Below are 106,649 nucleotides of genomic sequence, written 5' to 3'. Positions count from 1 at the left end.
ATGTGTGTGTTTTTTTAATCTTTCAGTCTAATATATCACATTTGTTAACAATTAATTAAAATGTAATATAAATAAAGTTGGAAATAATATTATTATTTTAAAAAATTATCTTTAATATAAAAATTTACTAAATCAAATTATTTTATTATCTTAATGTTATTTATTAGTTTTTATATGAAAAATGTGTGTAATTAGTGCTTATAATGAATTTTTATACAGACTATTAAATAATTAGTTTTAAATTATTATTTTATTTTGTAGTATAATTTATTTTAATGGTAATCTCATTTATTATATGAGTAAATAAAATAAATTTAATTTAAAAAATTTAATTTACATAATAAAAGAACTTTTGAATTATATTTGTTAAATTGATATAAAAACGTTTTTTATCTTTTTTAATATCAATTAAAATTTGATGTATTTCATTTAATCAACAAAATCAGAATCTATTGAATTTTTTAAATCTTATTGAAAAGTTATTTTTTGAAAATCAAAACAACGATTATAATAATAATATACATAACATTAGCATTATATATATAATATATACTATCCGTATATGTGTTATAGTGTTTAATGGCACGAATAGGAGTCTAATTTAACAGAGAGTTGCCAACACTCGCCACCGATGTGTTACCATATTTGGCATCACATCCCACCTGTGCTCACCAACACAGAGATCAACGATCAATGTATGGAGTATTATATTATACTGTATATAACGTTTATGGACTAATGCTATGGGCTATGCATTTAAGATCAAGTTATATATCAATGCTATTAACAGAAAAAATCGATATATTATTTCATTTGTTATATAAAGATGAGTTAAATCATAATCAAATAAATTAAATGTATTATTTTTAACAAAATATTAAGATTAAATACATAAATAATTGTTTATTAACTGCTCATTAATTGTATTATCTTTATTTGAAACAAATATGATGTATTGGTTATATAATAAAAACAAATTTTTAAATCATGTGTGAGATCTTTATAAAAATATTACTATTTAAATAACTCTCAAATGTTGTTGTTATTACTATTATTTTAACATTTTTTTTGCTGAAAAATTTCAAAAATCATTATACAGTATACGTTAATCAAAAAGTAGTTACATTTTAAAAACTTAATTTTGTTTATAAATTATACATTTATTTTGCGGTAAAGTTTTTTTGAAACAAATATGTCAAAAATTTTCGTTAAATACTCCAGAGTTTTAAAATAGTTAACAAAAAAATTATATAAAAATTAGTCGATTGAATGCAAATGAATGCGAATTTTTTGGTTATTTATTGAAATAACAAAAATCTGTGTATAATATGTTTTTACTGGTGATAATAACCAGAGATATCCCAACCATTTATTGAAATTTAAGACATAATTTGTGTCCAGATGTTCACCACTTTTAGTCAAAAATGTGTTTCAGATCCGAAAAAAATATTTTGCACACCATATGAACCATATGACTGTATTGGTGTGAAAATTGATGTGAAATATAATTTTTTGCCACTTTTCTCATCTGTATAAACCATGAAATTATGATATTTTTATAGTATTTATTATGCATTTTAATACAGTATTTTCTTATTAATACTATAAATTTCATATTGTATAGTATAATGCGGTACATTTTTTTCTGGATAAATTATTAAATTTAATATATAAGAAATTTGAACTAAACAAATATTTTTTTTTAATAAAATTTATTTCTTAAAATAACTTAAAAATTTGGCACAATTAAAAAATGCTTAAAAACTATTTTCGTGTTTTGCATAATTATTTTTTACAACTAAACATGTGTTTTTAATTTTATATTAATATCAATTAAAGTACTTTTTAATGTAAAACATGTATTACACTCACACACAAACAATAAAAGAAATAATATTAAGCTTATCATGAGTGGTGTATAATATTCATAAAACATTTTATTTTTTATTATTATAATATAGATATACTGTATAATTGTATAGAATATTCTGTGTTGTATTAAATGTATGGGTCCTGTATGTGGTCGTGAAAATTATATGCATTTACTAAAAGTTATGTCAAAAAGCGATTTCTTTTGTTATAATAGCCTAAAGCTATATATAGAGATTGAGAACCTGTAGATTTTGAGCGCACCTGTTATTATATAACTTTATGGCATTCATTCATTCATTTATATCATATGTATCTGAAAGTCACTTTAATTATTGATATACTCAGCGCCAATGCCAGAGAGTGAGTCCCCTCATTGAAAACACAACACAGTCTATAATATGAGTACTGCATTAATAGGTTTTTTCATACAATCATAATAACACACAACACTAACCATATGGTCGAGATTTACCAGTTAAGTCACTATTGAATATAGTTTTTTTTAAATCATATGAATATTTTATAATTATTTATTATACTGTATAGAGTGCCAGTCAATAGCTTTAACTAAGCTAAATATAAATCTATATATACAGTATAACCTACATTTGTTTTTTTCTCTCAATTTTGTAAATAATTTCTACTTTTGTCATATAATTATAGTCTTAGTAGTGTAACGTAATAACAAAGAAATAATTGATTTTTAATATTATTTATGTTTATGAGAGCATTCAAACATAAATTTATTTATTTTTTGCATTCAATTCTTTCGCTAAAACTTTTATATAACGAAAGAAAAATTGAGATTTAAATTATGGCATAACTAATGGATTTTAAATAAAATAACTCAAAAACAATAGGAGTGTTAAAGTGTATATTGATTGTCATGAATGGGATTGCACTGCACTCACAATCCTAACGTCCAGTCCTTTAAAAATATTGAGTCAGGACTCATGCAAATCGTGAAAACTAATTCATTGCTTAATAATAAATGTTCAAAATATGGTTTGAAATATAATTAAACAAATTATGAACTCAAATACTGAATTAACAACACATACATGTATTAATATTTTCATTATTATTTTATTATTTTTCGAAAAATACATATAACTTATGCCGAGGGTTTGGTAGGTTAGGTCTAAGTCAATATATACAGTAAGTATACAGTATATTACAGTATATACTTAAGTCAAAATAATTAAAAAATTTGTGTGTATCTAGTATCTATGTATGTGTATGTGTATGTGTATGTGTATGTGTATGTGTATGTGTATGTGTATGTGTATGTGTATGTGTATGTGTATGTGTATGTGTATGTGTATGTGTATGTGTATGTGTATGTGTATGTGTATGTGTATGTGTATGTGTATGTGTATGTGTATGTGTATGTGTATGTGTATGTGTATGTGTATGTGTATGTGTATGTGTATGTGTATGTGTATGTGTATGTGTATGTGTATGTGTATGTGTATGTGTATGTGTATGTGTATGTGTATGTGTATGTGTATGTGTATGTGTATGTGTATGTGTATGTGTATGTGTATGTGTATGTGTATGTGTATGTGTATGTGTATGTGTATGTGTATGTGTATGTGTATGTGTATGTGTATGTGTATGTGTATGTGTATGTGTATGTGTATGTGTATGTGTATGTGTATGTGTATGTGTATGTGTATGTGTATGTGTATGTGTATGTGTATGTGTATGTGTATGTGTATGTGTATGTGTATGTGTATGTGTATGTGTATGTGTATGTGTATGTGTATGTGTATGTGTATGTGTATGTGTATGTGTATGTGTATGTGTATGTGTATGTGTACCAAACATCCAATTTATAAGTTAAACTCTCTTAAACTCACAGTTTTGTGATGATATAACACCCGATCATAATATGTGAAACACCTGCTTCTGACTCAAACAATAATGCAATGTATATTACGATACATAATATACTGGATATACTGTAATAACTTATCGCAGTCTACATTATAACTTATATAAATATATACAAACAATTTAATGGTTTTGTATTTATAATAATAAGTTTAGTCATATTTTAAGCATCTATTAATGGTTATACAGTGTGTGTCATAATTTCTTATCTCAAATGTCTTTTTGGCGGAGAAAATATTTCCCACGGAATTGAGCTAATAATCGATGATTACATACGGTTTTATTCAGTATATTCACATATTATTTGATATGTGTATAAATTACTAACTAAACAATAATATCTACCATTTATGCAAATATGGGTACAAAAATTATATTATACGTAAATATTGTTATATACTGTAAATTATAATACATGTGTTTCTCTTTCACACACAAACCCATATTGTAACTAACAGTACAGTCAGTCAGTGGTTATAATAATATACGAGACAAACAACTGAGCAAAATTGGGCGGCCAGTCATCGATGTCTTGGTCTGCCCTCAATGTACTCTAACCGTTGTCTGCATTTTTATGCAAATCACAGTTTAAATTACTTAAACGCATGTATATTAACTTATTATTTAATAAAAAAAAAATAATCATTTTCAAAAGTCACTTTAAGGGCAAATATAATCAGTCCATATTTGGTACCAATTATTGTTAGTCCAACAAACATAAAGATTATTATCATTAAGTAAAAAAAGTCAAATGAACGTATAAATAGACAAATAACTTGCAGTTATTAATGCTTATATTTTTTACAACATTATAAATGTTATAATTATAGTAGAGTAAGTCAAATGTCCAGATTTGTGGATAAACACGAAATTAAGTCATTTTTACAAAATTCATATCAATGGTTATCTGAAAAAAATGATATATAAATTGCATTCTTACGTATTTTTTAAAATAAATTTCTATTTAAAAAGACATTAATAATTAAATAATAAACAAATAGTTATAATTATCGTTTAATACAGTAAATCCTATTGTTATCCTACTGTACAATCCATGACTTTTTTAAAAATAATTTACTGTATTTAAAGCTTCTATTATTATGTTGTTTGTAATGTTATAATAAGTTTCTATAAATTGTCTGATTATTTGATTATCTAATTATCATGAAATCTATTGATCACTATGATTATGCAAATAAAATAATCTTCAATTATACAGTATTATCAAAACATCATAACATATGGTGTAATTTTTATTAAAATATTTGATTTAAATTTATATCGAAGTCAATTAATTTTGCATATCAATTATATAATAAAATTAATATTTAGTTCAAATATTTTTTGACAGAAAAATTGCCAAAATCATCAACTTTTTTAAGTAATGTAAATAATGAGCAACAAATTTTGTGAGAAAATATGTTAAAACAAATATAAAAAAGTGAATTACATAGAAATTGGGAGGGAATACATAAAAATGATTATTTAAGTGAGTGTGTGATGAGAGAAAGAGAGAGAGAGAGAGAGAGAGAGAGAGAGAGAGAGAGAGAGAGAGAGAGAGAGAGAGATAACAATCAATAATTAGCATGTTTTGTGTTTGGGTTGAGATCTCTCTCCTCTCATATATTTATCAGAAATACTTGTAATGAAAAAATAGAAAAACAAATTTTGAAAAAATTATTATTAGTGATTGAACGCCTATTTGAAGGAATATATTGTATGAAAAACAAAATAAAAAATTGAATCTAAGTTTTTAAAGACGTTTATCTAAAAACGTTTATTTAAGGGAGTGGTTGGTGTATTCATATTATTACTGATCAATGAACTTGGGTTCTGTTTGTTTGTTATGTATAAATATGGTGTGTAGCACCTACAGGTCTTGTCCAAAATGTTTGTTTTTATCGATAAGATATGTGCCATCACTTAAATGATGGTCCGCTACCGTCTCTCATCTTTGACGATGATGTGGGAGGAGGGCAGCCATCCATCCATCTAAAGGTGACTTTGGAAATTGCATTCAACAATTGTTGGGCACATTATCAGTGACCCCAATGATAGGGATTGCAAATAAAATATTAAATAACAAACAGTTTGTTACATATTTCTCTGTGTTATGCTTTGGCAGCAAATACTTTGTCAAACATATCGGAACCAAAACTATCTCTTTTTTCGTTTATTTTTTTAGAGTCTATGCTATGAATATATGATTTAAATAGCAAAACATGTAATAAAATATGTTTTTCGTTCAATCATTTGTTTGACGCTTCGATAGGTCTCTCTCGGGGAGTGTCTCTGTTTTAACAGATTTTTATAAGTTTTCACAATTTTGGTGATCGGCAGGAATCCCATACATATTACTAACACATACACAGCATATTAGAGCACCAATACTTTATTGACGCTTTAATTGCTTACAGACAGTGTCAGTCAATTTGAGAGTTATATACATATTTTTTACAGTTACACACATATGATGAGCTTTTTAAATTTAAATGGTTTGCATTGGTCTCTCATTTATTTATATTGAGAGGCACTGGGAGTTGTGAACAGATTGCCGATTCATATGTTAAGACTCAATGAATAACATATTGAGAACATTGGGAGTTATCACACGCTCACACACTTATATATAATAGTATATACAGACAGACACACCAAACATATCGACACCAGATTGAAAACAGTATTGAAAACAGTATTGAATGGCAAAACATGTTGTCTATGTATGTGCTGTAGTCCAACACTTCTCTAAATATCATCTAAATATTTGACATATGTGTGTATGACTGGGGTATTGCCAGATAACCTTTTTTTTTAAAAAAAAGTTAAGTTATTTAACTGTCACTTCGTGTGATATCTATTATTTCAGGTACAATATATTATAATATATGAATCTGCTTATATAATCTGGACTCAATTTTAAACATTTTTTTAGTAATAGTTTTATTATTAATAATCTTAATTAAAATATAATTAATTATTGATTATAGTAATATAGTAATTAACACTTCGGAAGTTTGTTTAATTGAATTTTTATAACTCAAAATTATTAGAAACCCCTCAATAACTATTTGAAACCAAAATAAGTGGTAAATTAGCCCAAAGACAAGTTTGTTGCCAAACACCAGATATATTGTATTTTGTCTCCAATGTAAAGCAACTTATCGTTAAACATGATTACTACAGGCTATGGACTAACCGTTTTTTGTATACAATTAGTGTATAGTTTGTCATTGTAGTAGTACTAGTAGTATACATTACGGGAAAGTCATATGGTGTTTATAGAAGTGATGGCCATATAATATGTACACCATTTGACTATTGACTGCTTCGCAAAATGCAGAGGAAATTCATTTAAACGGTTTATATAACAGAGATTTTTGCTTCAAATTACCACTAAAACGGGTATTCATTGAGAGGTGAAACAGTGATATCAATAACTAAAGGCTTTCATTTGGCGACCAAATGGTAATATTGAACAGTGCTTTGATTGTGGGAATGACTTATTGTAAGTTACCATCTATTGAGACCAGTTTTTCATTGAATTGAAATCAAATCTTGAAAATCTGTTATATTCACTGACTTATTATTATCACTACACAACTACTATTATATTATATTTTAAAATTTTTCAATCAATTGCAAACCACTTATTGTGTTGGAGTGTTATGGTATAGTCTGGTAGCCTATGGCAGTAGTGTCGGCCACTTAGTTAACTTTGCCTCAATTGGCACTGACTTTTCACAAACATTTGTCTATTATTTCTGCCATCAATTGAGGCATAAGTTATATTCATTGATTGAGAGAAAGGGCATAACAGGAAGGCATACCAATGCTAGTGATGGGCACTGATATGCATTGCAAATATATTGACTATACGTCAGTTAGTTTTTAGTGCCCATCGGTTGTCACTCTAATGGTTTTCAATGAGAACTAATAAGAGTTGTTGACAACGATAGCCAATAGTTTCTAGACTTTCTCTATGAATATCTTAGAGCACTGTTAGCTCTTTTATCAATAAGCGGGAGACTGTTAGGCCACTCATTTGCATTTCATATGTTACTCACAAATAACTACTAAACAGGTGTTGGTCTCTCAATACTACCTTTTCTCACACCAACTCTTATAGCAATCTTTTGTGTTTTCTGGTTAAGTCTTGACCGTCACTACAATACTACTACTACTACTACTACTACTACCTACTATGAGTAGACCCCTAATGGTAACTTAACTACCAATGCAATTGCACTGCTGGCAGTCCTCACAGTCGGACAGTTGGTCAGACAATTGTAGAAATGAAATGCTCAGCAGTGGAGAGCCTTTTTGAGTCAATCTTTTGTGGGCCAATACTTGTGTCCAATACCTGCTTTCGGTCACATTCTTTCACTGGACAATTGCCCCCACTTTTAAGCTCTACATTCATTCTCCTAACAGCGCAGGTATGCATTGCACAGTTGAAGCAGAAGGTAGTGGAGGTAATGGTTACTAATATAAAATGATAGTCTTGCATATGATTGTATGGACCCTTATAAATGTATGGCCACAACAATAGTCCCTTACAACTACCCAATGGATTCCGGGTTCACCGGTTTTCTGGCATTTGTTGATAACAGTGCTCAATATGTTTGAATTGATTTGGGATACTATTTTGTGAGGGATATTGCTGTTGATGGCATAGACTGCCCCCGATATATGTATACAGTGTTTAGGGAAAAGCATTTTGCAAACGACAACTCCACACAAACTCAACACATGTATTGTTCACTCATACCTATGAAAACTTTTCTTAAACACAGTTTTACTCTATTATTTAGTGAAGCATTTGTTGGATAAATATGTTTACCTTATATATAGGTATAGCCAATACTTTAATACCATTTGATTCAATTGGATTTATTTTTACTGTTTTTTATATATACATCTTTCAGCCTAATAAAGTGCAAAATAGTAGACATAAACAGTATAGAGATTAGAGTCATACTAAATATACTTACATTTTGCATGAAAATAGTGTTTTCATGTAATCAATGAATAGATTTGAATGAAAAATGTTTATACAATTACTAACGCCAATGCATTTAAGCGTTAATATCGCTTATGAAACGGAAAATAGGAGATAGACTTCAATTGTTTGACTCGGATTGAGTGTCATATGTCGGGCACAGGTATATACAATATTAGCAACTCATAAGCATACAAATTAATGACAACTAATATGTCAATAAAAGACAATATGACTCACAATTGTTATGCAATTTTATGTTTTGCTAAAATCTTTTCGCTGAACTGAGCTTTGGTTGAAATAATGAACTGAAAATGCTTTGCAATTAGAATTTATTTTATGAGACATACATACCGTATGACTACCTTTTTTTCTAACGTTCCGTTCACTATGAATATCACTTTATCATCATCTTTGAGATCACAAATACAATGAATATGTTTGTAAAGCCTATGGAAGCTATGGACCACATTTCCTTAGCATACGGTCTATAAGTAAGCTGTCGTCCAATACTTAACAGTCAAATGTATACACATATTATACAATAGACGACAGATAAATATTACCGATGAGTGAACGCATATTTAACAAATGCTAGCATTTATTTACTTTATTTTTTTATTGATATTGGCCTTCAGTTATAAACATACTTATGTTTATAATTGCCAATTTTGCTGTAACCACATTAATCTTAAATAATTTGCACAAAAAAATCATATGGTGCCTAATTATCATTTATATCTAAAAAAGAGTTCATTAATAATTTTAAGTATCTATTTAAATACTGTGTAAGTTAAATTCATTTATAAATAATTTTTAACTAAATTTAAATGAAACTATTAAAATATTGTTTGTTTGATACATAAAATACTATATAAACTGTTGTATTTATTTTCTGTAATTTATACATTATATCTACTGTACTGTAATATATTTATGCTATTAAAACCAAATAAGTGTAACTAATCACATATTTGTACATGAATTGGAAGAATATAATATTATATAAAAATTGAACTGGCTTATATTTAACAGTGCACTAGTCTACCTGTGTAACAAGCAATTGATTTTTTGTTAATTATATATTATTAATACGATAAATACAACTTATCTAAACAAGTGTCAAATACTCAATGAATTGTTCAAAAAAGCGTACAAACTGTTAATTATATCATTTGTAATGTAATAACCCTATTGACAATTGTCTTACGAGTCAATTGGTGTGTATCAGGTACTCCGGATCACACATCATAGAACAGGTATCTTCCATCTGCTGCCTACCGATGCTCTCGAGAGCATAGAGTATATCAATATTATTTAAACAGTTTTTTTTAGTGTCTGTCGTCAGATTGTGAACTAATAGTAGAGTATATGCTTTTAAACACAAGCATATCGTAAACAGTGATTGATTTGGTGTTTCTCTCTTTCAATATTAATATACTTTAGATTGTTATTTAAATTATGTGATGCATTGGTAAGAACTGTAATTTTTCAAAAGTAATTTACTGTAATTTTTAATATTTAATGCTTCAAATAATTGAATATAATTACAAGTCAATTAAATTACACAAAAGAAATACTGTACGTAACTCTAATAATATATTATACAATATCTATAAGTTATGTCATAATCTATTATAACACGTGTTTTACGCATATCTATAGGAATCACATACGAATAATGCATAACAATTTGATAAATTTATTTCAAATGATTTTTAGGTAATTGGGAAATGAATTGATATGGAGTGCCAACACAACAGGTGATAAACAGGACAGTCAGCAAATGGAGTGTATGTGCGAAAAGAGAGAGACGTACATACAATGGCAACAATGGTGAGCCAAATCACGCTCATCGGCCCAGAACTTGCATCCCTTCCCTTTGATGGCAACAATGTTTGCATGACGTGAGCTATTTATGCAATTCTGTGACCAACTGCGCTAATACATGACGGCATTTGGTGTGCAATACATTCGTGATACCGGTGCTCAACAACAGCACTTACACATGACTATGCTTTTCGTTAGCCATACATTTAAAACATCATTTAAATAACACTTAAATTGTAATATTGGATCTCAAAAGTTATTAATTTTGTTGCAAACCATAGTCTCAATATATACATATAATATACATACATACATACATATATATATAGTATATGTTATATAATATAAGTTAATACAGTATAATATTATGATAAAATCGTGTATCCCTTTTGCACCACATTATTCAGTAGCTCAGCTCGTATTAGTTATATCCTAATTCTGGCGAATATTTTACAGCAAAAATTTTACTAAAATCGTTGTTATAAATAATATTTAAACTGTTTTTATATGTAACAGAATATATATTTTTTAAATATACCTTAAATGCAAAACCCGTAATTTTTATTCAATTTTTATCTTTTATTAATATATAATATTAAGAAAAATTATATTTCACTTTAAAAAAAATAATTTGTATTTTTTTAGTAATAAATTTATTTATAAATTCATGAAATTCACAGCTGAGAGATAACTTAATATCAAGTCATGATATCCATGTTGAGTGTATTTCTTTTAGAAAAAACACATGTATAGTATGTATCACTTGATTTGAAAATACTGTATATATTTAAACACATTGTATACTTAGAAAAAAGTGTGAGAAAATTATTTTAAACAATTTTTTACTCTCTCAGTCTCTCTCAGTCTCTCTCGGAATCAATTAATTTATTTTGCAAACAAAATGCTTCACCTGTTGGTCGAGACTATGAATTGTGTGTTCACTGCAAGTGAGGCAAAAAATATCAATTATTTAACAATACCTTTAAAAATAAATATAATTTTCAAACTATATTATGTTTACAATTCATATATTTGTATTCAATTATATACATACAATATATATTTCATATATAAATTATAGATTTTAGATTTAAAAACATTTTCAATACAAAAAAATATATATGCACATTTAAACAAGCATTTATTTAGTATTTAAAAACATTTAATAAACATAAATAATAAGTAATATAATATCATAAATTACATATGTATCATGTATATGACCACAACATTATACCACATTAATATATTATTAATTATTGTATTTTATTCGCTGTATATATATTTATACTTTATTAGTATAAATCTTATCTAATTATTTTACTTTATATTTTAGCGCACCTGTAGCCTCTATGTTAAAATCTAAATACCACAATTATTTATAAAACACTTGATGTAAACTTCTACAAACATAGTCTTTATTTTGAATAATATTAAAAATAGAGATTTAATGATAATAATAATCATAACTAATGTCATGCATTTTGTAGCTTATTTTGCATAATGTATTTGGTATGTTATTTTCGTATGGCATTAATAATAATATTATAAGACATATATTTTGTTTGAAATGATATATTTGTGATTATAAAGTTTGTGAGCCGACTCTCCAATAATAATGATTTGTTTGTCTCAATCAAATTGCTGTCAAAGATATTTCTATATTTCGGATACCTGTATATTAGATAATATTTGTATTTTTCTTAATAATAATCTCTGTAATGTCAAACATGCTTCTATTAAATTAATTTTTTTTAAATTTATATCAAAATAATATATTACTTGTATATAAGTTAAGTTTTTCATAATACCTATAATAATCATTCATTTATATTTAGCAGCTGTTCCTCTTAAATAAGATAACTAATGAAATTTTTGTTGTATTAATTTTTTATCAATTTCTCCTATATTTTATCAATTTGTATGATATATATTTTTTATTGTATTTAATCAAAAAATCATAAATAATTTTTTAAAACTAAAGCAATAATTAATATAAAAAATTTGTTTGTATCAATATTTTAATATAAAAATAAACATTAAGTAATATATATAAAAACTATAATTTATAATCCAAAAAATACAAACACATTTTATTTTTGAAAATATTTAAAATTGAGTGGTAATTAAGTTTAAGCAAATTTTCACATATAGTAAATCCTTTTAGTCAGCAAATAAACAAACTTAAAAGCAAACATTAAGTGTATGTAAGTGAGTGAGTGAGTGTGTGTGTGTGTGTGTGTGAGAGAGAGAGAGAGAGAGAGAGAGAGAGAGAGAGAGAGAGAGAGAGAGTTGATTAAAGAAGAAAGAAAGTTATTATCACATAATAAAGATTACGTGAAAAATCGCGAAACAATTTTCAGTGCAATTAACATAAAATGAATATTCAATGAATGTTAATGGATATTATTAAGTTGTTGGTTGACTACCAAAATGCATATATTTGGTTAAACAATAATAAAATTTGATAAAAATTTCGGCAAATATTTTTATTTTTTGATAAAAGCTTTTTTGAAGACATTGCTTGAAGGCACCGCTATATCATAATTTTAGACACAAAGATAGACATTGGGACACAGTTTATACATTATACAGTAATTCATACATTAAGTAGTGTTTAGTGGTGAACAAGATTTTGTACTTAAAATTTTAAAAACACTATTTTTATGGTCCAAACTATGACTTTCAACACAATTAAGGGATGAGCTCTCAAATTAGATTTATTTACAATTTTCCAATACTGATAACTCATACCTGTGCTATTGAATGATCTAAAAGATCAATATATTTTTTCGTTAAGTGCTTTTTTTATAAAAAAAAACTTTAATTTTCTTGACTTTTGAATTAACACACAAATATAATACATGATTCATGAGCTCAAATCAATGGCCAGTTTATAGCGGGGACAGTCGGATATAGGAGTGCACACATACATACACACACCACCGGTCCATTATTATACACTTCAGAGCGATAATGTGTCTCATTTATAAAGTTAATGATAATGGTATTATATTTCTATAGGTGCTTACTAAAGGTGGCAATGATTTTCAATGCACATTAATAGCAAATAATTGGATGGAAATTAATTTTATTGCCTATAATTTTTCCAGCTTTGGTCAAAAATATATTCATCACCGACTAAACATTGAAGCAAACAAACACATAAATCTAACGGCAATAATCATAATCATATGATTATATATGAAATAAGCGATTAAATGACCAGAAAATGTATATTTTTATTGTGTGCACAGGTGTGTGTGTGTTGTGAATACAGGGTGTCAATGGAAATATGCACCGGTATCAATATAATTTGGTGATAATTTAACGACTATTATTAAATCAAAGACTAATCACTGCTGATTATTGGCTATTAAATTAGTAAATTATTTTTTATTTATTACTTGGGTTTAAAATCTAAGTCACTATTTAATACAGTCTCTCTCTCTCTCTCTCTCTCTCTCTCTCTCTCTTTCTGATTCAATTACATTAATCAATATTAATATCTTAAAAATGGCAAATCACAATATTTTTTTAAATTTTCAAATATTTAAGTATGTGTTTTGAAAAACATGTATTTAATTATCATAATAATACGGGTAAATAAATTTAAAAATCTTTTAGCTATAAGACTGTCAATCATTCAATATATTGATGATTGTTATATAAATGTAATTTAAAATTATGTATAGCCATATAAAAAATTGGTAATTTTTATGTTCAAATTATACCAATGATTGTAAATTACATGACATATCAAAAGCCCTATCAAACACTAAATACTATTATTGATAAACTGGCAAAAAAAACATTGCAAATCAAATCAATTGCTATTTTCAACGCCAACACAAATCTGTATCTTATCATATATGCCACACAATAAATAAGGTTTTTAATACAAAACTTATATTAGATAACTTATTTTGGTCAATATATAGCAATTGAACTCTATTATGGTAATACATACATAAATATGGATGAGCTTTAACATACATGAACTTATAATATATTGTGTTTTTATTATTATTATTTATATCTATGATATTATTATATATTAGTTAAATAAGTCTTTATTCTATTATACTGAACGTAATCATTATTTTTCTAAATATTCAAATTGTATTGCAAATGAATTTCATTAAATGACAATTTAGATATAATATAATTTACTAAATGCTATAAACCTATTACCATAAAATAGAGAGCAAAGCAAATACATAATTAATGGGATATGAATTTTTGTTTTTATTAAAAGTATAGCTAAACATTAAATCCAAATCACGATTAAATCATTTAAATATTTTTACAAATCATTTAATTCTATAGACATATATTTATATAAATATATGTTTATATATAAAATGATATATTTGCTGGATTTTTTGTTTATTAGGAATTTGAACCATTAAATAAATAAATAAACAATATATTTTATTACTTTATAAAGATTTATTATTATTTTCCTTATCATTTTAATATTTAATATCATATTATAATACTGTAATAATAAAATATGTACAATAATTGTCTTAAATATATACAACTTAAAATTTAAATTAATAATAAAGTTAATATTATACATATCTCCCATATTTGTTATATAATAATTATAAATATTCATTGATTTTTTTATAAATATAATGTCAATTTATAATTTTAGACAAATATAAAAATCTACAAAAATATTAATTAAACTCTCAAAAACTTGTAAGCATTAGTCAATTATTACAATAAATGAATTTACATATTGAGAAACATATGTCGATGTTTGGACAGTGTTTGTGGTGAAGATCCCTGTGCTTGAAGTTTGTGAATAACAGCCAACTCTAATTGTGAGATTAAGTTGACGGCCTCATTGATAATCGTTAGTTTGGATACATTGCGGTGTGCAATGGTTGGCACACAATCCCGAAGTCGACGGTATTCCCGATAGAGTATCATTCGCTTTCGGTTACGGCGCTCACAGTCTATCAATATATTGCTTATCCGTCGGCTTTTAGCGCACCGACACCTCAAAGCTTCAATGGAGGGCGATGTGGGTCTGTGGCCAGTAGTGGTTGTTGTTGTTGTTGTTGATGATGACTGCAGTTGACTCAACACTTTCTTGTGGCCGCCAAACGGCTTTTGATTTGATTTATGTGTCATTTTATTTGTGATAATCAAAGTCCAGTAAATTATTATAATTTAATGATATCCGCGATCAGAAACAACCAAAAATAATAATATTTTGTCACAAAAATATTAAAAGTATATAATTTGCACTAAAAATATGTCTGTCTTATCTGACTGACTGTCTTAAAATGAGCGAAGACTATAAAAACTAAGAGGAACTCTAGATATACAACAAAACACAACAACTTGTTTTTGCACTCAAAAGTTAAGGCACAGTCAGCTCAGTTGGCTGTTCTCGGTGTGAATGCCTGTAAACCAGTGAACTTTCCAACAATTTATATACACCGGAGTAGTAGTTGTCGAACCAGAATATACTCTACACTGAAGTCAAGCTTTTTTAATCATAGGGCGGGGATGGATAGGGCTCACCAATAGAGTTACACTAACTTTACATATGCGAAGCTGAATCTGTATCTAAACAGCCCGTTCCTCATGAGTGCTTTCCTACCTCTCTCTCCCTCTGTTACAAACATATTGACTGAATAGTCCCAGTGCTGGGATATTTTCTGGGCCCTACTATTACGGGCACATAATTTAAATACTTTAAGAGATTAGTGTTAAAGGTTTGCGTTATTTTTATTATACTCTCAAATGTATTCACAAATCAATCAATACCTGGACTCTACTTTTCACTCTTTCTATTCAATACATTCAGTACTATATTTGGGTCCAATTGATGTCAGACAACCTAAAAATATTTTTATGACATCAATAGTCCACTAAATGAACACAAATATCAATTTTACAACTAATTTATAACTATTTTAACATTACATACCATAAGTTTAACATATAATAAAAACATTTTAATTAAATCAATCATTTAATGATATGAACTACTGTTCAAAAGTTTTTAACTTAAAATAAGTGGCGATTAAAGCAAATGTAATATAATATTAATAATAGACAAGTATTTCACACATTTGTGTCAACAGATGGCAAACGGTATCACTATTTGTGTTGTATTTTGAAAGCATTGCCGTTACCGACACACGTGTGGCCATTGTTTGCGGTCAATCAATGGGTAAATTCAGTGCCGATAAGCGTGATATCTATTATCGATTGGCCAAAGAAGAGGGTTATCGGGCCAGAAGTGCTTACAAATTGATCCAAATTAATGAAAAATTTGATATCTTTGATGACGTCCATCGTTGTGTGGACTTGTGTGCGGCACCGGGCAGTTGGTCACAGGTTTTACACCGATATCTACATAAAAATGATGACACGAGTGATGGCCAATCATCGGATGCCAAGATCATAGCAGTCGACTTGCAAGCAATGGCACCAATTACTGGTGTTATTCAACTTCAGGGAGATATCACCCGATTATCGACAGCACAGCAAATCATTGATTACTTTGACGGTTCCAATGCCGACCTCGTGGTCTGTGATGGAGCACCCGATGTCACTGGACTTCACGACATCGATACTTATATTCAATCGGAGCTGTTGTTGGCAGCGCTCAACATAACGACTCATATATTGAAAATCGGCGGTACTTTTGTGGCCAAAATATTTCGTGGCAAAGATGTGTCACTACTATGGAATCAATTGAAGATATTCTTTAAAGAAGTTATTATCACAAAACCAAAGAGTAGTCGCAACTCGAGTATTGAGGCGTTTGCTGTTTGCAAACATTATTGTCCTCCCGATGGCTACAAACCAGTTCTGTTCAATGTATTGATTGACCAAAAATGTGACCAATATTTTAAAGAACTTGAAAGCGGTTCCAATAATCGACACATAATTCCATTCATCGCTTGCGGCGATTTGTCGGCCTTTGATTCGGACCGTTCATATCCATTGATTTTGACCGATAATCCAAATACAAGTGTCGGTGACGATGATAATCAACAACAATCAGTTGCTAACACATCGTATTCATACAGAAATCCTACGCAATCACCAATAGATCCGCCCTATAAAGTGGCACAAAGTCTTAAAAAGTCATCAGCACTGGAAAAACCAACCATTGATCACAAAAATTGAATGATTTTTAAAGTTATTTAAATAAAATAAAATTATATTTTAATAATTATATAATTTTGTTGTTTTTGTTTTATATGATTTTAATTAGATTCTCAGGTATTTTAACAAATAATCTATTAATTACTGTTAGTCTAATCATAAAAAATCTAAACAATACTTTCAAATAACTAAATCATAAAATAGTTGTCGTATCGCATAGTACTACCCAAACACCTAACACACTGTTAAATAATATAACAAAACTCAGTCTGAAATGTTTTACATAACATTTAGTTATTATGTAAAAGATATATGTTTTATTAATGCATCTATTATTGTATTATATTTGGTGGGCCCCTCCTGGATGTACTGCAATTCCAGGCCAACCCATAGCAAAGCAGGAGCACAGCCCCTTGACTTCGCTGTCCCGCAAAAATTAGTTTAATATCTTGACCCCCAATGGGAGTCGTATCAGATATTAAGCTGATAAGAACAGATACTACACTTTGATCTTAGCCAAAAGGCCGAGAAGCGATAACATACCACTCCTTAACACTACTGTCCCCACATTTTTCAATATATATATCATTACAACCCATATTATAATCAAATTAATTATTAATTTATAAATACTAATTGTTTTTTCCAATCAATATATGTAATCAATAGAAACCAATATTTAAGTTAATATTTTGTATACAAATCTAAAATAATTTATAAATATATTGTTTTTATTTAGTAATTTAGTGGTCAGTAATCATATAATATATTATAAGACTGTTTGCTATTATAATAGTTTGCAAACTGACTGTTAGTATGGATTAGATTGAGACCAGAGATGTCACTACAAGAGTGTAGTTAAGTGTTTGACTACTGTTTGAATGATTTGGTGGCAAATAATATATCAATCAATGAGTCAATCAATGTTTGCGATCAACAACTCATTGATGTCATTGAAAACGTGTCACACATTGTCTTAATTAAAACACGTATCACACGTGCAAAACAAGATATTACAGACCATTTGATGCGATAGTCAATGACGTGAAGAGCAATGGATCAAAACAAGAGCTTCATATTCGGTAAAAACTACGACTCAGACTACTTGTCCGGCAGACGACTGAACCGCAATCGCACCGACACATTGCCCGCAACTGTTGGCCACAAAAAGATTTTCGCTAAGAAACACAACCCGTACGACAAACGCAAAACTGCCAGACATTCTGCCGAAGCTTACGATACACTGGCCATGACTTCCAAATATTTACCGAAGACCAGTAAGCGTAGACTTATTTTGAAACCTGTAAAACACGAAAAAACACTTCTTGAAGATCAATATCAACAAAATAATGGTATATTTCTCAACGGAAAAGCATCTAAAGTTGTGGACAGGAATCAGATTCTATTGAATAGACAACAGTTTAAGGCAAGAATTCAAGAAGACTTGAGTTGGATTCTTAACAAACAAAGAAAAATGAGTTCAAAGACATTGTCGAGACCTTTAGCGGCGCCGCAAAAGTTGATTTCCAAAGTGAGTCGTCGGACAGTTTTCAACGAAAAGGCCACTCAAATGACTAATTCTCCGATTAGTTCATCAATTTATTTGAGTGATGACTACAATGACACCAATATTAATGAATGTCAATATTTTAATGGAGAGAATCCCGAAGATAGACGACGATTGAGTCAAACAAAAGTGCATTTAAATAATGCAAACAAAGAGTTTATAAGAGTTACCGGTAAAACAAATTATATGAATAATACCATTACGTCCACCAAAGTTATAGATGGACTGAAAAATAGCGATACAAAAGCTAATTTGATGAAAAAGACGACAACCAATGTTGTAATGCCAACCGTGCCATCGATTCTGACAATTGTCAATAATTTGATGAATTCATATGAAGAAGAAAAAAAGACTTTAGAAAAAAGAGATTCACATTTTGCAGAAAATTTTATTAATAAAATTTCTGATTTTTTTAATGGCATTTGTATCGCAAATAAGCAATCAATTGAAGATAATTTTGTTTACATTCAAAATCAAAGTTTAGTCGGAAGCCAACTATCGGTTATGTTATCGACGTCAATGTCTGAGAGGTCAACAAAATCCGTTGTTAATACAAAGGATGTTATTGATAATAGACGTGATATTTTGACCGATACCTCATTGGTTCCGTACACCGGTAGGTCACTGGACGCCAACCGTTCCTTTGATTTGATGAATTTGGAGCCAAAAGTGGGAAATATGTTCTCAAATATGTTGCTTAATATAAGTGAAGGTAAGTCTTAAAAATTATTAAATTACTAGAATTATGCAAATTATTAATTTTATTTTATTTTTACAGCATTTCAAACATTATCATCAAAATATAAGGATAAATCATTTGATAAATAAATCGTGTATTAAATAAGATTTATAATTAAATTATATAATAATTGTTTTGCTATTTAAATATATATATATTAGTTAGTATTTTTAAGTATTAAAGTTTGTTTTGATTTATCTATTTTTATAACAAATATTTATCACGAATTAAAAGATTATCATTTATAATATAATGATTCAATTACCGGTATATTTTAAATTTATTACACAATAATATTTAAATTATCACTACAATTACTACTATATTACCACTCATTGATTATGTTTAACTTATTTAATTAAAAATTTACATATAGTAGTACTAAATTAGTACCTGTAAGTAAAATATAGTTTGAAATTAATTTATTAGAGTAAATAAGTAATTAATTTATACTCATTATCAACAATACTCTATAACAAATTGATTTTACAAACATTTTAAAAACGCTTAACAAAATATCATTTAACCGACAAATGAATTATTAATAGTCTTCAAGATATAAATATGCAAAAGGCATCTGAAGGCAAACAATTAGAGGCCATGCCTTGTCTGCAAAGCGATACCATTTCAGTCAGAAATAAATCAATTTTAGATGAATCTGCTGTCGAGAATACGGGCAATGAATTGGTGTCAATCGGTTGTATGCCTCAAATGATTAATGGGATTTGCTTTCAAAATGATGACTTAATAGACAATCACTTGTTTTCAAAGAGTTATGGCCATACACTCAGATGCCGAGCTGCAGATGACATTATCACTGATCAAGAAGTGCAAAGTTTGAGTAAATTAGGTCTAACTGTGATTCAGATGTTATTAAAAGAAGGAAATTTTGCCAAAATATATCAAGCGATTCACGAGTCCGGCACTGATATTATCATCAAAAGAAGTCTTATTGATGGACAAAGTTTTGCCGAATTAGAGTCATTGAAATTGTTTGGCAATCAGATCACACACAAGAATATCGTCAGATTTTTTGGTTATCATCACTTTGGACATCATATTTATATGTTTATTGAATACGCAAATTATGGTGATTTGGCTGAATATTTGTGGCGTTGGTGTGATAGCAAAGATCTCAATGAAACAACAATTTATGAAATATTTAGTCAGATATGTAGTGGCGTTGAGTACATGCATCTCAACGGTTACGCTCATCGGGACCTCAAATTGCAAAACGTGTTGGTGTTTGACATTAAAAATGAAGATTCTTTAGTATATAAGTTATGTGATTTTGGATCATCTCGTCGTACTCTTCTGCAAACTGATGGCTCTATCAAACTGTCCACTACTATCGTTGGCTCATTAAGAACAATGGCTCCAGAAGTAGCTATTTGTGAATACAATCCAATAGTGGCCGACATATATTCATTGGGTGTCATTCTGTACCAATTGACACATTCGGGTTACTATCCGTTTGATTTGAGTCCAAGTGTTTGTTCAATCAAACAAAAGATTAAAATAATAACTCAAATGAAAATGTCATTCAATAGTCTGATTATTAAGAGCTCGGTTTCAAAACATTTAAATGATATGTTGGTCCGATTACTTGATCCAATATCCAGCACTCGAATCACTTTAAAGCAAGTGATGTCTCATCCGTGGTTTCTATCTAAACATTAGTTCAATTTAGTTCAAGTATAGTCAAATGCTATTAAAATTGGTTCAATAAAATTTTGTTTTATTTATAAAAATATGAATACAGTATATCTATCATAAATTATCAATAGTTAAAATCAGTTGAAATTATGTTAAGAAAACACAATACACTGTATTAAATATAAGATAATTATGTAATAAAAGATCAATTTGTTGAATGAACTGTTGGCAAACACTGCAACCAAATTGTTTTAATCAAAATACGAGCTCTAGTGTTGGCCAATAGTTGACAACCACATCCGTCGATAAGCTGACCATCCGGTGCCAAATGAGACGGTTTATTATTATTAGCGTATTTGTATCGACATGTTTGGTAAGTTTTGTTGAAAATGAGGAATGGGTTGATATACATTGAAAAGGCAACTGTTGCCAGTGCTGACAGTTTTGTCAATAGTATAGTCCGATCGCCGACATCTCTCAAGTCTTTCATCAGATTTCTTTTACTTTCTTTCATTTTGAATCGCTTTTGGATGACAGACAAAAACAATCGATTATTCAAATTAGTGGCCAATAATGCCGATAGTTTTGACCACATTTTCACTCAAATATCTATTTTATATGATATTGAAACCAGTTTTATGGCCAAAAACTTATGATAGCAGTCAATGGAATGACTTATTATAAGTTAAAATAATTAAAAATAATTAATTTTTGAAGAGTCGCGCGATATTTGCTTAATATTAATAGAAATGTGAACGAGAATTGAATTTAATATTTTAGTAATATTTTATTTTCAATTATTTAAATTTTAATTCATTTTTTATAATGATTTAGTTTGTAATCGTTTGCAATTATTTTAGTTTTTTTGCTTTAGTTTTGTTTGAGTGTTTCTTTTATAAATATATATAATACATATATTCTTGTATATTGACATCGATTATGAACAGTGACAACAAATTGCATCCAACTTTGGATAATGAAATTAAAGTGAATCTTCCGATGGAAAGACAGGTTTGGATTCACGATGTGATGAACTGTAAGGACGGCATACAAAACAACATCCATGTGATCAGTCATAACGAAGACATAGTTATCGAGAGTAGAGTTGATAACAAAGGAAACAACGAATTGAAAGTCTTTAGGAATAATCAACTCATCAAACATGTTGTCAATGGTATCGATAAACTCGAGACTAATTCACAAGAAAAGAGTCAACAAAACATACAAATCGATAGTACAGGAGCTCAGAGTAAACATCACAAACAGACTAAATAATTGTCAATTATTTTTATTTAATCATTCATTTATTTTATTATTAATTATCATTTAAATTATTGAAATATTTGTTGTATAATTTTATATAAAATATTTATGTATTTTTTAAATATATTTTTATTAAATTTTCTAAAATTTTTATTTAATGAATATTTTAATATAAATAAACTATCATTTACTACATACACATAATAAATATACACTTAATTGTGACTTTCTTTTATGATAATTAAATAATTATTATAAATTATAAATGTGTTTTGTTAAATACTGTATATTCAATGGCATTAAAATAATTATTAAGTCTAAAATACATTACAAGACAAATATTATAGGTTTTATATTATGATAAAGATAAATTTTAATTAATGGTTTATAATAAATTGATTAATATGATATAAATTACTAAATGATTAAAATTTTGTTAATCCTCTGTATTGGGATGTATGGCTCGACACAAACAAATTGATACAATAATACCAATCAACTAAAAATATGTTTATAATTTTGAATTAATATATAAAAACTTGCAATATTTGATAAATTAATAAAAGATTTAAAAAAGTTTTTAACAAAAATACTTACGACAACACCTGATAGTCCACAACCCATTACCACAAAAACCATTGATTCGGCTCTAATAAAGCGCTCGAGTTTATGAAGGCATCCCTAAAATTGATTTGAAAATAAAATGTATTTCAAAACAAAATTAATGAAAACTCACGTTTTGATGTCTGAAAATACGGTTCTCCACCTGATCTGATGATTGACAATACGCTTCATTGACTGGTCGGGGATTGTTGTGTGCCTGCGGTTCCAACTTGTTTTGCAACAGACAACAGGTTCGGCTGACATTTGAATTCATACCATTCATACGTGTCGTCTTCCATACGGATCGGTCATAATCTTTGGGACCATCAATACCACAGCATTCAAACTATAGTTAATAAGACGGGGTATTTGCGATACATTGAATGCGATTAACACTGTCATTGTCTTGGATTACCTTAGTTTGTGCCAAATCTATAGCCGCTGTAAATGACGAATGAAGTCCATAATCTGTCTGTAATTTATTAGTCAACTCTAGCTTTAGTTCGGCCACAACTTTCTCCTGAAATATTATAGCCAACACTCCGACTGTTAGTTCCATTGCAAAGATTACCATAAGAAATAGCGAATACTTATAATAGAAATAATAATTATGACATAATTAGTCTCATTATGTTGTTTCAAATTGATTACAATGATTAGTATCCAACGGTTCTCTTTAACGGCACCACAACAACCACAGAAGCCGATTAGTGCGATACCGGAGCCGATCACTATGAAAGCCCAGGCGAGCATCTGAAGCAATGCATAGTTATACTTCTCGACGACAAACAACTTGAATAGACTGGACCTCTCGTCTTCCACTAAGAAGAATATTCCCAAAGCAAACAACACAACTCCCGATGCCTGAGATGAAGAGACACAGGTTTGGTCGTCAATAAATATTTTTGTTTTATTATTGAAAACAACTATCGCTAGAAATTATTACCCAAAACACTGAATTGAAGATAATTAGCAATAATTTAGCACATTTTGCTCCACAACTTAATGCCATTTTTTTCTCAATTTTCATCCAAATTTTATCTTAAAAATTTTCCTAACATAAGTTTCATTGATTTACCGGTAATATATTATTTAATATTAAACACAGAATTTAATTTTATAAATATAAACTTTAAATAACATTTTAAAGAAAATACACATACATTTACTTTCTATTTTAAAATTATTAGATGTAATTTTAGAAATATATTTTTTATTTAATATTATTTAATTTATTATTATTCAGTTGCAGTGAAATTCATTCAACTTATCGGTGTTTTGCACATTCAATGTCCACATAAATTGATTACAACAATGCGTTCATTAGACCAATATATCCGCCAATTGTGGGTCTAATCATTGACTAAATTATATATATATATACTGTATATACCTGTAAATAGCACTGTATAATCAAGTGATGGGATGTGCATTACATGCTATACACCGATTCACTGTTTTGAATAACATTATATCACCAAAAACTATAATTTTATTTAAAAAAATATCACTTTTGTTAATTAAAATTTTTTATTTATTATATACCTTTATTACATAGTAATAGTAAATAGGATGAAATGATAATTATATATATAAATTTAACTGTTGCTTTGAAAATTATATGTAAAAGACTGTATTTTTAATATAAAACAAACAGTTTTTCCAAATGAAACTCTTGTTTTTTAAGTATTGACTTAAATATGAATTTAGTCTATAGTTTAAATGTGTTAAAACGCAAACACAGTAAACAATAATTCAAATGAGATATGAATTATTAATTTTTAGTTATAAACAATGTTTGATATAATAAATGATTTACAAGACATTACTAATAATAAACACATATATGACATAATAATCAATATTTGTCGCTAAATTGTTGGACATTTAATAATAAAAATTGTCTTAAATAGTTTTAAATATATTTATATAATATATATTTATATTTAGTGTATATTATATATACTGTAATATCATATATGATTTTGTGGCAGATTCTGGCAGTGAAAGATCAAAGATTGATGAAAACATCTGCCAACAAATTTTATATGTACTGTACATCCAATATATAAGCTATAATATATGCAAAGTTTATTTCACTCCTAAATGGATAACTGATCCCTAAATATTGTCACATCCGATAAGTGACTTCATTTACATTCAGCTGTCTTTGGTGTCACCACACCCTTCAATTTAGGAGACGACTTATTAGGTGACGACTTATTAGGTGACGACTTATTAGATGACGGCTTATCACGTTTTGACGTCAACTTTAACTTTTTGGGCGTAAATTCGGTGATAATGACTGTCACGTTATTGACTGTCACTTCCTTCACGTGTGCATTATTGCGGTCAACGTTCTTAAGCTTCGCTTTCGGACCTACCGTTCGCGGCTTTTTAGGCTTCGATGTCGAAGACGATGTGTTGGCTGAAGATGGAGTGTTGTTGTTGTTCTTTGTTGATGAAGTACTAGTTTTTGATGATAAGAATGGGCCCAACTTTGATGCTAAAGTTGGTGTCGAGTTTGAAGTACTATTTTTTGATGATGAAGAAGAAGACGAAGTCGAGTTAGTGGTCAATGACTTACTATGATTTGTAGTCACTTTATTGTTCACATTTTGATTGTTGTGTTCAACACTATTAACACTACTATTACTATTACTACCGACAGCATTGAGGCCATTGTCGGTGGCGATACTGTTCGTACTATTGTTGAGACCACTAGAAGAGGGACTGTTTAGAGAACTATTGGTCTCATCTTTACTTTTTTTGTCAATTGGTTTATCAATTGGTTTATCAGTTTGTTTGTCAATTTGTTTGTCTTTATTTTTAATGGCTTTAATAGCCTGTTGTTTGATCTGTTCCTGTTGTCTGGCAACCTGTTGGGCCACCACTTCGGGATTAATTCGCGGCTTTCGGGTTGACGTGCCTTTACGGACATCACACATGAGGCACTTGAAGGCCTCGTAACTGTTGCGGTACGTGCAAACACTGCAGTCCCACGTGTTGACCGAGTCGTCAATCGATGAGCTGCTCGATGCTGACGACGACGGCTTTGAGCTGAAACTGTTAGTCGGAGTGGCAGACAATCGCTTGAATCGCGACGAAGATCCCGACGAATTCAAATCTTTGTCCATTTTGGTCGTTCACACGTTTGCCGACCGCAAGTGGACGCACCCTTTGATTGACACTCACTGACACACACACTAACACATACAACACAACCAATAGTCCACTCAATGACCAGTTTAGTCACCAACACATCGGGTGTCGGGTCGGCAACACTGGTCAGTAAACCGTAAGCAACCAATCAATGACCTCAAAGGCATTGTTTGCACCATTGCTTTGACACTAATTCACTGTTTCATACATTATATCATTGAATACAACAAAAGTCAACACAAGAGGGAACCACTCGTCAAGACATTGATCGCAATCAAGACTTGTCTTCAAAAACAATTCAATTAATTTAAAGCTATTAATGAAATCACTTATCAATTGATTTAATTGATTCAATACTTTTAAATCATTTATTAAATCATTAAATCTTTAAATAATGTATTTAATGACAAAATGTTATCAAATCTATTGATTCATTGAATATTCAAATTTCAAGACATTGTTTGCGTAGTCATAGAAACGCTTATGTTTTGTGGTATAGAATGGCGTTATATAAATGAGAGGGAAAATAGTTATTAAAATTAATTTATATTTTAATAATTTAAATAATATTATCATTTGATTGTTAAATAAATATTTGGATAAATTTAATATATATTTATATACATTATATATATATATAATGATTATATATGAATATCAATGTAATTGTATTATAGAATACTTTTTAAATAAACTATAGTTACTATAGAATTAAAAAATCAATTCATATATATTGTTACAGTATATGTATGTGTGTGTGAGTCACCCATTAATTGGTATATACTGTATGTGTTAGTGCGTACCTGTAATTGGGTTTAATTGTAAAACTATGATAATATTAGTGTTAATATTAATACATTAGAACTGTTACGACATTAATGAACATTTACTATACGTTTCGTCACAATATGGATGTCATTACTGTATATAATAAATGTATTGTAATATTAATATTAATATAAATTATTTACACAAACAGTCAGTAAATGTATTGAACTGTCAATGAATTGCAAACATTTGATAACTTTATTCAATGGTTTTAATCAGTAATGTATTGAATACTGCAATGAAGTATAGGTTAGTGTTGTTTGACGGCAAACGGTAATCGCCGAGACATTAGTGACACCCACGAGATGTGCCGTTTGGCCGACTATTTTGTTGTCGTCGGCTTTGGCGACCACACCAAAAGTCCAACAAATGGCAAATTATTACAACGGTTCCCACAAAAGGATTGGGATGACTGTCCGTTTATCGACTCCATCGAAATGGTCAGTAATGGTTACCACTGATAGTGATACACTGTCTGACCAAACATTCATATATTATAATTATAACCAATTTGTCACTTAATTGAATTGTTTTTGTCGATTAGTTTTGTCAACCATTGCGATGGCGACTGACATCACAACCACAACAGCCGTCGTTCTTCATGTTTGTCTTGACGGACATCGACGCCAATCGTCACTACTGTGCGTGTCTTTCGTTTAATGAGACGGTTTCAATACAGCCGACCAAACACGACGACGAAGACATCGACGACGAATCCATAACATCGATGGACAGTTCGGCCAATGCTTTATGCAATGGTTCACAACATCATTCAGTTATGTTTGCCACCAAATGTCTTGTTTTAGTTTCGCGATTTAATTATCGAGATATTCTTAAGGTATGCATAAAATAACTTTATTTTTATTTTTTAATAATCCATATTATATTTTTGCAGAACTGTTTGACCACAATATACACTGCTTTTATTGAGAATATGGACATATCGTTGGAAGTGGTTGTGGCCAACATTCTTGCCTGTGTTGATATCCCACCACAAGGTTTGCACTAATTATATAATTAATGAAAAACTGTTGACATTGAAAGTAAAAAATCCCGTTTTTCTCTTGACCTCAATTCTCAAGGCGGACCTCAGATACGATTCTCAATCGGCGCTAATGACCGCCAGTGCCTACAGCCGCCACAGACCTCAACCATTCCGGTAACGCACACAACTGTCCACAACTTGTTTGAACAATTAGGAATTCATTCGGTGGTTAATTTGGTTTGCGCGGCAATGACTGAACATAAAATACTGTTTCATTCCCGCTCTTATACCCGTTTGACAGACGCGTGTCACGCGCTAACATCACTCATGTATCCATTTGTCTACAATCATGTCTACATTCCTATACTACCGCATCCTTTACTCGAAGTCTTATCGACGCCGACCCCATTCCTTATGGGCATTCATTCATCACTCAAAAATGAAGTTACAGATCTTGTAATAAATTTTATTTTTTAATTATTAAATCAATTGTAAAACTTATATTTTATGTCTTGTATTTTTGTCAATAGTTGGATGTAATTGTAGTTGATTTAGATGGCGGTTCAATAACGATACCCGATTGCCTAAGAGTGCCTCATTTTGATGAACCACTACATTCTCAATTGATAACTCATTTATGTCAAGTAATCCGTCCGCAACTCATTCAAGCTGACGATGCTTTTCCTTCTAGTCATGTCAAGCCATCGTTGCCTCAATTTTTAGTATGTTTTACTAAGAGATATACATATATTATTTATGACATCTTTTAGCATACAGTAAATGTTTTAATGTATATCTTTATAGGACAAAGAAATCAGAGCCATATTTGTCCGGACATTTGCTCAAATTCTTCAGGGCTATCGTTCGTGTTTAACCATTATTCGCATACATCCTAAACCTGTCATCACTTTTCATAAAGTATTTGATAATAAAAAATTATTATTTAATTTTTCTATAATTGACTATTTATTGAATTACTAATTTAATTGTTTATTTTAGGCATCATTTCTAGGCCAAAGAAATTTAGTAGACAATGAATTTGTAGTCAGACTCTTGGACTGTATGTTTTTCGTTACGTTTGTACAGGAAAGAGGTCTACCATACAGACAATGTGATCTCTTTGATGAAGTAATGATTTTTAATAAAATTATTTACTATTATCTAATTTTATATATTATTTAATTTACAGTTATATTCATCGCTACAGAACATGTTTAAGGATGAGATGAGAAATTCAGAAATAGTTGTTCAGCATATTAGAGAATTAGCGCAACAGATCTATATTAATGAGAATCCGACTCCTCCTCAGCCAAACAACACTAAAATTCCGTTACCAACGGATGGTGCCTTCACTCGGACTCATTTACCAACGTTTCCGATATTAAATATCGATAAAATTCAGGAAATTATAGACAACGAAAAAATTAAAAAAGAGATGACAATAGTTAGACGTCAAAGCATTAAAAATTTGAATAATGTGAGAATAGTGCCAATGGGAACACCCATATCATCGGTTAATGATATATTTGGTGCCAATCATATCATAACTAATTCTGCCCGAAGACTCGAAGTTATGCGTAATTGTATTAATTGTATTTTTGAAAATAAAATAAGTGATGCAAAGAAGACATTTCCCGCTGTTTTGCGGGCATTAAAGACCAAAAACGCTCGTTTGGCTCTTTGTCAGGAACTGTCACTTCATAAGGCCGGAAATAAAGCTGTGTTAGAGCACCAACAGTTTGATCTAATTGTGCGACTAATGAATTGTGTTCTTCAGGATGACTCGCATTTAGATGTGAACGGAGTTGCGGCCAATATGTTGCCATTGGCTATAGCTTTCTGTCGCCGATTGTGTACTAATGTCATTCAGTTTGCGTGCACTTGTATTCAAGATCACGCCGTTTGGAGTAATCCTCAATTCTGGGAACAGACATTCTATTTGGACGTCGAAATTGCGATCAAAAATTTATATAAAGAATCTTCTCATCAAAAATTATCACCAGAAAACTCTTTTGATAGTTCATCATCTTTTGACTCAAAAAGGGATAAGAGTTCTTCACTTTACGAGTTGTCAGCTCTTGAGATAGCAGCCGAACAGATGAGATTAGCGCCACAAATGAGTCCGCAACAAATCGATAATCTGATCCAAAATGAAAGCTCCACAATCTTCGCACAGGCCATACATTATGCAAATATAATGGTATCAATGAGAGTACCGCTGGAGGCCGGAGCTCATAATAAGGCCTTTAAATATAATGACAACGATACCAATTCAGTATCCAACTTAACAAACAATGTATTTGAAGGAAGTGCTTCTAATGGTTCTAATAATAATGACAACGAATCCGGCTTTGAGGAAGACAATAGAGAAAATGTTAACCAATCGGAAATTGGTTCATCTGTTCTCAAATTTGTTACACGTTTTGTTGATAAAGTGTGTACTGAAAGTGGTGTTAGTGAAGAATATATTAAACAATTACATGAAATGATTCCCGGAGTTGTGACAATGCAAATGGAAACACTTGAAAGCGTATGGCGTGAGAGCAAACGTTTGCCACCAATTACTAAACCAAAGATAACTACACCTAACTTATTGTTCGGTGAAGAGTTGACTCTTCCTGGTCTCAGGTCTTATCTAATACACGACGGTCGAGATGAGGGTCAGTGCGGAGTTCCATTCGGTACACAATTGATTCCGACAGAAGGCGCCATATTTTTGACAAATTATCGAATTATATTCAAAGGCCGACCGTGTGATCCATTTGCCTCCGAGTCGGTAATTGTTCGCAGTTTACCCATCGCTACACTAACAAAGGAAAAGAGAATTAATGTGCAATCAATTGCATCTATAGATCAGTTCTTACAAGAAGGCTTACAGTTGCGGTCAAATACTTTTCAATTGATTCGAGTGGCCTTTGATGAAGAGGTCTCATCCGATGAGATCGAAAACTTCAGAAAATGCATTAATAGAGAGCGCACTCCGCCAACAATTTTTCATTTGTTTACATTTACCTCTCAGTTGGGTAAGGCTCAGACCAAACTACTTCATCTTCAGAAGCATAACAAGAAAAACTCAACCATAAAAGGTATTGCAAAGAAAACGCTTTTAAGAACAGCACAAAAAGCGGGTTTTAAGACAAAGAATGACCGCAAAAATAAATATATAACTGATTCGTCCGGTTATTTCCCGGGAATCGCCAAAACAATGTCTCCGACGAGGAAAATGTCTGTCGACATGGCTGATGACAAGTCAGTGGATAGTGAATCCATAGCTAGCATTAACACAACAAACACTATATCTCCTTCATCGACACATATGATGTTGAATCATATGAACACCAATAATGACGCGAACAAAACAATGGAACAGTTACAAGAAATGTCTTATGTTAAAGACTATCAACGTTTATCATTGGGATCTTTAACAGCATATCATAGTTCTGGTCCGTCCAGTACTAAGCTTTCGCGTTCAAACACTGTTGTCGAAAGTTTCCGTATCTCTACTGTAAATATCAATTATTCGGTCACAAAGAGCTATCCGGGACTATTGGTTGTGCCGTACACTACCAGTGATGAAGCCATAAGACGTTTGAGTCGTTTTTATAGACATTATCGCTTTCCCGTGATTACATGGAAACACCCGCGAACTAGAGGACTGTTATTACGTGGAAGTTGTTTTCATGGAAAAGGTGTGATTGGATTGCTTAAGAGTCAGACGACCACTGGTGCCGCACATTCAATGTCATCGGAAACGTCTACTAATATTGAAAACGAGAAATTTATATCAAATATTGTTAGATTGACGCCATCTTATTTCTTAAGACATACAAACAAAATTTTCGATAACGGATCTAATCTTAGTGTTAACTTAATGCGTGATGTATCTGCCACACCAGAGACTGTACGAAAATCTATTAGTGGCACTTCAGCTGCATTTCATCGGGCAATGAATACATTAAGAAACTCTGGAGGAAAGTCGGCCATCGGTTCACAAATGGGAAAACAATTGCAAAAGTGGTCGAACACAAGTATTAAAGACAAAAATCGGATGAGTAGTGGATCAGATTTGCAAGTGTCTGCTCCATTGGATTCACAGACAAACCTAAATCGTGCCGTTCTTTATATTTTTGGAGAGAAGAATCAAATAAATAAAATCAAAACCGAATCCTTCAATAACTGTGATTTTATTCCCGTCGATATTCACGAAGTGAGAGCCGTTAAGAATTCATTTAAGAAGTTAATGCGCGCCTGTCTTCCATCGACATCACCGACCAATAATGCCGATCCCGAACAATCATTTTATCGTCAATTTGAGAACTCTGAGTGGTTATCACAGTTGCGAACAATTATGCAAATTAGTGGCGCTATTGTTGATCTGATCGACATTCAGGGTTCATCAGTAATGGTCTGTCTTGAGGATGGTTGGGATTTTGTGCCACAAATTGTTTCCATCGCTCAGTTATGCCTCGATCCATATTACCGTACATTTGATGGATTTCGTACACTAATTGAAAAAGAATGGCTGGCATTTGGCCATCGATTTAGCCATCGATCAAATCATACGGCGGCTACACTGTCATCAGGATTTGCGCCGATATTTCTACAATTTCTTGATATTGTTCACCAAATTCACGATCAGTTTCCGATCTCATTTGAATTTAATCAACATTATCTCAAATTTCTGGCCTATCATTACGTGTCGTGTCGTTTTCGGACATTTCTATTGGATTGTGAAAGTGAGAGAACAGATGTCGGTTGGATTAGTGAAGATGTGAAGTTCAATCAACACACAAAACATGACGAGTCATCTGATGAAGAAGATGACAGTCAACTGCGAACCGGTACTAATAAATCTAACAGTTCTAATAGCAATCAAAACTTCAATTACATCGGGACTTCATTTTGGGAATATTCTTCTAAAATATGGTCAAAATCTCCGCTATTCTTCAACTTTTATTACGTGCCAATCATAAGTCAAGAGGGTATGAGTAGTGACGCCGCTGTCATTAGACCATTATTTAACACGTCTTCACTAAAAATATGGGACTATTATCTAAACGAAGAGTTGGCTCATGGACCAAGTTATGACATTGAGTTAGTTGGAATGGAACATCACCGACAGGAAGTACTTGAAGCCACCACCAGTGAGTCAGATAAGAGTCAACGTAAGATCATAACTGCTTGTTATGATTCTATCATTCATTCGGAGCCAAACTGTTTCCAGAATTTGTTGCATATTATCAAAGGTCTCGAAGAGGAACTCAATTATATGCAACAGAAGTGGTTCACCGTTTGGGACAAAATTGAGATTCCGTTGATTAGTGATATTCATGAATCGATAAGTAGTCGTTCACTTCAATACAGTACTCATAAGCGGTCGACAATTGATCTTTTAATTAGAGGAAAGATGTGTGCAAACAGTGATAACTCTAATCAGTTGTATCTGAATCGCACACATAAGCTTCAAAAATATAACTACACGACACTCACCCAATGCGATCACTGCCGACATGTGCTTTGGGGTATTGTCAATACAGGACTCAAGTGTATAGAATGTGGCTTTAATTGTCACGAAAAATGTGCCGAATTTGTCACCAAAAATTGTCAGCCAAAGAGAAAACTATCGGCACAGCCCGACTCGGGCTCGGGATCGATAGTCACACAAAGAAATGGATTAGTTCGCGAACCTGTACTTAATGAGGCCATTGATGAGCACAAACATGACACAAATATCGATAATGGCGGAACTCTTACCCATTCAAACACTTTCTTTAATAACTTCATGACTGTCGTACCTGAGAACAGAACGTTTGAGGGATATCTTAACAAAAAGGGAGCTCTTCTTAAAGGTTGGAAAGAAAGATGGTTTGTATTGGATTCCACACAACATCAGGTATGAGTCATATAAATAGGAATATAATTTTTATAATTATCTTTCTATTATCTATATATTAAAAGCTCCGGTATTATGACTCTCGCGAGGATCCGCACTGTAAGGGTTTCATCGATTTGGCTGAAGTGCAGGCAGTCATACAAACGACACCGAATTCCCCAGTCTTTGACGTGAGATATCAACATTTGTTTCGTTGATTTATTGTCTGTTTATTTGCTGATAATTCACAATATCTTTCAGTTGTGTCACTCTTTTTTGTTGAACCCATAAATTAAACCTTAATTTTATTGTCTTATATTTTATCGATATCTAAGTCTTTTATTCTCTTAAATGTCTCATTTATTTATTGTTTGGTTTTTATCATTATAGCTAAAATTAAGTCGTCGGACCTATAATTTTATGGCACCGAGTATTCAAATAGCACTGGAATGGATTGAAAAATTACAGGCATGTCTTCAATAATGGTAGTCCAGTCGATCGACAATCAAATAATTTACACTATAATTGCAATCGCTTTAATGTTTTTGTTGTTGAAATTGGTTTTCATTGCAATCAATAGCAATATTTCAGTTATTAAATAATCAATAAATCAAACAATTAATTGATATATAAATGCAAAGTAAAAAATGAAAGTAATTGTCATTTTTGCAATTATTTTTTTAAAAATCAGTGATTCATACGGTGCGACATTTTTTATAGATCTTGAATTATATTAATTATTTTAAGTGTATTTGTTATTTAATTGATGTTTTAGTTCTTATATCTGTATTATCGTAATAATATTATTTTTAATGTATGTTTATGTTAATTTGAATTAAAATGCTATATATATATATATTATGTAAGAAATGTTTTTTATAATTTGAATTATGAAATAATTTTTATGTTAAATTATCGTTTGTATGCAAAAACAAATTTATGTGTATTAAGTATAACTAATACGTAAATGTATCATTTGTTAAAAAATTTTATGATATATATAAATATGTTTTTATGTTAATGTTTTTAGTTGTATTATTGAATTATTGCTTTTTTATACGATGATTATTATTAATTTTTAATGTGAAAATAAATAAATTAAAACAAATAAAATAATAAAACTGTAAATGATAGTTTTTTGTGTTTTTACCTATAACAACATACAGTGATATTAGTTATGATAATAGTGTGGTATGTTGTGGTACAGACACCATCTATGCTATCAATTATTAGATCACTAATATCGTTCATCTCATACGCTACTAATTTATCATTTGGTAATTGATTATTTCATTACTTATTTTTTGGAGTATATATTATATGCGTTTTTATACATTTTCTAAATACCGAAATATCTATAATACTGTATATGTAATGATAAAAGCTATCTAACGCTATAAACTACTGTATTAATACATATACTGTATACTACAGTATACAGTGTATAGTGAAGTATGCATACATACCATGGTAATGAATTTTGTAGGACTTAATTGTTTTTTTTTGTTGCTCTAAACATGCGGGGAATGGCCTTAACCTGTGGGTAAACACATAATACATATTTACACTGATAGTTGAGTCCGATAAATGTTAGGCAATGATAGCATGAATAGCCATCAAGAAAGAGATCGAAGTGAATGATAACAGTTTCCATATATTAAAGTAAGTGAATGGGCCGGCAGTCTCCGGGATCTCCCTTTTCTTGTTAAAACTTATTGAAGCACACAATAAGTTTGTTATTGTATGCATCCCTTCCTTCTATACCAATAATATACAGTACTGTATACTATACAGTGTATGACAATAACAGTGCTCTTTATTTTTATCTCTTGAACTCCCAGTGTGTTTGAGTCAAAGCATACAATCCTTGACAAGGCTTTCCTTTGGTTTCTCATTTGACGGAACAGTATATCTGTGTCTTTCAACTCAACTGAACTCACAGTATGACTATACTGAACACTACTTCGGGATAATTAGTTATTATTGGCATTAAGTGTCCGAAACATATACACAAATCATGTGTAGGTTTCAGCCAAAGCATACAAATATAAATTCTTCCCAAAGCTTTCTGAATCGATAAATCAAAATTTTATAAATATTTTTATATAATTTAACAGTTATTAAAAATTGTTTTGAATTGATAGTCAAAAATTAATTTCTGATTGTTTAAAATAACATATTTAAAAAAACTGTCTATTAGTTATAGTCTGAAATATACTTTGTATACACACATAGAAAGTCTATGATATTATACTAAACTAAATCTTAAATGATTTGTTGCCCACAGGCATGTCTACTACCAAACAACTACACTAATACCAGTGCTATAAGTTATATATATATAATATAGTCTATAATACAACTTAACAATAACTAACTTATAATAAGAATAATAATAATACCTTTTGCTTAAAACACTTTCAAGTCGTGGAAGTGCTTCTTCTGTTTCTCCTCTCTGTTGATGATTGACTGTTCACTTACTTAAAACTATTGGCCACACAATAGACATACACTTTCACTCATATGTCTATAATATCTTTTACTCAATTTTTTCTCTTCTCATAAATGGCTTCCGTCTCCACTTAAACAGTGAATCACTAGTTTTTAAAATTAATGGATCACTTCTTTACTCTTAACAATAACAAAATAAATTGAAAACTAAAGTGAAATCAAATAATATACGAAAACTATTGATGACTGTGTTTTGCTTCCAAAACCCAATAATAGTTGCCTTTTATTTTGTGATATAAACGGCAACAACTCATAAATACAATCCAATTCCTCATTAAAAGTGTCGTAAAAATTATTTTCAATTTTACTGTAATATAAGACAATATTCATAGACTATTAAAATTGGTTTTATATGAGTAGTAGAATAGAGACATTTTTTTAATAGATTATGGATTTTACATTACTTTTACAAATGAGACCGAAAATTGATTGAATAACTTTTGTGAGAAAAATACAATTTTATAAATAAATTTTCTAAATATTAAACACAAAATTCTGGTACATTTGCTTTCGGGAATTATACAGAAGCTATATATCTATAATATTGATATTTATAACTATATATCAATATTATAACTATATATATAATTTTTATATATAGATATATATTATATACAATATATTGTGTGCATAAAATAATGAAAGATATATTTCTCGTCAAAAACAGGCGACCAAAGAAAAAAAGAAATATATGAGAAAAACGATAACGACTTCAAAGACAATCACTTTTAAAGCTTTTCATATAATGAAGACATAAAATATTGAAAATCATTTCTATATATAATTCTTATATGTCTTCAAAATGTTTTGGCAAAACCAGAGAGAATTGCTTTGAAAAATATATTCTTCTTTTTTATTCTTCATATTGTATTCAATATTATTGTCTATCTTTTCAGTCATTCTTTTGCTAACATTTTATGTATCATTTGAACTCAATTTATATGACTTTTTCTGCATATTATAACTCATATGTGATGTCATTTATCGGACATTTGGGTCTCAAAAAAGGATAGCATTGTTTGATATAACACACAATACAATACACACATACAAAAACATTTAATGATTAATGTTTTTAACAACAAGATTGTAATCAACTATAAATGTCGGAGTATTTTATGATAAATGCTTTTCTTTGCTTATAATAAATGCACTAATTTTGCTTAACTTTCATTTGTTGTCTAATCCTATGCTAAAACCTTTTTATTATTTTTTATTTAATTATTATTTAGCTATTAATACTAAATATATGGTAGAAAACATTTAACCACAAAAATTGGAGAAATTGGAAATAGTCTTCAAAATAAACAATTTTTATGAAAACATAGAAATTACTGACTTTTGTAATATACAAACAACTGTTTCTACAATTTTATTGCATAAATGAAGTTTAAGAGACATGTGTTTAAAGTAAAAACATGTAGTTTGTAGTAATAAAACAACAATTTATATGTTATACTGTTTACACAGTGCTTGAGGCAATTGAAGATATTACGTTTTTTTGTTAAAATTAAAAAATATATTTAATAATATTGTTTAAGTTAGTTATTAATAATTTTTATATAACTTTATCATAGTACAGTAAATTATTAGTAATATGCATAACTTTTTTAATCTTTATGAGTTTAATACAGTAAATGCAAAATATTATTATTGATAGCTTAGGGAATAATAAACAGTAAGAAAGTTTCCGAAAATTTTATACTAAATTGAAATTTTTGTTGTTTGAATAAATAGTAAATTAGAAATTTCTGATCCCATATACGGTATATCTAATTATTAAATTCTGATATAATATTATTAATTATTTTTTGGTTTAAAAAATAATCTCAAATTCCTGTGCCTCCAGATATGTCTGCATCGCATAAATTTTATTTAAAAAAATCAAATAAAAACTTATTTATTATAATATAATGTCTTATTTCTGTTTGGTTTTTATATATAATAATAATAATAATAAAACATTTTAAAAGAGGCCATAAATTTATTTATCAAGTTTAAGTTATATATCATTTTATTGTTAACTGCTTTAAATGAATTCAATTAAATGCTTTAAGTGTTGGACTTTTTTTTAAAAAAAAAGATTAAAAATAATGAATTATTAAAATTACCAAAAAATATCAAATAATATATATATATATATAAAATCGATTTTTACTATTATTTAGATCTTTTCATCTCTATTGTATATCACAAGGAAAATGTTTATGCGATATATCATCAAAAATATTCGTATGACATCAAAAACATCCAAAAAGAGAGAAAGAAAGTGAGAAAGAAAGAGAGAGAGAGAGAGAGAGAGAGAGAGATCCAGGAGCTATACTGTATATTTGGTCGCAATATGAGCTAAAGTCTATCTTTTGCTTTACTTTTTCTTTATTATATTATATAAAATTTTAAACACAAAAATATCTTTGAATGCTATATATTCATAAAAATAAGAAAGTCTTCATTTATTATATTATATTTATATTTTCTTTATATTTTCAATAGCTATTCACTTAAGTCATTGACGTTATATAACAAAGTTTATTATATTTAAAGCCAAGAGTTCATATATTATTTAACATATTTTTGCTATTTTTATTTTGTTTCAGATATATATTATTGTATATTTACTGTATATTGTGTGTGTGTGTGTATGTGTGTGTGTATGTGTGTGTGTGATTATTTTTTAGTAAATAACTTATTAATCAATAAATAGATTCTTTTTAACAGATAATTTTTTATTGAATTTTGTATAATATTTACAAAGTTTTCAAATAAAAATAAAACAAATGTAAATAATAATTCAGCAAATTATTTATAAATAAATAAAAATTTGTCTTTAATATTAAATACAAAACCTTAAATCGCAAATACATCAAGTTTTTTGTGAGTTATATTTATTTTAATAATTAAATATTTTATAGTTGAATAAAGTATATGAAAATGGTTTGGAAAGAGTTTTGCACAGATAAGGCATTACCACAAAAATGTAAGAATTTCTTAACAAATAATTATGTTTTAAAATGTATTGTAAAGAAATACATTGTGAGAGACAAGAGTCTAAAGAATCTAATGTTTCGACGCCTGGAGTGAGTCCGGCGCCTAAACTGTCAGCTTATGTATTAAAAACAACAAATATTATTAGTACCCGTTTGTGCACAACCTAACTAACTAACAACAACAACAAAAACATGATATAATGCTTAAACCAATCTATTTATTGGCCATTCAATTATAAAAAGGTTTGAGTGATGCTTACATTACATACATAGGCAAACACATACTGTGATGAAGTGCACTGTCATTGATATATGCAGTGCAATAGGAAAGTGGTGTCACTGATAATGGTGCCTACATTTGGATCAATATTTTATATATATTGTAGTTAACATTAAAAACGATTTTTCGCCACAAATACTGTACAGTATATATACTAACATATTATAAGCATTTGAAACGTTTGAGAATAAAGTTTGAAAGAAATTCTCGATTTTATTGAACACTCGTTTTGTTTTCACTGAAATTTTTACAAAAGGAAAGAACATTAGAGAGAAAGAGATAGAAATGAATGCAACGATTCTCCTAATAGACAACTCTTGCAGATCAAGGAAACACATTAACCGACCCAACAGTGTTACCATCAATGAGATGATATACAGAGCGAGAGTGAGTGAGGATAATGGTGGGGATGGGGTAGGAGTAATGGGGTGACCCCCACTTTGCTATCAGGAAAGAGGCGGGTATCACATGCTGTCAGAGATAGTATAGTATGTGTGTGTGTGTGTGTTAGTACAGTGCAGTAAAAGACATACTCACGGCATGCCTACAGTGCCTGTACTGCCAGTCCATACAATCATTGAGTTTTACTGCTGAAGAAAAGCACAGAGAGATCGGAGTTGACTCTCGAGTCTCTCATTCAAGAAATGCTTCTCATATGTGAAACTTGTCTCTCATGTGTTGGTTAAACATTTGCAACCAAAACAAACCATACATATAGTATATATTAAACTTTTACTAAATTAATAACTTATGAAAACATTATTTTATGTGATTTATTATATTAGAGAGCATAAAGTTTACTTCAAAATACAAGTGCCAGAAGATTGCTATTTATTATACTATATTTAATATAATAATTGATTGTTTTAATTGCTTTATCTGCCATTCATATATATAGTCAGTGAAATATACATATATGTGTAGGAAATGTAATAAAAGTGACAATTGGTTTTGAAAAATAATAACAACAATCAATGCGATAATAATTATTTTGACAAATTTTATGAATTGTGAAGTCTTTCTCAATACAACTTCAATCATCATCTCTTGTGGACTCAATTGTTATATATATATATATAAAACATAATCTGCTTTCATCTCTCAATTGAGGTATAAAAATCTTTATATATAAATTTATATATATACTGTAAATCATATAACAAAAACTGCATTTTGAAAGAAATATATTAAATTTTCAATCTTTTTATTTTTATTTTCATAGAATTTTTTTCTCAAAATATAGTCTCAATATACAGTATAGTGTATTATTGATAAAACATTTTCTTATTTCTTTGTGTTTTGCTTTGAAATATATATTATACAATATATAAGAATTATATATTGAGTAACAAAACTCATAGAGTTTTGCTGAACTCTTCAAACTTTTATAAGTAGTGTTTGTGTGAGGGAGTAGTGAGTGAGTGTATGTTAGTGTGTGTGAGAGAGAGAGAGAGTTATGATAAAAAATTTAGGACCAATACTAATAATACAATATTATATTGTTTTGTTGGCAAATAATATTTCTCTGTTAAATTAGTTGCGCTTTCTTTCTCACAACAACTAAGTATTGTATATAAGGTTTATATCAAACATGTAATATATTTTCACGTATTTTTCGTATTTATTATAACTTTTGCGATAAAACTAAACACAAGAAAGAAGTTCATGAAATATAATAAGTCTAACAACAGATTTACTCATAATATGTGTTAAATCATTGTTGCGATGCAAACACCAGATAAAAGTTATTGAGAGACAAGAGAGAGGAAGAGCACAGTTAGACCCAAAAGACACTGAGACCGGGTGTGTGTCGCTATATATCTTGTTATGGATGAGTTAATTAGCAGAAGAAGCCAATTGTTTGTAAACGATTTATTGAGCGAATAGACACTCATATACACTGTTTATATCATACAACACACACACACACACACACCACACACCCTACGAACCTACAGTCATACTGTACGATACACTCACTGTATACCAAATTAACGATCTCTGTGTCCACATTTTGAACCACTCTTTATGATATTGTCGATAGTATTGATGGTTTTAGTCAGTAATACCAGTGCCGTAACTAAACTGTTTCATATCTTATCAGTTGTAATGCTAAAGAGTTTAACATACAATGCATTCACATATCATACCCGTGTTGTTGTTGTTGTCTTGTTTGCCATTTCGTTGCTAAATACTGTTCAGCACATTATCACTGGTAAGCATCGCCTAAAAATGAGTCACTCTTTAGTTATCAATCTTCAAAACGAAAGCGTGTTTATGATAACTCTCAGCCTCTCTCTCTCTCTCTCTCACACACACACACTCACTCACTCACTCACTCACTCACCCACTCTGCAGTTATCTCTTACTTTCTAACTCTCACATTAAACTTACTTTCATTTTGTAGTACATGTGCTGATATGTTGACACTCATTAATAAATCAAAAGTTTTACATAATTATAAGATAACAGTAAGCGATTGTTTGCATCCATAACTCATCCCTTAATATAAGTATGTTTATCAGTAAAAATATGTTTAATATTATAAATATTTGAGTCAGTTATGGTTAACTTTGATGAGTTGTATATAGCAATTGATGCATCCATTGGTCACTAAACATATAATATAAATGAAAACCCATACAGACATTGATCCTTATTAAAGACAAAAGAGATGTCTTGATTTATATACCATTTCATATATAATAATAGACAATGCTTTTAGATAATGCATTTGTTCCTATGGGATACAATATTATGGACAGTGTGTGTGTGTGTGTGTGTGTGTGTGTGTGTGTGTGTGTGTAGTATATATGAGACAATAGGCAAATAATTGGCTTTTTTGATATATTAATGGCAAACAGTCTGTAAGTTATTTATTTAGTGATATTTATTGCTGACTTGAGTTGATAAGAGTCAGCACAAACACATTACATAACACATTATGTACTGAATATATCATTGTTATCGACTCCAAACCAAATTCAATAATATTTTAATGTCTTTAATATCGAAATACCTAAATAAACATAGAATATACAGATTAATGCATTTAATATTATGTTACCCCATATAGACAAATACAATATAACCTATAATATACATATATATATTTATATAGTGTATATATTTATTTCTATTTCCAGCTATTTTATTGGTTTCATATTATACTGTAAGTTACGATTACTACCAACTTTAAGGTTACGAAATATAATAATATTTCTGAAGCTTATTAGATATTAATTTTATAAATATATTTGTAATATACAATATAAATATGCAATTAGTTGGTTTCCATTAAACTTAATACTATTTATAAATAATACAGCATATTGTTAATACAATAAAGTTCTTGTTTAATATTATTTTGTATATTCAAAAATATTTTTATTGTATTTATGTTAATGTAATAATATTTTGATATAAAAATAGATCTCAATGTCAATAAATCATTATACAAATGATGATAAAATTATATGAACACCAAATAATGCTTTTCTTATATTATGAATATATGCCTCCTGTCTCTTATCAAACGTAAATTATAAGCAATGTCAATGTTGTAGGGAATGCCTAAAATTGTTAGATATCATTGAATTTTATCATAAAGACAACTGTATCATCACTAGAATAATAATAATACAAAACTCAATTTTAAAAAATTTATCTTAAATTTTCATTGTGTGTGAATTTTGCTTAATTTATATGTTGGCGTATATTTAACAGTTCAATGGCTACAAAATAATGTGAATTTAATTTAAAATCAACAAAAATAAGTGTTTTTCTATTTATTCGCTTATTCTGGTGTTTGGTTTGCTTTCGAGATTACATTTAAATTTTTTATTAAAGCAGATATTTTTTATATAAATATATATATATTGTATATTACATTTAATATTAAGGTCTTATAAATTTTAATATGTCATTAATTTTATTGAATTTATTTCATACAATATTTATCAATGTTGACCATATGTTACAGAATAGTCTAAAAATAGTCATATATTTGTGACCCAAACTATTAAAAACCGTTGTTTACACCAATTCTCTATTGATGACACATCTGAATGTTGTTAACCATTTGTATTGAAAACGGGAAGAGTAATGGAGGGGTTAAATGTAAATACCATTCCCTCAGTCTCTCTCTCTCTCTCTCTCTCTCTCTCTCTCTCTCTCTCTCTCTCTCTCTCTCTCTTTCATACATGAGTTGTCTCAATATAAATAATACAATGTTATGGATTGAAGTTTTCTATTATATTATTTATTGTATAAATTTATATATTGGGTATTGAGTTCATGAATATCGCATATAAAATAATGCATAAAATATATAATATTTATGTGATATTGATATTCATGTGAATAGATTTTGTGTGCATTTTACTACACAAAACGCAATGTATAATATAGTCATATATTATATAATTATATATACTTATGTATAAAACCTTTTTTGTGAAATTCATGTCAATTCATCCGTTTTTAGTATTTTTGTGTACAAAATACCAATAGATAAGCAACTATAGTATCAATTCTTGTGATGTATTGTATTATATTTATTAAGCTCTCAGCTCACACACACACACACACACACACACACACACATACATACATACATACATACATACATACATACATACATACATACATACACACACACATACACACACACACACACAAATAAAGTATATCTATTTCTCTGTTATTTCCATTGACAGGGATGTTCATTGAGCACATGGATCAGTCAATGTGTATTTCCGATGGTGTGCTCTCATAGTATAAAACTGTAGTCTTTATCTCTTTTCGATTAAATTTTTCTCTCTTGTATTTTATGTTATATGAATGTCAGTCAAAACCATTGTGTATTTTATGTTCATTTAATGTATGGCTTTTAGAAAAATTTGTTTTTCTTTTACTTTATACATCACATATACTGTTTATACTTTTATGTCGTTGTGTTTACAGAGTGTAGAGCACTGGTAGGTTATATGTAGTTGTTTGAGAACCACAAATAAGTTGTGCATATCATACAATAGTCTGTAAGATTTAGTCTCCTCTTGTTTTATGAAGGGATGAGCTGAGAGATAGTTCAAGATTTTTCACGCCTTAAATTCACAACAAAAATACATTTACTGTTGAAAACACAAAAATTTTCCTTTAATAACAAACATTATATGTTTTAAGTTTTCGTATGTTATTTAAGCCAAAGTAACTATAAAGTATACAAATCTTGTTTTTTATATATTGCATATAATATAAATCTGTTCAATTCATGACTTGTTTATAGTTAGGGTCGATATGTGTCCATATGTATGACATACATGGCCTCAACTTGTGAGGACATGGCATGTATTGGTGTGTTTGTAATCAACACCCATATGATTGTGGTGTTAAGTCCTGACATTTACAGCTCAGCTAACTATAAGTATTTCAGAGGCCATAAGGTTTTATTGCTGTTTTTTCTATCAATATATGGCTTATAGTTTATGGATGATTGTGAATACCATAGCTATGCAACTGTAATATGATTGAGAAAAACTGTAAAAATTGTGCCAAAATAAGAGTGAGTCCCAAAACTGTAGGGCAATGTGTATGTCATGTCTTGTCCGACGAACCATCAATCACTTCTGCATAAGCTCTCTCTCTCTCTCTCTCTCTCTCTCTCTCTCTCTCTCTCTCTCTCTCTCTCTCTCTCTCTCTCTCTCTCTCTCTCTCTCTCTCTCTCTCTCTCTCTCTCTCTCTCTCTCTCTCTAACTTTAGTCTGGTATTCCCTCTCATTCTAAGATTTAAGACTTTTTTCATTATTTATTGAACAACTGTTCTCCTCTCCAATACTTTTACTCTATTTTTGCAGTTTTAAGACAAAACACAGGCATTATTATTATTATTACTATGAGAGCCAACACATACTGATTGCCATTGCTTTTCACAATCTATACACTCCTTCATAACTGACATCTGATCCCTTGCGCTCATAGAAAGGCCATCATTGCCTTCAAAAAACAGTGCCTCTTAGAGCTCACATACTGTATATGGTATACACAGTATACCAGTCCTCTATCCAAGCATTTCTTTACTTTATTACTCTAGACTTGAATATATAGTAACATTATATATATATAGTAATATTGACTTTGACTTCAACTTAGTTTGAAACCTCTTGTGAAATATCATATATTTTTTACAGCAATACCATATCAACGGCAAAAATTGTTCACTAAAAATAATGGTTCAACTTATTGATAAGCCATAACTGCCGGAGCGCTCACTTTAAACTTATATATAAAGTATATATTATATATATATACTTTGTTTTATAGACAAAGCGTATATTTCCCACTAAATGTGTATATCTCTCATAAACTTTATATTGTATTTTACGGAAAAAAGTTGAGAAAATTTGAACTCTAAAACGCTGAAAGTCTAAAATATAATATTATCAATATATTTATGATGTGTTATATTGGTAGATATCAAGCAAAAAATAGCAATTTATTTGAAGTACTTTATTATATAAAAACATGGTTTCTTTGCTTTATGTAAATTTCAATTTATTTATTATTTATAACTAAAAATCTTTTTATTATCTGTATATATATATATAATATATATATATATAGTAGATTGTACTGTACAATATATTAAATTTTTGCATACATTTTACTATTTCAGTTATATAATAAACTAAGTGGATGTTTGCTTATATACAGTACAGTATATAATAAATATAAGTGTATACACTATACACATATTTTTTTATCTCATATATTACCTCTCATTTTAAGCCGTTTTCTTTCACCCTATTATAAGTACTTATTGTTATATTCATTATTCATGAATAGTAATAATACACTTATAATATAAGATATATTAACAATTTTTCATAATTTTTTCGTTTAACTCAAACAAAAAACTTATTATATTTTTTGTTCGTTTAAATTGAGATTCAAAATAAATTATATAACAAAAAATAACTTAATTTAAATTCTATTACTTAAGAGTTTAGAGATTATATGAAAAAACTATGGAATATAATTCATACTAAAAAAGTATGATATTTTTGAATTGCTTTAATGTAACAAATTTATTACTATTTATCTAATTGGATATTCACAACAAATATTTGTTGACATATTTATAACACTTTATTATTTTTATTGTTATTACTATGGGTTGACCCCAAAGTTGCTAATATTGATCGTTTGGGGATTTCTTAGTGCACTGTATTTTCTCGTCATTTTTATATTACAAAGACGATAAAGAACCGACAGATTTAAGTATTATCATTGAATTGTAGACAATATTTTAATGCAACAAAATATATAACTATTTTATATATTTTATTGAGTAATATTAGCTAAAAGCATAGTTTAAAATACAGTGTTTATGCATTTCATATACTGTACATACTTTGTTATAATGTAAATGAATGTTTTAAATGGTTTTAAATATAATAATAATAATATAAAAGAAATTCTTAGTTTTTTTATTTAGTTGTTTAATGACTTCTATAAAATGGGTAAATTCAAAGCCATTTAAATCATTCATTTGATAAATTAATAGTAATTTACTGGAAATGCTTAATAATGTTTAGTAATAATAATAATTGGCAAATGTTTTGTTAGTATGTATGCAGTGATGTCTGACAGTTTAGTAGTGTTTTGGCAACAAATTAAACGACTTGTAAACTCATAAACTGGTGACAAAACCATAGCTCACTATTTGACACATCAAACTAATTCATGTGACACTTGCAGTGCACTATAGACTTACAGAGAAAGAGAGAGAGAGAGAGAGAGAGAGAGAAAACTGTCACTCCTTACTGTAGATTTCACATATACCAGAAGCTGTATGATGGCTATGCAAGTGATACTTTATGTTATGTGCTACTAATTTCCCAGTAGACTGTCCAAAAACTGTATATATATATATGAGAGAGAGAGAGAGAGAGAGAGAGAGAGAGAGAGAGAGAGAGAGAGCACTAGTAGTTAAAGCAGTTCTTAATTTAGAAGAAAGAAATCCCGGTTGACATATAATCGAATTTCTTCATACAGACGGTGCTCTCATCCCTGTGTTCTCTCTCTCTCTCTTTCTCTCTCTCTCTCTCTCTCTCTCTCTCAAACTATTCTACTTTTGTAATACTTTATTACTATTAGTAGTATTATATAATTTAAGCGCTGAATAATAAAATGTGCTGAAAATAGTATATATAATTAAATGTTATAGACTGTAGTCATAGACATTATTTGCTAATAATTCTTTATCTCTTATTAAAAATCGCTTCTTTGAATATATTATGGATACAAAAGAGAGGCTTTAAAATAGGATTCATAGCAATAATAGACTATCTATTATAGACTACAAGCTTTTTATATAACTTTCTAAGTTATAAACACCTCTTGATTATGAGTACAGTATTTCAATTATCTATTAAAGTATTTCATAGAGGAATGACTTTCAATTTATTGCAATATTATTAGTTATAATATGTATATATTTTTTGGGTAATCTCGTGCTTATATGCTATAAGTCTGTATATAATAGCCTAAAGCCGTTTTAATTTAGTTGAAAACAGTGGCAAAATGTTAATTATATTTCTCATTAACAAAGAGTGTTACATTTGACAGATTCAATACCTTTAATATATATTACTATCGATGCCCTTAACCTCCCATATCTTTCTATATTCACTGGTATGTCAGCTCTGGTGCTCGCATTCAATAGCTTTCAATCAAATAACTTTCCAATCGCTTGACTTTTCAATTTTGTTGCCATTTTCTTATCATAAAAGCTCAGGTTTACTTAAATGTTAAATTTATATAATTTATAAATTTTATTTTTACTGTCAGATAAAAACACTAAGGATTATAATAATCTTTAAACTTTTTTATACAATATTTACACTGCATTTGACAAAAAAAGTTTAAACTGTAAAATATTTTGATAAGAAATAAAAAAATGAGAAATATCTGTAATTTTTAATAGACAAGTGTTTTTAGTTGAATTTGATGCTACGTTTGTTATCAATATGTTGACTGTTGTAATCAATTTAATTTTATCATTTTGATGTCAACTTTTGTTTGACTCTCAAACCTATCTCTTCCTTCAGTGACAATCATCTAATTCACAAATAAATAGTCTTTAGTTTGACGTTTGATACACACAAATGATAATCAATCTAATGATTAGTAGTTTATATAAAATACAAATAGCAGTATAAAAAACTATACATATGATATAAAAAACTAATATATTATTCAATTAAATTGTTGGTAAACACAATACTATTGCAACTATTTATTCAATTTATTTCTCATGAATCAAATCAATGTTTCAAACAAAACACTAATGGCTTTCTAAAACTTTTAGTTTATCTCTAGTTGTGATAAAATATTTATAACATATAATAAATACTAGTATTTTGTTAAAAGAAAATATTTGTATTTTGGTTTTGATTGAGTTTTCTTGTGATATGTCATTCAAAAAAAAAAGAAAAAAAAGTTTATACATTATATATGACGAAACCATAGACAGACTAATACTAATATACTGTACTTACGTTATATAATGTAAACTTATACATACTTTATATATTAATACTGTATATAATATATTGTTTGCGTGTATCTCGACTGTACATAATTTTGTCAAAAATTATATAAATTTTTTTGTTGTTAAATAAGTGCTAAAAATATTATCATATTATCATTTATTATTTTTCGGCATTCATTACACATAAATTAATATTCATTATATATACTCTCTTTAGTCTATTGTGAAAGTGATTTGCTTTTACTAAAATATAGACTAAATTTATAAATCGTGAGTGAATTACTAAAATCGTTTAATTTATTTTTAAGGGCATTACTGTAGAAAATTTTTCAGAATATATATAATAAACAAAAGAATATAATTTTATATAATTTAACATTTAATAGCATTTTGGATAATTGAAAAATATGGGGAATAAATGCATAAAATTAAATGCTATTTTCAGTCATCACAACAAATTAGTTGAAACATAAGCTACATGTGAATGGATTATGCATTATATGGTTATTATATAGTGTTTGCAGTAGTAGTAGTAGTAGTAGTAGTAGTAGTAGTAGTAGTAGTAGTAGTAGTAGTAGTGTGATCACCAATACCTGACATTACTTTATTTTATTTTTAGTTTAAGCACTTATATTACATACATTTTGTTATAAAATAAATATAATTTTAAATGAAATATTAACATTATTATAAATGTTTCACATGTTATTAACTTTATGATTGTTTATTCAAAAAGTGTTATTCTTTATAAATGATTTAATATATGAATAAAATGTTTTCAGTTGATCACTCTATTTTGAGAATAGTTTATTGTAGTACTCATTACTGTTAATATATTTGAGTATAAAAGTAGTCTTTGAAAAAGGCATATATCTATTGGGATTATTATATGTAATATTAGTTGGAAATGATTATAGTCTCGAAAATTAGGCCCTCATTAATAACAACTGTATTGAAACAACCATTGTGTCGGATGTTAAACATATTTTACTTAATCTAAACATAGATAGATATGAGTGGGTGAGTGAGTGAGTGAGAGAAAGACAGTAATCATAAAAATGGTGTGAATTCAATGATAATGATATGACATCTCATAAACTTTTTTTTCGTTGTGTGGGTTCGTTAACTTCCAGCCTCTATATAAACCTCAAGCATACAGTTAGTCAGTCATAATAGGATATAACATATGAAAAACAGTGACAAAAAATAAACCTCAAAGTAGTTATGAAAGGCATCAGTAGTTTTTTATATCGTATAATATCGTATACAGTAGTTGTGGTGTCGACCAAAAAAAGCATAATTCCTGAGATTATATTTAATATCACATATATTTTTGGTGATGTTATATGTAATGTCATGAAACGGCAAATATATCTAAAAACAAACGCTTATCGCATCAAAATTTGTCGTTACATTTGATGGCTACTAATCATTTGCTGTTAAATTACAAGATTTTTATTTGTAATATCAACATAACATTACTCATTATTGGTATAATAGTATTGGATTTTTTTTGGTATCTAATCTTTTAATGTGTGATTAGGGGTATAAAATCATAATAAAAGGTTTTCCCAACAACTATTAAAGCAAAAAATACAAATAATAGTATTATTTCTAACATTTCTGATGTAATTTGTTTTATTTAAAATTAATTCAATTGGTTTGTCGTTTTCTTGCTTCCAAACAGTCCTATTTATATACTCTACTGCCATAATATACAATACTTTATATAACTGTATTGTAAGTAATAAACAATTTTTATATTTTTGAGATATGACTTTATATAATAATATAACACAACATTTTTCACGTTTCTGTTGATTTTTTGTCTCAATATTTATTGCTTTTTCTCTTTTTTATTTTCAAAGTCATGACTTATAAGTTAAATTTGAAATAAATTATATTTTGAAACAAAACACATAAAATTTTAGTTATAATAATATTCAGAAAATTTTATATAAAAAAATTGTACCCAATTTTCGTTTTTCAATAATATATATTTTTCTAATTTTGAAAAAATAGTTTTTTTTGTTTTGAGAAAATTTGAGAATAATTAGGTTTTTGTAACATAATTTTCAACTCAAAAATATTAAATGTTATTATATATAGTTTTCACAACTTCTTATTTTATTACATTTTGATTATACAATACTATACATTCAGTATTTATATAAATATATTTTGTATGATATATATTGTGTTTGCAAAATAATATTCAATATATTTAAAATTAAGTTAGACTTAAAAATAAATGCATTACCAAATAAAATAGCTGTCACTATAATAAAATGATTTTTAATAATAATGCTTTGCTTTTATTCAACAATTTTGAATGTATATAATAATTATTCACTTATATTACAATGACTTAAAATATTTTATATAAATATTAATATATAGACTTAAAAAATTCTTCAATAATTTTTTGACAAAATTATAAAAATATTTCATTATAAAATGCTTTTTATGTTGAATTTATAAATAAATATACTGTATATTTTGAGAACAAATAATAAATTCCATTAATATTATATTAAATTTGCAAAAGAAAAGAGAGATGTCTTCAAAAACATTTTAGATTTTAAGTCAAAACCAATAAATCTATCCCTTTTATTCCAATATACCTCTCTCTCTCTCTCTCTCTCTCTCTCTCTTATCTATTTATCTCTTGTTTTCATTGCAATCAAAATCACAAGACTGGATGAAAAAGTAGTCTATTATTTGTTAAACTAAAAAAATGTTTAAATAAAGAAAAATTTTGCTCAAGAAGAATAAATATCTTCAATGGTTGTCTTCATTCAATGTCTTCATTCAATGTCTTCATTCAATTGGCAATATTTTCCTTCTTTACAGTCAAATGTTTGCTGAAGTGATTCTCTTGTATTTCAAACTTACGATTCAATAAATAAATTGAAAAGTTTTCTAATTTTTTGGTTTTATTTTTATTTCTAATTTTGAGTCCAAATGAGAAATCAATCCATGCGTACAAATAGTCACACAAAACTGTCAATTTTTTTATAACAAATTAAGTGTTTTGATAAAAAGTTTTTAATTATATTTATTTTATACATTTATTAAATCCCGTTTTTTTCTATTTATATGACATTAATATCAGTAGTTATAACATTAGAATAAGTGTGTGTACAGTATGTATATATATATATAAATATATATACTGTATATATATTTGTGTGAAATTGTTAATAAATTTTCGTTAAACTAATTTTCTTTGATTTTTGTTTAAGTGTTGTTTTTGTCCAAATGCTTACAAAATTAATACAATATTCTTTCTGTTTGATTGCATCAGACATCAAGAGCTTAGACATCAATAGACCGTTCAGTTTGTGTGCGACTCTGTTATCCAAATTAAATCCAAAAGTCAACCCAAGGGTTCAATTCTTTTCAATTAACAAACACTATATATATATATATATAGACAGAATGGGGAGGAATGTTGTGTTTGATTGTGTGTATGTTTTCATCTTCACATTATATGCTCGAAAGGCATACCGTAAGGACACACATATAGAGCTTCAATTGGGACTCATTTATATATAATATAACCAAATTTGCAGACACTCTTCTAACTGTTTTCTTAAAACTTACTGAAAATGATTTGTAGTTTTTGTTATTTTGTTATTTTTTTCCATCAAATGTCTTACAATTCATGTATCAAAACAATTGTTTCTTATTTTCTCTTTACAAACATAACGAAATCGATACCAAAATGTTATGTAAACCAAACTCCTAATAATAAATGCCAACAAAAGTGTCACAAAAAATAAAGAAATTTCTTATTTTTTTGCCGATTCTGTCAATTGACACAACAAAAAATGTTTGCAATACTTTCAAAATGCAATCCTCTATATATGATAAGCATTCGTCTATTTCTTTTAAATATATATATAAAGAAAATATAATATAATATATTCAAAAATATAAAATATATTTTTTTATTTTATTATTATTTTTATGGTTGATATGACATATAAAAAATAAGCTACAGTTGCATAAAAATACTAATTGAATAATAATAATAATAATACTTTTTATTAAATAGATGTCAAATCAATGTAACCAAAACTGCCAATATTTGTGGTACAACACGAATATCATTGAAGCCATCAAATGATGAGAGTCTATAACCCAAATAAGCTGCGACTGGCATTACTCGGCGCCGTCCTATCGCTGTCATTCATAACTGTGTCAATCATCTCATATATAGATTCCAAACAAGTGGTCAATGATGTGTTAGACATTAATAGTCAACAACACCCGGTGCGGACCAAATTTATTAAAGTTCCGTTAGCTCTGTCACTATTATGGACCAAAACTAATGATGTGCTAAAAAGCGATTACGGAGATTATGGTCGTATCGGTGACATAATTGGTGACAACGATATTGGAGAGTATGACGATTACGATCAATACTACTCAGACGACAGTGCACTTAACCAGATCTTTAAAGACGGAGACTTTGACTTAAACAATACAACCGCTGCTTCAAGATTTGAACAGCGATTTCAGTCACCGATAAAAGTGATTATCACAAAAAGTCCGGTACCGAAAAAGGTAATAACAGAAGATCACATTTATTGGTCACAATGGATGGAAAAACGATACCCAAAAGGTCTGTCCGATAGTGAAGTGACCACTTTTCTCAAACAAGTCAAAGTAACGCCAGTGTCTCGGGTGGAGGCGCCCACTTGGAACAAGTGCGGCCGCGCAAGCAATCAGTTTGCTGTTTTTGCCGACGGCACCCAAGTATGCGCCCGATACAGATATCCGCACCAGTATTTAGTGTTGGGTGAAGTCATGTCATTTTATTTGTCACGATTGCTGGGTATGACAAATGTGCCGACAGTCACATTGACCAACACTAGTGACCCGATTTGGGCCAATGTCTGGAACGACAGTTTAGCTAAAAACTGGAGCCGTAACACTACTGTTGCACTCATTGAATGGATTGATGACTTAGAAAGGGATCGCATGCCTAGTCTTATATTGAATTCACTTATTAATAACCAAACCGTACACTACAATGATATCCGGTTAAAAAATCAGACAACCCGTCAATTGGTAGAACTGATGCAATGGAGTGATCTTTTAATATTTGATTTTATAACCGGTAACTATGATCGGGTGGCCAGTATGCAGGACGCAGCTCTCAAACAAAACAATACCACTATTTTAAAGGTCAGTCTTGTCTTACAATAATTGTAAATAATTAATTAGTTAATCAGCTTATTGTCATCAATAAAATTAAATAAATAGTTATTTTACAACTTTGTATATTTAAAAAATTATAATATTCAACAGTTTCTTGAAATTAATATTACAATTTTGTTTATTATATGATAATAATCTTTACATTGTTTAATTAAAAGACTTTTCATGAAATTAAAATCATATTAATATTTATAGTTTACCAAACAATCATAGATTCATTGATTATTAAAACAATAAAATATTATATATAAAAATAATGATTATATTGCTTTAGGTGTTTAAGTTATCTCTTATTATAAATAAATTTCAAAAACAATAAATTGATTTTTTTTTTAGAATTTTAATTATATTTTTTAAAGTTAATTAATTATTTTTGATTATATTTCTTTTAAATCTTTAAAACATACAGTATATATTAATTTATAGATAATAATAGCACAGTTATAATATGTGACAAAGTCAAAGTTATTATTAGATATTATTTATAAGATATATACTTTTAAGCAAAATTAACTTTTTAAATTGATTTTTATCATTTTTAAAAATTAATATAACTAAAAAGTAAATATATTTTTTTTTAAATATTTTATAAATTTTATGAATGATTAAAAAATAATGTTTAATCAGAAAGATCTAGTCATGAAATTAAAGTGATGATTACTAAACTATAAATAAAATTTTCACAATAAATAAAACTAATGATATTTTTATAATTTTTGTAATTTAATTAATTTATATTTTGATGTGATATAATTAGTTATTTGATTATTTTTTGTATTATTTAATGTCATAATTGTTTTGTCACAATATATTATACAAAGTTTTTATAATATTTGTATTATACAATAGTACAGTTCAAATATAGACTTAATAGAAGCCTAAATAAGCATTGATTTACATTAAGTTAGCTATAAATTAGTATATATTAGAACTTTAATATAATACAGATATTGTAAAGAACTTTCTATATTAGACTATATTTAATAAGATAAACAATTTGCTATACAAACATAATTTATTAATTTATATTTATATTGATGTTATATTGTATTACATGTCTTGTCTTTTTTGATTTATATAGGAAACGATCCACAACTTAGTTAAATCCACACAAACGGGTAGTATTTGGATGATTGACAATGAAAGTGGGTTTCTCGATGCCTATTGGCTTATGTATAGCCGCAAGAATGGTAACGAATCGAAGCACTTCCAGGACTTCCACACTCAGGCATTGAGTACTGTATGTATATATCGGAGGACAACTATAGAGCATTTGCGGCTCATCCGAAACCATCCGAATCCACACAAACTACTTATTGATTTTGTTGGACAATACGAGCCATCATTTAAAAAGCAATTATCACTAATAAAATCGGATTATTTGCGATATTTTACACAATATTTTCATCAAAGAATCGATAGGGTCTTCGCTCATGTCGACAGTTGTCAAGTCATTAACCATAAGAAGCGATAATAATAATAATAATAATAATAATAATAATAATGTAGACAATTATATGATACCATGAAATACTGCATATAAGCTGTTTATTCATTAAATAGCATACAAAAAATCATTACCTATTCAATACATCATTTCGTTAATAGTTTGAATTTTATATCTAATATATCTCTAATTGTCTCTAATGGACAACAAATTTGCCAACAAATTAGTAATTATTGTATACTGTATAATATGTTGCGAAAACATTATGTAATTATTTAGTCATTAATTATTATTATTACTCAATGAATTTGCATTATTGATATTATTGTATTAAATTTATTAAATATTTGTATAGAATTTATGTACATTTAATTTGACTTTTTGTTATAATAATAATATAAAGATTTTATGTAAAAATAAATCATAATAATAATAATAATAATAATTTTATTAATAAAAATATAATAAAAAAAATATTTCAAATAAATATTTTTATCGTATTATTAATTTTTTGACTCAATAAAAAAACTATAAGTTTTCAGAAAGTTTAATTTAAAATAATATTTTTCTGTTAAATGATTTTTTGCAAGGATACTAAATATAAATTTACCAAATGATACGACATACAGTATACAGTATACTTTTCTATACAGTATATATATATATATATATATATATATATATATATATATATAGTCTATGTGTGTATATAATTTCAATTGATTTTATCAAATCATTAGTTGTGAGGATATAATTGTGAACTTTCAGATCATTAACGATCGCAGGACTGGGAGTATAGCTAACTCATAGTCTAGTATTCCAAGTGTTGTATCCAAACAAACACACGCGAGTTGTTTGTCTGCGGCACTGGAAATAGCCTTTAATTGATTTGTTCATTATTTTAATGGTTTTGTCCACTATTTTATGTTTAGTATACAACTTTTCTATAGCGATCAGTTAGACATTTAATATCAAAATATTGGGAACCACTTTGAGTTGAAAGCAATCATTTAATGACCAAATAAGTTATATATACCGTATATAACCATTATATAGTACAGTACTATCAATATAATGTATTTAATATACAGTATATTTAGTTTAGCCTAAAGACTGTTTGCTTTTGACATTACATTTCATAAAAATATTTTTTATCAAATAAAAAAACTTTCTATTATTTTGTCGTTTACAGTAATATAATAATTCAAAGAAATTGTAATCAATTTTTCATTTATTCATCCATTCATTCATTTCATTTCCATTTCATAGGATATGACTTTTGCCATCAAAAATAAGTCAAAACGCATTATAAATGTCCACACAATTTAATATTTGAGATATTATAAGATATAATATAATATAATATTATTAATGAAATTTCTGAATTAAATTAGATTATAAAATATTTGTTTACTGTCTGGCGTCTCATTCAATGATTAAAATAAATTTTTGTATTTTATTTCTTAAATTACATATATATTTCATTAATTAAATTAAATTACTGTTCGCTCTCATCTAATGGTCGACAAACAAATAAACAGAAACATACGGGAAATTTAATTAAATGATTAAATTAAAGACAATCTGATAGTAGATAATAAATTCAATACAATAATCATTTGAATAATCAAATCATTATAAATAATTGTATTAGAAATACTTTAATCATTAATCAAGAATTTCTAAATTTAACTTAACTAACATTAATGCAAACAAAACAATAATTTTAGCTAAAATAATGAATATTATTCAAATTAGTTGCTAATTTAAAATTTGTTTTATCAACAAATTAATTGACTTATCAAATAACGAATCTAAAAAATGAGTTAATTAAATGACAAAACACACCAAAAAAATAATTTATCAATAATTAGCAGTATATTTCTAATTATCATAATAGTGTAAATTTTATTTAAATAGTTTTACTTTTAATTTAAAAATACTATTAATTTTGTACATTAATAAATAGATATAAACTGATTAGAATTAAATAACAGTAGATTTTAATTTTAATAATTAACATTTAAATTTTATTTAAATTATATATTTTCATTAAGTTAAGTATAAATCATCGTTATTTAAATTAATGTACTGTAATTATAAATATAGTATTAAATTATTATTACAGTACTACTACAATGTATTCATAAATTTTTCATTAGATTATTGAATCAAATCAATAGATTTATTTACCGTAATAATAAAATTCATAAATCAATAATTTATTATAAAAAGTAATTAACATAACAATATCGTTAAATTAATGCTATAAAACAATGAAATGAAACATACTATACATTAAGTTACAACAAATTCATTACATTAAAATAAATTGTAAAATACTTTTAAGATAAATCAGTAAAAGAGTCACCATTTATGGTCCAATCAATGGCGGCGACAATTTAGAAATTTTCAACATTATGTGTGCGCGAGTTTTGACAAATTTGTGCTTTGAGTCCATACTATTATCTTCTGGCTCTTTGGTTACAACCTTAAGATCATCTAATGAAAGGCTATCTAAAGTAATCACAGTTGGTTGCGATGGAGGTATCACTGGACACATAACAGACAAACTATTGATTTTTGGCAACGAATCAGAAAAGTATTTTCTGAGCTGAAAATAATTGGGTCGTTCATCAAACTCCAGATTCAGACAATAATTCATATATTGTCGAAAAGCTTCGGGAAGACCTACACAAAGTTCATCGACACTACAGTTTTGTTTAATTTTGTGGACGGCTTTCATATGGTCGAGTCGGGTGCTAAACATGTTGGATCTGATTTGAGACCACGGGAGTCCATCGTTGGCTAAATAAACCAATGTATAGCCAACGGAAATCAGATCATCTCTACGCGATTGTTCGTTGCCGTCGTGCGCGTGAATAGACATGAACTGCACGTTTCCCACTGAATAGGCGATACCTTTACGACGATTCACTATATGGCCACCACTTACATCAGCAAACTCTTTGGCTAAATTAAAGTCAATCAAATATAGATGACTATCATTATCGGTGTCAACAACAAAGTTTTCAGGTTTAATATCTCGATGAATGATATTTCTTAAGTGACAATTAGTTAGCCGTGATATCATTTCATCGGCGTAGCGGACAATGAGCTCCAAATCAATCGTTTGGTTTTTACTTCTCTTCTTTTTCATGAAATCATGTAAATTGACGCCCAATGGCCTCATCAGTAAATATCGGAAACTTTTGTCCGACAAATAGTCGACTACAATATCGAAGTGGTGTGCAGTCGATAACTTCTTGTATAATTCAAACTCTGTCTCCAATCGATTCCTGTCTTTAATTTGTTCCACTTTAAGGATAAGCTCTTTGTTATCGTGTTTTGTATCGAAACACTTATACAAATCTTTATAATGCTTCAGCTGTTCCCACACTTCATAACGATTACCGATTAACTGTCCCGTCTTGTGGTCACATATTCAGTCAAATAAGATAAAAGTCGGTAAACAATAGTCAGAATAAAACTAATCATATCTTATCATAATTATGATTAACTTACCGCTAAAATTGGTGCCATTTTGTGACACTCATCAAGAGGTGACCTCTGATATGATATGTGATGAGTATTTCAGTGGACACTAAATGAGTAAATTACTTGAGGCGCGTGTGTTGTTGTTGTGATTGTAAACACGTGTTGTTGTTGTGATTGTAAACACGTGTTGTTAAGTGCAATGAGTTGTTTGTCGATTATGTTTATAATACATACAATGTTTACAAAGTGTTTGTTTCAATCAATTTGTATATTATTTCAATGCATTCATAACAGCTGTCATAATGACTGTTAAATATTTTTACTGTAATAACTAAAGTATAGTCTAGTTTTTTTTAATTAAAATAAATACTTGAATAATGATTAGTATAATTAAAACTCAAATAAAAATGTAAATTTCAGTCAATTTGTATATTACGTTAAATTATTTTATTTTGTAATACTTGAAGTGCGATATAATATACAGTATTAATATTTACGTTAATATAGCTATAAATTTATACATTTGTATTTTCAATACATTGTATTGCAAATTCTTATAATTATTTTTTTAAAAGTTATTACAAAAATTTACATTTAAAAAATAGAGTACATTTCTGATTAACTTAAAAACTTTTGACGATAATTATTATTTGATATTTTAAATCTAAATAATACATTAAAACATATTTGATAATGTTTTACAAAATGGTTTATAAATTCATATGATATATAAAAAATCAGTTATTTTTATTAACTCGTAATATAATCATTTAATTTAAGTTATAATTATAATTTTTCATTTCAAAGTTATGTTATATTTAATATTAGTATTTTGACATTATTTTATAATTTTTAAAAAGTGTTTAAAACTGTGGATCAGATACATAGATCTTAATCAGAAATATATTCAAATCGTCTGTATTTTCTGTAGACTCGAGCGTTGTTTTCATAACCATAAGTCCAACCGGTTTTATAATCACAAAATATACGCCTAAACAACGGGTCATTTGTTTGGGAACCGCTAGTATTGATGACAGCGGTCTCCGTTACGTCTGTTTTCATATCTTTTTCTTTACCGTTGTATTCAGTGTTTATGTTTCGACAAATTTGATAACTTTTCATTTGATGATAGATATGCAATAGTTTGAGTCCATCCTCGGTGTCCACTGCTATGAATTGATCCCTTGACTCATACATGCCGTCCATTATATACTTGGGAAGTGCGAACTGATCTCTTATAGTGACTCTATTTTGTAGACAATCGGCGTTATAGATGTCAATCTTTTGTTCATCATTACCGTTGACCACAAAATCATTAGAGTTGTCCTCATTATTATCGTTTGAATCAAAGTTCAGTGAACCGCCTAATAATCCGCTGACAATCACTTCTTTAACAGCTTTCTTAATACATGAGTATATCATTAGTAAACTAAGTTTTTGTGGCAAATAATCTTTGATTGAATTCATGGTTATTCTCATATTTTCACACATATCTGTATTTTCTGTAACCAATCATACTTTGATTGAAATTTCTGGACATTCCGTTACATATCATAATAATCTCGTGATTTGGTTTTTTAAAATTTTTATGTATCAAATAATAAATGAATTATTTAATTATTAAAATATTTTTCCATAATTATGTCATAATCTTTTATAACCAAACAAATTAATTTTTAAATCTAAACAATAAAACATAAAAAATTAATGTCTTGAGATGTGAGTGCAAGACATCAATGCTTTATTATATTCGTATATAAACTAAAGTTTCGGTTAAATTAAATGAACAGAAAAGATATGATTTAATAGTGAATAAACATTTGAATAATTCATTTCATTTACTATTTGATACATTGTTTGACATTAAGTGAATCAAACAGTTTGATAGCGATTAAAAAATTTAGATTATTTATTGTCAATTACTATCATAAGTAATACAATTCAATTGAAATATTTGTTTTTTAATTCATAATATATTTTTATATTCATTTAATTTGAAACGATGACAAAACCTAATGAAAAGCAATTGAATTTAGAAATGGATAATAAAAATTCAATAAATGACAGCAAAAAGATCAGTAGTTTTCAATCATTAGAAAAATTAGACTTAAATAACTTGACGGTTAAGATCAGAAATATGTCATTCAGTTATCACCGGATTAAGAAAGGAGTGAACATTTTGAATAATATAAACATGTCTTTACCTAACGGTGCTATGTATGGCCTGTTGGATATATTAGTCATACCATTTGACAACATTACTAACATTTAAGTTTTAATCTTTCTTTTTATTAATTAAAGTTATGGTCTATTAGGTCCTAGTGGTTGCGGTAAAACTACTTTATTGAAATTAATATTAGGTTTAAAGACTGCATCAAACGGCACGATTGAAGTCAATGGCAGACAACCGTTACACCCTTTAAATAATATTCCGGGACATGGGGTGGGCTTTCAACCACAGGTTAACAAATATTCATAACATTTCTAATTCTTTTAATATAATATTTACAATAATTATTAATTCAATAGGAAATAGCACTCTATCCTGAGTTTTCAATACGAGAAACGCTTAACTATTTCGCACAAATATATGGTATTAAAGATAGTGTTAAAAATTTAAGAATTGATTTCTTAATAGACTTTTTGTCGTTACCTAATCCTGACAGTGCTATCAGAAATTTAAGGTTTTTTATGCAAACAATATGTAAACAATTGTATATTTAATATGATATTAATATCTTAATTTGATTGAAGTGGTGGTCAACAGAGACGAGTATCACTGGCCGTTGCTATTGTCCACAGCCCACCCATTCTTATCTTAGACGAACCGACAGTAGGTGTGGATCCTATGCTTAGAGAAAGGTATGTCTGTAAGTGTCATCTTTACTCACATTAATTACTTAATTTTAATTATCAGAGTTTGGGATCATTTAGTATCGTTATCTCGTGAAGAGAAGACAACAATTTTGGTGACAACCCATTATGTAGAGGAGGCCCGACGGGCACATGTTATCGCTCTGATGCGTTCCGGTCGGCTATTGGTTGAACAGTCACCCAAATATCTATTAAATTACTTTGGATTGTCATTACTAGAAGAAATTTTTTTACGAGTTTGTCAATCGGATGAAAACCCTGACAAAGCAAAACAAGTGATGCCTAAGAGTTTCATTGAAACGACTGAACCGCATAAAACTTCGCCAATGATTGTTAAGCCTACGAGTCCAAGACAACAGACTCTTGTTTTAAAACCAAATCATTGGAAACGCTTCAAAAGTCTGACCCGAAAAAATTATGTCCGTATATCTAGAAATTTACTGTAAGTATAGATAAATAAGTTTTTTACTGAATTTATTGATGTTTTTAAAACTAATTTACCGGTAATTCTTTCTATAGTGTCTTAGTCTTCCAGATACTAATGCCCACACTTTCAATGATATTGTTTTGTATATGTATTGGTCGACTGCCCCATAATCTCAAAGTTGCCGTCTATAATGAGGAAGACCTGTTTCCTAATGGTAGTGGTCAGAGACATGAATGTCGATATAATAATTTTAGCCACTATTTCATTGACTCTATTGATAAGGAAATAGTTAAACTGGTATTTGTTGTTTGATTAATTGACAAATTCAACAGTTTAGAAAAATATATTTATGTATTAAAAATAGGTTTATTACAAAACTAATGAAAGTGCTATAGACTCGGTTAAAATTAGTGACACATACGGAGCACTGGTAGTTGACCGGCATTTTAGTATATCTCTGTGTCATAGAATGGAAGATGAAAATAATGTACCGAACAGTACAATTCAGTTTTATGGTGATCTGACTGGTATTCAATTAATTCAATTATAACTAATGCCATAAATCTATTCAAAATATACTTATAATTTTGTGATTCAGATATCAATATATTTCAAACAATATCAAGAGCTCTGTTTTCGGCACAGTTTCAATTTATCCGCAAAGTGGTCATCGTTTTGAAAACTATATTACCATCTAATAAGACACAAATGCTAAGACACGAATCAATGACGCCGATGCTTAACATTGCAGATCCCATCTACGGAGCACCAAAACCGACATTTCGTGACTTTATGACACCGGGAATGATGATAACCATTATATTTATTTTGGCCGTCGGTTTAACAGCTATTTCATTTGTTACGGAAAAGAGGGAGTCGTTATTGGATCGGACACTCCTGACTGGTGTCAGAACCTATGAAATACTATTATCGCAAATATTTATTCAGATATTCATTATATTTGTTCAAATATCACTTCTAATGGTTATTATATTTCCCATATTTGATATTAAAAACAACGGTCCCTATGAACTCATTGTTTTCATAAATGTATTGCAAGGAGTTTGCGGAATGACTTACGGTATGGTTTAGTCTTAAAATCTAACATTTCTGTCCAACCATTAAAATTGCTTTCAAAACAATATTTGAATAATAGGTCTATTTATATCAACCATCACTAGTGATGAACAGTCGGCTTTAATGGTGGCTTTTGGCTCATTTTTTCCCGTAATACTCATGTCAGGTGTGTTTTGGCCATTAGAGGGAATGATATCAGGTTTGCAAATAGTTAGCTATCTTTTCCCGCAAACATTAGCCGTTATATCGTTGAGAAATATTATGCAAAAGGGGTGGACTATTTTACATACATATGTTTGGTTGGGCTTTGTTTCTACCGGTGCTTGGATTATGATATTTATAATCGGTTCGCTCATATTTGCTGCAATTTAAATTGTTATTATTTTATTTAATATTTTATTTACTAATTTATTATATAAACTTATAATGGCAATACAATGTTTAAATCTAAATTTATCAAATATTATTTATAAAAAATAAAAAGTATTACATAGATATAAAATTATAGTAATGAATATATTAATATTACCATAAATTAAAATATTATTGAAATTACGGTAATTGTTATCAATTTTATTTATCAATTCAACAACATTAGCATTTGTTTATCACAATTAAAATTATTATTAAAAATTACATTTAATGAATTTATTTTCCAAAAGTTGACTATTTTCTCTATTTCCTATGAATTCCTATGGAATCTATTTCCTTGTACTAAACCACCTATTTTACTCTAAACAACAAATTTTATTATAAGATTTGAATAACAAATATTGTATTAAACTGTATTTTGAGTGTTAAATAGTATTACTAAATTCATTGAATTCTAATTGATTTTTGAATATTTCAATGAAATTTTATGCAAAATATTTCATTTTTGGTACTATTTATTGTAAAAATATAAAATATATATTCCTTTCTAACGATGAATGGAGAAAAAATAAAATATTTTGCGGGAAAATTGGAGGGATTTTATTAGGGAACTTCCATCCCTTAGAAAGTTGCCTAAAAATTTAATTACGGTAAATGTTATTTAAGCAAATGATTGAATTAAGTAACGGGTGTATGAGTTCGGTCGACATGAATGGACACAATGTGTTGGCCCGGAATCATAGCTAAACCCAGCACTCGTGGCTCTTCAGTAGTCCCGTCCTCTGAATAAATTACAAATATATTATAGAGTGTTTACATACATGTATTGTAAGTTATGATTAAATATTAAATATTTTGTTACCATTGGGTTTAAGATACTCAAGACATGAGCCCAATATGACATTCCTGTCGCGATCGGTGCATAAGAATATACCGATTAGAGTGCGGCCGTCACTCATCAAGATCTTCATGTTTTTGTTGATCCAATTCTCTAACTTTAACCGTAATTCCGATTTCACTTCGATTGGCTGTTACATCAAAATTATAACAAAAAAAAGGATTAAATCAATAAATTGTTTCATTAATCTATTTCTTACAGTCTATAAGTAAGTATTCATTCAATGAATGAGCTAAAGATTGGGGATTAGGTTTGGGTGACGTAAACCAGACATTAAGACCCAACTGTTTCATAGATTGACCGGTAGTACCACCGATGGCTACATATCTCAGTGTTAAACTCTGAAGTAGTGTTTTATTATTTATGATATATTGGATGAGAAATGGATAAACAGATTTAAGACCCGATGGACTAAAAAATATTACAATTAGTCTGAGTTTCATCTCATCTGACAATTGGTTTGATAAAGAAATCAAATCATTGCTTAGTTGCGCCACTTTTGTGTCCAACCCTTGGTTGGTATGAGTTTCATAAATAGGTATCTCATGAACATCAATGCCTGCACTGGTCAACAATTTCGGTAAAATGTCACTTCGGGATTGACTGCATGGAAATAGCACCGGCAATGCCGTCAACTCGTGTCTGTGATTTTCAATCATCATTTTGGCTAAATTTTCTCCATTTCCCGCATCACTTCCCAGTGCTTCCAAACCTAACTTAGCTTTTAAATAGTAAAATGATTTAAGACCGACAATAAAGACTAGTTTGTGATGTCGGCGCCACAAATCAATGACATCAATACCACTGTCTTTACTATAATTAATGGCCATTTCAATGGCATCAACACATCGTTTACTAGTCAAACATAAGGCGGACCACTGGTCTGAGGCCAACAACGAGTCATATAATCTCTTAGTGTTAATAAAAGTGAACGAAATGGGAGACAACTGTCTAAAAGTCATAGTATTTGTCGAGCATTTGCTTTGAATCTCATCGGTGTAATCATCGATGGTATCATTACTGGTCATCAGCACCACTATAGTGTCCATTACCTTTGATTGATCATCACTTGAAATATCACTTTTGGTGGTTACCGGCGATGGTGTTATTGATGTAACCGGTGAAGACAATTGCGATATCGGATCCATGTGTTTGGCCACCGATTTCAATGACACAACTAAACCAATTAAAGTGATTATATGTCTTCAACAACACTAAAGTAATCACTCAATGATAACAATTATCTGATAATAAAGTCATCAATCATTTGATGATAATTACCATCAATTAAGTGATGATTTACTTCAATGTCTTTCCAATGAATACTCAATTCATTTATATTTTAATATTTTATAAATAAAATTATATTTTTCACATAAATAATGTCTTAATTCATATAAATATTTAAAGTAATTGATTGCCATTGACTTCAATACTAAATCAATGCTAAATTAATAATGTATTTAATTATCAATTCATTTATTAATATTATTAATAAATAAAAATTTTGCCAATAATTGGATAAATTAATTTGGAAAATACAATATAATTATTATACTGTATATATCATACATTAGTTGTAATTATTACAGTATTATTGAACAAAACATGTTTATAATTTACAGTAAAATTTTTATAAATTTAAATGATTTAAATGATTTAAATTTTGATATCATAGTACAGTACATAATCAGGAGTTTTATTTTTATTAATTTATAATTAATGATCAATTATTTAATGATTTAATACTTGACGTCACTGTAATAATTATATAACACATGTGACAATAAATAGCAGATATTAACAACAAAATAATAAATTACTGTAAAATTGATTTATACTGTTATACTGTATACTAAAATTTTAACATTTGATAATTGAATGCTTGAATTTAGAAATATCGATATTAAACTAATTGCAATAATTATTAACTTAAAAAATTATTTATATTCACAAATATTACACATTTTCATAGAGAGTCAGTAAATTTGATAATTATTGTATTTAATGTATTTGTATTATCAGTATTTGTTATGCACTAATAAATAAAGTGTCATATAATTAATTATTATCATAAATTTATTTACTTTACAAAAATAAACGTTTACATAACTTTCTAATAATTATTTAATAATTAATAATATATTAAAACAAATTATATCGTTGTGTTGTACTATATTATCTTAGATTAAGTTAAATATAAGATTTTTGTTTCTCAAATTGTATTTTTAGTTTTAAATTTAATAGTTTACAATTTACACATTGATTTAATTAAATATTTAAAAAAACTAAAAGTTCTTTTACTTAGCGGTAATGATAAATAATTATTTTGTTAATTTATTGAATGTTATGTAAATAAAAATTGATTATAATTTCTAATTATTTTGGAAGAAATACAAAAATTGTATAAATAATTTTGTAATTTTGAAAAATTATTTGATTAATAATAAAATTTAAGTACAAATTATTTTTTAATAATATTATAAAAATGATATCATTTCCTATGAATGTATAATTTATTTTTTTATTTTTATTTTTATTTTTAATTTTACCAATTATTTGAAAAAATTTTATATTTGATTAACATTAATAATTAAAATACAGTGTATTATACAATGTAATTTTTTTAAATATCTAATAATTAATTTATAATGAATTTTTTAAAATTTGTTTTTCAATAATTTTTTACTATTCAACTAAACAGAATTAAAATAAAAATAATTGTTTAATTTATGAATTATTTTATAATTATAATAAATTATAAATTATAATTATATTAAGAATTTATTTTGTTTTGTTTTAAAGGAGTAATTAATTTCATGAAATAGTAAATACTAATTTCATCAGGCATGTTTATAAATTACATAATGTCAATTCAATGGCAGTAAATACAATACTTTGCATGTACTGAACTATATATAAAATTATATACATATATTATATGAAAATAAAGTGATGATGAAAAGTGGCTAAAATGTTTCATAAGTTTTTTATAGCTATAAAAATGATGAGTTTTGTTGAAAGTTTTCCATAATAATTATTATTAACTAAAAACATTAAATATAATCAATATTTTAGAAATCATTAAATTATTAAGAATTAATTAATTAATTTACAATTTAATTAGAAATCAGTGGTTAAAAGTTAAAATAATAATTTTATTTATACAGTATTTCAAGTATCGATAATTTACATTTGAAAGTTGTATCCAATAAATTAATAAATTTTGAAATATGAGTGAAAATAGTGTTAAAGTCAATGACACTGATCTGACAACAGTTAATAATTTTGGATGTCACCGAAAATGGCCATCATTTTGGTCACAAATAAGATATAATCGGCGACTTTGGGATATCAACGATGATATAACAGAAAGTCAAGAAACACTGGAATCAAGAATTACTGAAAACTGTCGACAATGGCGTCAAAGATGGCAAACAATGAAAGATAAGACTCATCATCACTACAACTGTCATCGATTTACAACACAAAAGGATAACTCAAATGAAGAACATATTGGCCAACAAAATGATTCAATAAAAACATCAATTTTGGAAACAACAGTGAAGTCAGTGTCCGTTTCCACTAAATTACCACTTCTTCGTTTGTAATTCATGTTTGTTTTCATTTTCACAATTAAATATCAAATTAATTAATTTTGAATTAAAAGTATAAATTATATTTAGTCACGTTTACAATATTTTAATTGAACTTTTAATTTATGCAATTAGTTTAGAAATTTAAAACTCTAATATTTGTATTTTTAATTTGATTTCATAAATAAAATTTATTAACTATTAATTAATAATTTAATAGACTTTCAAATAAAATCATTTTCATTATATATATATATATATATTACTATATATGTCAAACAAGAAAAAGATTATTAACTCAATTATTAAAATTTATTCTACAATTATTGTAATTTTGTAAAACAAGGATAAAATATAAATTTGAAAGAAAACATATAATTGATATTATAATAAGAGGTTTGAAAATAACAAAAAATGAAAATATATAAAATTATATTAATCAATAATAAAATAATAAAAATTATTATATAATAATGAAAACAATTTTTTAAATTACACATATATTGCGGCCAAAAAATAAAATAAGATAATAATAATAATAATAAATGACTTTTTTGATTGATTGCTTTGTGATTAAAATTAAGTCATACATATTTTACAATACTATAATAAAAATAAAAATAATAATGTTATATAATATTAAAACAAAACAAAATACTAATAAAAAAATATGTTTCACTTTAATAAAAAGTCTTGAACTAATCGGTTAAAATCTGCGGCTTTTTCCTGATGACAGGTATGCGCGGCTTTCGGGAAAATGACGAGTCGGGCGCCGGAAATGTTTTTCTTAAGATAGAGAGCGTGCGGTTCCATAGGCGTCACGATGTCATTCTCGCCGTGCAATATAAATGTCGGACACTTTATGTCTTTCAAGTACTGAGTGGCGAAATCTTTCAAACGGTTATTTTCATCGACCCAACGACCCCATACCATCTGTAAGTCCTCTTTATAGATCGGCTCAAAGATATTCTTTCGTTCATTACTCCAACCGGACACCTCTTTACATAAACTAAGTGTTTTCTTTTCTTTCTCACCGATGAAGGCACAGGTGCCCCAAATCACCATTTTTCTCATAACTTGCGGATATCTGGCCGCAAATATCATTGATGTGCGACCACTATCGCTAAATCCCATAATACTATACTTCTCGTAACCAAAATGTTTCATAAATTTCAGTATCAGATCTCCGTCTCTAATGTAGGCATCCTTATAGTTACGTTCAGGCGGTCGACTTAGTCCGAAACCGGGCGGATCCCATGCAATCAATGTGAACTTTGTCAGGTCAAAGGCCTCCCATTGTTGTGAAAACTCTATCTGAACTGTACCTACAATACGGTATTTTAAATGAAATTTTTAAATTTATTTTATATTATTGACAACAAATTTATAACCTTAAAATATAGTTACTAATAGTTTCAAATATGATAATTTAAAGGTATTTTGGCAAATAAATAACATTTGTTTTTCAAATTAAATAAATATTATGTGCATAGAAATAAATTATTGCTATATTGAATCAATAATTAATTAATAATATATTTGAAATAAAAATTAATGATTAAAACAAATAATTATATGATGTTATTGGAGGACAAAACACATACCAAGAACTCCAGGAAGAAGAAGGACGACGTGTTCACCCGTTCCGGTCCTCTCATAGTATAGACTTAAGTCATCGATTTCTACTCTTCCGGTCTCTGTCTCTGGCATTTTGGATGTCAAGTCTTAAAGAGATAAATATATCAATTATTAAATTAAAATTATTATTACAATACATTTGTGTGAAAATTCAAATAACAAAACAACAAAATGTTTACTTGTATACAAAAAATTTCAAAAACAATTTAATCTTAATTTTAATCAATTGAGACAAAATAAAGTTTCAAACATATAATGTCACTAATAATAAATTATATAACAACTAATAATATTTGTCGACTATATATTAGTAAATAACTGAGAGATAGCTTACTGTATGAGAGAGAGAGAGTGTGTATGTGTTTAAGAAAATGAAAGAGAGGTAAGAGAGAGAATAGATGTTAATTAAAAGTTTGTTTTCAAAACATGTAAAACATCTGAAACTACTTTTTTTTCAAAAATGAGAACTTTTTTCAGTTGTATTGAAAGCTCGAACGATAATATTGGGTCACACGGCAGGGCTCGTCACCCGACGCCACCACTACCAGTGCTCCAGTGCTACAGGTTTTATGGTTTTACGTACATATGATTTAATATTTGACTTTTCAATTATTATTTTAAGCCAAAATTTCCTCTTGAATAATAAAAATGACTATAGATTATTGCTACGAGTGATTTAATATGAAAAAATTGCCCCAAAGCTATATGTATAGGTTTACACAAACCATAACTACTTTTTTTTATTATACCAAATCAAAACTCTCTTATATACAGGTTTTATTGAATACAACATTATTTTCTCCAATCTATACCAATAATATTTGCACTCTTACTATAGTTTATGTAATATGATTTTTCCCTCTATCTATACAGATGTTTATTATATGTATCAATATATCAATATTTGGTTTTTACAGTATTAGAAATACCTGCAATAGGATATCAAATGCATGTTTGTGACATAAAAATACAATTTAAAATATATTATCTTTTAACATATGGATCATAAATTTTAAAAATAATTTTATTTGGTATTTTTGTGATTTTTCTTTGTTTCATAATTGTATATTATTTATGAACAAATAAATATAGAATTGATGATAATTTAGAGGTTAATTTTGAAAATTTGAAAATTTAATCAGTAAAACGCTAACTAATAATTACTGAGACTGAGGTCTAATAATTAGTATAAAGAATAGATAAGTTATTAAGTATTGTAAAGTTTGAGCCAATCAATTGAAATATATGATTATTTATTTTCTAAATAATCATTATTTATGATTATATTAAAAAATAATAACTAATATCGTAAATAATGAAATAGTAGAGAATATTACTTCAAGGATGACTATATTGTATATATTGGCTAAATATAAGTCATTGAAAAATATTGCTTATAATGTTTCTGAGAAAAAAACTATTATGAAATAATATATTGAGAGTCATATATCCAAATAAAACGATTAACAAGTTTTTTAAAATTCAATGGTTGACTACTTAAAAACAACGCGTAAATTATAATTATATTTCATGAAAATATAATTTATTTTTATTGGTATTACAGCAAAATTTACGTCAAATAATTGTTTAACATATACAACAAAAACAACATAACCTGAAACAACACAACAATTTATTTCACCGGACTTTTTCCCATTTGTAGGGATTATAGTGACTAATATAAAGGTATTGGACAGGCATTGTAAATACCAGCGATAGTACAGTATTAATCTGATAAAATCATTAAAAATTTTATCACACTTAAAATTATGTAATATTGTTTATGTTTTTAAATAATTTTTTTATATATTATCTAAAATCTGATTTAAATACTAAATAGTTTATATTTTTATTAAAATTAAGCTGAGAAAAATATTGTTTTATATAAAAAAAATAATTATTAATATACAGAATATAATTTATAAATTGTATAATAACACTGATTTAAGCATTTAGTTATTTTCTACTTATCGTCACCATCACTATTATATATATAATTGTAATATTCTAACTGAAAGTTTAAAAAACTAAACAAATTAAACTGTATATAATATTTTATAATTTTTTGACAGTAAAAAATAAGTATTTTATGTTATACATAAAAAAATTTCATACATAATATATTCCAGTTTTTTATAATCCAGTGATAAGATTACAAACAACAAACATTTAAGAAAATACATAATTATAAAATAATAACCTTTTTAAATATAATTATAATAATATTAAGGGAACGCTAAAAATGACAGCAATATATTAATAATAATATAATATTAATAATAATATTATTAATACAACTAAATAAAACTGAAAATGTATTCTCACTGTTTGTGTGACTTTAATAATAATAATAATAATAATAAAAATAATAATAATTTTTAAAAAGGTGTTTGTTTGTATAGTGTTTATACCACTTAAAACTAATACATCATATTTAGATGATTTGTTTTAAGTGACAAATGTTGTGGACATAGTGTTTGACAATACCTATATAATAAAATAATAATAATAATAGTTATTAAAAAACAGAAGTTTGTGTAGTTTTTTCAGTTATAAGCATATATATGTCGAGTGGCAAAGAGTTCATCGAGTATGGACTCGTCAGCCATCGAAGATATGTCTCCCAACTCGCAGTCATCTCTGGCCACTTTGGCCAGAATGCGGCGCATAATCTTTCCAGACCTGGTCTTCGGCAGTCCACTCACAGGATGGACGATCTCAGGCGCAGCCAATGCTCCGATCTTATCGCGTGCTTTGGATTAATCAATGGAAAAGTTTTATTATTAATTGTCAGCAAAAAAAAGTTTAATAGACTTTAAAAAGTGATTTGAAAGGCTTTGACACAATAATTGTCACTTTGTTTTACCTCTCATTTTGAGGTCTCGCTCCAGTTCTTTAGTAAATACAAAACCATTTTTAAGTACAATATAACAGTAGAGACATTCACCCTTAACGGGATGAGGTGTTGACACTACCGCAGTCTCAGCAATGGCCTTATGACCCACTATTGCTGACTCAACTTCAGCAGTGGATAATAGATGTCCTGAAACGTTAAGCATATCGTCGGTTCGGCCGGTAATCCAATAATACCCGTCTTTATCCCGTCTGACCCCTAAAAATAATTAGAGAATTGTGTTTACATTAAATTTTTTAAAATTAAGCAAAACATAAGCCAATGGCAATAATTGCATACCATCTCCAGTGCAGAAATAGCCCCTAAACTTGTGAAAATAGGTCATTTCAAAGCGTTCGTGATTACCATCAACTGTACGAGCAATTGAAGGCCACGGCCTCTTAAATACTAAATGTCCGACAGCTGGTCCTTCCAATTCCTTTCCCTCATTGTTGACAACTGCAGGAACAACACCAAAGAAGGGGAATGTTGCCGAACCCGGTTTCATAGGTGTACAGCCAGGCAGTGGTGTTATCATAGGGGCTGCAGTCTCTGTTTGCCAGAAAGTGTCCACTATTGGACACCGACCGTTGCCAACAATATTCATGTACCAAAACCATGCTTCTGGATTAATCGGTTCGCCAGCAGTTCCCAGTAATTTAAGTGATGTTCGCTTATATTTCTTTACCCAATCATCTCCATACTTCATCAGTGACCTGATAGCCGTGGGTGCCGTATAAAATATGTTTACATTCAATTCGTCTACTATTTCCCATAGTCTTCCCGGGTGTGGATAGAAAGGCGTTCCTTCAAATAATACTATAGTTGTGCCGTTGGCCAGAGATCCATAAACATTGACCGTATGTCCGGTAATCCATCCCAAATCTGCTGTACAGAAAAACACGTCTTCATCGGTATAATTAAAGACATATTTGAATGTTGTGGCCGCGTATAACATATAACCACCGATTGTATGAACAACTCCTTTGGGCTTTCCTGTACTTCCACTGGTAATGCCATTGATTACATAAATATTAGTATAATTTATTTTTTATTTTATTTAAATATTTTTATGTTTTTGTATATTTTGGATCAAATCAACAAAAACAAACATAAAATGACTAATGACTTGATGTGAAACAATTTGATATATCTTTGAGTTAATATAATCGATGACTTAATAAAATCAAAAATTTATACAAAATTCAATTGTAGTTAACTATGTTTTTCAACATTAATCAAAAAACATAATTTTCTTGTTTATCCTTTTAATCGCTAAAATTTATGATAAGTTAATGCAATCTTTTCTCCCATTTATTCATTTGTTTTAATGAATAACTCAGTCCTCACTTTCTTTTTATTCAATAAAAAAACATTTGAAAACTTTTCCTTTTTTTATATAAGAGCTTCTATTATAACTATTTCAAACTTAAATGTACTTTAATATAATGTTTATAAATTAAAAAATATGATTTTATAGAAAATTAAAAAAAAAATTTCCTCAAAATTCTTTTATTTTATTTTACGCTTATTTTCTTATTGACTGTAATTAATGAAATACAGTATATAAATATAATAATCATAATAATAATTGTTATTATACTGTACAGTATATAAAATGTTTTTTTTTGGTATTATTTTGTTTATCCACGACTTATAAACTTGAATTTATTTTAAGATAGTTAATAAAGATATATGAATTTGTTTTGCGACAAATTCTTGTTAAAACCTAATGTCATGTATTTTGCCCGAAAACAAACTAATAGTTGATATCTAAATGTATATACATTTAGAGAAATCCAGTTATGATAATGAAAACTACGTGTAGTATGTCTCGTAGCAAAATGTGATATATGTATGAAAATGTGAGATAATTGTTTGTATATATATTAATATATATATATATAAATGCTATCAAACCTGGTATAGAGTATGAAAAGTGGGTCTTCAGCATCGAGCCAAGTGGGCTCACAGTAATCACTTGCAGTCTTCATCACCTGATCCCACCAAATGTCAACTTTAGGGTTCCATTTGATCAAAGGTTGCTTTGGATTGTTGTTGAGGTCGGCCTCATCTACTCCCAGGTTTAGATGTCGGTTCACAATACATGCTATTACTCGATGACCCCTACATTTCACCGATAAAATACAGAAACAAAAAGTTTATGATATTAAGAACCGGTTATATGATTTGACAATTAAAAAAATAAAGATGTTTTGATAATGAAATCTTAGCATTACTTTAATCTACAGGTGTCCAGTGCTTCGTCCGATATGTCTTTTAATGGTATAAATTTAGTGCCCCGGTATGCGCCGTCCGATGTTACTAATAGCACACAATTGCAGTCTAATATACGGTCTGCTAAGGCCTCTGCGGAAAAACCAGCGAACTGTGCAAATGATGTCAGACTCTCATTATTAATGCAACTTTTGCTTACAGTTTAATAAATGTTAGAGAAATATATACTGTATATGCGTTTATCACATAATTTGATAAAAACGATATTTCTTTTTTGTTGTGTTTTTCATAAATTAATTTTTATGTAATTCACACATATATAGCAATAAATGTTATAAAGCTTAAAAATTTGTATTTTTCAAATGAAAACTCATTATATATGTAATTTAACATTTGATAGTTTATATTAATTAAATATTATGAATCACTTGCCACAACTGAATGTATTGCACCGATTCTGGCACAGGCCAACATAGCTGTGACCAATTCAATGGTGACGGGCATATAGATGGCCACCCGATCTCCCTTTTTGACGCCTTTGCTTTTGAGGACATTTGCAAACTTACAGACTTCCCGACGGAGGTTACTGTATGTGATTTGACGTCTATTGTCTGGTTCATTGCCTTCCCTAAGAAAATGGATATTTTTAGTCAAAATTATTTTGTGACTAATTATTCTATAGTTAATTGAATGTTTAAAAATAAACGTAAAGATATATATATAAAGAGAGAGAGAGAGAGAATGTTTATTAGGTTATAGATATATAATGAAATTGCACTGTAAAGTGAAATGTATGTCAAATAATAAAATATTATATAATATACGTATATATATATATATATATATATATATATAAATAATTATTATTCAAAGAAAACAGCGAAGAAAAATAATCGCAAACAAAATAAAGTAATAATAAAATAAAAGTTACTATAAATTTGGTGTAAAATAAGGGAGAACTTTGAAAACAATGAATACTGACCAGTGGTAAGCGATTCTGTCTCCGAGTCCATTGTCAATAATACGGTCGAGTATATTGTAGCACATGTTGGTTACGGCTCCTTCCATCCATTTTGCATAAACAGGTCCACTAGAAATGTCAAAATTATATTTCAAAAATTCATTTTTCGGACCACATTTCCAGTAAAAATCCTTTGCGATGTCACTCCAGAAACCCTCGGGATCTTCGATGGACTTCTTATACATTCGTCGGTATTCTTCAAGACTGGACAAATGGGCGTCTCTTTTGTATTCTTCATTGGGATAGATAATTGTCTCCTCCTCTGTATCTGCAATCGCCATCTCTTTGACTTTTAATACGCTGTTTAATGCGTATATATTTCTTGAGCACAGACTTGACTTTAAAGCAATTAATTGCACACTCAGTCAACTCACTACCAATCAGGTCTGTCTCCTAATCACTCACTCACTCACTCTCTCTTTAGTCACTTATTTATCACTTTCTCTTTGAACTAAAGGTGTCCTGAAGTTCAGTAACAACACATCTGCTTCGCTGATAGTTGATGTGAAAGTAAAGATTTTTGGAGAACAAGTAGAGAACAAGTTGTGAGAAGTTGTGTTTAGTTCACCACAAAACTTATGATAACTTTGTGAGTGAGCGGTGGTGTCGACTGACTCTCTCTGACTATAACTTCCTCACAAAAAGCCGTTCTCTCAAGTTTTCAGATGTATTGCTATTGAAGTATACTATGAGGAGAGAGAGAGAGAGAGAGAGAGAGAGAGAGAGAGAGATAGAGAGAGAGAGAGAGAGAGATCAATAGAAAATCGTAAAACTGTATATGACTTTCGTATATATTGATATAAGAGAGCACTTACTGGTAGTAACAAATATAAGCTCTCAATTTGCAACCAGGTATTCAAGCTTTTCATTTGCACTGTCGTTTGAAACTCATTGAAGATTTTTTGTTGAGCAGTGCTGGTGGTGGTGTCGGTTGTGTGATGGGGCTGTCCTTGGGTCCTCCCATCAAACCATTTCATCAAATGTGTGCCTTTTAAATGATTGACTCGATATATGATATGTTTTTTGTATTATATTTGTCTGTTTCTGTATTAATGTGATGTTCAGCTTCTCCTGGATTTACCACAAAACACAGCACTGGAACTGATTACGAGATTTTCGCAGATTCACCAAAAAAGAAATTAATTAAGTTTTCATTATCAGTGACTTACTGCTCATTCCTTATACACCCTGTCCTCTCTCATGTGATTTTATTAAAATCTTTAAATGTTTTTATTAGCAATTTTATGACAAAAATTAATTCAAAATCTTCCTCTTAATATAATATATCTGTTTCTTCATATATCTTCATAATATGTCTCCACTTTATGTCATCCGTTGCTCACAAAACTGCAAAAAACAAATACTGTTTACGCAATCGTTTAATAATTATTTCAATTGTGTTAACATTCAAAAATTATTTACAGATTTTTTTTCATTTTTTAAATTTTATTTACAGATCTATTATTTATACATTAATTTATACCTTATTTGTATAGAATATATAAAAATTTTCAAATGAAAATAAAATTTAATATATAATATATTATCAATGTGATCAATAATATATAATAAACTAATTATGATAAAAAATTAATAATCATTATCAAATATCAAAACTATTTAATTTATTTTTGAATATCAAATAATAAATTATATTATTATTATTTTGAAAAAATTATTATTTGAATATAAAATTTTGATCGATATAGATATAAAAAGCCAATTTTTAAAATATTAGTTGTATTAACTCAAACCTTAATATTTTGCCTAAATTTTACTTTTATTGAAGTTTTTATCAAACGATTATAAATTATAAAAATGCTTTTTAAAAATCCATTTATATTTCAAAATAAATAAATATTATAAAAGTATTATTTTTTAAATATTTAATAAATAATATTATCAATTATATTAATTAAATTTCTAATAAAATACAATTTAACTTACTTGTTTAAATACAAATTTTGGTAAAATAATATTTATAATAATTATGATAAAAAGTAGGATATAAATAACAGTGATAAAAATTATATACTATTTTTAACAAAATTAATTGTTTCTAATAAGGAACTAATAAAAACATTATTTTAGTTTTAAATAATATTTTAAAATATATTTTAAAAGTATACTATGTTTATATTGTATTATAATTAAATAATATTTATAAATATTAATATTAGGAAAAGTAACACCATTTAAAAGTTGAAATAATTAAAAAAAATTAAGTAATTTAGTATTCATATATTTTTAAAAACAAAAATAATTATGATCATTTAAATATGCAAATTTAAATTGCTGATAAATATAATAGTTAACTAAACAAATTATAAATTAGACATTGCAAACACAGCATTACTATTTAATTTGATTATCAATAGAAACGTTAATAAATTTTTTTTAAAATTATAAAAATTTTCTATAAGAAGTTTCTGTTTATAGAATTTCCATAAATATATTTTCAAAATTATAATATTTCATTCGTTTTATTTAAATTACTTAAAAATATATCAGTGTTTAAAATTCGGATAAAAAATAGTAAAAGTTAATCAAAAGTTGTAATTAATAAACAATTTCTATATCAAACAATAATATCTTAGTTGACTAATATAAAACTTAATTTATAACAAACATTAAAAATTTATAATAAATAATTATTAATAATTAAAATTAGATGTAAAAAATAAAATGTTAATTTACCAAAATAAAATTTATAAAATATTATCATTACAAATAATTATTATTTTATTGGATCTCCATGAATTATTTTAGAAAAATTTTCCATGGAAATTTATTAATTTTTTTGCTATTTCTAATTATTACCTTTTTACATAATTAATTATAAAAATAAAACTTTTAAAATTGTACTTTTATTAATATTTTGCTCATATATTATATTACTTAATATATAAAAATATTTATAATTTTTTATTAATTTTTAAAATGACTGGCATATAAATAATTACATGAGCAGCTTTTGCATATTATAAAAATATTTTAATATCATCAAATATAAATACAAATATAAAACGTGTAGTACTGTATTAATAGATACTTTTAAACAATTAAAGTAAAATGTGTTGCATTTTAAGCATATGATTAAATCAAATGCTATATTACTTTAAATGTAAGTGAAATAACTCGTTATATATCAATATAATAATAAACATTAACTTTTAAGCTAAACATAAAGTTAATTGAGTCCATTATCATTATAGATATACATTGATAGTGATTATTACAGATTACAGAAAATAATAATTTTTTTATATACCTGTCTTTACTATACTTTATTTGCTAATAATATTAAATAAACAATTTATTATATGTGTAATATAGTTCTAAATTATTACTTATAGTTTAATTTTAATATTTTTTACGTTAAAACAAAACAAAAATTATATTACAAAACTTTTAATTTAGTTAAAAGTCACTATTTTTAATATTTAATTTAATATTTTAAAGACTATATCATAATAGAAATCTTTTGTAAACACATTTAATTGATGTTATAAAAAACATTTATTTTATTTAAACAATTTTTTATTTGTATATAATAAAATCCAGGGTTAATTTTTCATTATAATTATGTATTAACAAAATTTATGATCAGATTTATATATATAAATTAATTAACTTACCATAAATTAAAATTATTAAATATTTATTACAATTTATAGCTAAGCTATCTAAAAATATAATCTAAATAAGGTTAATTAAAAGTTGCTTTATTAATGTGTTTATACCTTGATTTAGATCTAAACCTTCATCAAATAAATAAATATTATGTTTATATCGATTATTTAATTTTTAAATTTGCATACTTTATATTATTCAGATGCTATCAATTTTTTACTTTATATTTTATTAGTAAATTATTTAACATAATTTTTAAAAACAAACTATACTATATTTAAGGGTATTTTTTTATAAATTTAAGAATAACATTTAATAGATATAAATATAAAATAACAGACTTATGGATAAACCGCATTTAAAATTAGTTATTACTGTATTGTCAAATAATATAAATTTGACTTATTTTGGAAATGTTTTTATAATAAACATAATTATGAATATAATAATTGTTAATAACAAAGTGTATTTCCCGTAAAATTTCAATAATGCAAAATGTATAATATTTTTTATACAATTTTTTTAATATATTACATTATTAAGTGAAAATGATAATATAAAATAGTTACCTTTGAATAACAATGAAAAAATTAAATATAATTCTATAGTTTTTATATTGTATAAAATCTGCAAAATTTTATTATTATACAAGTATTTAATTTAGAAATTTAGAGTTTATAATATTTTATAGAGTATTAATTTGTTTATAATATAAATATATCAGCAATAAAATGTTATTTATATGAATTTTTTAATTGTCTATTAATATATTAAAAATGTTATTACTAATATAGATATTTAGTTGTTTATAATTATTTTTTATAGCTTTTAATAAACTTATAGTAAGTTAGTTCAGATTTTACTGTAAATGTTTATTTTGTATTTCAATTTTCAGTATAATTGTATTGTTTACATTGATGTTAATTTAATTTAAAATAATTAACTAAATTTTATTTATTTTATTTTATAAGTGGCTAAATAGTATCCATCTTATAGTTAACTATTTTCATAAAACTTTTTATTATTAAATAATATAATTAGAATTGTTTTCATTATATAATATTATTTGCAATAATTTTTGATTCAAATAATTTGTTATTTTGAAGGCTATTTATAAAAACTTATTGCATAATAAATCTGATTTTAATGATTATATAAAGTATCAAAATTATGAAAAATGAATGACGTTTTAGACGATTAAATTATAATAATACAAACGTATATACAATATATTAAATATATAATTCATATAAATGAATGAATAGCATCTTTTAAATAGTGTTATAATGTCTCGCAATTGCAAAAAATATATTTCTATTTAAAATTTATTAAAAATTTGCATATTATTCAAAATAATATGATATTTAAATTATAATTTATTAATATATTTTCATTAAACCGTTAGTTTATGTACTCACGAGCTATCGTTAAATGCAATGAACTGTAATGTATATAATATTTATTAATATTGTATAAATAGATTAATATTATTACTTATTAAATAGTAAATACATTTAAATATTTACGTTTAAATAAATACGTTTAATAGATTTAGTTTTTTAAAACAAAATAGTCATTAATTGTAAATTAAATTACAGTTATTCATAATAGCCTTTCAAATAAAATAAAACTTTTATTAAATCATTAGCTAAGTCTTTAAAGTGTTTAGTTATCAGCAATTGTTGTCATATATGGCCAGTCAGTCATCTCTTATACTTTACAAACAATTGAATGAATTAAAGAAGAATCCGGTGTCCGGTTTCAGTGCGGGACTGGTAGACGATTCAAACATCTATAAGTGGGAGGTTTGGATTATGGGACCACCGGATACACTGTATGAGGGCGGGCTGTTTAAGGCATTATTGGACTTTCCAAAGGATTTTCCACAGAGACCGCCAAAAATGAAATTCATTACTGAGATATGGCACCCAAATATCCATACAAACGGTGAGGTTTGCATTTCAATACTACACGAACCGGGAGAAGACTCATTTGGCTACGAAAAAGCCAACGAACGTTGGCTACCGGTTCACACGGTTGAGACAATATTGATATCAGTCATCTCAATGTTGTCCGATCCCAATGACAACTCCCCGGCCAATGTCGATGCGGCCAAACAGTTCAGACATGACTTCAACACTTTCAAGAAAAGAGTCGGACAATGTGTTCGCAAAAGTCAAGAATCGTTGCCGTGATTGTCATCTCTGAAAACAAACACTAATCAGTTGTAACATATTTATACCCAGATATATATACATACATACCTACCCCTCCCCTCTCACTCTTAAGTTTGGGTTGTTTACTATAAATTCATATTTTTATTTTTCAAACCACAAATAAATTGTTTTAATGTATGAATATATTCTTAATAAAATAGTTTTTCTGTTTAAAAATGTAAATATTAAAAGTGAAATATTGTATGATTTATCAAATATTTAATTATATTTTTAGAGTTTTTGAGGATTGGCTTTTTGGGAAGTCCAGAATTTTGGGAAACTTTTAATTTTGATTTTTTATCATAAAAACTATAATCACTGGTCATTATCAACTAAATATTTTTTAACGATTTAATTAAATTTAGATCAACATATTAAGATTCAATTTTTTTTAATACTGAATAGAGTGAAAATATAATATTTCCTTTATTTTCTGGGAAAATTTAATAAAATTTATACGGGAATTTCCCTTTTTTTTGCAATATTACCTAAACTTTAATCACTACATAGAACTAAATAATATGATTTAACATTAATTATAATATAATTATTATGTAAATTGATTAGTAAACATAAAATTATCAAATTAATAAAATAATCAATTAAAATTAGATCAGTAATTAAACAAAAGTTTATTTAAAAAAATGAAACATTAATTACTAAAATAATTTATTTTATTTAAGTGAATAATTATCTCATAATTTTTATTAAATATAATTAAATATAATAACTGTTATTATATACAGTATAGTATTATATAATTTATACTGTATATACAGTATAATAGTAGAATATAATATATTTATTAAATTATTGTATTGCACTAAATTTTAATAACGTTAATAAAACTTTGCATATACTAGTAATTCACTTAATTTTTATGATACACAGTATATCTTCAATATTGAAAAAATAAGTTTTGATATAAACACTGGTCATTTTTAAATGTCCTTAAAGTAAATATATTATTAATAATAATAATTGTTATTTACTTTACATAAATTAATAAGTACTGTAATAGTATTCTACTGATAACTAACGTTACTATTGATAATCCTCTGTCTTTAAGTACAAACTAATTTAATTTAAAACTGTGCATGATTAAATACAATCAATATACTACTTATTGTAAACTATAATATTGTATATATCATCATTATTAAAAATATAGTTAATTATTATTATTATATTAATTAACATTAATTGACTTTAATTGCATTATTAAAGTGTTAATTTTAGTTTTTTTTAAATAATTATTATTAATATCTACATTTATAATTGGATTTTGCATATATTTCTAATCTATATTTATTATACATTGTTTTTATACATCATTCTCTACAAGTATTTCTCTCGAAAGTATAAAATTGTTTTCATTATGATATACTTTACTTTAGCATTACTTTTATAATAATAATAATTATTTTTTAATCATTTAGATTTTGATATTTATATTGACATAAAATATTAATACAAAAATTGTGTAATGCATGTGCTTTACCTCATACTTTGTAAGTATGGTTTTTATTAAGTATTTGAATTATACTTTCTCTCAAAGTTTTATGTTTTGCAAACTTTATAAGTAGTGTTTTTATTTTTTAAAAAATTAGAAAATGGTTTATAAATACAGTCTATTAATTTACTATATCTGTATTATGTATTATAGGATAAGCTATAAAATGAGCTAGTTGATTCAATATAATTTATATATTAATATTTTAACAGTAATATATTTTTTAACATTATTTTAAAATAGCTTTCTTTATTTTTTTGCAAAAACACTGATTAAAAAAAAATATTCTGGCTATTTAAATAAACTTTATTTAAAGTTTTATTTATAATAAAAAATAAATATATAAAATTTCGCAATTGATAAATAATAATGAAGTTTATTTTATTGTTTCAACAAATCTAGTTTAAGTTACAATCAATAACTTAAACAATACTATAAAATATTATCTGTAAGTGAGTGAGTGTTAGTTTAAAACACTAATATTTCAATAACTAAAAGCTATACATATTTTTATTTATTCAATCAGTTCATTGATTCGTAATACGAAAAAAATAAGAAAATATTTAATTGGGAGGTATTTTCTGATAATATAAATTATGAGTGCGATTAAAAATTAGAGTGCAATTTATCAAAGTGGTCAAACAAATTAACCTTGCTAATACTAATTTTTATCACATTTATAACCCCAAACACATCTACAATGTTTGATATCATACGTGACATTTATTGCTAAGAAAGTTACATAATATGAAACATCATAAATGACTTTCACTCGATATTTTCTAAACCAGTTTTTGAAAATTAAAAATATTATATTATTAAATAATAACAAGTATTATATTGCAAACAAATCCGCAATTTCTTAACTACTATACACAAAAAATACATTAATTAAATAGAATATAAGTTATATATATATATATATATATATAGTATATATGTGTAGAAAATAAAAATAAATAAATGAAAAAATGGTTAAAATTTAGGTTAAGGCAAAATGTTTTGTTAATCATATTATATGATTCATATACTGATTTCAACTGTAAAAATGAGTATTTGTGTGTTTGTAATGTTAGAGATATTTAAGATCAGAGACAACCATATCTTTAAAAACGAATGATTAATAATATTATCAAAATTGATTAAATATTTATTTTCATTTATAGCAAAATCCAACGATAATTATCAAAATAAAATAATAACTTATTTAACAATTTTTTATATGCTGTACTAAATTGATGCTTATATTTTTTTATATACGTATATATACTGTATAATAATAATACATAAAATTGTATATTCAATGTACTGTACCTGTACAGTTTCATACTGTGAAATATAATATAAAAAAATATTAATAAATTATTATTAATTATTATAATTATTAGTTATTGTAAATATAGTATAAAGATATACAGAAAATATAAGCAAATTGATTATAGAAATAACATTTAACAGTATAACACAATATTTTAAAATTAATTATATAGTAAAAACAAAACAAAAAAACACACATAAGTTAAGAGAGAAAGTTAAATATATATGACATTTGAAATTTATGATTGTATTTATTGAAATATTTTGACAGATCAGGTCTCATATAAAATGGTTAATCCATGTGATGGTTGATTGTAGTGTCAGTGCACCCTATCATATATTTTGCCGGCAGTTATTTTGATAGCATAAAAAATTATTGAAATTTAAAAAATTAAATCCAACAACACTTTGATTTGAAAGAGTTTAAGCCATCGACATGTGGTTAATATAAAGTCTATAATCATTACTTGGTTTATGTCTTGAGGCGGTTTAAACATCATAACAATTACAACTATCACTACTAATGCTATTACTATCACTTATAGTGTAGTGAACTCATATGAACTCACCTCCGATGACCTCTTATTAAATCATTTAAGTTGTTTGACATACAAATTGATGCCAAACTTGACTATTATTTCAGATTAATATCAAAAAACTTTGGAAAACTTTTTTAAATACAGTATATAATAATCATTGCAATGAAAACCACTATTTTATTGGACGTAATGTTTGTAATAATCATTGACTTGTGTTTTGTTTATTAATAATAATAACAATAATAAACAAATTGACTGACAGTTTGTGTCAACAAATCTAATCATTGATCACATCATTACCATTGAATGCTAGACAGTGTAGTTGTCCACCGATTACTATGAAAGATAACGACCAGATAATGACCAACTCTGATCTGACCATCGATACTGTACGCCATCGGTACCCGTATTGCATAGTATGGACACCGATCCCGTTGTTGACGTGGTTGGTGCCCGTCATCGGCCATATGGGTATCTGTATGTCTAACGGTGTGATCCGTGATTTTGCCGGTCCTTACTATGTATCACAAGATGACATGGCTTTTGGTAATCCCACCAAATACTGGCAATTGTCATCAAAACTGTTGACCGGCGGTCACTGTTGGGACGATAGCGTCAAACAGGCCAGCGATGAATACATGAACCGAATGGTAAACATTGAAATGTCATAACTTATGTCTTAAATGAAGATGTCTTTGATTTGTTTTGTTTATTAGCACTCTTTGTGTTGCGATAACTGTCACTCACACGTCTCGATGGCATTAAATCTTATGCAATACAACGGCAAATGTGATTACAATATGTTTAACACTTTTTTCCGATTTACTTATCATTGCAAATATGTTAGGTTTGTATTGATTTATAAAACAATTTTACTATTATTTTGTTAATGAAATCATTGTTTTTGTTTTTGTTTTTGTTAGTTTTTGTGCTTTTCTGAAGACTTGGTTACCATTTGTGGTCTGGATATTAGTATTGATTGTTTTAGTCATATATTTTCAATAAATTTCATTAAAAATGAGTTATTATCAGTTATTTTGAATATAATTATTGAATTTTTTTTATATAAAATTTATTTATTTATTTTTACTTTCAGATTAATACCATAAGTGTTTTGCAATTACAATAATTTTATATTTAAACTAATCAAATGATAAATTATTGTATATTAAGTTATTCCTATTTTGTATACTATTTTAGATTTTATGATCAAACTTTGGTACATTTATTTTTCACTAAACCCATTAAAACAACCCAATGTTGTATATTTGATAAATATTATATATTTACTCATAAAATATTACTTAATAATAATATAAAGAATGTATAAATTAATTGTAAATTTTAGTTATAAAAAATAATTAATTTACAGAATAGATATTTAGATCTTTTAATAAATTATTTGCTATTGTTATTATTGACATCAAAATCGACAAATTTTTTCAGTCGTAACAAATATTCTTCATATGTATAGAGATTGTCGTGTCCGCCGCCCTCAACCCATAGAGGAGGCGCCGGATTCTTGCAGAGGGCATTTAGTTTGTGGGCGTGTGACAGGGGTACTACTAGATCTCTAGTGCCGTGAATTATGAGTATTTTAGTATCAATTTTACCGATATTGTCGACACTATTGACCAGAAAATACAAAAATTAGTTTTAAAAATGAATTGATTGAAGACATACTTAGAAAATGAATCATAGAATCGAGTGCTGGCATTCTCGCCGTGAATGTTAGGCATAAATATTCTGGCAATTGATAGGAACGGTGAGTGCAATATAATACCGCGCACCGGGTGTTTGTTGCCTAAGTAGATACTGGCAGCCGTTCCCAAACTTTGTCCGTATAGTACAACTTTGTCGGCAGTGACGCCATACTTATTGATGAGGACATCCCAAGCGGCCTCAGCATCGGCGTAGACATTCTTCTCTGTTGGTTTACCGGTGCTCTCACCGAAACCCGAATAATCGTAACTAAATATATTGCAATTAAGTCTCATTCCAAGCGTATAGAAAAAGTTGCATAAATTTCCCAGATCTACAGTTCCTCCGTGACTGAACAGTATAGTGTACTTGGGATTGTCGCACGACTTTATGTATAGACATGCTATACGGTTATTACTTTTGGTTTCGGTGAAAAAGGCCTCAAACTTTTCAGGATATCGATGACAGTGTTGCCACTCAGATCCCTGGTTAAGCCTTAATGTGTACTTACTGGCCACATCATCGGACTCGTATGTATAGGACTTACGAGGCAGGGGTGGCATAAAGTGGACAAATACCGAACCGATCACATCCTTTAATAAGTTTAACATTATTGTTGAAATTTATTTAGTTTTTTGTTGTCTAAAACTATATGAATAAAATACAATGATTTTTAATGATAGATAAAAAACGATATCACATATAAAATTATTTTAAATATTTTTAAACGAAGTGAAGTGCGTCTAAAACTTTAAGGAAAACTTTGTTGTATATGATATACAATTTATGTCATATGTATGTAATGATTGTGTGTTTTTTGTTTTATGTTGACTTTCACTTCATTTCGTAAGACATACCAAAAACCAATAATAATAATAATAAATAAAAACTCATAATTATTCCGTCATAAGTATTACGTGAAAACCTGATTTTTTAACTATATATAAGTAATAGGATAAATGGTTATAATTAAAGAGAGCTACGGGAGAGCAGAGAATAGCACAGGTAGATAGATATACAGTACATATACAGGTGAATGTGTTTTCATTAATATTTATTAGTTTATAGAGTGGTATCTGGTATGAGACAAATTCAATTGAAAAGTACTCAAAAAGTTTTTGCTAAAAACAAATTCAAGGCAAACAACAACAATATAAAATATCGGACAATAGTTTTGTATTTTAAATAATATAATAATATATTTTTAATATTAATAATCATTGCATTGAATGATGACATTATAATCATAGTTTAAATATAATAATAGCTTAATATAATATAATATTTTAGTTAAAAATATAATACTTATGCTATTATGTAATAACTGACTTAAGTGTACTCACATTAATGTTTATAATAATAGATAAAATAAGTTTGTGATAATGCTGACTTTGGATTTAAATATACGATATATTGATATTTTTAACCACATTTATTTTTATACTTTATAAATAAGTACTAAATATTAAATATATATAATTTAAAGATATATTTTTTCACATTGATTATTTAAAAGTGCAAAGGTTTTATTTAAAAATAATTTGAAAAACATTACTTAATTGTACAAAAGCACTATTATATTATTTTACTAATTATTACAAATTAATACTTTACATTATAGCTTATAAACAATTAATACAATATTGTCATAAATTAAATTACTCCAAAGTATTATCTCAAGTAATACAAAAATATTTACAAACTATTATACAATATTTTACTTATACTTAACCTCTATTTTTTGTTATTACCTAATATTACTACAGTATATTGTTATATATTGTTTAAAATTAATAAAATCACAAAATCGTGTTTTAAATTATATATAATTATTAATTCTTATGATTTTAAATTATTTTTTTTAAAGCTAAATAAAAGTCCAAAAGTTTTGTAATACTTTATGTCATTTTTGTCGATGTTTTCTAATATTACAAAAGTTTAGTCAAATTCACACAATTTAACAATTTGTAAAAAATAAAGTCGAAAATTAAAAGCAATTTATTGCTGATGACAAACATGTGGTTTATTTTTCTAAATACATAATTTTTAACAATTTCTTTTAATTTAAATAATAAATAAATCCAAATCAGAGTGAATTTATTTATAACTAATGTGTAATTATGTTCATCTTATTTGGCCATTGCTTTTAAATCACTATTTTTCTAATTAAATGTATATTTGTTAACGAAAAAAAAGAATAATTTTTTATTAAGCGATTAGCAATTCTGACAAACAAATGTGTCAATGATTTTAACATATTTTATATATTAAATAATACAAAAAAAAACATATTATATTAATATAATATTAACTTGAGATATAATTAGTACTATTAATACAACCAAATGCAATGCAAATTCTGGTAATCTTTTTATTATTATTTTATTTGAAAACATAACACAAATTAGAATTCAATTGTTTGATGTATTATTTGTTATATATTTTTTACTATTCATGTGAATTTTTCTCAAAAATATTTAATTTTTATCTAAATATCATTTATATTTCAATATTTGATATTTATCTTATTATTATTGTTAAAGAATTCTTAGTAATTTTTAAAAATATTTAACTCAATATCTATAAAATTATATCATTTGCTTATTTTAATGTGATATTTGTTCAATGTTTTATAAAAGTTTAATTAATATACTTTTTTATTTACAATGCTATTGATTGTCATATTTACTGATTAATATTTAATTAACTATTAAAAAAATATTATGTAAAAAAGTTAATTAAAATTTTAAAATTTTAATTTATTTAAAATTATTTATTTATTTATTCTTTGATAAAATTATAATTAAGTGTAAAAATTTAACAAACACATTTATAATGTGTTAATTTTGATGAATTGTTATAGCTTACCGATAAGATTATCAATTATAAAACTTAACAAATCTTATAAGTTATTAAACGCTACTAAAAACTTAAACAATTGTTATACTTTGAGCTTGATAATTTTAGGCACTAGTGTGCCAAGATTATAATGATAAATTAGAAAAATCAACTTGGCTATATTTACAAATATATTTGCATAACATATTAGATAGATATAACAATGCAATAATTACATTAGAATATGTTGTTAAAATTGTATTTATTATAAATATTTGTAAGTTTTCATTAAAGTACATATGTATTAGTTGTTATAATATAATAATTTATATTACTATTATATTATATAATTTATATTAAATTAATGTTGCTTTGATTGGTTAATAATTAACAATAATTATCACATAATAAATCAATGTTCAACTACAGTATTATCAATTAACATTTATTAAAAAAGCTTAACACAATACATAAAAATGTTATAATTAGTTTGATTGTTATAATCGACACTTGATATTGAAATATTACTACAAAAAAATTAATTTTATAATTAATAATATTTTATAAAATACATTATTTTTAATGTATAAAAACTTGTTGTAATAATGAAACAAAAAAATCCCAGCAATGAATTGCTAAATGATTTAAATTGGAGGACTCGTATGTTTTATAGTTTCGGTCATATCTATAATGATTTGTGCGCTTCCGTATGGTTTTCATATACATTATTGTATTTTAAGCTTAATTTTGATGATAGTATAGCTGGACTACTCCTACTATTAGGTATTAAAAATTATCATTAATTTTATCAATAGTTTATTTTATAAAGTATTTACTTTAATAATCAAGATTTTATTTATTTATTTATTATTATTATTATTATTATTATTTAATATTAAATTAATAAATTATCATTGCTCTCAAAAAATTTCAATATTTTAGTTTATTTATAATTTAGTGCATTATGTGATAATAATAAAATTTAATTTAATTTTTCAAAATTTGTTACATAATGTGTACTTATAGGACAAGTGGCGGACGCGATATCTACGCCATTGATTGGTTACGGATCGGACAAAAACTTTGATTTTTTTATTTGTCGTTACGGAAGACGAAAAATATGGCATTTATTGGGAACTATTTGTGTCTCACGTATGATATTTATATATAATTAATATTTAATATATATATATAATATTAATTCAATTTAATTAATTTCAGTGAGTTTTCCATTTATATTTAATTCTTGTTTTGTTTGCGATGAGAGTGCCGTTTGGGTCAAACTATCGTATTATTCAATATTTATTATAATATTTCAATTTGGGTGGGCGTGTGTCCAGGTCTCACATGTGGCGCTTATTACTGGTATCAAACTTTTAAATTTTATAATTTATTATATGTTATTACTGCATATTATAGCATATATAACAATATTTATAATTTTATAATTTATATATTTAGACTTAACAACAATATCTTCACAACGCACTGAACTCAATGCTTATAGGTATGACTTTTTATATTCAGTAGATTTGAATCAGTATAATATTATTTGTAGTATAATTTATTTAATTATCTTAATTTAAAGTATTAAATGTATTAAAATTTTAACAAATTATCATTATAATGAATTACAATTGTGATAACTAACTTATCAATAGTATATATTTCAAGTGTTTAATCGTTTGACCGATAAAAGTGAAAACGAATGTTAATATTAGTTAGAAAACTAATATTTTTTATTAATAAAAAAAATATTTTTGCTTTAGTTAGCAATTTTAGTGCTTACATACAGTACTTGATTTTTACAAAAACAGTGCAATATCTTTAAAATGCTAAACACATTAATTTATATACATTGTTGATAATCTATAATATAATATCAATATTCTTAAAATAAGTTTGTGATAAAAAATTTTATATAATAAATGTTAATAATTAACAGATAAATTCTAACATTACTCTAAGCTTTAGAGCTAAACTGCATTTACTGAAAGTTTTATAATAAATATTTTAGTGCTAATACTGTTATTTAATACTGTAGATGTCTCACTTGTATTACTATTAAAATAATACAGAAGTTATTTTTTATAATTAAAATATTCAACAGAATACAGTATTATATATCAGAATCAGAATAATAATAATAGATTTATAATTTTTTAAAATTATAGTTAAAAAATTAATACAATATTTATAATAAAATTATATAATTATATAATGTTTATAATTAGTTTTAATTGTTATAATACGCCAACATATTAATTGAGAATAAATTCAATGTCATTTTTACCACCTTTTGCTAGTTTACGATAAATTATATTTAAAATACTTATTTTTAGTATACTGATATTTTTAAATTATATAATTATGATAATATACTGTTATTTAGTTTAAAGCAAACAGTATTTAGGGAAAAAATTATCACTCACTTGACAGACACTATGATTGATACTCCAGGAGCACATGTACTATATATACGATACACCACTAATACATTCAAATTTGATTAGTGTTATCATTTATATCTCAAACTTTTATAACACATTTGATATAATATTAATAAGTATTAATAATAACTTCCAATTATGCAAAAAATTGTAATAATAATGTTTTATCTGACATTTAACTACAAGACAGGCGGCAACAGTTGGTTCCAGTATTTGTGTTTATTGTATAACTTTGTTGCTATTGGGTGTCGAAGAGACCACAATTGATAAGAGAGATACCATTGTTTTTATGGTACATTCAGTTAATATATGTAATGTCCAGATATGATAATAATTTATGAATACAATTGACAGAAAATGGTTCATTTTATATCAATCATTGGTGTCATCTTTTCTATACTATTTCACATTTTTGTCAGTGAACCCAGTTATTCACAAACTGTTAGAGTTATGGAATCGATAGGTTTAGACCACTTTGACTGTCAAAGAAGTGCCGTTTTTCGTGAGAGAGCCGGCAGTTGCTATTCAATGAATTTGGCAGACTTTGGTTCAAATCGCAAAAGTTTAAGTCATTTTGATCAGACTCTCCAACAAAAGCGACTCCGAGAGGCTCGGGTGTCACTTCTGGAACCGGACATCAAACTAGAGGTGAAAAAACACGAGAACAACAACAAAAAGTGGTCCGATTGGCTCACATACACTAACTTCTGGAAAATGTGTATCATTTATATGTTGTCCAGACTTTTCGTTAATCTCACACAAGTATACACACCATTGTATTTACAGGACAGTCTCAGACTACCAAAGGTATCAATCATTACATTTGAAAATTTTTAATAATTTACTCAATATTTTATTTATAGAGAAATATAGCAATTATTCCTTTCATAACATACTTAACGGGTTTTATATTCTCATTGATGGCTAAATCAATTTCAACAAAAATTGGCTCAAAAGTAATAATTGTTGAAAATTTAATAAAAATACAAATATTTACATATATTTAATAATTTTATGTTAAAATCTAGTATATTATGGCAATTGGATGTGCTTTTGGTCTATTATCTTGTTTATGGATATTAATCAGTGGCTTAAGTATCACTCTTTGGCAAGTGCTAAGTGTTTCAGCACTGTTTGGTATTGGAGGCACTGCTATGCTTATCAGTAGCCTTTCATTGACGGCTGACCTCATTGGCAACAATATTGTATGAATAAGTTGTTGTATAATTAATTTACAGCATTTAATAATATATTAATGGTTTATTAGGTGAGCGGTGCGTTTGTTTTCGGCTCAATGAGCTTTTTTGATAAACTGGTCAATGGATGTGTTATAGCTGTCATTCAAAATTTTAATCCCATTTTGCAATCATTACAAACAAATAATACCTATTCATCAGAGATCGTCAATCAATTTCTAGTCAATACATCGATAGCCGACATACAGACTACAACCAGTTCCCAATCATTTCTAACCAATTATACCGATTCTACTTATATTATTGACATTTTTGGTAAACAAAAACCAAAAATATTTTATCTCAATATATTAGGCTATATATCGGGTGCGGCCGTCATAATGACATTCCTGTCTCTATTAACTATAATAAGAGCCAAGTTTGCTAGTAAACAGTGTTATAATGATAATTATAATAATAAACAATTAGATAATTCAAATAAAAACCATAATGTCATTATAATTCATGAATAATATTTAATATATTGATAAACATTAGTTGAATTCATATTTATTTATAATCTCACTATTTTTGCAATAATTCTGTAATTTTTAAAAATAATTTTTTAATTCAAATATTTATTAATCATATTTTAATATTTAAAAACTTTGAATCTGTTTTGACTACAAACATAAAATTACTTATAGACTGAATGTCTGAACAATTTTTTATTTGTCTGAAAGTAATAATTAAATATTATTTAAATAAAGTCAGAGCACGTCTAATAAATTTAAAACATATATTTTAAAATAATTTATTAGTATTATTATTATGTCTGCTAATACATTCAATTATATTATTTAATTAATTAAACTTTCAAAAGTAATGCAAAAAGTATCTGTTGTTTTAAAATTAAATAAGCGTTTCATTTATTAAATAAATTTGAAAAACAAAGTGTTTAATTGATTAATATTACTTAAAAATAGTCTATCAATTGCTTGATAAGCCATTGGGGTGTTTGAGGTCGAGCGTTGACTATTGGAGTTATCATTGATTGCTTTTGGCTATAATAAACTACTAAAAAATAATTTAATTTTATGTGAATTATTTGCCGAGAAAATGTTATAATAAGATTTAGGTTTTGATGAACTTTTTGAGAGCTAATATTAAAAATTAATTTGAAGGACAACTTATTTTGTTAAAGAGTATATCAATAGTAAACAAGACTCCGATGTCAACCGTCACCTCATTTTGTCTTTTATGGCATACATAAGCATTTGGTGATAAAAATTCAATCAAATTCAATCAAACATAGCAGTTGTATATGTATTCTTAATTGAATAAATTATATGATAATAACAATTTAAAATCACTTATTGGACAAAGTTTTTATGATTATACAAATCTTACGACAATTAGTTAACTAATAAAAAACAATTTTTTATTTTATAAATTTCATAGACATACACATCTCTAAGTGTCAGACTTTACTAATTATTAAAATATTTTAGATCCTTATAGACATCTCACTAAATCAATGATATCTATTCATTTAAATAAACAGTATATAAACTTATAGTTTAATATTAATATTTTACATTATCCTCTTTAATTTCAAAAACAAATTTATTTATTTTATGTTTATTTATTTATTTAGAAAAAAAATAATATTTTAAATAAAAAAATATTTATTTAATACAAAACAGACTGCTTATATTTATTAAGATATAAAAAATGAAATTTTAAAATGTTTATTAACAATGAAAGCAAAATCTATGATAAAATTGTATAATTTTAAATAAAAAAAATATGTATAATTTTTATCTAATTTTTCAATATTTTAATTATGAAAACATAAATTATAACATATATATTTTTATAAAATTAATTTATATAAATTTAAATGACAAAATAACAAGTATGCCATATGTTGGTCCAGGCTTTATCTATATATATAACAGATATATGAAAATACCTTTAAAATTTTTTTTCATTTTTTACACAAATCTTTTCTCAATTATATTTATAGACAATTCCGGATTATTAAAGTATTTTTTCAAATAACATAGCAATAAGTTAATTGCTTTCAATTAGTATTTAAGTAGAACTTGTTGTTTGTTTTTTTGCACTAAATTTTTATCTAATGTTTACAATAAAAAACAAACTTCAAGGTATTTTCATATTAAATATAAAAAACAAGAGTGAAAGTGAATACCCAACCAATGATTTGAGACCAAATGGGCATTAGTTGTGTATTAAACCAAATAAGACAAATGCAAACAATGATTGCATTTATTTTCGGTAAAAAATCAGTACAAATATGTTGTTCTTCAATGCTTTAAGTAGATAGCAATTGGTTGACCACTTTTGGTGTCATTTATCAAATATTATTTATTTAATTAATTATTAAATTACCAATTGATGGCTACTTGTAAACTAAAATATTAGATTTTTGTAGTTTTTTGATCTAAATGTTGATTTTGATGTAAAGAAAGTGTTGGCTTTCGGACTCTAATTATTTGACCGTTGGTCTGCCTCTTCACCAGATATCTCGTTGACCATCGATTCAAAGAGTCAGCAGAAAATAATTTCCATGAATTGACTGTCAGTTCATTGTTTTGATGGCCATCAATAGGTTTAGCCATCGATGAAACAATTGTGGACACAATCAGACATAATATAAAAAGACTTGACTTGTTATACATTATTGATTAAAAATATGCTTTAAAATAAACACAAATACTTAATGAACAATAGATTTTCTATTTGATTAAAATATTATTATATTATTAAACAATTGATTACTATCTCAAACTTATTAAGTTATTACCAAATATTATAAATATATTAAGAATCTATAAAATAAGTTTAAAAATTATTGTAAATTGTTTTTAAGTTTTCAGTAAAGAAATTAAAATAGTTTTAATTAAATTATTAGATTTGTTCACCAATTTATATAGGAGTTAGTGAGTGGTTCTTAAAGCTCAGTGTTAGATAAGAGTGTATTACATGAGAATAATTGGCTCATTAACTATATGTTGTGTTTTGAGAGATATCACAAATCATATAAAACTTAGAAATAAGATTTGACTTATATTCAGTTATATATATATATATACTGAGAGAGAGAGAGAGAGAGAGAGAGAAAGAGAGAGAGAGAGAGAGAGAGAGAGAGAGAGAGAGAATACAGTATATATATTGTGTGTGTGTTTTAAGTAAAAAATTAAATTCTTGAAATATAGTTTATAATTTGTTGTAAGAAATATTTTGTATTATATAACATCTGGAAAAAATCTTGTTTACTATTTTAATTATAATTAGACCTATTTTTAATATGTATTATAGATTATATGTTTTTATCAGTATTCAAATGTTTTACAATTACATATAATCTATTCATTATCCATATAAGGCAATTAGGGTCAAAAACATTTTACTGATTTTTACAAACTTAACATTGAATTCGTTGATAAAAACTAAATGGATTATTATTTAACGATAAAACTTAACTTAATAATTGAATAATAATTTTTTTATATAAATTCCACAATTTATTTAAAAAAAGAATGAATTATTAAATATTAAATGAAAATATTAATTCAAATGTGTGTACAATAAAAAATATACATATATATATTAGTCTTTATTAAATAAATAAATAAATAAATAAATATAGATAAAAATTATTCATTTAGTATTGTTGACATATTTTTATTTATTATTTATTGATAAAAATATGTTACAGTAAAATACATGTCATAAGATCTCCTAAATATTAAAAAATTATTATTATTATTATTTTAAATATTTGTAAACATACAAATTTAGATTAATATTTGATAAATATATGCACTTAATAGTAATAATAAGAAAATTAATCGCTTTATAGAATCTGTATTACTCTAAACATAATTACAGAAATTTTTAAAAATATTACAATAAAACTATTATAAGATAAAAATGTCATTTAAATTATGATATATTTTGGAAATATTATTTAGTATTTGATGATATATAAAGTGTGATTGGACTGTTGTTTTTCCTAACATAACATCTAATATAAAATATAATATTTTTGCCAATTTTGAAAAAGTTGAATCTTCTATAAAACAAATATTTATAATAAGATTTTGCATATTTAATAGGTTTTGTGATATTTTTGCTAATTATGATTCACAAAACAACGAATAAAATTCATTTGAATTTTATTTTATCTCAAAAATACTATATTCTCGTGATATTAAATAGTTATCAATAGTGTTGATGAAATTATATGAGAATAGTTTATCAATTTTATTATCTATTATTTATTATGTTTTGTATTTGGGAGTTACCTCATAGGATAGCCGGGATAGCATAGGATAGGATAAATGGTGTGATTTTCAAAATTTTTGTTTATTTAAAACATCGCCAAAAAAGTCTATGGCACATGTTTGCACTGATAATAAAATAAATATTTTTTGTGCAATTTTTAAATATTTTATATTTTAAATAAAATTATTGCCAATTTCTAGTATGTTCTGTGATTGAAAATATTTTAAATAAGTCAGTCATTAAATAATTAAATAAAACATTAAACCGTTTGTTTTATTATATATTTTTTTGTTTTATATCAAACATTATTTTTGAGATTTAATGTTATATAAACTTGATATTAGATTAATTAAAAAAATGTTATATATTTACAGTATTAATGTTATAATTAAACAAATATTACAAAACATTAAGATATAAAAGGTTTTTATTTGCAATATTATTGTAAATATTTGTAATTTTAAAGCATTTTTTTTTGTTTAAAATATATGATAATTGAAAAAACGGTATATCTTTAGATAGTGAAAACTCGTGTTTCAAAATATGTAAATATTATTTCTTTTTGTTTATTAATTTTTATAGTTTTGACATTTTAATTATAATTTTTTTTTTAATTTCTTATCATAAATACAACTCATCAAATTTTATTCTACAAAAATTGATTTGTATTACATTTTTTATATTAAATTTATAATATATTTTATCTTAAGTGAAAAGTTCACAAAAAAATCTGATAAATAATATGTCCGGTAAAATACTATACAGTATTTTATCATATTTAGTATATAACAAATATGTTATAATATAAAATGCTTTTCAAACAATTTAGTTACTAGGTAAAAATTTTGAAAATTTAACATTTATAAAATATCTAGAATATCTAAAATATGCCAAATATGCATAATTTATAGTAATTTTATTTTAATTTTCTAATACATAAGCAATTATGTAATTTTCTAAACTGATGTAGAATTTAGATTAAAGTTCTAAAGTTAAAAACTAAAGTATTAAAACTAATCATTTTTTATATTATCAATAAACTTATTTTAAACTTAATTTTTGTTTAATTTAACAGATGGTTTACATAATAAAAATGTAATGGTAAAAAATAATTATTTAACCAAAAGTATCTACGTATTTGATAAAATAAATGTTAGTTATTATTATTTACCGAAAACTTAGTAAGGGGTGAATCACATATTACGTTTGCACTTTAGGAGGGGTGTCAGCCAAAGCAAACTTTTTCGAAAGAGTGCGAATGAGTAGAGACCTTAAGAATGTTCGCATTTAAATAATTTAAAAAATAATTTTATAAAATATAATTTTAAATCATAATTTTATTGTTTAAATTAATGAATGTCAAACTCAAAGCCATCATATTTATTGTCGATTCAATGTTTATAATACATGATTAATATTAAAATAGTCATTAAAAATAGTTTCTATTTTTAACAAACTATTTTAACGAAAACAATTTTAGTATACATGTATAACACACACACACACATACAGCATACCATTCCTTGAATGGTATTGTTATGTGTACTGTGAGTGAAACTCCACCCGTACTGATCGTCCAACAAAACTGTTGGGATCAGGAGTTCCCGATCGAGTAGAGGATTAGCAGTGTTGTTGTAAACATGAAATGATATGTAAAAATCTAGTATGAAATAAAAGTTAATAAATAAATTGTATGTAAAATATATGTGTCATTATTATTACTATTAATTTTGTTTGAAATTAAATAAAAATCAATTACAACTGAAGAAGCGATTCCAACTGAAGAGATATCAACAGTTGAAGACACGATAACTATCACTGAATTGATCCCAACGGGACTGCAGTCGACATAATCAGTAAGAAAAAGATTATTAAACCAAAGAGAAAATCAATTACAACTGAAGAAGCGATTCCAACTGAAGAGATACCAACAGTTGAAGACACGATAACTATCACTGAATTGATCCCAACGGGACTGCAGTCGACATAATCAGTAAGAAAAAGATTATTAAACCAAAGAGAAAATCAATTACAACTGAAGAAGCGATTCCAACTGAAGAGATACCAACAGTTGAAGACACGATAACTATCACTGAATTGATCCCAACGGGACTGCAGTCGACATAATTAAGATAACAACAGTTGAAGATACTACAGCTGTCACCGAATCAGTTCCACAACAAACTGCGGAAACTACTCAATCGATTTGAAGACCAGCTATCGTGTCGATACAAAGTCGGTCAATAATTACCGTCGGTAAAAGTGAGTTGACTATTTAATAGTAGTATACTATGTGAACTATGTATTGATAAATAATTTCTATCTAAGTAGTATACACTGAACTATGTATTGATAAATAATTTCTATCTAAGTAGTATACACTGAACTATGTATTGATAAATAATTTCTATCTAAGTAGTATACACTGAACTATGTATTGATAAATAATTTCTATCTAAGTAGTATACACTGAACTATGTATTGATAAATAATTTCTATCTAAGTAGTATACACTGAACTATGTATTGATAAATAATTTCTATCTAAGTAGTATACACTGAACTATGTATTGATAAATAATTTCAATCTAAGTAGTATACACTGAACTATGTATTGATAAATAATTTCTATCTAAGTAGTATACACTGAACTATGTATTGATAAATAATTTCTATCTAAGCAGTATACACTGAACTATGTATTGATAAATAATTTCTATCTAAGTAGTATACACTGAACTATGTAGTGATAAATAATTTTATCTAATAAGTAGTTGTAACGGGTTGTAACACCCAATGAATACTACTAGTATTACTAGACCGTTACATAGATACTATTTTCAGAAGTGGGATGATAAATTCCCAAAAGCCCCACATTTTAATTATTGGTTTTAATTAATTTATAATTTGAAACTTATTATTTATTTGACTTAAATGTATTTTGCTTTTATGTTTTATTATTTGCTTCCCTTGACTAACCCGGGCAGTTGTGCCCTGGGCCGGGTGAGTAGCCCTGGCAGTCGAGGTGTATCCGAAACAAAAAACCTATCCTTTTATTTTATGTTTTTATTTTCTTTAAATTTATGTAACGATTTAATTTAATAATTTATAAATAAGTATATGTAATTGTGAATTACAATCGGCCGTAGTAGTTCACTTTTGATTTACTTGTTAAACACTAAGCTAAGAACACTTGTGTATAATTTGTTCAATCGAAACATACCATTCCATGATTTAATTTATTATCTTATCGATTAAGTTATCTAACCGGTTCACTTCAATTATTTTATTATTTTAATTTTAGTAATTTATAAGGCCTAGTGGTATACCGTCGTTGATATTGGGCTATAATTTTATAAGTATTATAATGTATAAAACTATATTATTGGAAGGGAATATAGGGTCAGGGAAGACAACCTTTAGTCATTATTTAAGTCAATCTCAAATAGCAAACAGACTTTCTATACACAATGAACCTATAGATAAGTGGAGAGACCTAAACGGCCTTAACTTATTAAGAGCCTACTATAGGAAACCTAATAAGAGAGCCTTTTTATTTGAAAGTTATGTTGCACTTACAATGATTGACCATCACCGAGCGTTGCCACGTGATGGTAGTGACATTAAGGTTATGGAAAGATCGTATTTCTCCGCGATTCGCGTCTTTAAACCCACACTTGTTGATCAACACCTCATGTCTAATTATGAGAGCGAGGTGTTTGATGCTATAGTTAATGAACAGTTAGCTCAATATGCGGACGCCTTGAAATACGATCTAGTAGTTTATGTTGAGACACCCATAGATAAACTCACTAACAATATATATTGTCGAGCGCGGGCCGAGGAAAGTGGCTGCATTCGTGTCCCTTACCTCCTTGAGCTTAATCATTATTATAATCAATGGTTAGAAAATCTACCAGAAAACATACCGGTTATTAAGGTTATGAATAATTCAACCAGAAAACAATTAGAGTTAATGACTCCTACATACGCCGAGTCCATTGTTAAAGCACTTGACATTTAAAAATGCTGTGAGTAGGCGACCCGTGTGACGGCACTGCTGGGCGTCCGCTTCACGGCTTATAAATGTCAGATGCAATTTGTGTGTAGTATTGTGTATTCTATTGTGTGTGTATGTAGTATCTGTAATATGCTTAACACTAAGGTATACTTAGGTGTTTTCGGTGAAAACAAGGCCGGTCACCCGATGTTATACCTAACATTTTATGCTTTACTTATTTTATATATTAACATTTACATATACAGCAACTAACATGATTTTAATATTCGACAGTATACAATGTCGGGCCTATATGACGATAGTAGCTACAGTAGGGATTCATTGTCCAGAGTTGAAGAACTAATACGTGACAAATCAGAAAAGACAAACGTGATAACCTATATATTTACACCTAATGACCGACGTTGTCTAGAAGCCATCGAATGCGTGAGATGTAGAGGGAAATTTATTGAACCGGGTTTATATTACAAACATTTGGTTTACAAACATGATTTTAGCGCTTTCCAAGCACACAAATTTATTGGTGAAATGCTACATCACGGGTTTGAACCACCAATAATTTGTAACAATTGCAGCGAAGAATTCTATGATTACACAAAACTGCATAATCATCAAGTTGAAAGTAAGCACTGCAACGATGAGCTAAATGTTATGAAGTTACCGGACAAGAAGAGAATAAATAGCCCATTCTATAAAAACAAAGTCCCAATTGTCTTTCACCAGTCTAATAATACTCACGGTAACACTTTGCTTCAAACATTTACGACTACTAAGTATAGTGGCGACAATAATTGGCCAAAATTAATACAAACTTCTTTTGCGTGCAATGATGAAAACTGCAGCAAAATATTTCATACTATAAAAGAACTAAACCAACACGGAAAACTAGAACATGGCACGTGTCATAAATGTGATGAGACATTTATAAATCAAGAGAAACTCGATCACCATTTAGTTTATAAACACAACAGAGATCCTAAGTATCATTGCATTACAGGCTCATGTGATCAAAGATTTTGCTGGCAAAACGCATCGTTTAGACATCTCGACACTTACTCGGCTGACTGTATTCGTCAGCTCAACAACGGCAGGCCCAAATTACCATCTGATCCTTTAGTTGAACGGACTAAACGTTTGACAGAAAATATAATGAAAACACCCAAACTTGACAAACAAGCAAAAACATTTTATTGTTTATTATGTGAAAGGAAATTCTCAAGTGGCTACGATTTATACAATCACAAGAAAGCTATGCACAACCGAAAACTCAAGTCGGCAAGGAAGTGTGACCTATGCCCCGAATTTTTCATTGAAAAGGGAGATCTTGTTCTACATCGTCAACTTAATCATAAAGTTAAATTTCGAAAATTTCCAACCTCATATAGGTGTTGTGATTGCAACAAAGACTTCAGATCACCCAAAACCTTGCGCGACCACAAGGAAACTCATCATGGGTTGAATTTGTTTGATTGCATCTATTGTAATGAAAAATTCAGTACAAAAAAAGATTTGGATTCACATAACATAATTTGTAAATCAGTTCGGATAAACCCCGAGACAATAACGCTGGAAGATAGTGACACATCGCGTGAAACCTTATCTCTCACAATGAATAACGGTCATCGATCCCCAGAGTACTCACCGATGGATTTACAATTAATAAGCTGTCAAAAGGAAGGTTGCGACGAACAGTTTTTAACTGAAGAAGACTTGAGCATTCACGTTTATCTTCGTCATCAACCCCGATATCCTTGTTTAAATTGTTTTGCAAAATTCGATTCTATCATTACTTTAAACGAACACGAAAGACGTCAACACGGAAAGACTAACTTTGATTGTTTGTTTTGTATACAATCTTTTGGCTCATTAACCGAATGGGAAAAACACCATAACTTATGTAAACCAACTAGAGATCCCGACACAATAAGTCTTGATGATATAAGTAACTCGTCAATGACACCCTACGTCCCCACACCATCACCACCTTTAATCACAAGATTCCGAGTTAACCAAGTTCGGACACAATCAAGTGTTAATACGAATACCATTAAATGCGATCAATCCGGTTGTCCATTGATGTTTTCATCAATAAGTAAAATGGTGGAACATTTTAACACTCATAAGTTGTCGCCTATTCAGTTGCCATTTAACTCAACTGACTAAAATATTTACCTTTTTACTTGCTTATCGACATTAAACCCAGATGTAATACTGAATATTAAATGTTTGTGCCTGAATTAATGCTTTTCTTTGTTTCCATCTACCTACCCTACTAATAGATGTCGAATACCCAATGTCAGGAAATGGATGTTGCAGGCAGTGACAGCGACGGGCCATTCGATCCAAACGAGTCGATTTTTCCGACACAACATACTTTACGCAAGATACGAAGAAATATCAACAAACTTTACAGACGTGTTAAGGCAAGAGTAGAAGCCATAGAGGCATACATCGCCGAAAACCCGAATCCAACCAACTTAGAACAAACAAGGAGGATTGGAGAACTGAGAGTGCAATTACGACTACACTTACGTACAGTGGCCGAAAGTTCGGATAACATCGAGAGGCATCAACGTAGCAGACGAGAAGACCGGCCCGAAACCTGGAAACATTATGAAAAATACAGGAACCTGAGAAGGCTACAAGTCCGGAACCTGATTGAAATGGAACCAGGACTCCGATTAATATGCCCTCTTAAACCCGATCATGCCGCAATACTCCAAAATAATAAATGTTTTATTTGTTTCAAAAAATGCTGTTAGAATAACAATAAATAAGTCTTACAATTAATTAACTAATGTATTTTGTTTGTTGATCTATTTAAAATAAATGTTTTATGCAAATTAATGAATTGTATTTGTTGTATGAATGTATGGACTCGGGTATGAAAGGTTATTAGATTGATGTTAATACAAAGAGGTTCTACCAAATATATAGAATCAGTTGTTGACAAGTTTGTTTTGAGTTAATTTTAAATTAATAGGTTAATAGTTAATGTAGACTTTGATAATCAAGGCCCGCATTGATCTTAAATTTACATTAGATGTCAAACCAAACAAAACAAATTATCAACGAAATCGAAAAGAATTTTCCCGACTACCGTCAGATTAAGAGAGAAGTCACTAAAGAAAGAGAGAAAATTACTTACATTAGGAAAGAGCTATACCGACAGGTTGAAAAGGTTAAGAAGGGGAAACCAACATTTAATGTAGCTGTCAAACCTCAGTTTCCTGTAATTGTGTTTCCTAAACCTATTCAATTCAGATTTTCTGAATATTGGTTAACAACACTAACTAATTATCATATACAAGCTATGGAAAGATATAACGATTGTCGATTAAAATTAGAATTCTATAAACATGAACTATCAAGAATAGCCGATTATCATGAAATCAATTTAGAGTCAATAATCAGTGAATATGATAATCATTTTAGTATACCTGATAAAACAAATTGTAGTGAATGTAGAAAATCGATATTTGTTTGTCGAACTCACATTAGACCAGAAGATACTATAAGTAGGCCGGAAGTCATAGACGAAGAGACACTTTCGATGTTGCCCAACATGTCTGCTGTTGCCGTAGATGTCGAGTCAGCCGATCTTATACCCAATAACGCAAAAAAGGGAAAACCAATCGCAATACGCGTAGCATTAATGGGTGAAGTGCCAAAAAGAGATAGAAAACATTTGAAGGGGCGATCACACGTTCCCGACTACAAACTGATATATCATTCATTCTGGTCACCCCCGACGACCGGTCGCATCAACTGTTGGAAACCAATAACTGGTTATAACTTAAGAGACTTAAAAGAACATTCAGATCAGATGATGGTGAGATCAGTGGCTAGAACTAATTTTCTTAAAATAATTCAAAACAAAATGTTAGTCACCTGTAATCATGATAGCGACCTTAAAGCTTTGGAAATAAATCAATCTGAAGTTAACTACAGGGACATACAAGACTATTATCGTCGAC

General features: G+C 27.3%; 16 protein-coding genes, 1 non-coding gene and 1 pseudogene across 18 annotated transcripts; 9 read left to right on the top strand and 9 right to left on the bottom strand.

The window, feature by feature from the left end:
* Positions 1-15,343: 15,343 nt before the first annotated feature.
* On the bottom strand, positions 15,344-16,100 carry LOC128958125 (uncharacterized). Its single transcript, XM_054303939.1, has one exon. It carries the CDS (start codon positions 15,746-15,748, stop codon positions 15,344-15,346), a length of 405 nt encoding a protein of 134 aa, XP_054159914.1. The 5' UTR covers positions 15,749-16,100.
* Positions 16,101-16,685: 585 nt separating this feature from the next.
* On the top strand, positions 16,686-17,803 carry LOC128957515 (putative tRNA (cytidine(32)/guanosine(34)-2'-O)-methyltransferase). Its single transcript, XM_054303283.1, has one exon. The coding sequence runs from the start codon at positions 16,796-16,798 to the stop codon at positions 17,762-17,764; it is 969 nt and encodes a 322-aa protein (XP_054159258.1). The 5' UTR covers positions 16,686-16,795; the 3' UTR covers positions 17,765-17,803.
* A 284-nt stretch (positions 17,804-18,087) lies between these two features.
* On the bottom strand, positions 18,088-18,279 carry LOC128959005 (U2 spliceosomal RNA). The gene has a single exon (XR_008484567.1). It is a non-coding gene; the product is annotated as a U2 spliceosomal RNA (small nuclear RNA).
* A 298-nt stretch (positions 18,280-18,577) lies between these two features.
* Positions 18,578-20,146, top strand: LOC128958327 (uncharacterized). The gene is made up of 2 exons (XM_054304168.1): positions 18,578-20,022; positions 20,089-20,146. The coding sequence occupies exons 1-2, from the start codon at positions 18,798-18,800 to the stop codon at positions 20,136-20,138; spliced, it is 1,275 nt and encodes a 424-aa protein (XP_054160143.1). The 5' UTR covers positions 18,578-18,797; the 3' UTR covers positions 20,139-20,146.
* Positions 20,147-20,554: 408 nt separating this feature from the next.
* LOC128958352 (uncharacterized) lies at positions 20,555-21,793 on the top strand. The gene has a single exon (XM_054304197.1). The coding sequence runs from the start codon at positions 20,614-20,616 to the stop codon at positions 21,727-21,729; it is 1,116 nt and encodes a 371-aa protein (XP_054160172.1). The 5' UTR covers positions 20,555-20,613; the 3' UTR covers positions 21,730-21,793.
* Positions 21,794-23,404: 1,611 nt separating this feature from the next.
* On the bottom strand, positions 23,405-24,583 carry LOC128958124 (CD151 antigen-like). Its single transcript, XM_054303938.1, has 6 exons — positions 24,518-24,583; positions 24,223-24,435; positions 23,987-24,160; positions 23,705-23,917; positions 23,566-23,649; positions 23,405-23,467 (listed from the first exon to the last, which is right to left on the bottom strand). The coding sequence occupies exons 1-6, from the start codon at positions 24,581-24,583 to the stop codon at positions 23,405-23,407; spliced, it is 813 nt and encodes a 270-aa protein (XP_054159913.1).
* A 920-nt stretch (positions 24,584-25,503) lies between these two features.
* On the bottom strand, positions 25,504-27,022 carry LOC128957536 (RING1 and YY1-binding protein-like). Its single transcript, XM_054303313.1, has one exon. It carries the CDS (start codon positions 26,706-26,708, stop codon positions 25,722-25,724), a length of 987 nt encoding a protein of 328 aa, XP_054159288.1. The 5' UTR covers positions 26,709-27,022; the 3' UTR covers positions 25,504-25,721.
* A 672-nt stretch (positions 27,023-27,694) lies between these two features.
* LOC128957318 (myotubularin-related protein 13-like) lies at positions 27,695-35,118 on the top strand. The gene is made up of 10 exons (XM_054303057.1): positions 27,695-28,001; positions 28,106-28,399; positions 28,457-28,559; positions 28,644-29,002; positions 29,077-29,268; positions 29,351-29,464; positions 29,546-29,674; positions 29,736-34,439; positions 34,505-34,609; positions 34,809-35,118. The coding sequence occupies exons 1-10, from the start codon at positions 27,867-27,869 to the stop codon at positions 34,899-34,901; spliced, it is 6,228 nt and encodes a 2,075-aa protein (XP_054159032.1). The 5' UTR covers positions 27,695-27,866; the 3' UTR covers positions 34,902-35,118.
* Positions 35,119-41,277: 6,159 nt separating this feature from the next.
* Positions 41,278-56,506, top strand: LOC128958123 (four-jointed box protein 1-like; annotated as a pseudogene).
* A 2,292-nt stretch (positions 56,507-58,798) lies between these two features.
* On the bottom strand, positions 58,799-60,156 carry LOC128958122 (casein kinase I-like). The gene is made up of 2 exons (XM_054303937.1): positions 59,950-60,156; positions 58,799-59,854 (listed from the first exon to the last, which is right to left on the bottom strand). The coding sequence occupies exons 1-2, from the start codon at positions 59,965-59,967 to the stop codon at positions 58,799-58,801; spliced, it is 1,074 nt and encodes a 357-aa protein (XP_054159912.1). The 5' UTR covers positions 59,968-60,156.
* Positions 60,157-61,830: 1,674 nt separating this feature from the next.
* LOC128958121 (ABC transporter G family member 20-like) lies at positions 61,831-64,672 on the top strand. The gene is made up of 9 exons (XM_054303936.1): positions 61,831-62,139; positions 62,224-62,383; positions 62,452-62,606; positions 62,677-62,784; positions 62,840-63,238; positions 63,316-63,520; positions 63,588-63,750; positions 63,822-64,304; positions 64,380-64,672. Exons 1-9 carry the CDS (start codon positions 61,925-61,927, stop codon positions 64,670-64,672), a joined length of 2,181 nt encoding a protein of 726 aa, XP_054159911.1. The 5' UTR covers positions 61,831-61,924.
* An 887-nt stretch (positions 64,673-65,559) lies between these two features.
* Positions 65,560-66,718, bottom strand: LOC128958120 (uroporphyrinogen-III synthase-like). Its single transcript, XM_054303935.1, has 2 exons — positions 65,770-66,718; positions 65,560-65,700 (listed from the first exon to the last, which is right to left on the bottom strand). Exons 1-2 carry the CDS (start codon positions 66,716-66,718, stop codon positions 65,624-65,626), a joined length of 1,026 nt encoding a protein of 341 aa, XP_054159910.1. The 3' UTR covers positions 65,560-65,623.
* Positions 66,719-69,743: 3,025 nt separating this feature from the next.
* LOC128957711 (valacyclovir hydrolase-like) lies at positions 69,744-70,995 on the bottom strand. Its single transcript, XM_054303517.1, has 3 exons — positions 70,942-70,995; positions 70,771-70,890; positions 69,744-70,491 (listed from the first exon to the last, which is right to left on the bottom strand). Exons 2-3 carry the CDS (start codon positions 70,874-70,876, stop codon positions 69,842-69,844), a joined length of 756 nt encoding a protein of 251 aa, XP_054159492.1. The 5' UTR covers positions 70,877-70,890; positions 70,942-70,995; the 3' UTR covers positions 69,744-69,841.
* A 2,145-nt stretch (positions 70,996-73,140) lies between these two features.
* Positions 73,141-78,231, bottom strand: LOC128958633 (acetyl-coenzyme A synthetase, cytoplasmic-like). Its single transcript, XM_054304524.1, has 8 exons — positions 77,772-78,231; positions 76,918-77,642; positions 76,368-76,563; positions 75,938-76,086; positions 75,618-75,824; positions 73,998-74,704; positions 73,671-73,916; positions 73,141-73,556 (listed from the first exon to the last, which is right to left on the bottom strand). Exons 2-8 carry the CDS (start codon positions 77,235-77,237, stop codon positions 73,351-73,353), a joined length of 2,031 nt encoding a protein of 676 aa, XP_054160499.1. The 5' UTR covers positions 77,238-77,642; positions 77,772-78,231; the 3' UTR covers positions 73,141-73,350.
* Positions 78,232-79,997: 1,766 nt separating this feature from the next.
* On the top strand, positions 79,998-82,877 carry LOC128958700 (ubiquitin-conjugating enzyme E2 G1-like). 2 transcript variants are annotated; one of them, XM_054304605.1, is made up of 2 exons: positions 79,998-80,080; positions 82,259-82,877. In XM_054304605.1, the coding sequence occupies exon 2, from the start codon at positions 82,281-82,283 to the stop codon at positions 82,782-82,784; it is 504 nt and encodes a 167-aa protein (XP_054160580.1). In that variant the 5' UTR covers positions 79,998-80,080; positions 82,259-82,280; the 3' UTR covers positions 82,785-82,877. The 2 variants fall into 2 exon arrangements, with proteins under 2 accessions (XP_054160580.1, XP_054160579.1); XM_054304604.1 differs by having other exon boundaries at positions 82,238-82,877.
* Positions 82,878-86,406: 3,529 nt separating this feature from the next.
* Positions 86,407-87,179, top strand: LOC128958697 (transmembrane protein 222-like). Its single transcript, XM_054304601.1, has 3 exons — positions 86,407-86,824; positions 86,891-87,021; positions 87,098-87,179. Exons 1-3 carry the CDS (start codon positions 86,513-86,515, stop codon positions 87,177-87,179), a joined length of 525 nt encoding a protein of 174 aa, XP_054160576.1. The 5' UTR covers positions 86,407-86,512.
* Positions 87,180-87,535: 356 nt separating this feature from the next.
* Positions 87,536-88,600, bottom strand: LOC128958690 (alpha/beta hydrolase domain-containing protein 17B-like). The gene is made up of 2 exons (XM_054304594.1): positions 87,858-88,600; positions 87,536-87,801 (listed from the first exon to the last, which is right to left on the bottom strand). Exons 1-2 carry the CDS (start codon positions 88,484-88,486, stop codon positions 87,573-87,575), a joined length of 858 nt encoding a protein of 285 aa, XP_054160569.1. The 5' UTR covers positions 88,487-88,600; the 3' UTR covers positions 87,536-87,572.
* A 14,351-nt stretch (positions 88,601-102,951) lies between these two features.
* LOC128958119 (zinc finger protein Xfin-like) lies at positions 102,952-104,835 on the top strand. Its single transcript, XM_054303933.1, has one exon. It carries the CDS (start codon positions 102,952-102,954, stop codon positions 104,833-104,835), a length of 1,884 nt encoding a protein of 627 aa, XP_054159908.1.
* Positions 104,836-106,649: the final 1,814 nt, after the last annotated feature.

Source organism: Oppia nitens, unplaced genomic scaffold, assembly GCF_028296485.1.
Source record: "Oppia nitens isolate AA-2021 unplaced genomic scaffold, nextdenovo-longstitch-racon4-pilon3 scaffold3_pilon_pilon_pilon, whole genome shotgun sequence".
NCBI classification, from domain to species: Eukaryota; Metazoa; Arthropoda; class Arachnida; order Sarcoptiformes; family Oppiidae; genus Oppia; species Oppia nitens.
This window is presented reverse-complemented; position numbering and strand designations above follow the sequence as displayed.

Coding starts and splice junctions, on each gene's coding strand:
- LOC128958121 (XM_054303936.1), top strand. CDS start 61,925: ATGACAAAACCTAATGAAAAGCAATTGAATTTAGAAATGGATAATAAA. Junction 62,384..62,451: donor GGGTGGGCTTTCAACCACAG/GTTAACAAATAT, acceptor TTAATTCAATAG/GAAATAGCACTCTATCCTGA. Junction 63,521..63,587: donor ATAAGGAAATAGTTAAACTG/GTATTTGTTGTT, acceptor TATTAAAAATAG/GTTTATTACAAAACTAATGA.
- LOC128958327 (XM_054304168.1), top strand. CDS start 18,798: ATGGATCAAAACAAGAGCTTCATATTCGGTAAAAACTACGACTCAGAC. Junction 20,023..20,088: donor GTTGCTTAATATAAGTGAAG/GTAAGTCTTAAA, acceptor TTATTTTTACAG/CATTTCAAACATTATCATCA.
- LOC128957318 (XM_054303057.1), top strand. CDS start 27,867: ATGTGCCGTTTGGCCGACTATTTTGTTGTCGTCGGCTTTGGCGACCAC. Junction 29,003..29,076: donor AAAATGAAGTTACAGATCTT/GTAATAAATTTT, acceptor TTTTGTCAATAG/TTGGATGTAATTGTAGTTGA. Junction 29,269..29,350: donor CATCGTTGCCTCAATTTTTA/GTATGTTTTACT, acceptor ATATCTTTATAG/GACAAAGAAATCAGAGCCAT.
- LOC128958120 (XM_054303935.1), bottom strand. CDS start 66,718: ATGGATCCGATATCGCAATTGTCTTCACCGGTTACATCAATAACACCA. Junction 65,701..65,769: donor TGAATACTTACTTATAGACT/GTAAGAAATAGA, acceptor TTGATGTAACAG/CCAATCGAAGTGAAATCGGA.
- LOC128957536 (XM_054303313.1), bottom strand. CDS start 26,708: ATGGACAAAGATTTGAATTCGTCGGGATCTTCGTCGCGATTCAAGCGA.
- LOC128957711 (XM_054303517.1), bottom strand. CDS start 70,876: ATGCCAGAGACAGAGACCGGAAGAGTAGAAATCGATGACTTAAGTCTA. Junction 70,492..70,770: donor TCTTCTTCCTGGAGTTCTTG/GTATGTGTTTTG, acceptor ACCGTATTGTAG/GTACAGTTCAGATAGAGTTT.
- LOC128958125 (XM_054303939.1), bottom strand. CDS start 15,748: ATGACACATAAATCAAATCAAAAGCCGTTTGGCGGCCACAAGAAAGTG.
- LOC128958697 (XM_054304601.1), top strand. CDS start 86,513: ATGAAAGATAACGACCAGATAATGACCAACTCTGATCTGACCATCGAT. Junction 86,825..86,890: donor ATGAATACATGAACCGAATG/GTAAACATTGAA, acceptor TTTGTTTATTAG/CACTCTTTGTGTTGCGATAA. Junction 87,022..87,097: donor TATCATTGCAAATATGTTAG/GTTTGTATTGAT, acceptor TGTTTTTGTTAG/TTTTTGTGCTTTTCTGAAGA.
- LOC128958352 (XM_054304197.1), top strand. CDS start 20,614: ATGCAAAAGGCATCTGAAGGCAAACAATTAGAGGCCATGCCTTGTCTG.
- LOC128958700 (XM_054304605.1), top strand. CDS start 82,281: ATGGCCAGTCAGTCATCTCTTATACTTTACAAACAATTGAATGAATTA.
- LOC128958690 (XM_054304594.1), bottom strand. CDS start 88,486: ATGTTAAACTTATTAAAGGATGTGATCGGTTCGGTATTTGTCCACTTT. Junction 87,802..87,857: donor TTCTATGATTCATTTTCTAA/GTATGTCTTCAA, acceptor TCTGGTCAATAG/TGTCGACAATATCGGTAAAA.
- LOC128958119 (XM_054303933.1), top strand. CDS start 102,952: ATGTCGGGCCTATATGACGATAGTAGCTACAGTAGGGATTCATTGTCC.
- LOC128958633 (XM_054304524.1), bottom strand. CDS start 77,237: ATGGCGATTGCAGATACAGAGGAGGAGACAATTATCTATCCCAATGAA. Junction 74,705..75,617: donor CTTTTCATACTCTATACCAG/GTTTGATAGCAT, acceptor TGGCATTACCAG/TGGAAGTACAGGAAAGCCCA. Junction 73,917..73,997: donor CTATTTCTGCACTGGAGATG/GTATGCAATTAT, acceptor AATTATTTTTAG/GGGTCAGACGGGATAAAGAC.
- LOC128958124 (XM_054303938.1), bottom strand. CDS start 24,583: ATGGCATTAAGTTGTGGAGCAAAATGTGCTAAATTATTGCTAATTATC. Junction 24,436..24,517: donor TCTTCAATTCAGTGTTTTGG/GTAATAATTTCT, acceptor TCTTCATCTCAG/GCATCGGGAGTTGTGTTGTT. Junction 23,650..23,704: donor GTATTTTCAGACATCAAAAC/GTGAGTTTTCAT, acceptor AATCAATTTTAG/GGATGCCTTCATAAACTCGA.
- LOC128957515 (XM_054303283.1), top strand. CDS start 16,796: ATGGGTAAATTCAGTGCCGATAAGCGTGATATCTATTATCGATTGGCC.